This window comes from Lactuca virosa, chromosome 9 (genome assembly GCF_052849685.1).
Source record: "Lactuca virosa cultivar CGN04683 chromosome 9, Lactuca_virosa_CGN04683_v6, whole genome shotgun sequence".
Classification (NCBI taxonomy): Eukaryota; Viridiplantae; Streptophyta; class Magnoliopsida; order Asterales; family Asteraceae; genus Lactuca; species Lactuca virosa.
In genome coordinates, this window is record NC_136434.1 from 138,930,782 (window position 1) to 139,074,960 (window position 144,179).

A 144,179-nucleotide genomic window follows, 5' to 3' on the forward strand; every position below is an offset into this window, starting at 1 on the left:
TACAATCATCTTCCATGAGTATCTTGTGAGTGCATACATTAGGGCTTATCCCCTTAATGTCCGCTATTGTCCACCCCATGGCCTCTTTATGATCTTTCAAGACTTCAATCAATTGGTTTTCTTCAAAGTCTTTCAATTGAGAAGAGATGATCACCGGTAGAGTTTCATCTTGACCTAGATAAGCATATTTCAAATGGCTAGGTAAGACTTTCAATTCAAGTGTGGGTGGGTGGATTATGGAAGGTGGCATCTTGTTTGGAGAATGAGATAAGGCAACTTGAGAAACATCCTTTTTTGTTGAGTTGTTAACTTCTAAAGTCTTCACAATCTCTTCAACTTCGGAGTCCAATGTATACATATCCAATGTTTTCTTCAAACTTTCAACATCAAAACTCATGTTGAGTACCATCTTCAAAAGATCCCCATGTGATAACTCGAATAATTCTTGGGTGATTGGCTCAATCACATCAACCTGATATAATGGAGAAATGTTGCTAGGGTATCTCATGGCTTCAAAGATGTTGAAGTGAATGATCTCTCCATCAAATTCCATTGTGATCTTCCCATTATGGACATCAATAATTGTGTGAGCGGTATTCATGAAAGGTCTTCCAAGAAGGATCATAGATGACTTGGAAGGGGTCTTCTCTTCAAGGTCAATGACATAGAAGTCTGTGGGAAATACTAGTTGATTGACTTGAACTAGTACATCCTCCAACACACCTCTTGGAAATACACTTGACTTGTCCGCTAATTGAATGATGACTCCGGTTTCTTCCAAAGGTCCAACATTGAGAGATTGAAAAACCGAGTATGGCATTACATTGATTGAGGCTCCAAGATTTAACATGGCACTTTCAACATGCAAGTCACCAATGGTACAAGGAATAGCAAACATGCTCGGATCCTTGCATTTGGGTGGAAGCTTCTTTTGGATAACCGCGGACACATTTGCATTGACTTGAATCTTTTCATTCGCCTTAAACTTCCTCTTATTAGTGCACAAATCCTTAAGAAATTTGGCATAGCGCAGAATTTGCTTTATGGCATCCAATAGTGAAATGTTGATTTGAACTTTGCGGAAAGTCTCAAGAAATTCCTTCTCTTCCTCTTGTTTCTTTGAGGGAGCCAACCGGGATGGGAAAGGTGGTGGTATGACCAATGGCTTGATGTTCTTGTTGGAAGAGTCGGGTTGATCAATGTTGGGAACAACCGGTTCCTTTGAAGTAGCTTCAACCTTCGGAGGATCAACAACAATAACCTCATCTTCTTCTTCTCTTGAAACTCTTTTAGGGTTGCTTTCTCCAAGTGTTTTCCCACTTCTCAAGGTTATTGCACTCACATTGGGATTTTTCTCGGTTTGAGATGGAAGTTTACCCCTTTGTTCCATCTTGTTGAGAGCGGTGGCCAAGTCTCCAATTTGTGCTTGAATGTTGGAGAAAGTGCTCTTAGTCTCTTGTTGAAATTGGGTTTGGCTTTGAGCAAGAGAAGTGACAAGTTCTTGAAGGCTCATTTGGTGGGTACCACTTTATTGACCTTGTTGATGAGGTGGTTGGTAATTTGGAGGGAGGTGAGATGTTTGTGGATATGGAGGTTTTTGGGAAGGATATTGCGGATGTTGGGGTCTCATCAAAATGTTTGGTGGATTTTGCTTTGGTGGGTATGGATTGTTTGGGTTATTCCTCCAATTTGGATTGAAATTGTTTTGAAATCCCATGGGTCTTGGTTGACCTTGATATTCTCCCATTGAATTCGCATCTTCCGGTTCACTTCCAAGTGATGGATACTTATCCGTATAATGCCCCGTCATTGCACAAATACCACATACCATCAATTGTTGACCACTTCCCACCACCATTTAACTTAGCACATTGGTCAAATCTAAGAGCTTTGATTCCAAGTGTTAAGTGTTGCTAACTTCTCCAACCACTTGTGGAGAATTTCTCTTCATTTCATTTCGAGTCCCAAAGTTCCTTTGATTTTGAGAAATGGTTCCAAAAAGTAATCTTATCTCTTGAGGGGTTTTGTTGAAGATGTCACCACCACTTGAAGCATCAATCATCCTTCGATCTTTTTCATTCATACCCTCATAAAATTGTTGAAGAAGTAGTTGTTCGGGAATGTTGTGTTGAGGACAACTTGTACACAAGTTGTTGAATCGCTCCCAAAAATCATGAAAAGTCTCATTCACCCCTTGACGAATCCCAAAAATGTCACTTCTTTGGCTTGATATCCAGGAGGTGGGATAAAACTTGCTATTGGAGGCCTTGAGTAACTCTTCCCATGTGTGGATAGATCCCGGTGGTAAGTTGAATAACCACTCTCTAGCTTTATCTTCCAAGGTGAGCGGGAAGGCGGTTAGCTTGAAATCATCCAATGTCACGTTTTCGGGCAACATGCTAACACATATCATATGAAAGGACTTCAAATGCCTTTGAGGATCTTCTCTATCCAAACCATGGAACTTGGTGAGTTGATGTATGAAACTTGACTTCAATTCAATTCCTCGGCGGTTTGCGGGATAAACAATACCAAGAGGTGTGTGAGTAACATCCGTCTCCATCATTTGTCTAAGTGTCAACTCTTGAGGGGGATTGGGTGGATTGGGGTTATTGGGATATTGTTGCATGTAATTGGGTGGTTGTTGGTAAGGTGGGTATGGGTATTGGTTGTGATTGTACATTGGTGGTGGATAAGGTTGGTAGTTAGGATATTGGTTGTAGGGAGGTTGTTGTTGGGGGTACATTGGGTTTTGGTACATTGGAGGGTGTTGGTAATTGGGTTGATTTGGGTAATGTACTTGTTGTTAAACTTGAAAAGCATTGGTTTGAGGTTGGTTGTTGTGGTGGAATTGTTGGTTTTATGGTTGTGGTGGTTGATAATTGGGTTGGTTTTGTGGAGGGGCTTGATTCCAAGGTGGCATGTCTATAAGAGGTTCTTGTTGTTGTCTTGGTTGATGGGGTGGTGTATTGGCATCTTGATTGTTTGGGTTTGGGTTGGGATTGTGAGGTGGAGTGTGATTCATGGCTATGTAGTTTTCAAACGGAATGTCTTTAAAGGAATGACCAACAATCGGAGAACTCGGTTCGGTGTCGGTATCACTTGAAGTGTGAACTTGATCTTCTATGTTGATTAGTGGAGAATAGGAAGAAGCTTGAACTAGTTGTTGTTGCTTTGCTTGTTTGGCTAACTTTTTCAACCTTTTTGCTTCTTTTTCAATTTCCGGATTGTAGAGTAGTTCACCGGTTCTTGTAGACCTAGGCATAAACAATGAAATAAAAATAACCAATTTCCCCGGCAACGGCGCCAAAACTTGGTGGGATGTCAAGTCCACCAGGCAAATTACACCCTTTGTTTGCAAATAAAACGTAATATAATGGTAAAAAGGGATATCGATCCTCGGAAAAATGGTTGTATTCAATCACCAATGCAATCTAAAAGAACTATTGTAAATAAACTAACTAACTACAATTAAACTAAAAGGGGGGGGGGGGTGTTATGATTGCTTGAAAACTAAAAGACTTGAATAACTAAAAACTTGCAATTAAGCAAGATAGTGAGATGCTCAAATGTTGGGAACAATTGGTTAACCAAGGCAATTTAACACAATGAACATTTGTGTGCTTATCATTAGGATTCAACATGAACCTTATCTTTCATCCCAAATTGGTTATAGCAATCATGAAGCATGATATGCCAAGATTCCTCTTAGGTAGTATGGAGGTTGGGGAAGCCCACAACACACCTTCTTAATCAAGATCAAGGGTTTAATTGAAGCAATTGAATCCAAGAAGTTAATTAGCCTTAAGAAAGAAGGAATCCCCAATTCCTAGAGGATGTCAATGCTTACACATCCATAAAGGAGCTATGATTCATAAACTAGAGATGATTTTTACCATCATAAAGCCCTTGTTCTAAGTTAATTCAATGATTCAATGCAAAACCAAAGAAATAAACTAACAATAGATCATTCAAGTGCCAAGCTCATGATCAAAGCATTAAACAAGCATAAGAAATATGATCTAGAACCATAAACATAAGATAATTGATAATCTAGCATGAATCCTTCAAAAACCCACAAACATTCAAAGGTTTTAACCAAAGTTAACCAATATAAAGAGTTTAGCCACTCATGGCAATAGAACAACAATCACAAAAGTCTAATTGCATAAAGAAACTACCAAATAACTTGGAAAGATGAAGAGAAATGAGTCTTGAGCTTCAAAAATCGCCTCCTCCAGGTCTCCAATGATGTCAAATCGAAGTTATGGTTGTTAGATCTGATCCCCCAAGGTAATGGCAAGCCAAATGACCAAAATGCCCAAACTGGGCAGTTGTGCGGGTACCCGCGCGACGAAAATTCCACCTGCGCAAATGTTGTTGTAATGCTATTGGTCCTTCATTCCTCCACTCCACCATTCCACTACCAAAGATTCCTTTGGTCCCCTCCATATCCATGTGATTTAAACCAACCAATCATCATTTAGCTACAAAAGTGGATGCTCCAAGCCCAAAAATAGAAGTTTATGACCCATCTTCACAAGTCCAAAATATCAAAGTCTTCAATTCTTTAAGGCCCAAGTCTTCTTTTATAGATCCACCAAGCCCAATAGCGCCTCGAGAGCCCACAAGTCTGTCTTCGATCTAATCCATAATCGCGATAAGCTCTAAAACCCTGCAAAATACCTCATGTAACATAAAAAGCACCCGGTACGATCCATACTAAAAAAAATAAATAAAATACAATGCAATAATGATAAAAAGATCTAAAAATCTAAAATAAACTAATAAAAATAAGGAAATAAAATAAGCTATCAGTTCTTTACATCTATTGTGTATTAGAATGGACCAATAATAATTTAATACAAATTAAATTATTATTTAATCAAATAAATATAGATATTAAATAATTTCCATAATCATATGTATATTAAATGATATTCATAATTATAACTTTTTTTATTGAAACTAATTAAAATCGACATTAATGTCGGCAATAATGTTCTTTCAGAATAAATTCGCATCTAGGTCTTCCTATATGGGTTCGTGTTTTGTTTCAACCACTCACTTAAAATACAACAAAGTTGTATGGAACATGGAGAATGAGAGTGTATACTACTAGAATACACTTTTATTCTGCTAGAATACACTCTCATTCTGCTAGATTAAACTCTCATTCTGCTAGAATACATTTTCGTTCTCCATGTTCCAGACAATTTTGTTGTATTTTGAGTAAGTGGATCCTGAAACAAAGCACGAACACATACATGAAAACTTTGATGCGAATTCATTTTGAAAGAATATTATTGCTGACATTAATTAATAATTTAATTAGTTTCCATAAAAAATAATTTATGACTATGGATATCATTTAATATATATACAATTATGGATATCATATAATATTTATCTCTATTTGATTAAATAATAATTTATTTTTTATTAAATTTTTATTGGTGCATTGTAGCACACAATAAATGTAGGGAATACATGAACCTAATTATATTTATATATTTATATATATATATATATATATATATATATATATATATATATATATATATATATATATATATTAAAGAACATTGTTTACCCCTAAATATTTTATTATTATATTGGTTGAATTATTAATTTGATGACTAATACAATATAAAAATTTTATTTTTATTTTATTTCACAATAAAAACAAAAATTTAAAGTAAACATATAGTCTAAACTCTAAAGCAAACCTTTTTTTGTAAATCAAAGTTTGTATTCACTCGTATCAAATATTTAATATTGTTTGTGACTTTTTTAGCGTTATAATTTTATATTTCAGTTTCTTTTGTTATGTTAAGTAAAACAGGTTATAGAAAATATTAGAATTTAATATATATATATATATATATATATATATATATATATATATATATATATATATATATATATATATATATATATATATATATATATATATATACTTGCAGTTGTTTTTAAAAAAAAAAGATGGTAACGACTTTGATTTTGTTTGAATGCATTTAATTTGGATATGTTTAAAAAATGGGAAAATTATTTTGACTTTTTGAATAACGATAAATGATAGTGTTACGTCATTAAATATTATAACGAAACAAAACATGAAAAAAAACAACATTTATCCGAAGTAGTTTTTAAAGTGTAATCGTTTACGGACTCCGATATATATATATATATATATATATATATATATATATATATATATATATATATATATATATATATATATATATATATATATATATATATATATATATATATATATATATCGAAAGGAAAAAATTAGATAGTCTTCTTTGTAAAAGAGATGACCTATTTGCAAAAATATTTAAGAAAATATTTGAAACAAAAAAGAAAAAATCAGAAAAGTAGCTAATTTAATCGCATAAAAAAACGTCTAAATAAAAAATTAAATAAATTATTTAATAAGTTTATTTAAATAACTATATACTTGATTTAATAAGAAATAATAATTGTTATAAACTAAATTGCAACAAAAATATAGAAAATAAGATAAATAATAAAAAGGTAATTAGATAGAAATGACAAGGAAGTTTTTTTTTTTTTTTTTTTTTTTTTTTTTTTTTTTTTTGTAAAAGACGAATATTTTATTATTATTATTATTTTTTTAAGAAACCCCAATAATATAACTATTTGTCTTCAAAGAACCTATAATTTCAATATATAATTATACTAGGTGTGAAACCCGTGTATTACACGGGTTGATTTTAAAAAATTAAATATAAAAGTAAAAACATTAATCATTTTTTAAAGCAAAATTTTTAAATAAATACAAATGAATAACAATTAGTAAATTAATTCAATCTATATTAAAAAAATTATTGAAATATTTTAAATAATTATGTTCAATATTCAAACAGGAAAACAACAACCCTTCTTAATTTCAATATGTGTCAAAAAAGATTTTATATATTCCAACAAAAATTTCATATCTACATATTTTGGAACATTTTTCATATTTCAATATTCTTCAAGCGATTATCGTTGAAAGACTTTCAACTCACGATTCAAAACAAATTAAAAGCCAACAACCCATTTATATACGGAATCAATATTCCAAGTCATCAAAATCATTCAAAGCTCCCATGGATATAAATTTGTTGTTTATGTTTTGCAACTCAAATGCTCACATATACCCTTTCTTCATCTTCATTTCAAAACTCAAAATCTTGATCACCATCTCAGTTCCATTCCAAACATAGCCAACTATAAAAAGGTAAGGGTATTTTGTTATTTTTTTTAAGAAAAAAAGAGAATAAAAATGAATTCCTTCCATCCAACTTTATTAATGAAATCCATCAAACATACAACCTAAAGGATCCCGATGGAAATAAATTTTGTCCATTTGGATGCCATGGAAAAGAATCTCATACTCCAATTCCACTGGAATCCACAAAACAAACACCGCTTAAAAATGCATCATAGTACATATAATGAATGTTTTCGGGTTGTAAACTTTTCAGACATTCCAGATTATTTAGTTAACTTTAAAGAAAATAATAATACTTTTGGTGTGAGAAAAGCTTACTAAAGTGATCAATCAACAACATGTCTTAAATGATTCAAAATCAGGTTATAAACAATGTTTACAATATAATTACCAACGTCTTAACAGTTAGGTTGAAGTCTACCATTAAAGATTATATTGAGCACGCTAGAAGTAATATAAAAATCATAAACATGAACATAATATTGGGAAGATGAGTTATCTACCGTTAAAAATTCCTAACAAATGAGATCTTTTATAAATTCAGACCGACAGATTTGAAATCATACTCTCTTGAAAAAAGAACTCAAACAAAATAAAACTTTACTTCATTTAAGTGTAATAAACTTGTGTCAGTTCAATTCACATATATGAATACATGAATTCAATTGCCCAATACCGAAATTCTTACACCTTTTGGTGAAAAAGGTAAAAAATGTCATTTTGACTAAAAAAACTCAAAAAATTAAACTTTCTATGAAATGAGTGAGGTCAATACAAGAATTCTTATTGACATATTTGAAATCAAATTTTCTTGTAAAAATCTCAAAGAAATGAAACTTCCCTCCTTCAAGTGTAATAACCTCATGTGAGTTCATAGATATGAGTAAATGAATTTAGAATGGGCAAGACAGGTAATTTGTACAAAAAGGTCGAAAATGTAATTTTAACTAAAAAAACTCAAACTTTCTTGTAAATGAGACTCCTCAATACAAGAATTCAGATTGCCCCATTATTAAATACACATTGGCATTACATTGAACATTTAGTGGGCATAATGAAAAGCATCAAAATTGCACCGCATGTTCAAGTCAAAACTTAAAAAATGATGCTGTAAACATTAAAAAAAAAGTGGAATTACTAACCTTGTGTAGTTGTTGCTAGAGTTGATGATGTTTTTGTAGATGAAATTCTCTCAAACTCAACCAAAGTAATCGACCTACTGAGATGAAAGAATGAAATAAATAGGAATTCTTATATACACAATAAATTGAAATTAAAATTTGGAAAGGATTTACGATACATGACGATTTGGAAATTTGAAGCGTCTACTGTCAGAACCCTCGACCTCGAGAGGAAAATACGATCACAATTTTGACCCAGAAGTGAACGTGAATAGGGAATTTGAAAATTGAAGTAAGCCTTCATCATCTCCTTGATTCATGCAAACTGATTGGAAATAATTCAAAAATACGGATATTTTGAGGATATGGATTTCAAATTAGCTTCCATTTAAGTTTAAAATCTTTTTGCATGGATGATTTGTAAATTAATTTGAAAGTTTCGTTCCATATTATTTGCCTACAAATCATCATAGTTTGTAAAAATTTAATTTAAAATCATATGAAATTAACCCAATCATTCCTAAAAATCAATCCTCATAAATTATGAATCAATATTTTGACATGATTTCCTTAATATGATGTGTAATTTTTCTAGGCTGTGTGAAAAGAAAAGCTAAATTATAAGAACATGACATGTGACCAAATGCTTAAGAAGATGACATGTGGTAGTAAATGTTTTCATTTATTAGACTAGATTAAAAAAATGGCACTACGTGCAGAGGGTTTTCCAGGGATGTAGAACCCAGGGTGGAACCTAGACTAAAATGTTTATAGGCTTGACTGTTGAAAGAGAATAAATTATTAATATTTATACATGATTTAATCATGCGGATAATCACAAAAATACAGAAATGAAGTGGGTCATATGATGATTTGATATTTTTTTATTTGTTGATAATAAAATTTCGGATAATTAACAAAAATACAGAATTAGAGCGGTCATATGATGAGTTGTTAGTTTTTTTTATATGTTGATAAGAAAATGGTCTTTTACTTCATAAAAATGAACTTCACAATTTTAAAAGTTTTGTTAGATCACTTTCCCTTGACAAAATAAGGTTTTTACAAAACATAATTAACGTTTAGAAATTAATATTTGTAGAAAACAAAAAATCTTTGCTTTTAAGTTTAACAAATCATTTACAAAATGCTATTTGTTTTGTAAAAAATATACAGATTTTCGTTGAAGAAGTTGTCCGATTTTAAACACACAATTGGAGGGACTTTGAAGAATGCATGGTCACTATTGGTCATAGCTGTTGCATCGTAAAAGAAATTAGAGAAAATGACAATTGGATTAAAGAATTCGAAAAAGAAGTTAATACGAATGAAAATGGAAGAATGACATCAAACTAGACTTCTTCAAAAATTATGACATGTCGCATACGCAAAGATAATAAGCATAGATGGATTGATTAATGTAATTGAATTTTTTATGAATATCCGAAATTCAAAAAAATGGACATAGAGTTATTTTGTACAAAATGTCACAATCAAATCTCATGAAATATTATATGCAATATTTAACTAAATATTTATGATAAAAGAAAAACACAAGAAAACATTGTATATTTACCAACCAATAGATAATAGGTCAACTTTACTTACCTTTGACTTACCCTTTAAATACTAGGAGTAATGACATAAAAGGGTAATATATTTTTTGATTTAAATATATTTGATTACTGAGTTTTATCCGTCTATATTTAACCCTTTAACTTGTTAAACTGTACACATTCAGTCCTTATGATCAGTTACTCTAGGTTAGCGGGAAAAATGACTTAATATGGTAATATATTTCTTATTTTGTGCTCATTTAGTCCTTAATATTTTTTATTTCAAAATAAGTCTTTTTTGTTTTTGTACTCATTCGGTACTTATGAATGATTTCTTTAGGTTTTTCTCATGAAATCTTACATGCGACACTCATTAATGAGGTTTTTGAGGCTGTTGATGCTTATGTCCATCGCGATCTCAACTGTTTGGTTGCATAAGTCTTGTGGTTTGACTTAGGTCTTGTGTTCTGAACGTCGTAAATTCTTCATATGATATCAGATTTTAACGATCTTTATATCCATATGTTTGGTTTTTGAGTCTACTACAACTGTTGTTAAGAATACTCCTGTTAAAATGTAATATATTTTTACGTACGATTTTATAAAAAAACATCCATACATGCATTCATAAAAAAATGTGTGGATATAAAGATTGTAAATAAAAATATATTACTTTTTAACGGGAGTAAAAAGTTGTAGTAGACTAAAATACGAACGCATGAATATAAAGATCGTTAAAATACGAGATCGTATGAAGAAGTTATGACGTTCAAAACACATGACCTAAGCAACCAAGTAATCGAGATCGCGATGGACATAAGATGTCGTGAGAAAAACCTCAAACATCTCATTAATGATTGTCCAACATAGGATGTCGTGAGAAAAACGTAAAGAAATCATTCATAAATATTAAATGAGTACAAAAAACAAAAATAACTTATTTTGCAAAAAAAAAAAAAATATTAAGGACTAAATGTGTACAAAAATATTAAGGACTAAATGTGTACAAAGTGAGAAATATATTAGCCTATTAAGTCATTTTTACCGACTAACCTGGAGTAACCGGTCATAGGACTGAATGTGTACAGTTTAACAAATTGAAGGGGTAAATGTAGACGGAAAAAAAACATAGTGACCAAATGTGTACAATCGAAAAATATGTTACTTACCCTTGAGGTATTGCATATAATCCTTGTAATGATATTTTAACAAAATTGTAACACCCATAAAATTCAAGCTAATTTAAAACTTTTTAAAACATTCAAAAACCAATAATTATTACAAATTGTTTTCAAAATAGTTTCATGTCAGAGTATCCCATAAATCAAGTCATAAAAACATAAGGAGCTGCACGATCATGCCTTCGCCTTCCCGCGATCATCTGAAGTACCTACAACAACATCAACAACTGTAAGCCCGAAGCTTAGTGAGTTCCCTCAAAATACCAACGCCATACAAACCATAACAACATCATACAAACAGCATGCATAATAAGCCATCAGCTTGACTGGTCCGCCTCGCAAGGCCATCAGTCTATCTGGACCGCTCTCCGAGCCATCGACACATCTGGACCGCCTCGCAGGGCCTTCAGCCAATCCGGACCGCTCGTCGGGCCTTCGGCCTGACTAGTGCGCCCTTACCGGGCCAACAGTCTATCCGGGCCACCCTGGGTATGTTGGCATATTGCACAAAGCAGGAACACCTCAACCCAACCCCCAATCAAACAATCATGTGCACATAAATATCATACGCTAGCTAGCATGTACATATAATCATACAGATCTAACAGATCATTAATCATAGCATCATCCTATATACCAGGATACCAATCTAACAGATCACTAACATAACATCATCCTATAACCAAGATACAGATCTAACATATCACTAACATAGCATCATCCTAAAACCAAGATACAGATCCAACAAATCACTAACATAGCATAATCCTATAACCAGGATATAAACCATGAAGGGTCGGCCTTGGTGCCTTAGACCCTGTTGATATAATGAGAAGAACTCACTTTACAATGTCCATTGGAATTGAAGTATCAAACTCCCAAAATACAGCTCCAAACACCAACACCTACATCCACCAATGATCCACGTCCATAAATTCCCAAATTACTAAAATACCCCCAAAAATCAAAATGGTCAACCCTTGGTCAAAGTCAGTCAACGGTCAAGGTCAACAGTCCATGTTGACCCAACTCGTCGAGTGTAGCTTACTGACTCGTCGAGTTCCTTCAGAACTCAAGAAATCGTGAAAACCCAGTCGACTCGCCGAGTTTCCAGACAACTCGTCGAGTCTATGCAGTGTCCAAAATGTCGGGAAAACCCTAACCAACTCGTCGAGTTACCTTTCTAACTCGCCGATTTAATGAAGAATCCAGAAAACGGGAAACCATCATCCAACTCGTCGAGTTGACTATGCAACTCGACGAGTTCCTTCAGTCTATTTCTCATTCAGATGCTTTTAAGCGAAACCAAAACTCCAAACTGTAGATCTAGGCTCCTAGGGTGTAGTTATCACGTAAAGTTGCTAACTTTACGTGCATGCAAGGCTCCAGAAGCTAAAACACTCATAACTATCCTTAGGAAGAGGTTTAGGACATGGAAAAGGGCTAGGGTTAGATAAAGTCGAAAACTTTATGTTCATGAGGACTAGGGGAGTCCAGATCTGAAACCACGTTCTCATGACAAGCTCAAACCCGAGCATGACCCCCTTTTTACACAAAAAGCCCATATACTAACATACAAAGAGATCTAGGAAATGGAAAGCCAAGGTAAAGACTTTTTACCTTCTACTAGATGCCAACACGATATAGATACTGGATCTAAAAGCTTCTTCCCGTTCCAAGCCTCTAAATCTTCAAGCCTATTCAAGCAATGCACCAAAATAAACACTTAGTCTCTCACACCCTCAAAAATAAGGTTAGATCTATTAGGGTTTGCTTCTAGACGTCAAAAGTGGCAAGGGTGGCTGGGGGAAAGGACTTAAGGTCCATTAAATAGGGTGCAAACCCTAAAAATTAGGGTTTTCCATGCACAACCTCTACTCGTCGAGTTGAGGTCCTCCAACTCGTCGAGTAGATTCCATAAACCACGCGGGATGACCAGGTTCTACACGATGAGTTGGGGCCTCCAACTCGTCGATTTATACCTGGGAGTCGAGATGTTACAAAAATGGTTCCTATTTACAAGACCAAATGTAATTGAAAGTTGATGGGCATACGTAGACATATATGTCTGAAGGGTTAAGTACATCGTACATTGTTGGTTACTTAAAAAATGTAAGACAATATTATATTTTGAAGCAATCAGGATACCTACTCGTACAAAATCATCTAATATTTTGTTGGCGATGGAAAGCTATAGAAACATAATGATTCCTAAACTTCCTCCCATACCCTATGAAACACGATCACATAATCGTCGAAGTGTGAATCATACTCATTTGTTAACTCCTTTATGATGTAGAGCCAACCATCTTCATGTTAACCGAGACAAGAACCAATTGTTCGAAAATCACATTTTCCGTCACCTTTTACTTTTTGTATATATTCGACATATGAATAAAACTTAATTAGAATCTGTGACATGTATATAGGGGAATAATATTTGTGTTGCATGCAGATACTATGTTGGGCTTGGTCATGTTTGTGTGTAATTTTTGATGGAACAAATAGCGACACATTTGAAAAACTATTCTTGTAGGGATATTCACTTGGATGTTTGACATTATTTTTATTCAATATTTTTCCTTCAATGTATGACACCCATGTGTTGATTGATGAACATATGAATCATCAATCATATTTGTAGACGATAAGACTAGCTCTTTTAGTTTTCTTAGTAAACGTAGCTTTCTAGGTTTAGATTGTTTCTAAAACATTTTAGTAAACATAAGAACTTCTTCTATGTAGTTGATTTCGTTATCTTCAACATTCACCAATGATGACATATCAAGTTTCTTCCAAAAATCAATCATTGCCTCAGCTAGTATAGTCTTCTTTCATTTATATAATGTGATTATTCACATGCACATGGTAAACCATGAATTTTGCACGGTTACAACCACATTTACATGAAATGAATTCATGGTTTGGTACATCTCTCGAATTATGCTAATAACATATCAAGATTGTGTAAACAAACCTTTCAAACAATAGTTTGAATAATGGTATGTTTTATACATGATCTTTTTATGGGACACTTTGATCTCCTTTTATAATATATGTGTAATGTTGTTTGATTGTTGATAAGATCTCTTTTGGTTTGATATTTAAATGTGTCAATATGGCACCATATTTTTTTTACTTTTAGAAAGTCTCATTGCTTATGGCTGCCTTTACATATGTGTTACAACTTCATGGTTGTGCATTGGGTTAACCAAACTCAATTTCTAATGGTTATTTGACTTGTAAAATTTTGTCACCAATTCAAATAGACAGTTGTTTTTCTTGGTATCAGAGTGTGTATCGGAGATTTTATTGGTATTGTACATACCACCCCGCTTACATCTAAGTATAAGCTTAGACGTTTAATCATTTTTTGATTTGGATCTTTTAATAGAAATGAAAACCACATGAGAACGTGATGCACCCATTCCATCAAACTTCCCTAGAATCGAAGACCCGAAAACATTTTTGTTAACAATCATTTTTCAACTCGACATAATAAAAAAATAAAGCATAAAAGTTATCATTTCCCTTATCCACGAAAAATTCTGATGTGTGAATACACATCATATTTGAATGATCAATTATATTGAAAGCGAATGGAAATTTAGAATTTGTGAATGAGGGTTTATAAGAATTATTAAGATTGGATGTATTATTCTACAAATTATTAAGAGTTGATGTATTATTCTCTGATTTATTAAGAGTTGATGTATTATTCTCTGAATTAATAAGAGTTGTTGTATTATACAATGAATTATTAAGAGTTGATGTATTATGTTCTGAATTATTAAGAACTGATGTATTACTCTGTGTATAAAATATTATAAAAGTGTATAACTTTAAAAAAATCTATAAATTATATAATTTTTAGAATCATTGTAAACTTATAAAATTTTAAATTGTTATAAATTTATAAATTTATAAATTTTAAGTTGTTATAAATTGGAGAAATGGCAAAAATACCCTACAAAGTTTCTAGGGTTGGTCGATTCAGTCCCTAATGTTATTTTTTGGCTTTATGAGGGGGCATAAAGTAGGTTACGACCTGTTCTTTTTGTCCCTTTCAACCTCTAATAGTCGGTACACCATGTGACAGTGACCATTTAGACAAAAAAAACTTATAAAGCCAAAAAAATAAGTTCATGGATCATTCAAACCAAAACTCACAAAATCGACTTCAATTGACACTTCCATCCTCGATGGGAAAACCAGCTCATCAGTGACTATTTTAAGTTGTTATAAAATGGAGAAATGACAAAAAAATACCCTACAAAGTTTCTAGGATTGGTGTTCAGTCCCTAAAGTAATTTTCTGGCCTTATGGGGGTATAAAGTAGGTTACGAGGTGCTCTTTTAGTCCCTTTCACCCTCTAATAGTCGGTACACCATGTGATAGTAACCATTTAGACCAAAAAAACTCATATTATGCCTCTATAAAGCCAAAAAATAAGTTTGGGGATCATTCAAACCAAAACTCACAAAATCGACTTCAATTGACACTTCCGTCCTCAATGGTAAAACCAACTCATCAACTACTATTGCTTCCTCCCAGTTCCAATTTCTATGATGGGCACCCGGATTTTGCATCAGGACAAACAAAACCACCATATACAATTGTTGTAGAGCCTCCGTCACTGTTATACTCTTCCTCGGATCAAACACAAGCATCCGCCACAATAAGTCTAGAGCCAAAGGATTCGCCGTCGGGTATAAAGAAGAAAGACAAATCCCTCTTATGAAAAGCAAAGTTTGTATAAACCTTTGAGCTTTTAGATTATCGATGAATCCAACATATTCTTTGTTTTGACCCCCCAATGATTTTGATTATCATTTTCAGATGATTGAAGCACCCTGTCCCGAAAAAGCGGTTTCTGGCCGAGAATTTCGACAAAGATGCACCCGAATAATGACACATCAATGAAAGTCCTGTAGTTGTCGCAAAAAATTAGTAGCCCTGATGCTCTCTACCACCTTCTGACGACGTATTCCGTATTGAACTCTTCATTACCTTGCCTCGCTCTTACCAACCCAAAATTGCATATTTTATATTTGCAATTTGCCTTCACAAGGAGATTTTCGGCTTTTAGGTCATGATGGAGGAAATTATCATAGTAAAGATACTTTAGACCTCGAAGCAATTGAAAGAATTGATCAACTGATGAACAAGAAGACAATAATTTAATTATGGAAACGAGAATTTAATCATTTATACCTGAAACAAGAAGAATTTATAGTGGCCGTTTGATAGAGGTTGTGAAGATTTGATGACATATCAGGAGGAAGCAATACCTACTGGTGAGTTGGTTTTCCCATCGAGGACGGAAGTGTTGATTGAAGTCAATTTCGTGAGTTTTGGTTTGATCCCCAAACTTCTTTTTTTTTGCTGTATAGGGGTCTAATGTGAGGTTTTTTTTTGCCTAAATGGTTACTGTCTCATGGTGTACTGACTATTAGAGGTTGAAAGAGACTAAAAGAGCAGGCCGTAACCTACCTTATATCCTCATAAAGCCAGAAAATAACTTTAGGGACTGAATCGACTAACCCTAAAAACTTTGTAGCGCATTTGTGTCATTTCCCCTTATAAAAGTTATATAAAAATGGTTAAAATAAAAGTTAAGGGTTTAAAAAGAAAATAGGGTAAATGGAGTAGTTTTTTGGACACGCACAATCTTGTATAACGTAGGAGGGGTAAGTGAATTTTTTTGGGTGGGATAAATGAAGTAATTTTGTGGGGCCCACATAATCTTCAACAATGAGGGGGATAAGTGACATATTTTTACTTTAGGGGTACTATGGGTGGTAAGTAAAATACGTCCCAATGATAATATGTATTATATGTCTATAATATGACATAGTAGCCTCTTAGGGATCAACATGATATAATGTCAAGATCTTCTTATACTAAAAAGTTATAAAAATTACATGAAAAAGTTATACAATCTCCAATTAAATGACTTAGTTGTTGTAACGACCCAAAATCCTTATTGGTATAATGTAATGAAATAAACTTAAATTATATATGAAATTAGGTTGTTACTCTGAGAATGACAGTGTACTTTAAGTTAATTATGACATGTAAATAAGGAACGAGACACATATGGTTTAAGGGAGTGACATGTTTGGTGAAAGTCGAGAAGTCAACGAAGGTTAACCATAAAATGTGACACATATATTTGAAAGACACGACGTGTCGATGTGTCCCAATGTTGGACATGTGCATTAAGGGTGAAACACGTGGCAAGGGGAAAACATTATATGACATGAAGTGAGACGCATGGTAAGCTCTAGTATATGTGCAAGGGTGCGATGCGTCCTTGCTTATGAAGCGACACATTCTCATAAGGATAAACCATTATATAAACAATTGAAAGGCTCGTTTGGTGATTATTTTTGGTAAACGAGATCCAGAAGATATATAGACGATTTATAGCTATATAAGGTGAATCTTGACATAGTAAACGAGGGTGTGGATTACAAAACAGATTAAGATATCCTCTTATATACTATCTTACATAATTGACTTTACATAAAATAATCATGAAGGGCTGTTAGAACTCGAACTTGGTTGTAGAGTTCATAATATGCTTCTATTATGAACTTAAAAGTAAGTCAATTAGGTGAACTCCACGATGGAGTTCTTGGTTTGGTTAATTATGGTTACATATCCTAGTTTATGAGAATGTTGAAAATGTGAGATTGAGCTAACAACTTAATCAATTAATCCATTTACCATTCATATTATGGATCTCGATTAATTTTATGACAAATAGTTACCAAATTCAATAAGTGGTCAAGTGAATGATCACCATGGTTAGATATGATAATTATGCTCCTAGTAAACTGAGACAAGTTATATGTAACTTAGTATTTGATTAAATAGGCCTTGGACAAGGAATGAATAAAGTGCACTATACAGGAAGGATTGGAAGTCAATTGGGAGTAAGTAGCTACTAACTGAAAGGTGAGTCATATATGTTCTGTAGTTTGGAATACATGTCAAGTACTTAATGGAATGAGTACTTATTTACTATATTGATATCTTGTTCCATGGTTTTTAACATTACACAATGTTTATGTAGCTATATTGTTATTATGTGCTAGCATTGTGTGATAATGATAAAATGGAATTAATTGCCCGATACCTAGGGTCCGCATGGGGACCATTGAGAACCTGTTAGGATGGTACATATCGTAGCAAAGCAGGGTTCTCCAATCGTATTACATGTTAGGAAGGGTTTACTTCCTAGCAAGGATGACTTTTTAGGTGTGAGAACCTAGAAAATACGTCATCAATCGCTGTTAATGTTTAACGATAAAACACGAAAATGTAATAAGGACAATCTTGTAACCACCCAATATATTTCAATATGTTCAATTTTTGTGCTTAATTACAGCAACCTTTAGGCTCAAAAATAAGTGTACGAAAATTCGCATCACTTTGAGAGCAGGTTATCATTTTTAGATTATATAAGCTAATGTGATCCCAGAAATATAAATTTCGCAAAAATTTGACTCATTATGGGTAAGATATGACTTTTGTAGTAAATAAATATCTACCGTATGTAAGAAATTACAACGATGAAAACTATGAGGAGAATGGTTGACTTTTGGAAAAAGTACCCAAACATGACAATCGTAGTATTACTGAAAGTAGGATTTATAAGAAGATGGATTCCTAAAATGTCACAACCAGGAATTCTGATACCTTGTAAAACCCTTAACAAAGATAACATTGTAGTTAAATCTTGGAAAACATGTATGATGCTTGTTCAATGACCACAAAATTTCCATCAAATACTCTATACAAACATTCAAGTAGTCAACAAAGGTTGGAAACCTTAAAAATTCCGGTTCAAGTCCATTTTGGACTAGGATTTTCTTATTGGGCCTAATGGACCAATAAGCTTCCAATTTGACTATTTTGGGCTTAAAACTCTTATATGGGCTCTAATTGGACCCACTTTCTTTTATTTTAACATTTTGGGCCATAATGGGCCTAGAATGAAATAAAATACTCTTCTTGGGCCATAACAAATTTAATTAGCCCTAAAGGGCCATAAAACTCATACTTTGATTTATTTTGGGTCGTGAACCATCTCCAAAGACTAATTGGGCCGAAAATCATCAAAATGGGCCCATAATATGGACTTAAGCACAAAAGGCCCAAATTATCTTCTCTCTTCTCTCTTTCTCGGCCCAAGAGGAAAACATAAAAAAAATAGACTCTCATGAAATAAGGAGGGTTAGCCACCTCCTTATTACACCATGGACTTCCAAGCAAACCTCACATGTCTCCATGCACCATCTCTTCACCTCTCTCTCTTCTCCTTTCTTCTTCTTAATTCTCGGCCAAAATAAAGAGCCAAACCACACCCACACAACACCAAAACTCTTCTAAACTCTCTCTAAATTCTCCTCCTTCCCACTCCAAAAGTCTCGAAATTTTACTTGTGCAACAAGAGGATTTCAAGAGATTATCATCACTTCTTGGTAAGTTACACATATCCTATGATTTTATAACTCTTTCCTCATGATGAGATCCCTTCTCTTAAACAAATTATGGTAATCATACTCTTAGAAACACCTCAAGCTCGAGATCATCATCAAAGTGTTGCTAGGGCCGAAAAATCACCTCATTGTCTTCCATTTCTTCTTCAAATCGAAAACAACAAGCAAAGGTGAGTTCATACCCCTCTATTTTCGGTTTTCAAAAGTTTTATGGGGGAGAATACAAGTAAAATGTGTAGATCTATGTGTATGTGTATGCTATGTATGATTTCATGTTTGTATGTGTGATTTTATGTGTTTATGTGGTAAAAATGTAACAAAAAGGGAAGAAATCTCGAGATCTATGGCACAAAAGAGGAAACAAACATGATCTAATATACTTTTCATTGAACAAGTCAAGAAAAATTTCTAGCTTAAGTCATAATAAACAAAATGCAACATAAAACTCATTTTTGGGCTAAATTTGTCAAATAAATAAAAGTTGAGTTGAAAGTTGTCATTCACGGTTTTCTTAAGGACTAAAAGAGTCAAACCAGTAAAAATAAATGTTTTTATGAATATCATACTCTTTAAAGGGCTAGAAATGTAAATTGTAGCTTAATGGGCTAAATCTTGGGCTTTTCGGCCCATAAGCCCAAAAATTGCAAAAATACGATTTTTAAGGGGCTGAAATGGTACAATTCTCAAAACAGGGGGTAAAAGGGGTAAACAAAACTATTTCAAGGGTTAAAATGTTTTTCTTTTCCAAAAAGCATCAAAAATGTAAAGTTTTTGGAATTTGGGCCAAAATTGTAAAAGCTGCGAAAAAGTTGGACTTTAACCGAAAGACTCTTTGCTGTAAGGGCTGAAACTGTCAAAGAGTAAATTTCGAGCTAAAAACATTTATTTAAACAAGTCTATGGGCCAAAAATGTCAAGAAAATGAGTTAAGGGCCTAAAATGTCTTTTTCTTTATGTAAGGGACTAAAATTGTCATTTTTATCAAAAAAAAAGGGTTGAATGGGTCAAATCAATATTTGAGTCAATTATTTTGGTTTTAAGATATTTGGGTCAAAAGAATACCAAATTACAACTTATGAAAATAGAATGAAGAATATACATATATTTTCAAATATCGTTATAAACAACCGACAAGCTTCGTGCCGTTGAGAATTTAACAATTGTTCAATCAAACTTCCGACCATTATACTATACCTAAAACAAGTAAATATTCAAATAGTTGGGCTTGAAAGATCTTAATCATGCTTATTGGGCCTTCTTGACCCATTGACATGACGTTTGGGCCCAACAATAATAACACATGTCTATTGGGCCTCCTGTGACCCAATTACATGTTTAAGGGACCCTCAATGGCATATATGTGTTATTGGGACTTGGTGGCCCACTAGTATTGCTAGTAAGGTCCAAATTAAATCAAATATGAAATGGGCCAACGCGTCCTTCGTATAACCAACAGCCTAAAATAACTCACGTAATTAGCAAGACTTTGTATTCCTCTTCTCCTCGTTTGTTAGGCTTATTTGAAATCAAAGTAAACAAATTTAGGTCGTTAGTCAATAGTAATCAATGTTGTTTGGATTAAGTGAGTAATAACGGGCGACACCTCTAAGTGTCGTTCGTAGTCTGTAGTTATAATCAAAGTCTCCTGGAAGGAGAGCGAGAGTTTGTGTATAGATCTATACGGGGGTGACTCCCCCACACCTCAGCTGTTCGCTACAGTTAGACTCGGCCAGTCTAGGGTGACAAAATCTTAAGATCAATTCCGGCGTTTATTAGGATGCCAAGACAGACGAACTAGTCATTATTATGCATGGTTATAACGACTCACGTAATTAAATAAATCTAATACCATCTGAGTAATCAAGGAAGAGTAATCAAAATCACTCGTTGTGGCGATATAACAATTTGAAATAATGATATTATGTTATCGGAAAACATCGGGTTTTTGAGGAAATCAACACCACTCGCTTGTACTTTTCAATAACTATAATGCAAAACTTCCCATTTATACACGTTTTGAAATCATTCATGCACCAACTTATGGATCTTCACACTTTGGTATAAACAATTGTCTTTTCAGAAAATATCGGATTTTCTGGGTTTTATAAACTACACAAATCATTTTTATCACAACCCTGCTTATGAACTCACCAACATTTCAGAAAATAACTTGTATTCTCAGGTAACAGGTAAGCTGAAGGGTAATATCAAGTACGTTAGGATGTTATGTTTTGAAAACTCTCAAACAGTTGATGCTATGGATATGTAATATTTAAACAATGTACTGGAGGTGAACGATGTCAATCGTTATGTATTAATGCATGGTGAAGTTTATGTTGTGTTTCATGTATAATCATTGTGATGATATTCAATTTGAGTCACGCGAGCCCTCGGACGTTTCCGCCGTCTGGTTCGGGGGTGTGACATAAAACAGAACCGTATGAGAGTTATGATTTTTATAAGATCATAACCATAATAAAAACTAGTCGAAAAACAAAAGTTAAAATTAGCCAAAACGATCAAAAGGAAAGTTGTAGGGAACGTTGAGACCTACACGAATATATAAGAGTCGTTGAAAATGGAGTTCGTATACGAGAGTTACGGAATTTCAAAATTTGATTTTTACCATCGCGCGTGCCCGTGCACAGTCTGACACTCGATCCATTTGGATACGAGGTATGGGGTGACGTGGCACAAGGAGAGGACGACACGTGGCAGCCCATTGTGGCAAACGCGTATTTGCACGGCGTGCAGGCCAAAACTTTCTATAAATAGAAGGCTTCGCCAGTCTCATTTACACACCTCTCAAACCAGTCTCTCTCACTGTGTCGATCCACGTGCCGCTACCCTCGAGCGCCTCTTGAAGTTCAGACTTTCGGTTTTCCACCATACATCAATGGTTTTAACATTTGCAGGTGAGTTCACGACCCCATTTTCTAAACCTTTCCAGGGGGAATACATGGTAAAATATACATACTACATAGTTATTCCTAATTATATAAGATTAGTTAGATAATTATGCTCATAACATTATGATGATATTATGTCTGGTAGATACTCTACTCAAAGGTAATAATATGCCTAATTGTTATACTGATTCACACCGATAGAATATATCATATTTGGTTGTTACGATGACCAGTTGCCAGGAAACACCGATAATCTAGTCGTTATTATAGCCACCCTTTGGATAAGCTTAGTACCTAGTGGTTACTCTGCCCAAATACTTGGCTACGCAAAACACACTAACTTAATTATATATATATATATATATATATATATATATATATATATATATATATGTATATGTATAAGATGAATAATATATATAATAAGTATCTCGTATAAATACGATAAAGAATAACAAAACGACCGACCAGGGGAGGCCCCTAGAACAAGAGTTAGATGAGACACGATTCATCAACATGCTGAAAGACTTTCAGCTAGACCCTAGCCTATAATAGTTAATTCTTAGGTGAGCGGAAAAGGTATGTATAGATCTATACGGGATTGACACTCCCACCTGTTGTTGCTAGGTACAACCTAACGACAAGTTGAAGCAGACATAACTTTCTGAACACATGTCCGATAAAGCGTCGTGGTTTTCGGGGAACACTCAACAGTCATAGCTCGATTATAGGAACTCATCGTAACTTTGTTAAACTAAAACTAGATATCTTAGACTACTACTAGGAAACAACCTTCGAAAGTAGTGATAGTACATACAAACTCGAGGAAGTGAGTTTAAGATAAACATGATAACTAAAAACAAACACACAACGTTTTATAATAATAAAACCTATGGAGTCACCAATATTATGTTGAACCTTACAAAAACCACATGTATTCTCGGGTGAATGAACCTAGATGAAGAGGGAAGTAACCCTGATTATGCAACTTGGAGTCTATGTGCTTTACTATTGTACTTTGCTTTTGTGACCTATCAGTACCTCAAACAGCTTTGTAATATATTTTATTTAATTAATAAAGGTGACGTTATTTAATATATCAGTGTATTATTCAATGTATGTCTGTGTCCTGAAATCCAACATCCTAACGTCGCCCAACCCGACGTTTCTGCCGCCGGACGGGGGTGTGACATTAGGAGGGGTGTACATTATAATAAGGGATTGTTAAGGAGGGTTTACTTCTTGGAAATTGGTCTGACTTGTTAGGAAGGGCTTGCATGTGGAGTGTGCATTCCAAATTTTATAACAATTAAGAAAGAGTATCCAATGAAAGTTATGGAGCGTGCATTCCAATTTACTACTGAAGAGGCATGAGAGGCACACGATGTGGTGCCAGGTATTATACTCGTAAATTCTTTGACTGCGAGTGTGTTATTTTGTTCGGGCGCAAACTAATCGTTTGTGTCCCATTAATTTCGAAAGAAAATAGATACGCCATTAGTACCTTTAGATGAAGGTTTTTTTTTATAGAAGTAGCGACCGGGAACATGTTACGGTACGACATGTTTACCGAAATTGTCTCATACAAATAGACGGGGAAAAGTTTTATACCGAATTACTACATGTGAGATAAAAGGGTTTGATGTGGTACTAGGAAAGGATTGGCTTGGGAAATATTATGAAAATATATCATGCAAAAGAATGGTGGTGACGGTAAAGATGTCAAACGAAAGAAACATATTCATTTACGTAGAAAAGAGTCGAAGAATGCACATTTTAATTATTGTTGTTAAAGCTCGAAACAGTATGATGAAGGGTTTTGAATCATTAATAGCTTATGTTCTTAATACGAGAAAAGAAAAGAAGAAGTTGCATGATATAAAAGTCGTGCAAATTTTCCCTGATGTTTTTCCATATGAGTTGTCGGGCTTGTCGCCTAAAAGGCAAGTCGAGTCCGAATTGATTTGATATTGCGCACTACTCTGATAGCTCGATCTTCATATCATTTTGCTCCTACGGAGATGCGAGAGTTAATGTCCTATTTGCAAGAATTGCTCGACAAAGGCTTTATTCGACCTAACTCTTCACCGTCGGGTGCACTATATTATTTGTGAAAAGGAAAGACAGATTGATACGAATGCGTATTGACTACCGTGAACTAAATAAAGTAACCATAAATAATTGGTATCTTATAACAACGATTGGTTACTTGTTTGATCAACTTCAAAATCCTGATTATATTTTCGAAAATCGATCTCTGTTCCAGTTATAACCATGTTTGTGTTAAAGATAGTGACATTGAAAAGATGGCGTTCCAAACCCGTTATGGCCATTACGAATTTTCAATAACACCTTTTGGTATTACGAATGTGCCGACGTTGTTCATGGACCTAGTGAACCGAGTATTTAGATTGTTCCTTGACAGCTCGGTTATCATTTTCGTTGATGATATACTTATTTATTCCAAATAGAGGAAGAGCATGCGAAGCACTTAGGGGATGTACTAGAAGTGTTGATGAATGAAAGGTTATACGCTAAGTTTTCCAAATGTGAATTTTGGTTGCAGGAAGTTCAATTCCATGGACAAATTATATTTCGTGTTGTAATTTAGGTGGATCCTGCCAAGATTACAGAAAATGTGAAATAGGATCCTTTGAGAACGCTAACCGAAGTTTGAAACATTCTATGGTTATCAAGTTATTACCATTTTTTATACAATACTTTTCTATTATTGTGGTGCCGCTTACCACTTTAACAAGAAAAGAGATAAAGTTAGTTTAGAGAGAAAATCAAAATGAAGTGTTTTCGATCTTGAAGAATAAATTATGTGAAGCACCTGTTCTAGCATTACTTGAAGGCATGAAAGACTTTGTAGCTTATAGTGACACTTCCACGAAAGGTCTCAAATGTGTATTAATGCAATGTGGAAAGGTAATTGCTTATGCTTCAAGGAAACTGAAGTAACCCGAGATGAGCTATAAGACTCACGATTTAGAGTTGGTGGCTATTCTGCATGCATTAAAAATTTGGAGACACTATCTATATAACATACAATATAAGTTATACACTGGTCACAAAAGTCTCCAATACGTGTTTACCCAATGTTTTGAACATGCGGTAGAGACGGTGGATTGAACTGATCAATGATTATGATTGTGAAATAATCTATCATGCCATGAAAGCTAACGTGGTAGGCGGCACATTGAATTGGAAGGTACCAAAAAAATGAATCAAAGGAAGGTCTATGAGAATAGAGTAGGTGTCAACTCTATTTAACCAAATTAAGATGACGCAGATTGAAGCTGTAAAAGAAGAAAAATTATAAAAGAAAAGTTGAGAAAATGAGTTAATTTTGATGAGAATGATTTGGCATTAAAAATGTTGATAAGAAAATTTTGGGTTCCTAATTATGGGGGTCATCGGAAAATGGTGCTAGATGACGCTCATAAGTTCAGGAACTCGATTTATCCAGGGAACATGAAGACTTATCGAGATTTAAAGTGTATGTACTGGTGGCCCAACACGAATCCGTATATGGCTAAATATATTTCAGAGTGTTCAATTTGTGCTCAAGTCAAGTTTGAACACCAAGCACCATATAGGTAGTTAGAATCTTTTCACGTGCCAGTCGGGAAATTATATGAAATCACTATGGATTTCATCATGGGATTACCAATAACTAGGAATGTTCATGATGCCATCTAGGTTATTATGGAATGATTAAGCAAAAATGCATTGTTCTTGGCAATCTGAGAAACCGTGCCATTTGAAAATTTGGCTATGTTGTACATTGATGAAGTTGTGAGATTGCATGGGGTACCACTTACTATCGTATCCGATAGAGATGTAAGGTTTACGCCCAAGTTTTGGAAAGCACTGAAACATGATTTGGGAATGAAAATCCATTTAAGCACCATGTACCATCCTCGGATAGACAGTCAAAGGGAATGATCCTATCAAACCATTGAGGATATGTTAAGGGCATGTGTGATTGATTTTATAGAAAATGGGACGAGCGTTTACCACTTGTGGTATTCTCCTATAGTAACCGTTATCAATTCAACATTGGAATACCAACATATGAGGCTTTGTATGTCAGGAAATTTAGGACACTGTTGTGCTAGCTTTAGGTCGATGAAAAGAAGCTTACCAACCCATAAATAGTAAAGGTCACTAATGAAATGATTGAAATAATTCAAGCTTATATGAAAGCAGATCAATATCAAAAGTGGAGTTATGCTGACATAAAGAAAATACTTTTTTAGATGAACCCCGGTGACTTAGTGATGATAAAAATATCACCATGGGAACGGGTCATGTGATTCGATGAAAAAGGCAAGTTGAGCCCATGATAGATTGCGTTGTTCAATATATTGCAAAATATCATATCTCAAGACTTTATACCGGAGTTACCATAAGAACTTAGTGGAATATGCGATGTGTTCCACGTGTGTTATTTGAAAAGTTATTTTGAAAAGGATGATGAGATCATCGCATTGAGTGCTTTGAAAGTTGAGTCTCCTAATAAATTGATTTAAGAACAACAAGCCATTATTGAATCAAAGACAAATAAGCTCAGAATTAAGGAGATTGAGTTAGTGTTGGTCCAATAGAAGCATTCCTTGGGACCAAACTGTACTTGGGAGATGAAAGACGAAACAATGAAATGATACCCTCACTTATATTTTGAGATGAATCCGAGGGGAGAATCTTTTTCAGGGGGGGGGGAGGGGGAACCGTAACAGCCATAAATCCTTGATGGTATAATTTAATGAAATAAACTTAATGTAGATACGAAAGTAGTCTATTAGTATGAGAATGACAATGTACTTTAAGTTAAATGTGACGCATAAATAAGGAACATGATGCGTTTGGATTAAGGGCGCTACACGTTTGCTCAAAGTTGAGAAATCAATGAAGGTCGACCATAAAACATCACACATATATTTGAATGGCGTGACTCATCAAAGTGTCCTAATTTTGGATACATGCAGTAGGAGTGAGACACATGGTGAGGGGAAATAGATATGTATCATGAAGTGAGATGCATATCAATCTCTAGTGTACATGCAAGGATGCGAGGCGTCCTTGCTTATGACATGATACGTTCTCATGAAGACCAGCCACTATATAAAGAGTTCAAAGTCTCATTTGGTGATTTATTTCGGGAAACAAGAGCAACAACGTACAAATAATGTTTATAGCTGGACAAGGTAAATCTTGACTTAGGAAATAAGGTGCAGATTACCGAACAGATTAAGGTATCCTCTTATACCGTATCTCACGTGATTGTATTTACGTAAAATAACCATGAAGGGTTGTTAGGACCTGAACTAGTTACTGGAGTTCGTGATATGGTGTTTTTATTAACTTAGTATTAATTCTAATGGATGAATTCCATGATGGAGTTGTTGGTTTTGAAAATGATGGTTACAAACCCTAGTTTATGAAATTGCTGAAATCTGAGATTGAGCTAGCAACTTACCGAATTAAATCGTCTAGCAGTTGTATTGTGGAGCTTGATTAGTTTGGTGCAAAAAGTTACCAAGTTCAATAAGTGGTCAAGTGAATGATCACCGTGGTTAGATATGATAATTAAGGTCCTAGTGAACTGAGACAAGCTCTAAGGAACTTGGTATATGATTAAATAGGATTTGGTCAAGGAAGGGAGAAAGTGCACCACAAAGGAAGGATTGAAAGTGAATTGGGAGTTAGTAGCTACTAACTGAAATGTGAGTCATACATATTCGGTTATTAAGAATAAGTGACATGTACGTAATGGATTAAGTACTTAATTATTAGATTGCTACCTTGTTCCATTGTTGTTAAGTTACATAATGTTTATGATGCTATATTATTATTATGTGCTAGCATTGTGTTATATGAAACGTTGTGTGATAATGATAAAAGGGAATTGATTATCAGTTACCTAGAGGTCCGCATATGAACTAGTGAGAACCTGCTGGGATGGTACCTCCCTTCGTGAAGTAAGGGTCTCCAATCATATGACTTGTTAGGAAGGGGTTACTTCCTAGCAAGGATGACTTGTTAGGAAAGTTGTACTTTATAATAAGGGGTTGTCAATGAGGTTTACTTCTTGGCAACTGATACAACTTGTTATGAAGATCTTACTTACTAGCAAGGAGCCATGTTAGAAAGGGGTTACTTTGTGACAGGGCAAAATGGATTTCATTTTTCTTTAAACTACACACAAAATACACTAGAGCTCAAGAACATATGAAATTGAGGCTAGGGTTTTGAGTGGGACATTTATGGAGAATAGGGTTCTAAAATAAGGAAACCCTAGCGCCTAGGCTTTAGTGCCTGTAAATAGGTCCTAAGGCCCAGGAAATTAGGGTTTCTCTGCCAGCTAGGGCGCGTCGTGCCGTCACTTAGGCGTGTTGGGCCCGACACGTACCATGCCCTCTATGAGGTATGTCACATTTCAAAGCAAATACCACTCTTCAAAATTCAAAATCAAATACTAATCAATTAAAACTTATAATGGAAATCGGGTTTTACAAATCTCCCCTACTCGAATTAGATTTCGTCCTCGAAATCCGCTGCTGCAAATAACTTAAGGTAGTGCTCTTGCATCTCCTACTTGGGTTCTGAAGTCAACTCGGAACCCTTCCAGTGCTCCCACTGTACCTTTACCAACCCAATCATGTTGTTGCGCAAGGTCTTTATCTTCCTATCTAAAAATGAAAGTGCTCTCTCCATATAATTGAGGCGTTTACAGTGTTGTAAAACTCACCGATTTTTCCGATTACTCGGCCGAGTACTCCCTACTCAGCCCCTTACTGAGGCGAGTTCCAAAATTTGAGTACTCCTCGATTGCCCCATTACTGAAGCGTGCAGTGTTGTAAAGATCGGTCAACTCGATCATTACTATGTATCTATACTTAATGATTTGTTATTTAACACACATATGTGATTACTACATATATATCTTAAATTTTCAGTAATTATTCACGAAGTGAGACCATTGTGTGTTTTTTAGTTTTTGTGTATTCACATGTATCTAATTTTGTTATATATTTCAAACAACTTATGGTTTTAACTTATGATTTTTACACATATAATTTCCCTAAAAATATTTCTAAATAAATTACGGAATCCGAGTACTCGCTACTCGGTAGTCGGCCGAACACGTACCAAGTAGCGAGTTCTACAACCATGGACGCTTATCCACCTGAATATCATCAAAAGTTACAACTATGGATTCATCTGCTCTAGACTTCCTCAACTAAGAAACGTGGAAAGTTTTTGTGGATCTGGCAGAGCTCCTCGGGCAGATCTAAACAGTAGGCAACCTTGCTCATGTGCGATAACCCTAAATGGTCCAATATACATGGGGCCTAACTTTCCATGATTCCAGAATCGGATAGCACCCTTCAAAGGTGGCACCTTTAGAAGAAAAAAAATCCCCAACCTGAAACTCATGATTGGACCATCATTGATCTACATAACTCTTTTGTTGACTCTACATAGTCTACAGCATGCCACATACCTGCCAAATAAGCTCGATAGTCTTGTGTAACGCCCATAAATTTGGGCTAGACGTTTAAAATATAATAATAATATTTATAAATTTTATCAAACAAAAAAAATCCTTGAATAGATAATTATTCTTCGTACTCGTTATGAGCTATATAAATACTTATTTATTGTATACACGTCATGTGGACAAATATTATGATATATAATATTTGTAGAAAAATCTTATTATCGTTGAACGATAAAATAACACTTATAATTAAAAGATTATTTAGGATAAATAATCTATATGAGACTTGTAGTAATCATGATGACCGTTTCGTGAGTATAAATAACGCCGAACTCTAACTTTGTAGGAGGAAGTTATGATTTTTCGAAGTTTCGCGTTCAACCCGACACAACAATGTGTGTCATAAAAAGTGAAATAGAGATCAGTTACTTTTTAGCTAAAGTAATGAAAAGAAGAATCGAAGTACTCGTAAATATGGATCCATCGATTTAAAGAACATCGAGAACGGAGTTCGTATGAAGAATTTATGATTTATAAAAGAATACTTATGAGTAAAATAAAGTATAAATTATATATATGGACACACACACATACACATACACACACACACACACACACATATATATATATATATATATATATATATATATATATATATATATACACACACACACACATATATTGATAGTCATTCGAAAGGTATCGATGATGCGGTCAATATAAGACTAGTATTAGATATTTTTCGATATTAGTTTTGTACAAATATCATTAAATCTATTTAAAATCGTATTATTAAGGGTCGTTTAGTCGTTTAATTCATAATGATGGAGCTTTTTGAAAATTCGTTTATTATAAATAAGAGGCTCTAGACTCTCATATTTCTTGCATCAAGTCTCTTTCAAGAGCCTTTCTCTTCTTACCCTTGAGTATATCAGTCTCTCGCGTGTCGAGTTCTCTTTCTGTAGTTTTAGTAGTATCGTGAACGGAGCGCGAAAGCGATGGAAGAATCTTTCAAAAGGAAGATTCAATGACAGAGTTCTACTTGTAGAGTTTCTAACTTTTCGCTAAACGCTCTCGTAAGGTGAGTTACACTTACTATGCTTGTCAACTGTAATTTATATTTTTATCTTGCGTCGTTGTTATGAACCAATACATAAGATTTATCAGTAAATCCAGTTATAATACTGATTGATCTACATACGGGAGTGTTGTCCAGGCTAGATTTCTAAGGTGTTTTAAGTGGATTTTCCTAACATTATACTCTGTATACCAAATGGATCCTACCTCCGATATGATCTTACCTAGTCATTCCTTATCATCTATAGGTTGAAGTGTTCATTGGGATTAGTGAAGAATCCAGAAACGATTAAAATAACCTTATAAATACAAAAAAATACTAAGGCTTGGTAATATTTGTATTTAGGTCGCTTTAAAAGGAAAAGCTAAAGTGTTAGGCTAAGCACTGATTTACCCACAGGTCTTCCACCTTTAACAAGGTAAGTGCATAGTTACTTTCATGAACATGATTTTACTACAAATATTTATTGAAACTTTGAGATATCCGTTGAAAGCTTATATATTGATTAAAGGTTTATTATCTAGGATACATGTTAAATGTATATTTGGTAATATAACACACAATGTACGAACCAAATATGGTTATATATGTGTTGGAAGTATTTTTGGTAATACTTTGTGACAATCTTAATAAAAGTATTATTATTTAAGAAGATTTAATGTATACTGAATACTTATTATTTTGTGTTGAATGTATACTTGTATTATGATAGCATTTCATGAACGAAAATTTGCGTTGGAGGTTGATTATTTGTATTGTAGTCTGGTTAGTTATAAACTAATACTTGAAAGGAATGATTAGTTTAAATAAGCTGGATATTAGGTAGTTTTATAATGGGGTGTGTGTGAGATTAGAACTAAAAGTAGAGCTATGTTTTATGACTCTGTTGCATGTCGGTGTATGTGTTATGTACTAGAGTACTATACTACTATTCCTCCCCTTTTGAGACAACCAAAAATGGTGTGCCTGTATTTGAAAGCTAGAAATGGTGTGTCTGTATCAGGCTACCAGTGGCTAAGCCTGGTTATCTGCCAAAGTAGGATGACAACCACAAATAAATCCGTCTTGTGGAAATGCTAGCAGACTCATAGTCTATAAGTGTTAATGAATTATATTGATCTAGGGAAAAGGAATGAATGTTCAATTGTTGTATTCTATCCCACTATGGATTCCTTTATTGACTAACGTCTGCTGCCAAAGAATTCATGAAGCAATATAGTCAACTCGTTTCTTATAGTGATCAATCAGGATAGATCTCTTAAGATCATTGTTATAGGATCAGTATGTGAGAATCGACAGGATGGGGTAGATTGTCTTAGGGATATCTATGTTGTATGATATATTATTTGGGAATAGTTGGTTTTTTAGGATTATTAATTATAGGTAATTCTTATAATAGCATTGTGAAATTGAAAACTCTATGTGTCTCACCAAGTTTTCCCAAACTTGACCCACTCAAACTATATGTGTCACGGGTATCAGGGCTAAAGCTGTTGGAACTTTATTAGGATGACGAGTGATTAAGAGACAACCTGCAATAGTGTCCAGGACCATTAGGTCTTTACGCTGTAACATATGTTGTGTATTTATAATGACATCCTTAGGAATTTTTTATTTTGAAACAACATCTTTACATAAGATATTTTAATAAAACGAGATTGTTCTTGCAAAATATTTTATTGTACTAGGATTTCCGTAAACATATATAATATAATTTTGAAAGAGTAAAGTGTTTTTTTTGGTTCTAGAAAATAACGGATGTTACAGTTGGTATCAGAGCATTATTTTAAGTGAACTAGGATTAGTGATTATTTCTAGACTTAAACTTAGAGATTAAGTGATGAAGGTAAGAAATGTGTCTAGTATATTTTTGGTTGTATACCTAAATTAATATTATATAGACACAAGCACCAAAATACTTTAGAGTATATGCCTTAATTGATATTATGTGCAAATAGATATATTTTAGCATGTTTTAGGTTGTGTACCTTACATGCTATATGTGCACTAGCATACTTTAGGAGATATGCCTTATATGCTAATATGTGCTAACTAATATATATATTATAGCATGCCTTAGGTTGCCTACCTAGATTGCTTATAATTGAAAAGATTTAATGTCTATTGCCGACCTGGATTTAGAAGATGAGATTTTATGTGTACAAGATTCTGAACATTTAATTATTGTATTATAATTGGCATGTAACTTTTCCGAGTGATAAGAAGGCTTACGATGATAAGAAGGCTTACGATAGTTAACATCGGTAACTTCTTAAATAGTGTACTAGTACTTTCGAATTTGGATAGTACATTTGGGGTGAGATAATCGTACGTCCAAAGTGAGATAATACATTTAAAGTGATAATGTACGGTTGAGGTACATCTACTTTTGGAGAGATAATGGATCGATGGTGTGATCAGATATGACCCAGAACCAAGAGGAGCCCATCAGTTATAGATACGACTAGATTGAAGCAATAACGACTTACTAATTTGGAAGTACTAAAGATGGTGATAAATACTTAAACAATATTAAGATAAAATTATATAAGATGCTAAGCAGAATTCAGGGAATTTGAGGTAGAGGAAAGGAAAGGCTAATAGAGTTTCAGACTCGTTAGGCCGAGACTTTGTCTATCTTTATGATGTAGTATGCAATTCGAGTGGTACGTTAAGATCTGATCTATACCATGTACATGATGATCTGACTTAGTAATTAGAAGTACTAAATGATAACTCACAACTATCACATCCTTACGTGAATTCCTTAATATGTTAAGTTGACTTTAACATACATGACGAGGATAGTGAAAATAGTCATTGACTAGTAAAATGTTGAGTAACTTACTTGTTTAGTAAGGTAGAGTACTTATTTGGAGTAGCAATACATCTATAGTGTTTCATGAAGTAGGTTATTGGTATCAGGAATGACTAAGGACCAAGCTAAAGCTAGTGGAACGTGATGAGATGTAGCTGAAATGTAGACTTCCTAGGATTGACTCCTATGAGTCAGGTGTGAAAAGAGATGTGACTCAGAGATAGACTTTTGAGGAATAACTCCTATAAAGTAAATACGGATGAAGTGAAGAGAGAGGATGATATACATAATGACCTACAGATATCAAAAGGTGGTATAAATAGTAGGAGATTGCTTATGTACATACTGCTAGAGTAAATTCATATGTAGTGTGCCTTGCTAACTAGACACAACACTAGAAAGAAGAATTTGGAAGTGGAATTCCTAGTGACCTTGGAAAAATGTTAGAATATGCTAGATAGGGCATATATACGAGAAGAATCCTGGAAATGGAGTCTAGGAAAATTTGAAAGTGTTTGGTAAAGCACGTGGTTATTATAAGGGCGCCTGATAAAGACACGAAAATCCTAGTAGAGTGTAGGGAGATTTGTTGCATGTGCTCATTTGGACACATACATATTTATTAAATTGCTTTGTGGTTATCTTGTGTAGTGACTTGGGAACTACAAGAAAATTCTTGGGATGAGTATAAATAGGTGTGAAAGGTAATATAGGCCTCTACTACCGGAAGCACATGATTCGTACTTGGATCAGGAGGAGTCACAAGGTTACTAAGGCCACTGGTAGTTGAGTATATAGTGTGGATAACATTACAAATAGAAGGAGTACTGCAACCTTCGTTAAGGCTGAGCAGCCAGTAACTAGAGATACTACCTGCTGCAACGCTTCTGTAGGTCATCTTATCATGTTTAAAGGATGAAATATCAGAGAGATGGAAGGTATGATTGTCTTGTGGAGACAAGATTTTAGTTTTGTTATGTAACTACTGATTCGTGCAATAGAAGGTCATTAGAGTGTGACTATTAGGTATGTTGATGTAGCCGAAGCAAAGACCTTATCCTAGGTTGATTCTATAACCCATTTTATGAAATAGAAGGAGTCTCCGATGAATGTAAAATTTGTAACTCAATAGTTGGGATTGAAGATCCATAGGTGGAGGAAAGAAAAAGTGCAGGTTTAAGTACCACCATCAACAAACAGGTTCAAAACTATTGATTCTAGTGCAGGAGGATAGGTCTGCTGCAATCATTGAAGCTACTATATAAACATGCATGCAAGTGACTTTCATGCATTTGCATGTACATGCTTCAGATATGGTCGGAAGAATCATTATAAGTGGATCCATTGAAGCACGATAAAATCGATCGTCCCAGGGAAGAGTGAGGGATAGTATGGAGTTCAGAAACCATCATTGTTAGCAGTAATTTTTATTACAGTAGTAAAACCCTTTTATACCATTTTGTATGCATGTATGTTAGTAGACCACTTAGTGTTTTTCGTGATCTTGATCATACTGTGGTCGTGCTATGAGAGAATATCACTTGTTATGGGCACAAGCAGTGATACTAAGATGGGTATATGAAAACTAGGAGTTTATTCCAAAAAGAAAGAGAGTTACAAATCACATTGGTAGAGCCAGGTTGGGCTTTGATCGGTTGTTAGTAGCAATAGGTAAGGGATCAAACCCAAGTGGGAAAGAACCAACCATTAATGCAAAAGTGTGAAAGGAAACTCGACTTCAATATTGACATCAAGATCCAGGAGAGGTGAAACATAGGAAGCTAAGAGAGAGTTATTAGCTTCGATATTAGTTATATAGATAATAGAATAGGTGTTTTGGTTGGAAAGTGAGAAAACGAAACCAAATATCGCGAGGGAATTTGAAACCTTTACCTATACCTGTGAGTAAAATGGAAGATCTTATCTTAGATATTATCATAAAATGTCCCAGGATTGTGTAGAATCATGATGTTGCATGGATTATAGTTGACCAAGTGATGAATGAATACATATCTGAGTATCACCTATGTAGAGAATTGGTCTAGAGAGAGTGTTTTCATAGACTCATTATCATGAAAAAGTAAAGATTTTTTATTTAAGATCATTCTCTTATCTTCTTAAAAATACTTATGTTAGTGATAATGTGAGAACTATTGTAGTCCTACAAAGTCGAAACTTGAAAGGGGCACACAGGTACGTTGTGAACTTTCTCATCTTTTGAATAAAGAGAAATAGTTGTGTAGAGAATTTTACGAAAAAAGGTCTCTTAATTATAATGAAACCTTAAATCAATAGAGTGAATGTTATAAAAGTAGTTCTACAGGCTTATAAGCCGTCATAAAGAAACCTAAAACATTATTTCGTGTATAACACAATCGGGCTGACTGAGATAATATTGTTTAAAACACGTATTGAGGCAAATCCTTACTTATGAATCTCTTTACTGATGTATGATTCCGTGACATAATCATTCAAAGTGGGAAGTAAATGTAACACCCTCAAATTCGGGCTAGACGTTTAAAGTATAATAACAATAATTATACATTTTATCGAAGAAAATAAAATCCATATATAGGATAATTATTCTCTGTACTCGTTACGAGTTATATAAATACTTATTTATTGTATACATGTTATGTTGACAAATATTATGATATATGATATTTGTAGAAAAATATTATTATTGTTGAACGACAAAATAACACTTATAACTAAAAAATTATTTATGATAAATAATCTATATGAGAGTTGTAGTAATCATGATGACGGTCTCGTGAGTATAAAGAATGCTGAAATTTGACTACGTATTAAGAAGTTATGATTTTTTGAAGTTTTGCGTTCAACCCAACACATCAATGTGTGTCATAAAAAGTGAAATAGAGCGCGGTTACTTTTGACCCAAAGTAATGAAAAGAAGAATCGAAGTAATCATAAATACGAATCCATCGGTATAAAGAACGCTGAGAATGAAGTTCGTAAAAAGAAGTTATGATTTATAAAAGAATATTTACGAGTAAAATAAAGTATAAATTATATATATATATATATATATATATATATATATATATATATATATATGTATATATATATATATATATATATATATATATATATATATATATATACACACACACACACATACATTTATTGATAGTCATTAGAAAGGTATCGACCGTGGTGTCGATATAAGACTAATATTGAATATTTTCGATATTAGTTTAGTACAAATATCATTAAATTTATTTAAAATAGTATTATTAAGGGTCGTTTAAGTAATCATAAGGGAGTTTTTCAATAGCCTTTCTCTTCTTACTCTCGAGCATTTCGATCCCTCACTATTTGACTTGTCTTTAGTTTTAGTAGTATTCTCTATCTGTAGTTTTAGTAGTATCGTTAGCGGATTGTTGAAGCGTTGAAATAATCTTTCAGAAGAAAGATTCAGCGATGAAGTTCTGCCTGCGAAGTTTCGAAGTTTTCGCTAGACGATCTCGTAAGGTGAGTTACACTTACGATGCTTGTTAAGTGTAATTTATGTTTGTGTTCAACGTCGTTGGTATGAACCGATAAATAAGATTTATCAGTAATTCCTGTTATGATAGTAACTGATCTACTTACAAGACTGATGTCTAGGTTATATGTATTTGGTATTTAAAGTATATTTTCCAAACAATGTACTTTGTAAACCAAACGGGTCCCACCTCCGATATGATTTTACATGGTAATCGTGGGGATTATTGAAGAATTTGGAAATGATTAAAATAACTATATAAATACAAACGAATACTAACGCTTAGTAATATTTGTATTTATGTCATTTTAAAATGAAAAGCGAAAGTGTTAGGCTAAGCATTGACTTACCCACAAGTCTTCCCCCCTTTAACTAGATGAGTGCATAGTTACTTTCGTAAACATGATTTTAATACAAGTATTTATTAAAAATGTTAAATATTTGTTGAAAGGATATATATGGATCTAACGCTTATTATATGGGATACGTGTTAAATGTATATTTGGTAATATAACATACACTGTGCGAACCACATATGGTTATATATGCGCTGAAAGTATTTTTGGTAATACTATGTGACAATCTTAATAGATTTATTATTATTTAATAAGATTAAATGTATATAGAATACTTATTATTGTGCCTAACGTATACCTGTATTATGATAGTACTTCATGAACGAAAATTTGTGTTGGAGGTTGATTATGGGTATTGTAGTCTGGCCTATTTATAAACTAAGACTTGAAAGGAAGGCTTAGTTCAAATAAGCAAGATATTGGGAAGTTTCATATGTTTGAGGATGATATGTTGTGCTGAAGTGAGTGTGGGTGCTCAGATCGTCATGAAACCTCTTCCAAACCCTAGAATTAAACCTGGAATCCCTGTTTGAAAGCACCGAACTGGTACACCACGGTAGGAAACCACCTCCCTGACATAGAAATCTGCTAGCTTCTCAGATGAGGAGCTCTGCTAAATAGCAATAAGATGATCACTCTTGGTCAACCTATCGACAAAAACCCAAATCGCATCAAAATTCTTAGGGGTACTCGAAAACTTCATGATCAGATCCATAAAGATGTGCTCCCACTTCCACATCTAGATATCTAAAGGTTGCAGCTTTCCATGAAGCTTTTGATACTCATCCTTGACTTTTCGACAAGTTAAATACATTTATGCGTCCCATTCCACATCCCTCTTCATGCAGGGCCATCAATAATCCTTGTGAAGGGCTCTGTACATCTTGGTCGCATCTGGATGAATTGAAAACTTGGACTTGTGATCATCTTCCAACAAGTTATGTTGGGTCCCATACATATAATGCATCTATATCCGCCCAAATCGAGTCAACAACCATCAATTATCTTTAATTAATGAAGGGAGTTGTCCCATGACTCTCTCTTCTAATTATCAACCTTGACCACGTTGGTTTGCGCCTCTCTAATCATATCCAACAATAGAGTAACAACCGTAATCCTAAAACACAAATCACGAATGGGTGCATTGGTTGTCTTCCGACTCAAGGCATCGGTCACCATGTTGGCCTTGTCTGGATGATAGAGAATATCACAATCGTAGTCCTTCACTACGTTCAACCATCTATGATGCCTCATATTCAGATTCGGCTGATCCATTAAATAGCTCAAACTCTTGTGGTCAGTGTAGATGGTATATCGTACCCCATATAAATAATGTCTCCAAATCTTAAGAGCAAAGACAATGCTCCTAACTCTAAGTTGTGCGACGGATAATTAGCATCATGAGTCTTTAAATTCCTTAAGGCATAAGCGATCACTTGATATCACTACATAAGAACGACTCCAAAACCATGATAGACACGTCATATATAACTACCATATTCTCAACACCCTCATGAAGGGTCAACACTGGAGCCTCATATAACCTTTTCCTAACTGTATTGAATGTTGCATGTTTCTTAGTACCCCAATGAAAAGTAGCACTGTTCTTTGTCAATTGGGTCAAAGGTATTACAATCATGGTGAAATCCTTATTGAACCTCCAATAATAAAAACTATACCAAGAAAACTCTAAATCTTTGATGGAGCCTTCGGGACCTCCCAGTACATGACTACCTTAATCTTGGACGGATCAACCAAAATATCCTTATGGTTGACTAGGTGCCCCAAGAACTAGACCTATCGCAATCAAAAAACACACTTGGATAATTTGGCATAAAGTCTCTCCGTCATCAAAACCATAATTACCTTTCTCAAGTGCTCCTCGTGTTGCACCTTGGTCTTAGAGAATACCAAAATATCACTATAAACACGATTACATGATCGAGCATGGATCTACACACTTAGTTCAACAAATCCATGAACACGACATGTGCATTACTGAGCCCATATGGCATTACTATGAACTCATAATGGACATACCTCGTCCAAAAGCCAATCTTGTTCACATCCTTCTCTCTGGCCCTCATCTGATGACAACCCAAATGAAGATCAATCTTGGACAACCATGATGCTCCATTTAACTATTCGAAGAGGTTGTTAATCCTTGGCAACGAAAGATTGTTCCTTACAGTCAGATTAATAAGCTCTCTATAATCAATGCACATCCTGTGGGAACCCATCTTTCTTCTTGATGAAAGTTTTTTCGCTTACATGGTGAACTACTCGTTCGAATGAACTTCTTTTCCAACAAATCTTAAAGTTGTGTAGACAAATACTATATTTTTGATGGTTTAAGATGATATGGTGTCTTGGCTATCAGAGTCGCACTAGGATCAAATTAATTCCTGAACTCAACCTACCTCTCTATAGGAACACCTGACAAACCTATGGAAACACATTGGGGAACTCACGAACTACAATCACCTCGGCAATGGAATTCATCTTTTCCTCCAGAGTGTCAACTACATATGCTATGAATCCCCTGCAACCATGCTGCAAATATTTCCAAGCCCTCACGACGAAGAAGAAAGTCATAATACCTCTAGCACCATCACCATGGATAGTCAGCTCTCCCCCACTTGGAGTTTGAACTACCGCATGTTGTCTATCGCAATCAATGGTAATTTCTAACGTCCAAATTTTTAACCCCAGATTTTCATTTTTAAAACATATATAGATTAACTCCAAAATCTCTTTTTCATTAAAAGATCACAATCCTACATTCATTAAACAAAAAAAATAGTTTACCAGAAGTCTAAAACATAATTATTTCTTCGATGTGAGTATAGTCACGTTGGAGATTTCCTACGATCAGAGAAGAACTTCAAAAACATTTAATCCACAACTGTAAGCCAAGGCTTAGTGAGTTCCTAAAAATACCACATACCACAATATACATACAATGAACATAACAAATGGCCTTCAGCACAAACCTGGTCCGTCCTCTTGGCCTGCAACGTAAAGCTGGTCTGCCCCTTTGACTTTCATCATAAAGATGGTATGCCTGAGTATGTTGGCCTTCATCACAACGTTGGACCGCCATCAACTCACAACATGATATGTCGACAAATATAACCGAAAAACAAGCAAACAGTTCAACAAAACAGGCAACTGACTTAGCTAGTCCACTTCTTAACAACACTCTACAACATTAAAACATTGTAACGTACACATGATACACACTGCAATATATAATATAGTGAGAAAACTCACTTGATCACTCTCGAAACAGCTAAGTAGGTTGTTTGCAGACGACTCAACTGGCACATAACATCCTATAATATATTATTCTGGTTATTGACTATTTGAGCATAACAACTAAATATCTAGTTCCATCACTAATCCCAAAAAGTATACTTTCATGGATATCAAATAAGGATCAGCCAGTCAAGACAGTCGGGGGATAGCACCATTTTGACATATAGCTTTTCAGAATTCCAAAAACCAGGAGAACATATCTATCATAGACACCTCTCCTGTAAGCATACCAGTCAGTACCTTTAACCGGAATCTATGATGTATCTCGCACTATAGGTTCATATCAACGACTATGAATACTATAGATAAGAATAAGTGTAACTTACTTGATTTGTCGAAATATGAACAGTCGCGAGCAAAAACATTGACTCCTACTTCCTTTTATAAGGTGCAAAATCTGAGGTTGCGCTGCACTGATTAGAGGGTTGCGTCCCATATGTCTGTTAGATTTTCCTCTTTCGTGCATGCAAGTTTAAAAGTGTGGAGTCAGGTGCATTTAATGCACCATGTTGTGACACATAGGTGACCGCACCACGGTGATTTTTATAAATTCTTCAAAACATATAAAAACCATAACTACTTCATACCAACTCTGTTTTCAACGTTCTTTATATCCACACATTCGTATCGACGTCTACTATGACTTTTATGTTGAACACTTTGGATAAAGAGTAATATATTTCCACTTTCATTTTTATAAACAAACACTTATATTTATTAACTGTTATAAGTGAAAATGGAAGCTACAACTCTCCCCTACATATAAGAATTTCGTCTCCAAAATCTAACTAAATAACTCTAGGTAGTTGCTTCTCATTTCTTTTTCTTGTTCCCAGGTCCATTCTAATCCCTTCTGATGCTGCCACTGCACTTTTACCAACCTAACCACCTTGTTCCGTAAGGTCTTTGTCTCCTTATCTAAGATCACAACTGGTCTCTATACATAATTCATGTGCTCGTCCACCTAAATATCCTCCAAAGGTACAACCGCGGAGTCATCTGCTATGCACTTTCGTAACTGAGAAATGTGGAAAGTGTTATGCATCTGACTAAGCTCCTCTATCATATCCAAATGGTAGACATCCTTGCCTACCCAAGAAATAAACTGTAAAGGGTCCCATACATCTGGGGCCTAACTTTCCCTGTGTCCGGAACCGTATGACATTCTTCCAAAGTGAAACCTTTAGCGGTACAAAGTTTCCAACCGAAAACTGATGATCGGACCGATGTCGATCTGCAAAACTCTTCTTCTGACTCTGATCAGTCTACACTCTCCCATGTACCCGCTAAATAAGTTCAATAGTTTTGATCACAACATCATTGCTTCCCATAACAACCTCTACCCAACAAATTGGTGTCAAACATTTCCTCCCATAAAGCATCTCAAAAGGAGGCCTACCAATGCTGGCGTGAAAACTATTGTCATAGGAGAAGTATGACCATGGTAGATATAAATCATAGCTCCCATCCAAGTCAAGTACACATGCCCCACAACATATCCTTAAGATTTTGTATCATCCTTTCGTTATGTCCGGCGTCGGTCTGAGGATGATAAGCGGTGCTAAATTGCAATCGTGTGCCCAGTTCGTCATGGAACCTTTTCCAAAGCTTGGAAGTAAAAGGGACATTTATATTAGAAACTACTAAGACCAGTTCTCTATACCAAGAAACCACTTCTCTAATGTAAATATCTACGAGCTTCTTTACTGAGGTGTGTTGGGTTTTTATTCAAAGTTTGTTTCATAAACACAGACATAGCAACAGAAGGCTTTGATTTTGAAAAAAAAAACTAGTTTTATTCCCATTAAAAGATCATTTTGCAAGACTTGGAAAGAAAAAAACAACCATAGAAAGAAAAGTGTTACAACGTTTAAAGAATTTGATTCCCATGGGAGATTGGAAGTTGATGAAGTGTGGCATGAAACTTCAAGGTAGAAGTTCTTTAGAGATATCCCCTAATAATAAATCAACTTGATAAGATGCTAGTCTTCTTCTTGTAATAAAATAATCTGTTAAGCTCTTAAGAGAAAGAAAATAGATTGCCTTAAAAGAGAGTGTTTTATGTTCTTAACACTTTCAGACACAAAAACTAGAGAGAATATGGAGATGGAAATCCACAAATTTCGTGGTTTTGGCTTGTAAAAGAAGGGAGAAAACTAGTTCTTTTAAGCCCTTACTTTAAGCCTTTATTCCATGGGTCTTAGCACTTTAAAATCCATGCTTTATCAAATCTACTAGCCATGCTTTCTAAGAGCATGGTGTGTTGAATAAACTAATCAATGGCAAGTCTTATTTCTTCTTTATGGTATTCTTGAATATTTTATAAAAAGAAGAAACTAGTTTTTATATAAAAACTCTTCTAATTTTTATAACTTATAAAACATATAAATCCATATAAGAGAAAAAACCCTTTTGGTCCAAAAAGATGTACATGACATAATAAATCATACCTTATGATATATTATGGTATATTTTGATACTTCACATTGAAAATTAATATTTCCACGAAATAAGTAATTTACAATTAATTACAAGGTATATATTTATTTATCAATAATCAAATTCTTATAAATAATATATTTTCATCAAGTTGTTGTTAGTGTGACCCTTAGGATCTTATATTATCTAGAAATATCATTATATAATGACTCTTGGGCATACAAATCTTTCAATCTCACACTTGTGCAAGACTCATCATAGATTGATATAGACAGTGATGGATATCTAGCAACATTTCACTACCCCCAGTAATATATGACTTAGTGCCATTCTATCAACATCCAATTCCAAAAAGCTCAAAGCGTCAAGTGATGTATAAGGTAAGTTGACCAGTCATCCCTTTGTCATAGACATCCTGTTGAACATGAGACTTGGATCGCAATCGATCTCATTTGTAGTTCAACTTTGGGTAACCCGCGTTAGATGTCTAACTATTAACACGTGAACGGAACAAGTCCCATCTTGACTACATAAGCCTCTTTATAGTTCACACCGTATCTGAAAATGGCTTTTATAATTGCCCGGTTAAGGATCAACATTTGACCATATCAAAGCACAACACTCCCTACACTTAAGTCCCACTATGTATCGCAGGTGCAAAGGATACATGTAACATCCCAGAAATACAACCCAAAAATTTTCGTTTAAAAACTCTACTAAACCATAATATCAAATATTAAAAGATAAATCCATGGATCATGCGTCTCAAAATGTCATAATAAATTTATCAAATCAACTGATGTCAAAACATATCAAAATATTTGAATAAAACTCCTAGCATAAACTGAAGCTGTGGTGTGTGCCATGCCATCATCCCGAGCTCTTCCCCTTACTAGCGGAAGTACCTGAAACCAAAAACTGAAACTGTAAGCACAAAGCTTAGTGAGCTCCCCCAAACTACCACATACCATACAATAACATATAAAGCAACTACTGGGCCTTGCCCACTGCATCAGACCGAAGTCCGGAAACTGCATCGGACCGAAGTCCAGGACTAACCAGGGCCTTGCCCTCTATATCGGACCGAAGTCCGGAAACTGCATCGGACGGATCAACCAAAATAGCCTTATGGTTGACTAGGTGCCCCAAGAACTAGACCTATCGCAATCAAAAAACACACTTAGATAATTTGGCATAAAGTCTCTCCGTCCTCAAAACCATAATTACCTTTCTCAAGTGCTCCTCGTGTTGCACCTTGGTCTTAGAGAATACCAAAATATCACTATAAACACGATTACATGATCGAGCATGGGTCTACACACTTAGTTCATCAAATCCATGAACACGACATGTGCATTACTGAGCCCATATGGCATTACTATGAACTCATAATGGACATACCTCGTCCAAAAGGCAATCTTGTTCACATCCTTCTCTCTGGCCCTCATCTGATGACAACCCAAATGAAGATCAATCTTGGACAACCATGATGCTCCATGTAACTATTCGAAGAGGTTGTTAATCCTTGGCAACGAAAGATTGTTCCTTACAGTCAGATTAATAAGCTCTCTATAATCAATGCACATCCTGTGGGAACCCATCTTTCTTCTTGATGAAAGTTTTTTCACTTACATGGTGAACTACTCGTTCGAATGAACTTCTTTTCCAACAAATCTTAAAGTTGTGTAGACAAATACTATATTTTTGATGGTTTAAGATGATATGGTGTCTTGGCTATCAGAGTCGCACTAGGGATCAAATTAATCCTGAACTCAACCTACCTCTCTATAGGAACACCTGACAAACCTATGGAAATACATTGGGGAACTCACGAACTACAATCACCTCGGCAATGGAATTCATCTTTTCCTCCAGAGTGTCAACTACATATGCTATGAATCCCCTGCAACCATGCTGCAAATATTTCCAAGCCCTCACGACGAAGAAGAAAGTCATAATACCTCTAGCACCATCACCATGGATAGTCAGCTCTCCCCCACTTGGAGTTTGAACTACCGCATGTTGTCTATCGCAATCAATGGTAATTTCTAACGTCCAAATTTTTAACCCCAGATTTTCATTTTTAAAACATATATAGATTAACTCCAAAATCTCTTTTTCATTAAAAGATCACAATCCTACATTCATTAAACAAAAAAAATAGTTTACCAGAAGTCTAAAACATAATTATTTCTTCGATGTGAGTATAGTCACGTTGGAGATTTCCTACGATCAGAGAAGAACTTCAAAAACATTTAATCCACAACTGTAAGCCAAGGCTTAGTGAGTTCCTAAAAATACCACATACCACAATATACATACAATGAACATAACAAATGGCCTTCAGCACAAACCTGGTCCGTCCTCTTGGCCTGCAACGTAAAGCTGGTCTGCCCCTTTGACTTTCATCATAAAGATGGTATGCCTGAGTATGTTGGCCTTCATCACAACGTTGGACCGCCATCAATTCACAACATGATATGTCGACAAATATAACCGAAAAACAAGCAAACAGTTCAACAAAACAGGCAACTGACTTAGCTAGTCCACTTCTTAACAACACTCTACAACATTAAAACATTGTAACGTACACATGATACACACTGCAATATATAATATAGTGAGAAAACTCACTTGATCACTCTCGAAACAGCTAAGTAGGTTGTTTGCAGACGACTCAACTGGCACATAACATCCTATAATATATTATTCTGGTTATTGACTATTTGAGCATAACAACTAAATATCTAGTTCCATCACTAATCCCAAAAAGTATACTTTCATGGATATCAAATAAGGATCAGCCAGTCAAGACAGTCGGGGGATAGCACCATTTTGACATATAGCTTTTCAGAATTCCAAAAACCAGGAGAACATATCTATCATAGACACCTCTCCTGTAAGCATACCAATCAGTACCTTTAACCGGAATCTGTGATGTATCTCGCACTATAGGTTCATATCAACGACTATGAATACTATAGATAAGAATAAGTGTAACTTACTTGATTTGTCGAAATATGAACAGTCGCGAGCAAAAACATTGACTCCTACTTCCTTTTATAAGGTGCAAAATCTGAGGTTGCGCTGCACTGATTAGAGGGTTGCGTCCCATATGTCTGTTAGATTTTCCTCTTTCGTGCATGCAAGTTTAAAAGTGTGGAGTCAGGTGCATTTAATGCACCATGTTGTGACACATAGGTGACCGCACCACGGTGATTTTTATAAATTCTTCAAAACATATAAAAACCATAACTACTTCATACCAACTCTGTTTTCAACGTTCTTTATATCCACACATTCGTATCGACGTCTACTATGACTTTTATGTTGAACACTTTGGATAAAGAGTAATATATTTCCACTTTCATTTTTATAAACAAACACTTATATTTATTAACTGTTATAAGTGAAAATGGAAGCTACAACTCTCCCCTACATATAAGAATTTCGTCTCCAAAATCTAACTAAATAACTCTAGGTAGTTGCTTCTCATTTCTTTTTCTAGTTCCCAGGTCCATTCTAATCCCTTCTGATGCTGCCACTGCACTTTTACCAACCTAACCACCTTGTTCCGTAAGGTCTTTGTCTCCTTATCTAAGATCACAACTGGTCTCTATACATAATTCATGTGCTCGTCCACCTAAATATCCTCCAAAGGTACAACCGCGGAGTCATCTGCTATGCACTTTCGTAACTGAGAAATGTGGAAAGTGTTATGCATCTGACTAAGCTCCTCTATCATATCCAAATGGTAGACATCCTTGCCTACCCAAGAAATAAACTGTAAAGGGTCCCATACATCTGGGGCCTAACTTTCCCTGTGTCCGGAACCGTATGACATTCTTCCAAAGTGAAACCTTTAGCGGTACAAAGTTTCCAACCGAAAACTGATGATCGGACCGATGTCGATCTGCAAAACTCTTCTTCTGACTCTGATCAGTCTACACTCTCCCATGTACCCGCTAAATAAGTTCAATAGTTTTGATCACAACATCATTGCTTCCCATAACAACCTCTACCCAACAAATTGGTGTCAAACATTTCCTCCCATAAAGCATCTCAAAAGGAGGCCTACCAATGCTGGCGTGAAAACTATTGTCATAGGAGAAGTATGACCATGGTAGATATAAATCATAGCTCCCATCCAAGTCAAGTACACATGCCCCACAACATATCCTTAAGATTTTGTATCATCCTTTCGTTATGTCCGGCGTCGGTCTGAGGATGATAAGCGGTGCTAAATTGCAATCGTGTGCCCAGTTCGTCATGGAACCTTTTCCAAAGCTTGGAAGTAAAAGGGACATTTATATTAGAAACTACTAAGACCAGTTCTCTATACCAAGAAACCACTTCTCTAATGTAAATATCTACGAGCTTCTTTACTGAGGTGTGTTGGGTTTTTATTCAAAGTTTGTTTCATAAACACAGACATAGCAACAGAAGGCTTTGATTTTGAAAAAAAAAACTAGTTTTATTCCCATTAAAAGATCATTTTGCAAGACTTGGAAAGAAAAAAACAACCATAGAAAGAAAAGTGTTACAACGTTTAAAGAATTTGATTCCCATGGGAGATTGGAAGTTGATGAAGTGTGGCATGAAACTTCAAGGTAGAAGTTCTTTAGAGATATCCCCTAATAATAAATCAACTTGATAAGATGCTAGTCTTCTTCTTGTAATAAAATAATCTGTTAAGCTCTTAAGAGAAAGAAAATAGATTGCCTTAAAAGAGAGTGTTTTATGTTCTTAACACTTTCAGACACAAAAACTAGAGAGAATATGGAGATGGAAATCCACAAATTTCGTGGTTTTGGCTTGTAAAAGAAGGGAGAAAACTAGTTCTTTTAAGCCCTTACTTTAAGCCTTTATTCCATGGGTCTTAGCACTTTAAAATCCATGCTTTATCAAATCTACTAGCCATGCTTTCTAAGAGCATGGTGTGTTGAATAAACTAATCAATGGCAAGTCTTATTTCTTCTTTATGGTCTTCTTGAATATTTTATAAAAAGAAGAAACTAGTTTTTATATAAAAACTCTTCTAATTTTTATAACTTATAAAACATATAAATCCATATAAGAGAAAAAACCCTTTTGGTCCAAAAAGATGTACATGACATAATAAATCATACCTTATGATATATTATGGTATATTTTGATACTTCACATTGAAAATTAATATTTCCACGAAATAAGTAATTTACAATTAATTACAAGGTATATATTTATTTATCAATAATCAAATTCTTATAAATAATATATTTTCATCAAGTTGTTGTTAGTGTGACCCTTAGGATCTTATATTATCTAGAAATATCATTATATAATGACTCTTGGGCATACAAATCTTTCAATCTCACACTTGTGCAAGACTCATCATAGATTGATATAGACAGTGATGGATATCTAGCAACATTTCACTACCCCCAGTAATATATGACTTAGTGCCATTCTATCAACATCCAATTCCAAAAAGCTCAAAGCGTCAAGTGATGTATAAGGTAAGTTGACCAGTCATCCCTTTGTCATAGACATCCTGTTGAACATGAGACTTGGATCGCAATCGATCTCATTTGTAGTTCAACTTTGGGTAACCCGCGTTAGATGTCTAACTATTAACACGTGAACGGAACAAATCCCATCTTGACTACATAAGCCTCTTTATAGTTCACACCTTATCTGAAAATGGCTTTTATAATTGCCCGGTTAAGGATCAACATTTGACCATATCAAAGCACAACACTCCCTACACTTAAGTCCCACTATGTATCGCAGGTGCAAAGGATACATGTAACATCCCAGAAATACAACCCAAAAATTTTCGTTTAAAAACTCTACTAAACCATAATATCAAATATTAAAAGATAAATCCATGGATCATGCGTCTCAAAATGTCATAATAAATTTATCAAATCAACTGATGTCAAAACATATCAAAATATTCGAATAAAACTCCTAGGATAAACTGAAGCTGTGGTGTGTGCCATGCCATCATCCCGAGCTCTTCCCCTTACTAGCGGAAGTACCTGAAACCAAAAACTGAAACTGTAAGCACAAAGCTTAGTGAGCTCCCCCAAACTACCACATACCATACAATAACATATAAAGCAACTACTGGGCCTTGCCCATTGCATCAGACCGAAGTCCGGAAACTGCATCGGACTGAAGTCCGGAACTAACCAGGGCCTTGCCCTCTGCATCGGACCATAGTCTGGAAACTGCATCGGACCGTAGTCCGGAACTAACCAGGGCCTTGCCCTCTGCATCGGACCGAAGTCCGGAACTGACTGAACATAGCTTAGCATAATCATAACTACTACCATAAACACATATACTGCATACTGCATCAGACCGAAGTCTGGAACACATAACACGAAGACATGCTTGAATCACAAAGACATCAAGCACACTAAAATACTGCATCGGACCGAAGTCCGGAACTACTCCTAACTTAAACGGGCCGACATTGTGGCCGTAGACCCGTTCCTACTGGAAGGAAAACTCACCTCGTAACGTTGGCTGCTGAGATGCTAAATCTGAAACTGGCTGACTGCTGCTCCGGAACTCCCCGGCTACAATCCCATAAACGCTAAATCAGATATTGATAACTGTTTTCAGGTTAAAATGACTATTTTACCGATGGTCAAAGTCAACTTCCTGTTCAAAGTCAACTTCCTGGTTGACTCAACTCGCCGAGTTCCCGGACTCACACTTCTCTAACTCGCGACTTGACTCGCGAGTTGGGACATAGACTCGTCGAGTCCCTCTACTTCCAGATCCATGTTCTAACTCACTGAGTCCTTTTCCACTCGCTGATTCAGCTCACAACTCTAAAATTAGAGAAATCAGGGGTTTGCGCTCCGACTCGCCGAGTCCAAGAACAACTCGTCGAGTCCTATGCATGTCCTCACTAAACAGTTGATTCTAATCGATTCCAGTGCATCCAATTCATAGATCTGAGCTTCTAGGGCCGATATAACACGTAAAGTTTCCAAATTTACGTACATGCATAGAGGTATGAAGCTAAAACACCAAAATAAGCTAGAAATGAGAACCTAGGGTTTGGAACAAGGCCTTTCTTTGCATAAAGGTAGCTACTTTGAGCTCCTGGGGTCAATGATGTCCATATCAATAGCTCACTACCCTAAGGGAGCTCCAATCTCGAGTTTGGACCTTGAAATGTCCCAAAAGTGGCAAAACAAGCATATATGAAGATCTACTAGGAAAATGAACAAGGTAGAGGCTTTATTACCAGATGAAGTAGCAAATGGAAGTTGGCTTCTGGATCTCCTTCTTCTCCTTTGCACCTTCTCTCTTTCCTTCTCTTCTACACTTCCAAGAATACACCAAAACACTCAAAATCAAGAAGGAATCACTCAAGCTCACCAATGGAGGGCTAGGGTTTTGAGTTCTGGACTATAGGGGCCGTAAATGAACCCTAGGGAAGAGAATGAGATGCTTAAATAGGGTACCTCCCGAAATTAGGGTTTCCCGACCCAGGCTAGACTCGCCGAGTCCACTAGCCGACTCGTCGAGTCGGTCACTTAATCTTCCACATGGAGCCCGCTCCGACTCGTCGAGTTCTTCCTTGGGCTCGACGAGTTGACTCTTTCGACTTGGGGCTTTTTTTTCCTTTATTGGTCTTTCTGATTCTGGGTGTTACAACTCTCCCCCACTTAAACTAGACTTCGTCCTCGAAGTCCGCCACAACCAACCGTCCTCCAATCTGCTCACAACCTTACTGTACGATGAACACTTTACCTGCTCGGTCCAACCCTCGGGGAAGCGCCTTCAATGGTCTTCTGCCCGGTCATTCCGGCTAAAACTAGTTCTTGTAGCTTATCACCTTGAGTTCACTCTAATATCCAACAATCATGAGGACACATCTTACCCAACTGACCATCCATCTGGTACTTCCCGAGTACTTATGCTGAACATCCTAGGGGCTCACCCCCCCCCCCCTTTCCTTGCGCGTTTTCAGGCTTCCCCAAGGCAACTCCCCATAACTAACCACCTCCACTGCCACTGCGAAGGACATACCTTTCACGCTATCCATTACTCCATCCATTTAAATTAGATTTCATCCTCGAGTTCATTCCTTACCATTCCTTACATGCTAACTACTCCAGGTTCCCACTAGAGCAACAGAATTCACAGATCCACTTATCCCTGCGATTCACTTATACTTGACCATAACTCAGATAATCATGCTGTAAATGACTTAGCATAACCCAATCTATCTGTGACTCTAACCGCACATAAAATCCCAAAATACCATTACTGCTGGAGACCCAAAACTGTCTGAAACACTGAACTGCCTGAAACACTGAACTGCCTAAAACACCGAACTGCCTGAAACACCGAACTGCCTGAAACACCGAACTGCCTCAAAACACTGAACTGCCTGAAACACCGAACTGCCTGAAACACCGAACTGCCTCAAAACACCGAACTGCCTGAAACACAGAACTGCCCGAAACATTGAACTGCCCGAAACACTGAACTGCCTGAAACACTGAACTGCCTACATGGCTGCTTTCCAAAATCTATCGAGACCCTCCTGGTGTCAATTCATTCGTCATTCATCAGAAATACCGGGTTCCGGCCCGGCTGCAGAGTGAAAGGACTCCCACTTAGTCGCCTCACACGTCTTCTGAACGAATCCCTTCTCTAGAACTAGTGCCTACTAGTTACCATGCCCCTGAGGCTCTAATAACTTTCTGAACCAACTGATCGAGTCCATACGTTGATTCCTGACGTCACCAAACCCAAGGCTAAAAGTGATTGCTACATGGCCATTGGTAGCCTCCTGTCATGAATGACCTTAAGCAGACCCCTGCTTCCTTGCTCTCATAGCTGTAGTGGCGCTTCTATAGTCTTATCACTGGCTTAACCAGGTCTAATCCGTCTATGTAATTCCGAAATCCAATCCGTGGATTTCCATATCCTCACTGCTACACCCGAACTGGTGGGTACTACTGTTCCTTCCGTGTCTTAACAACGCACTCACGCTATCTGCCAACCTAGTGAATGCTACGGCTACACCCGCAGACTTACAGAACTCTAACACTATCTGGCTGCTAGTGAATGCTACGGCTACACCCGCAGACTTACAACACTCTAATACTGTCTGGCTGCTAGTGAATGCTACGGCTACACCCGCAATCTTACAACACTCTAATATTGTCTGGCTGCTAGTGAATGCTACAGCTACACCTGCAGACTTACAACACTCTAATACTGTCTGGCTGCTAGTGAATGCTACGGCTACACCCGCAGACTTACAACACTCTAGTACTGTCGACACGCGCTTGACCCGCACTCAACTGAACTCATGTCTTAACTGGAATCCCCAACTTTATTCCCTAAGGCTTGCTAGCAAACATTCCAAGAACTCGATCTCATCTTTGGCAAGTTTTTCCGAACTTCCATCTCCCATTCTCCTCGAACCATACAACCACATAGGCTGTCTTCCTTTCAGACAAGGATGCAAAACTTATCCTAGTCTCAAAACTGCTCCTACTTCTAAATCCTTGGATGATTTTCCCCCACTTTGATTTAACTAACGCCTTACGGCACACAATACTGGAAGGATTCTCGATCCTTCTTACCATTCTATGCCCAATCTGCTGAAGACCACGTTTACCATTGCTAGTGCTTCAATACTAGTCAGTCCAAAAGATCACACCACGTTCAAGAACCCAAATAAATCTCTGGTAATAACCCGCTAGACCCAGGAAACTCTGAATCTCAATTGGAGACCTCAGAATCTCCTACAGCATCACGGCCTCTATCTTGGCCGGAACGACTAGAATACCCTTCTGATTGACAAGGTGCCCAAGAAATTGCACCTCACGCAACGAGAACTCAAATTTGGAGTACCCTGCAAAAAGTCTCTCCTTCCTCAAAGTCTCTAGCACCTCCCTCAGGTGCTTCTCGTGCTGCTCCTCAGTCTTGGAATAAACCAAGATGACGTTGTACTCTCCCAATCCCACGATTTGGGATATGATCTTTTGCTATCCGCTAATAATTCTCGGTATGCAATTGGCATATAACTCCATCACAAGCAGGCCACAAAATTCCGAAATATCATTATCCTTACTGATGCAGAACCATAACAATAAAATCATAACATAAGCTGATAGAGAGAGGAAGATTCATACCTGCAACCTGCTCTACAGAACCCCCGAATCCTCTTTCCTTCCGAGGCCTGCGATGATACTGAGGCTACCCCATCCGCTGAGCGGGGCAATTTGCCCTAACATGACCAGGCTGATGGCAACGATGGCATAACTCTACTTCTATTGTGCATTCTTGGCGTCTATGACCCTTCCATCCGCATCTGCCGCACTTAGACTTGCTACGCACATCATCCCGTGCTCCCTCCTTCCTCGTGCGACTATCTCGACCCTGCGGGTCCCTGACACCAACTACGGCAGTGTCCACCTACCTATTTTTCCGAACTAGACCAGAAGACCGCTTCCTCTTCCTTAGCTGACTATCTGAACCAATCTCCTGTTCCCGGGTCACAGTGACCATTTCACCCATCGCCTGGATAGCTGAGGTCCGCCTTTCAATCCCGGCCACCACTCTATCAAGGACTCGCCCAATGGTGTCTGGTAACTCTTCACGGAGGGCCTGCGAAACCTCTGCAACAATCCAATCCTGTAATTGACTCCCCTGAAAACATGGTGCTCCATTCACTTTTGACCCCAAGCTACAAAAGCTAAGGGTAGGATCCTCGTTCCAGAAGGATCCCAAAGGTCCACAAGCTTCGGGCTCCAGATGAGTCCCCACCTGCTCTGCTACAATCTCGGCCCGAAAGGCCCCGAGGCGGCTATCCAAAAGCTCCACTACGGCCTCCTTGACCGAACCGAAGATCACAGGAGTCTGATCAATGATGTTGCGCATAATTTCTGCTGAAATAAACTCTCTCATCCGACCATAAAGCTGCCCGACTCCAGAGCCAGAGCCAGATCCCTCCCCGACACCTGAACTGCCAACTGTTATCTCACGCAACTTCACCATGCTGAAAACATATCAGAATAACAGTCAGAATACTCGTCGCTGCTGAGGGATCTCACACATACTCTACAATTTCCCTGGTTTCGTCTTGGCCCCTCTTGAATCGAGTAAGGATCCTCTGCTTTCAGTAGTACGGGCCCATACTACCTTCCACATCTATCCGTACTTTCCTCAAGAGTTACCTTAACTCAACCAAGTCCCTTCTACTGCTACTGATCTCTGCTACTCTCATCCTAGGCTTGCCCTAGGGAAATCTCTGACTCTACCCAAACCAGTCCTCAACTGCTGAAGGCCTCCTTGTAATGCCAATTAGTCATCACCTGAATACCATCACATGTGACGAGGCTCAGATAATCCTTCGAGTAAAAGACTCGTCCCTACAACGGTTAGACTCAAACGAGAGCTGCGCAATAGGGCCAAATCCAGCACTCTGAGATTATTCAATCCTGATCACATGTGGCGTGACGTATTCACCTAATGGCTAACTCCCATCACTCAGAGTCCCACAAAGCCCAAAGCAAGCAGCATTCAGACACAGGAAACTACTCAAGCAATTCTATCCTCATAACAAGAAATTGTACTAGCATACAATGTTAAGCTCATACTATCAAGCATAACCTAAACAGGCTATCCTACTACTGTCTACTCAATACTAGCATGCAATTCTAATAAAGCTGAAACACATGTAGCAGGCACATAAGGCATCTTCCTAGATCCTTAGTCCTATTCTAGCATGCTGTTCTATTGAAACTGAAACTGATAATCATAATATAAACTTGTATGGGTAATTTGGGAGTACTTACTTGAGCTCGGCTGATCGCATGCACCACACCCTTTTTCTCTTTTTCAAGAACTCTTTTCTTTTTAAGTTTTCTTTTTCAAAAATTCCTTTGAAAGCATTTTCTTTTGAAAATCTTTTTACCATTTCCTTAGTTTGAGTCCAGTCACACCCGAGAGTAAGCCTGAATCCCTCAAACCAAGGCTCTGATACCAACTTGTAACATCCCAAAAATACAGCCCAAAAATACAGCCCAAAAATTTTCGTTTAAAAACTCTACTAAACCATAATATTAAATATTAAAAGATAAATCCAAGAATCATGCGTCTCAAAATGTCATAATAAATTTATCAAATCAACTGATGTTAAAACATATCAAAACATCCGAATAAAACTCCCAGTATAAACTGAAGCTGTGGTGTGTGCCATGCCATCATCCAGAGCTCTTCCCCTTAATAGCGGAAGTACCTGAAACCATAAACTGAAACTGTAAGCACAAAGCTTAGTGAGCTCCCCCAAACTACCACATGTCATACAATAACATATAAAGCAACTATTGGGCCTTGCCCACTGTATCGGACCGAAGTCCGGAAACTGCGTCGGACCGAAGTCCGGGACTAACCAGGGCATTGCCCTCTACATCGGATCGAAGTCCGGAAACTACATCGGACCGAAGTCCGGAACTAACCAGGGCCTTGCCCTCTGCATCGGACCGTAGTCCGGAAACTGCATCGGACCGTAGTCCGGAACTAACCAGGGCCTTGCCCTCTGCATCGGCCCGAAGTCCGGAACTGACTGAACATAGCATAGCATAATCATAACTACTAGCATAAACACATATACTGCATACTGCATCAGACCGAAGTCCGGAACACACAACACGAAGACATGCTTGAATCACAAAGACATCAAGCACACTGAACTACTGCATCGGACCAAAGTCCGGAACTACTGCTAAATTAAACTGGTCGGCATTGTGGCCGTAGACCCGTTCCTACTGGAAGGAAAACTCACCTCGTAACGCTGGCTGCTGAGATGCTAAATCTGAAACTGGTTGACTGCTGCTCTGGAACTCCCCGGCTACAATCCCATAAACACTAAATCAGATACTGATAACTGTTTTCAGGGTAAAATGACTATTTTACCCCTGGTCAAAGTCAACTTCCTGGTTGACTCTACTCGTCGAGTCCTACTATGAACTCGCCGAGTTCCCGGACTCACACTTCTCTAACTCGCGACTCGACTCGCCGAGTCGGGACGTAGACTCGTCGAGTCCCTCTACTTCTAGATCCTTGTTCTAACTCACTGAGTCCTCTTCGACTCGCTGATTCAGCTCACAACTTTAAAATTGGAGAAAGCAGGGGTTTGCGCTCCGACTCACCGAGTCCAAGAACAACTCGTCGAGTCCTATGCATGTCATCACTAAACAGTTGATTCTAATCGATTCCAGTGCATCCAATTCATAGATATGAGCTTCTAGGGCCGATATAACACATAAAGTTGCCAACTTTACGTACATGCATAGAGGTATGAAGCTAAAACACCAAAATAAGCTACAATGGGAACCTAGGGTTTGGAACAAGGCCTTGCTTTTCATAAAGGTAGCTACTTTGAGCTCCTGGGGCTCAATGATGTCCAGATCTATAGCTCACTACCCTAAGGGAGCTCTAATCTTGAGTTTGTACCTTGAAATGTCCCAAAAGTGGCAAAACAAGCATATATGAAGATCTACTATGAAAATGAACAAGGTAGAGGCTTTATTACCAGATGAAGTAGCAAATGGAAGCTGGCTTCTGGATCTCCTTCTTCTCCTTTGCACCTTCTCTCTTTCCTTCTCTTCTACACTTCCAAGAATACACCAAAACACTCAAAATCAAGAAGGAATCACTCAAGCTCACCAATGGAGGGCTAGGGTTTTGAGTTCTGGACTATAGGGGCCGCAAATGAACCCTAGGGAAGAGAATGTGATGCTTAAATAGGGTACCAAGTCCCGGAATTAGGGTTTCCCGACCCAGACCAGAGTCGCCGAGTCCACTAGCCAACTCGTCGAGTCGGTCACTTAATCTTCCACACGGAGCCCGCTCCGACTCGTCGAGTTCTTCCTTGGGCTCGACGAGTTGACTCTTTCGACTTGGGGCTTTTCTTTCCTTTCTTGGTCTTTCTGATTTTGGGTGTTACAATACAAAGATAGTAACTTTAATCAAGTATCACCCATAACTGTGATATATGAGTTGATCTTGATGCAGGTCTCTTTAATACTAGTTCTCTGACAAGTACCTATGAAACTTGGTTACAACCGCTTGCCTAATTTTATCCATTGAGAGTCAGCTAATCCAATTCATATTAGTATTACTTCATAATTTCTCCCAAAATTATAACCAACTATAAACTTTTAGAATAATAAGATTATTCATGGATTAAACATGTTAATATAGAACACAACAAGTATTGATGTGATGTTCATATCCTAATATATCAAACCAATATATACTAGTTGTTTTCTTAATGTTTTAATATCCAAATACTAAATTCAAACAAAAATCCGATTTCTAGAATAATGAAATCCTATAGCTAAAGTGTGGTCACTCATACTTAGCTTAAAAAGAAAGACTTCATTAATAGGCCCGACTAAATTTAATTTGATTAAGTATACTCTTGAAGTCACAAGTATTTCTATGTGATCCTTGAATGGCAGAAATCAACATAGTTTTTCAATGAACTCATTCATCCAATCATATTTAATTTTAGCTTCTAAAGTAGTAGTGTATTCTTATTTAGTAGATTATGCTATTATGCTTTGCTTGGACCTCATTCCAATAAAACTTACTCTTCATTTCATAATGAAGTCATAATCCTATTATAATTCATAATAATACATATCCTTTTTGAAGTCAGCATTTATGTAGCTCTTTACATAAAGATCTTCTTCTAAAATGATTATTTCATGTACATTCTATTAGTTCTTCTTAAGTACTCTTAGAATGTTCTTATAGTCATCCAGTAACTTAACCATGTATTCAGTTAGTATCTTTTGATATTGTGACATCCCCATTTTCACGGCCAGAAAAGACCGATTTTGTTTATGCTTTGTTTAAAAATCAGAGTAACATTTTAAATAAAAGTGATGCGGAATTTGTTCCCAAAATAAAATATGATAAAGATTTATCAAAGCATTTCTTTAGAAATGTATTTCATTAAAAACCTCGGGATGTCATGTTTGATACATATCAAAAGCATAACCAGTACACTATAAGCCTTACTATATTTATTCATATCTACAGGCCTATATATCTGTAATCTCTCATCCCAAACATCATATCTATGCTCGTGCACCACTACCTGTAATACAAGAAACTGAGTGGGTCAGTCTTGGGAGCCTGGTGAACACATAGGGTTTTCAACCCACAATAAATAAGTTTATTAATTTCATCAACCAACAATACCCGTTTTCAACCCATAATAAATAAGTTTATTAATTTCATCAACCTATCATAAGGGACCTAGCCTAAGGATCATTGTAACGCCCGTTTTTCTAGGCTAGGCATTAATATTGATGTAATAGTCTAGGTTAACCTTTGCAACTCATTTTGAAGAAATGAAAAGGAATTATGTGAATATTATGTGAATTATGTGTTTTATGCTTAATTATTAGGATTTAATTAATTAAGAATAAAAATGAGCGTCGAAAATAAATATTAGATAAAGTCGATATCTATTAAGAAAGTTGTAGTGGTCGTGACAAGGATTCTGGATATATAAAGAATATCGAAATCCGAGTTATAACGAAGAAGTTATGACCTGTCGAAGTGTCGCGACAAAACCGGCACGACGTCGAATGACGTAAAAAGTGAGTATTTGATCAACTACTTTTTAGCCTTAGTGATCTAAATGAAAGTCGTAGTGTTCGTTAAACTGAGAGTATGCATAAAAAGAACGCCCAAATCTGACTTCGTATGAGGAAGTTATGATTTTTCTAAGTTTCTATTTAGCAGTAGACAGCTAAAAACTCGAATTTTAGATCGAGTGATTTTTAGCCGACACGACCTAAACGAGAATCGAAGGTCTCGTCAATAGTAGTACAACGGTAAAAAGACAGACGAAAACGGACGTCGGATGAAGAAGTTATGAATTTTTACCGGATTTCCTGTCCCGATCTGTTAAAAATAATAATATGAAAATTAAAGTCAAAATTAGCCGACGAAGTCTAAACAAAAGTTGTAGAGCGTAATTTTACCTACGTGTGCATATAAAGAACGTCAAAAACGGAGCCCGTATGCGAAAGTTATGGATTTTATAAGTTTTGGCACAAAAATCAAGAAAAAACACAAAATCCGAGAAATTTCGCATAGTCATGCTTCGGCCACGTCACCCTCGCTCGCAGCTTGCCGCGTGTCTGATCTGATGAGTCATCTGAGCAGCTGGTAGACACGTGTCCAAATCCGGAGAGCCGTCCGAAGCCGCCTCGCCTCCGTCCGACGCGTGCCCTCCTGACGTGTCCGAGCTTCGCAGGCGCGCCACCTCCCACCCCTCGGACCATAGACTTCGGTCCAATCAGAAGCCAACACCTGGAGCCTCGCACGTGCGTGCCACCTGCCCCTCTCATCTACTGACACCTGTTTGCTTCTCAGCCCTCGGATTAGAAGCCTCGCCCCTATAAATAGAAGGGTGCGAGACCTCCCGGCTATATTTTGGAAAAGTGTTATTTTTCACCCCTTAAACAATATTTCTTCCATTCCAACTTCCCCCAAAGCCCCGGTATTATACCAAACACCCAAAACACGCCCCGAAGTGCCCGAAGACCCGGAAAAGTTTATCATTTCGGTTTTGAAGCCCAACCCCCGTAGAGCCCGGTTTCTCAATAAAACTTCCGGTTTTATTAGAAACGACCGTTTTAGGAAACGAAGTGCTGCCTGATTATCATTAAATCATGTAAGTGTGTAGTCACTTTCATCTTACATCTAGATATGAAGTATTTTCTATAAAATACGTGCTATGTGTAATTATATTAATTGTTTAATTGAGGTGACTGTTGAATAGATGTTTTATACAGGTTTAAAACTGTATACGTATTTTATCTACAAATATGTTGGGTAAAACATGGATAGACGAAATAGTCGATGTGTGTTAAAATGGTGAGAGGCCTCGATGTTTTTGTTGTTGTTGTTGTTGTTGTTATAGTCGTCTAGCGGAGTATAGATGACGACCACAGACCTTTCTAGACAGTCCAGTGGAACGCTATCAGGTTCGCAACCTGTAGGTGTTGGTGAACTATATGTTCATTGGCGTACTCCATCCCCCTCATGGTTGCCTTTAGGACATGTATGGCTGAGGAGTCCCCTTAGCAGTAGTGTCCATCCCGATGATATTCCTTAGGCTAGGTCCCTTATGATAGGTGTTTAGGGACGTAAAGTGAGGATAACGGGAATGGGTAATCAGGGTTATTGTTGATTGGTGAATCTAATAGATTTATTATTATTGTGGGTTGAAAACCCTATATGCTCACCAGGCTCCCAAGCCTGACTCACTCAGCTTTTTATATTACAGGTAGTGGACCCCGAGCATAGTCGGATGATGATGAGAGATTTTTGGATTATAGGCCAGTGGTGGTAAATAACTGTTGTAAGGCTTATAATGTCTTGTTTATGCTTTTAATCTGTATCGGAACATGACATCCCGAGGTTTTGATATAATATGAAAATATTTATTTCTTAAAGAAAGGTTTTGATAAACCTTTATCATATTTTGTTTTGGGGACCAATTCCGCAACATCTTTTAAAAGGATTTTTCTGACTTTATTTTAAAAGCATAAATTAAATCGGTCTTTTCTGGCCGAGAAATTAGGGGATGTCACAATCATCATCGGGATGGACACTACTGCTAAGGGGGTTCCTCAGCAATAAATGTCCTAAAGGCAACCATGAGGGGGATGGAGTACACCGGTGAACACATCGTTCACACACACCTACAGGTTGCGAGCCTGCTAGCGTTCCACTGGACTGTCTAGAAGAGTCCGTGGTTGTCATCCATACTCCCCTAGATGACAGAATCAACAACAACAACATCGAGGCCTCTCATCATTTTATCACACATCGTCTATTACATCTACCCATGTTTTACCCCAACATTTTGTAGATATAGAATACATATACTGTTTAGATCATTTAAAACATGTATAAAAATCTTTCATCAGCATAGACAGCAAGTATTCAGACCATATGCACACATAGCATGCAATTTATATTAAATACTTCATATCTATGTGTAAGATGAAAGTGACTATGCACTCACCTGAAAAGATGGTGACTCTGCACTCGGACAACGCTTCGTTACTCTTAAAACAATTTTCCTCGGCAAAACAGCGGGTTTTTATTAAAAATCGGGCTTTGCTGGAGCAGCGTTTCTGAGCCGAAAGCTTTTCTTCTTGGAGCCGTCGGGCGCTCCGGGGCTTCCTTCTCGTGCTAGGGAGGTTCCCTAGACTTGGGAGGGGTTTAGGGAGGCTAGAGAGAAGTTTGAGAGAGAAAGAAAGGCTTATGGTGTGATGAAAATATGAAGAGTTCACCCTTTATTTATAGGGATTTTATAGTAAAGTAGCCCCTAAGTTTCGTCCGTATCTTCCGCGTACGAGCTCTGTGTTCTACGTTCTTTATATCCACGCGTTGGTATTTACGAGTACTACAACTTTCATTCAGACACCGTCGGCTAATTCTCCTTCTATCTCGGATTTACAAAAACTGTATCGTATTTATCGCGCACGAAGAGTAGCGACTAAGCTTCGTCCATATCTTTCGCATACGAGCTCCGTTTCCGACGTTATTTATATACACGCGTTGGTATTTACGAGTACTACAACTTTCATTTATATCCCGAAATCCTTGTTTCGACCACCACCACTTTATGTAAAGATATCGGGTTTATCTCACACTTTAATTATTTACGCTTATTTTTATTCTTTATTAATTATACATTTATAATTAAGTATGAAGCACATAAATTCACATAATCCACATAATACTCAAATAATTCATTTTTATTACTTCAAAAAAAGTTACAATAGTTGACCTAGACTATTACATCATCTATTAATGCTTAGCCCCGAAACCCGGGCATTACAATTCTCTCCCCCTTAGGATGATTCCGTCACGGAATCATGCATCAGCAAACAGATGTGGATAGCGACTCATCATGTCACTCTCTGTTTCCCAAGTGAGATTCGGTCCATTCGAATGTTTCCATCGGACTAGCACTAAGTCGACCATCTTGCGTCGTAACTTCTTAGTCTTACGGTCAACGATTGCATCGGGCTCTTCGACTAGCCTCTTATTTTCATCCATCCTTAACTCTGAGATTAGAATTATGTCGGGAACTTCTCCTGTGAACTTCCTCAAATAACACACATGAAAGGTGTTATGAATACCATCTAGTTCTTCGGGTAATTCGAGCTTGTAAGATTGGTTCCCAACCCTCTGAAGAACTTTGAACGGTCCAATAAACCTTGGACTCAGCTTCCCTAGTTTTCCGAATCTTATAAGTCCCTTCCACGGTGAGACATTAAGCAAAACGGAATCTCCAACTTCAAAAGACATCGATCATCTTTTCTTGTCAGCATAGCTCTTCTGACGATCCTGAGCTGCTAACATCCTTTCCGTGATCACCTTTAACTTTTCAGCAGTCTCATGAACTATCTCGGGGCCCATAAACTGCTTCTCTCCGGTATCAAGCCAACAAGACGGTGTACAACACTTATGTCCATACAAAGCTTGATAGGGTGCCATCTTGATGCTCGAGTGGAAACTGTTGTTGTAGGAAAACTCTACCAAAGGTAAGTGCTCATCCCAGTTACCTTGGAATTCTAGGGTACATGCTCTTAGCATATCCTCGAGTGTTTGTATCGTTCTTTCGCTCTGACCATCAGTCTGCGGATGGTAAGCTGTACTCAAACACAACTTCGTACCCAATTCCTCTTGTAGACTTCTCCAAAATCGTGACGTGAAACGACTATCAAGATCCGATACAATCGTTAGAGGAACACCGTGAAGTCTTACTATCTCCTTCACGTAAGCATTTGCGAGCTTATCCATAGACCACCTTTCGTTGGCTGCTATGAAGTGTGCAGTCTTAGTGAAACGATCCACGACCACCCAAATCATGTCGTGACCGTTCTTCGTCCTGGGTAGTTTAGTCACAAAATCCATGGTGATGTCTTCCCATTTACCCATGGGTACAGGTAAGGGTTCTAAACTCCCATACGGTTTCTGATGTTGTGCCTTAACTCTTGCACAAGTTACACACTCGGCCACATACTTTGCAACATCGAGCTTCATCGTCGGCCACCAGTAGTAGTGTTTTAGGTCCCTATACATTTTAGTGCTACCGGGATGAATCGAGTACATGGTCTTGTGAGCTTCTTCCATTAGAGGATCTCGTATCCCTCCCGTCTTAGGTACCCAAATTCTATCTTGGAATACCTTCAGTCCTTGACTGTTTGTACCGAACACCAACGTTTTACCCAAACGTTCTTCTTTTCGGTCATTCTTCTCTATAGCTTCTTCTTGAGCTTTCTTTATACTTTCCACAATGGTCGAGACAACTTCTATTCTCAACGCTTTTGGCCTTTTTCTCTCAAGGTTGACTTTTTGACTGAGAGCATCAGCGACAACATTTGCTTTACCGGGGTGGTAAAGTATCTCAAAGTCGTAGTCCTTGAGTAACTCTAGCCAGCGTCGTTGCCTCATGTTCAACTCCTTCTGATTAAAGAGATACTGGAGACTCTTATGATTAGTGAAAAGTTTGCACTTCGTTCCATAGAGGTAATGCCTCCATATCTTTAGAGCAAAAACTACCGCTGCCAACTCCAAATCGTGAGTGGGGTAGTTCTTTTCGTGCTCCTTCAATTGTCGAGATGCGTATGCTATCACCTTTTCTCTTTGGGTCAGAACACAACCCAACCCCACTCCAGATGTGTCACTATAGACCTCGAAGTCTTCAACTCCATCGGGTAGAGAAAGAATCGGTGCTTCACATAACTTCTTCTTTAGCTTCTCGAATGCTTCTTCGTGCTTCTCGCTCCATGTATAACTAGATCCTTTGTGGGTCAAAGCTGTCAATGGAGAAGCTATCGAAGAAAAGCCTTGGATAAACCTTCGGTAATATCCAGCTAATCCCAGAAAGCTTCGAATCTCCGTGGGACTTTTCGGTCGTTACCACTTCATCACAGCTTCGATCTTTGCTAGGTCAACCATTATTCCCTCCTGGTTAACCACAGGACCCAAGAATTGGACTTCTCGGATCCAAAAATCACATTTGGAGAACTTTGCATACAACTTCTCCTTCTTCAGTACTTCCAACACTTCTCGTAGAATCTTGTCATGCTCCTCCTGGCTTTTCGAGTAAATCAGAATGTCATCTATGAACACTATCACGGATTTATCGAGGAATGGATTACAAACCATGTTTATCAAATCCATGAACGCTGCTGGAGCGATGGTTAGTCCAAACGACATAACCAAAAACTCATAGTGTCCATATCTTGTTCTGAACGCAGTCTTCCCAATATCCTGCTCTCTCACCTTCAGCTGATGATATCCTGACCTAAGATCGATCATTGAGAAATAGCTCGAACCTTGCAGTTGATCTAATAGGTCATCAATCCTTGGCAATGGGTACTTGTTCTTTACCGTTGCCTTGTTCAGCTCTCTATAAGCTATGCACATCCTCATGCTTTCGTCTTTCTTCTTCACGAATAGCACCGGAGCTCCCCAGGGTGATGAACTAGGTCGAATGAAACTGCTGTCCAAAAACTCCTGAAGTTGCATCATGAGCTCCTTCATCTCCGTCGGTGCTAATCGGTATGGTGTTGTCGCTATTGGTGTTGTTCCTGGTAACAAGTCTATTCTGAACTCTACTTGTCTATCAGGCGGTAATCCAGGAAGATCTTCTGGAAAGACTTCCGGATAATCACACACAACCGATATATTCTGCACCTCCTTCTTTTCCTTCTTAGCATCGATCACAAATGCCAAATATGATGCGCATCCTTTGGACAAACATTTCCTGGCTTTCATCAGGGAGATGATTCCAGAATTTACTCTACGTTTGTCCCCGTACACCATAAATGACTCTTTTCCAGGTGGGTTCACCCTTACTATCTTCTTTCGGCATTGTATCGCAGCGTCGTTGGCGCTAAGCCAATCTATTCCCAAAACGATATCAAAACCGTTCAAATCTATGGGCAACAACTCTTCGTGGAATTCGTTTCCATTTAGGTCGATGACGATGTTCCTAATACGATCACTAACAGGTACGAATTTGCCACTGGCAACTTCTACAATCAGGGCATTATCAAGTTTTTCTACGGGCAATGCTAGTTTCCCACCAAACTTATATGACACAAAGGAGTAGTTTGCTCCGGAATCAAACAGTATATTGGCAGGAAAACCATTTACAAGGAAGGTACCTGAAGCGACATCTGCTGCCTCCTTTGCAGGTTCGAGCGTCATCTGGAAGGCTCTTGCCTTCGGCTTCGGTGGAATGTTGGGTCTTCCTGCCTCCTTCTTCTTCAGGCAGTCCCTCGAAATGTGCCCCTCCTCACCACACCCGTAGCAGACTTTCTTGGTGAGGGTGCATTCATTGGCATAGTGGCCGGGCTTTCCACACTTGAAACAGGTGACCTCCCCGTCACATTTCCCATGGCGCTTCTTCTTGCACTTGTCGCACCATTTTGCTTCGGCTCCTCCTCTTCTCGAACCAGACTTCGAGAATTTACTCTTCTTGCTGGACCTCGAGGATCCATCGAATTTCCTTTTCTCTCCAACCTCGGCCCTCTCCAGAGCCCTTTCCTTCTGGTGGGTCTTCACATTCTTAGCTGCTCGAACCGCTGATTTCAGAGTGGTTGCCATCTTGACCGTCGGGCTAAAGTCGGCTGGCAGTCCATTTGCGAACCTCTTAATTTTGGAGAGTTCGGTAGGCACCAAGTAGAAGTTCGAGAAGAGAATATCAAGATAGGGAAATCTTTATTTACGATAGACGTATAATTCCTCATTGTCACTCCGAAAAGTTACATGCTAGTTCTAATATCGTAATTTATACTTTTAGAAATCTGAACTCATAAAGTTTCCAGATCTGGCCGACAATAGACCATAGATCTGATCAATTAATAGCATATAAGGCATCAATCATTTAGCACATAAAGCATATTAGGCATACTTTCCTAAATAAGCTAGTGCTCACATCTCACAATCATCGCTTAGCATTCTTAGTTTAAGTCTAGAAATCCTACAAATTTCTAGTTCGTTTAAACTAATGCTCTGATACCAACTGTGACATCCCCATTTTCACGGCCAGAAAAGACCGATTTTGTTTATGCTTTGTTTAAAAATCAGAGTAACAATTTAAATAAAAGTGTTGCGGAATTTGTTCCCAAAATAAAATATGATAAAGATTTATCAAAGCATTTCCATAGAAATGTATTTCATTAAAAACCTCGGGATGTCATGTTCGATACATATCAAAAGCATAAACTGTACAATATAAGCCTTACTGCATTTATTCATATCTACAGGCCTATATCCGTAATCTCTCATCCCAAACATCATATCTATGCTCTTGCACCATTACCTGTAATACAAGAAACTGAGTGGGTCAGGCTTGGGAGCCTGGTGAACACATAGGGTTTTCAACACACAATAAATAAGTTTATTAATTTCATCAACCAACAATAACCCGATTACCCGTTCCCGTTATCCTCACTTTACGTCCCTAAACACCTATCATAAGGGACCTAGCCTAAGGATCATCATCGGGATGGACACTACTGCTAAGGGAGTTCCTCAGCAATAAATGTCCTAAAGGCAACCATGAGGGGGATGGAGTGCACAGGTGAACACATCGTTCACAAACACCTACAGGTTGCGAGCCTGCTAGCATTCCACTGGACTGTCTAGAAGAGTCCGTGGTTGTCATCCATACTCCCCTAGATGACAGAATCAACAACAACAACATCGAGGCCTCTCATCATTTTATCACACATCGTATATTACATCTACCCATGTTTTACCCCAACATTTTGTAGATATAGTATACATATACAGTTTAAATCATTTAAAACATGTATAAAAATCTTTCATCAGCATAGACAGCAAGTATTCAGACAATATGCACACATAGCACGTAATTTATATTAAATACTTCATATCTATGTGTAAGATGAAAGTGACTATGCACTCACCTGAAAAGATGGTGACTCCGCACTTGGATAGCGCTTCGTTACTCTTAAAACAATTTTCCTCGACAAAACAGCGGGTTTTTATTAAAAACCGGGCTTCGCTGGACTAGCGTTTCCGAGCCGAAAGCTTTTCTTCTCGGAGCCGTCGGGCGCACCGGGCTTCCTTCTCGTGCTAGGGAGGTTCCCTAGACTTGGGAGGGGTTTAGGGAGGCTAGAGAGAATTTAGAGAGAGAAAGAAAGGCTTATGGTGTGAAGAAAATATGAAGAGTTCACCCTTTATTTGTTGGGATTTTATAGTAAAGTAGCCCCTAAGTTTCGTCTGTATCTTCTGCGTACGAGCTCCGTCTTCTACGTTCTTTATATCCACGCATTGGTATTTACGAGTACTACAACTTTCATTTAGACCCCGTCGGCTAATTCTCCTTCTATCTCAGATTTACAAAAACTGTATCGTATTTATCGCGCACGAAGAGTAGCGACTAAGCTTCGTCCATATCTTTCGCATACGAGCTCCGTTTCCGACATTATTTATATCCACGCGTTGATATTTACGAGTACTACAACTTTCATTTAGACCCCGTAATCCTTGTTTTGACCACCACCACTTTATGTAAAGATATCGGGTTTATCTCACACTTTAATTTTGACGCTTATTTTTATTCTTTATTAATTATACCTTTATAATTAAGTATAAAGCACATAAATTCACATAATGGACATAATACTCAAATAATTCATTTTTATTACTTCAAAAATAGTTACAATAGTTGACCTAGACTATTACATCATCTATTAATGCTTAGCCCCGAAACCCGGGCGTTACAAATATGTTCATAGCACTTGTGCATACTATGACATAAGTGATGGATTCATTTTCCAAGAAAATAGAATATAAATCATTTCATCTAGCTCAAACCTATGTTCTAGGTCCTTTTGAGACAAACCCAAAGTGGTGTCATGTGACAATGCCAAAAATACTCCAAAGGAATCTTGTATCTTGACCTCTTTCAAAATATTATTAATTCATGAAAAAGAATTTAAAACTTTTAACATTCATCTCTATATACCTCTATAGATTTTACATTATAAGAATATATCTTGTCATTCCTAAGTCTTTCATTTTAGAAATACTTTCTGAGTCAAGGTGAAAACGACCTTGCATAGTCTAAATGTAATTTCTCATGATTAAGTATATCTCATTCATACAAGATTAGGAATATCACTATGCTCCCACTAGTTCATAGTAAACACAAACATCATCTTTATTTTGATGTTTGTGTTATACCCAGAAGTGGATCTTAAGCATTACATATTTTGGTAGGATAACATGGATTAAGAAAACCTCTAGGCTAAGATATATAGATGTCTTCTAGTAGATATCTATTAAAAATGGTCTTTCTTGAAATCTATTTGCTACATCTCATATTTAAGAATATGACGTTATAGCAAATAATATCCTTATTGATCTAATTGTAGCTACTTGTGAAAAGGTTTGATCATAGTCAATATCATGAGTATGGTCGGGACCATAGTCAATGACACGAGTATGATAAAATCCTTTTATAACAAGCCTTGCTAAATCTATATGATATCCATGTATATATTCTTTCTAAAATAATCTGTTACTCCTTCTAGCCTTGCTATAGAGAGGAAGATTAATCAAGCCCATACTTGATTATTATAAATGAATTACATCTCAATGTTCATGACTCTAATTCATTTATCAAATTCAAGATTTGATATAGCATCTTGGTAGTTGATGGATTTTCCAGAAACCATCAAGAAGAACTCATAAATGAGAGATTCCATATTTCTCAAGTCAATGATGAATTCTACCATTAATGCGAACAATTTGTTTTTGTGAATAGCTATTATTCAAGTTCAACAATTTCTTATTGAAGCTAGTGCCAACAATTGCTGCATCAGGCTATGGTTCTTGAGCTTATTAAAGTTCCATGTGCCTCCCACTTGCCTTGTCATTAGAAGCATGCTTTCTACTAAATCAACATTTAGAAAAATAGGATAACTTATTCTTGGTAGGTTTGTATAATATAAATACCTTTTTTGAATATTCTATAGATATGTAATTTATTGGAGTTTGTATTCAAGATACAACTAATATTAATTAAGGTATAATCCCAAGAGCAAAATGGAAGATAATTTCTACAGATTAGAAAGTAAAATTTATCCGATAAGGTCTAATTTATCCTTTATTATCACTTAAAGTTTTAGATGGTGTTACTGGATTGTATCTCAACTTTATATTTAAAAGCTTCAACGAAGATTTCACAATTATACTATACCATGTAAAATGTTATTATAACTACTATAGTTTTTAATGAAGTTGATTGGTATCTTGCATTAAATCTTAGACATTCATTAGAAAGGAAGTCATACATTACAGAGTCTAGCTCCTTGATAATTATTTTCTCTACAAAATAGTGAAAATATGATTAAGAATGCTTTATATATAAATAAGATTCACATATGTCAAATAAACAACATTATTTGCCTTCAAATATCCCTTTCTTGAAGTTGGAATATGTGCATTTCATTTATATAATAAAGATAACATGTCATAGATAAGTTTGATTTAAAACAAGTTTAAGTAAAAAATGCTTGCATATAGAACATAATTTTATTTATTTATTGATATTTACTTTATAAATTGTAACATCCCGACTCCCAGATATAATATTTAATTAATTTATATTCATGTTGTCAGAGAAACTCGACGAGTTGGAGGCCTCAACTCGCCGAGTGGAGAGTTTAAATCGCCGCGTGAGTTTTAGAGTGTACTCGACGAGTTGGAGGACCCCAACTCGACGAGTAGGTGCTGAGTGTGAAAACCCTAATTTTTAGGGTTTGTACCCTATTTAAAGGACCTTAAGCCTTCATTTCCGCCTCCCTTATCATTTTGACACACTGAGAGAACGCCTAATCAAGCTGTATTCATCTGTGAGAGAGAGAAAGGCTAAGATTGTATGTTCTAGTGCACTTTTGGAAGGAGATTGAAGAGCAAAAGGCTTAGAACGAGAAGAAGCCCTTGGATCTAGTGTTCTCTTAGTGCTAGCTGCTATTTGGAGGTAAAAAGCTATCACCTTGATCATTGTTTGGTTAGATCTCTTCTCTAGGGAGTTTATGGCCATTTCCATCCTTTCTTTGGGTCCTTAAGTCGTTTGATCTTGCCATGGAGTTGAGACTTCAGATCTGGACAATATGAGGTCCCTTGGGCCTAAAGATTCAAGCTTTATCAAGCTATTGGCCAGCTTCCATGCATTAAACCCTCAATAGAGCTTGTTTTAGCATTTTGAGCCCTAAATTCCATGCATGGACATAATGCTTGCAGCTTTACGTGATACTTCAGCCTTGGAAGGCTAGATCTAGAGTATGGGGCCTTAGTTCTGCTTAAAAATGTCTGAATGAGAAAATGGACTAAAGGGACTCGACGAGTGGATGAGCCCACTCGACGAGTCGGTTAGAGTTTTCCCTAATAGTCTAGACACGTGCAAACTCGATGAGTTGATGAGACAACTCGACGAGTTGAGTTCGAGTTTTCCCGATTTGCTGAGAACAGGAGGAACTCGACGAGTCGCATAGATGCACTCGACGAGTTGGGTCAACATGGACTGTTGACTTTCGTTAACTTTTAGGGTTTGGTCAAATTATGGATTATGGAGACCATGGAGGGGTAAAATGATCTTTCACCCTTTCCGAGAGTCAGAAAAGGGATCAGCTTAACGTCTTTAGTGTGGTTGTTAAAAGAGTTAATTAGAGATGATTATGATATGTAGGCGGAGTCTAGACCGATCATTGATTACGAGACCTACTTGCTTACTTACGAGGTGAGTCTTCTCACTATACTTACCTGAGTGGTGATATTGTGTAACCGGAGGGTCTTATATGCTTATATTGAGTTATTTGATATTCTACATTTGTCTTTGTGATATATGCTGTATATTATTGTTGTGCCTTGTTGAGTTAGGACCGGAGGGTCCAAATAGAGTTGTGAGACCGGAGGGTCTTCACTTGGACACATTGACCGGTGGGTCCTTATCGAGATATAGGCATGAGTGACTAATTATTTGCGTGGTATTTTGGGGAACTCATAAGCTTCGTGCTTACAGTGTTGTGTGATATGTGTTTAAGGTACCTCTTAGGATCGCGGGAAGGCGCTGGCTTGATTGTACACACCTGTTAGAGATTATGTTTTTGAGGATTTTGGGATATTATCAAACATTTTGTGGTCTTGTGTTTTGAATACCTGATACGTTTGGGTTTTTGAGAAATGTGATATTGGGTTTTATGTGGTTTTAAAAATGAAAAATTTGTTTGAAAATTTAGAGTGTTACATAAATCTATTAAGAGATCTAGTCTCATAAATAGAATTTAATCTTTTCAGAATCTGAGTATTATCGTTATGAAAAATGATTAAGTAAATAATCAAACATTTAAATAAAATAACCGAGACATACATATTTAGACATGATAAATTTAAAACATACATTGTTTTATATTACAATTGATTTATGTTCTAAGCATAAATAATAAATTAAACTCCAAGAGTGTAGTTCCAACTGGCTTGTGCTCAGCTGCTTACTCTTTTATAAATATGTGTAAACAAGTTACAAATATTAGATTAACATTTAACTACCAAGTACTTGAGTTTTAAATGAAAAGTATTAGTTCTATCTAGTAGATACCCGATGTACTAGTCTCTTCCAGACTTCCTTTTCAGATAAGAGGAGCAGTTCCTCTACCAGTGTCCAGTTTCTCCACAAAAGAAACAAGATCCATCTATGTGGGCCTTCTTGGATTTCTTAGTCTTAAAGGTGTTCCATCCATAAACCATGGACTTCTTAGATCACACAAAGTGACTCTTTTCAGCCTTAGATTATTACATTGTTTGAACAAGTTTAAAACAAATATCATTGTTTTTATTGGAATATTGCTTAACCTGTTAGATATATATATATATATATATATATATATATATATATATATATATATATATATATATAATTATCCCAAACTTCCTAGAAGTGAGGAATAACTATTCCTAGTGTGATGTTAGAAGCATCTTGATCATCATAGTGATGTCTTTACTAAGTATCATGTTCAGGTCTATTGCTCAAAGCAAGTTGTTTAGGACTAGGACCTTTAAGTGTATTCAATTTCACATCTCTCACGAGATTGTCTCTCAAGACATGAACTCATTCATTGAAGTTGTATCTATTGAATGTTATTGTTTCATTAAGTCATGAAATAAAATGACAATTCAAGGTAATGAGAGTGGATTATATATCTACAAAATTCATTTAGTATTTTACATATTTAATCTTTAATAATGAATACCCTTTTAGTTTCCATAAACATTAATTATCAAAGTCTAGGATCCAAGTTGCAAAACAAATAAATGGTTAGGTATTCTTCATCCCATTCATTTGAATCCAACTCGGTAGATATCGATTATAAATTATATTCTACTATATAATTCCTAGATTTATGAGATCACTAATAACAAATTTAATAAGACATGTTTGATCCCATTTATTCCACAAAACTTTCTTTCTTAGGTATCCTTTATTACAAAAGATTTACGATCAAATCGTCCAATTTTAAAAACTTGTTTAATCGGCCTATAAATTTGTTTTAGAAATCGCGAAAACACCTTGCCATCAAAAGATAACACTAAGTGGTTAGGTATCTTTTATCTCACTAGTTTATATAAGAGATATGCGAGTGTTCTATAAAATGGATTGCTTAGATTTGAGTTTTGTATGGGGTCTTTGATGTTTTTATAAATCTAGTTTAAAAAAACATATTATATCATGGTTATTGCTGCATCCAATAAGACATGGTATACTTTAAAAAATCTTATTTTATGTAAAATCACATTTTAACATTGTTATTTTTATAAAATCTGGTTTTATAAAAATTTACACGGTCAAATTTTAATAGCTAGTATTAAGTCCGACGTTTGAGCGCTTTAGAACATTTGTAAACCTTTTAATAAAACTTCCTTTTGGAAAATAAGGTTTAGATTTTGATAAGTTTATAAATCTCTATTTTAAACTTTTATAATTTTAATCCCAAAACTTTATCGGTTACTAGTTTTAACGATAAAACTTGTTTTATTTTTAAAACTATTTTACCATCTTATGTTAAAAACATATGTGTATGAACCAAGGCATAAACTAGTGATATTTTGTGAGGGACTTTGCTTCCACTTGCTTCAACACCTTTGCTTCCACTTGCTTCAACACCTTGTAGCAAATTTATAAAAATAATTTTATAAAGTTTGAGAAACTTTAATAAAATCAAGTTTATAAACTTTTCATCTTCAAAATGGCTACCATCTTCATACTTTTTACAATTTAATAAAAATAAACTATTTCTAAAACTATTCTATTACTTACAAAATAACAACAAATGAAAACTATCTATTTAATTATATGTCATATGAATAAATAAATAATTATAACCATTTTAAATAAATCAACACATGAAATAACACAAAGGTCCAAGGCTAGATTATGCACATCATACACATTTATATACTCAAAATTACATAAAACAACTCTTTGGTTTCTAAGACAACTTTTATGACTAATAAGATGCATGTAACTTTTACTCATAAAATAACAATTATAAACATTTTAAAGTTGTCATCAAAAATATGTATGAATTTTTCTTGCAAAGAGAAAACCATCCATGTTTTCCAAAAACAAAGATTTCATCAACTTAACAAATAATCTAATTGATCTTGCAAAAATGGATCTGATACAAATTGTTGGGTTTTTATTCAAAAATTGTTTCATAAACACAAACATTGCAACGGAAGACTTTGATTTGGAATAAAATAAAACTGGTTTTATTCCCAACAAAAGATCAATTTGCAAGACTTAGAAAGAAAAAAAACAACCATAGAAAGAAAATGTTACAACCTTTGAAGACTTTGATTCTCATGGGAGATTGGAAGTTGATGAAGTGTGGCATGAAACTTCAAGGTAGAAGTTCTCTAGAGATATCCACCAACAATAAATCAACTTGATAAGATGCTAGTCTTCTTCTTATAATAAAAGAATCTCTTAAGCTCCTACGAGAAAGAAAATAATTTTCCTTAAAAGAGAGTATTCAAGTATCATCTTCATCTTTATGTTCTTAACACCTTAAGAGACAAAAACTAGAGAGAATATAGAGATTGGAAGCCACAAATTTCTTGATTTTTGCTTGTAAAAGAAGGGAGAAAACTAGTTCTTTTAAGTCCTTACTTCAAGCCTTTATCCCATGGGTCTAAGCACTTTAAGACCCATGCTTTATCAAATCGACTAGTCATGCTTTCTAAGAGCATGTGTGTTGAATAAATTAATCAAAATCAAGTCTTCTTTCTTCTTTATGGTCTCATTGACTATTTTATAAAAAGAAGAAGCTAGTTTTTATATAAAAGCTCTTACAGTTTTTATAAATTATAAAACCTATAGATCCATATAAAACAAAAAACCATTTTGGTCCAAAAGATGTACATTATATAACAAATCATATCTGATGATATATTATGATATGTTTTGTTACTTAGCATTGAAAATTAATATTTCCATGAAATAAATAATTTACTATTAATTACAAGATATATAGATTTATTTATCAAGAATCAAATTCTTATAAATAATATATTTACATCAAGTTGTTGTTAGTGTGAACTTTTAGGATCATATATTATCTAACAATATCATTCTATGATGACTGGTGGGTATATAGATCTTTCAAGGTGCTCCCTTGAATAGACAAAAATTGGCACTCTTGGTTAGCCTGTCGACAATCATCCATATAGTATCTACACCATGAGGAGTCTTTGGCAGATGGGTGATGAAATCCATTGTAATCAGCTCCGACTTCCGCATCGGGATATCAAGAGGCTGTAATTTTCCTTGTATGAATTGAAAAGTTGGATTTGTACACCTCATACATCGGTATCTGTCGAGTCGTACCTGAATACGAAACCCAAAATCTGCCATGCAAGGTCAACAACCCATGACTGTTTATGTCAAAAGTTGAAATTTGCCCCACAATCCTCTCGCTCTTATGGTTCTCCTCCTTGACTACCTCAGTCTAGGCCTTATTGATCATCTCTAACATGGGAGTAATCACAGTCATCCCCAAACATAATTTTTTAATCAGCACATGAGTTGTCTTCTAACTTAATGCATCAACAACCGTGTTGTCCTTGCCTAGATGACAAAGGAATTTTCATTCGTAGTCTTTCACCACATCCAACCGTTTACGCTGCCTCATGTTCAAATTCGACTGATCCATCAAGTACCTCAAGCTTTTGCGATCAGTGTAAATTGTATATCAAACTCAATACAAGTAGTGTCTCCAAATCTTGAGAGCAAATATTACTGCTCACAACTCCAATTCATGTGTCAGATAGTTAGCCTTGTGAGGCTTCAACTGTCCTCGTTGCATAAGAACGACTCCAAGTCCCATGATTGACGTATCACTATAAATTACCATATCATTAACACCTTCGGGAAGACTCAATATAGGAGCCTCACATAACTTCCTCTTTAGAGTCTCGAATATTGTTTGCTGCTCAGGATCCCAACGAAAAAGAACACCCTTCTTTTTCAAACAGGTCAATGGTACCGCAATCATGGAGAAGTCATGAATAAATCTCCTATAATATCCTGCCATCCTAGAAAAGTTCAAATCTCAGAGGGAGTGTTCGGGACCTACCACTGCATCAATGACTTGATCTTGGCTGGGTGGACCAGTATACCATTCTGATTAACAAGGTGCCTTAGGTACTAGATCTCTCGTAACCAGAACTTTCACATAGAGAACTTCGCATAAAACTTCTCCCTCCTAAGGATCTCCAACACCTCTCTCGGATGCTCCTCATTTTGTTCCCTTGTCTTAGAAAAGGGAAAAAATATCATCTATAAACACGATCATTGAACGATAGAGAATCTGTCTGCACACACAGTTCATTAGATCCATTAACACAGTCGGTGCATTAGTGAGCCCAAAAGGCATCACTAAAAATTCATAGTGTCCGTATCGAGTTCTAAAGGACATATTTGGTATATATACTCCTCTCTTACTTGCATCAGATGGTACCCTAATCGGAGATCAATATTGGAAAGTCGTGATGCACTATGAAGTTGGTTAAACAAATCATCAATCGTTGGCAATGGATAACGATTCTTCACTTTGAGTTTGTTAAGTTCATTGTAGTCGATGCACATCCTGTGCCTACCATCCTTCTTATTGACATACAAGATTGGTGCTCGACAAGGTGAACTGTTTGGTCAAATGAACCCCTTGTCTATCAAATCCTGATGATGAATGGACAACTCCTGCATCTCTGGTGGTCCAAGACGATATGGTGCCTTGGCTATCGGTGTTGCACCAAGGATTAGGTCAATCCTAAACTCAACCTGTCTCTTAGAAAGCACATCCATCAATTCCTTGTTGAAAACATTAGGGAACTCACGAACTATTGGTACTTCCGTAATGGACTCCCTATTATTTGCTCAAGTGTTGACAACATATGCCAAAAATACCATGCAACCATGTTAAAAAGACTTCATGGCCTTCACGGCAGAACAAAAACTCGTACTACTTCTGGAACTGTCACTGCAGATGGTAAGCTCTCTCCCACTTGGGGTTTGAACTCGTACTAACATTATTTTACATTCAATTAGGTCCCCAAAATGGCTCAGCCAATCCATGCCCACCACTATGTTCATTTCACACATAGGAATAGGAATAAGATCTATCTACAACTTCGCGTTATAAATCTTTAGGGTACAACCACAGTAAACACTCGATGCTCTAACTTTCCGGTCATCATCTAGCTCGACCTCGAGAGGGTGGCCCAAATATCCTATGGAGACATTGAAATTCTTGCTAAACGCAAGTGACATGACGGAATGGGTAGCCCCCGTATCAAAAAACACTAAAACTTCTCCCTCCTAAGGACCTCCAGTACCTCCCTCAGACACTCCTCATATTGTTCCATTATCTTAGAAAAGATTTGTCCTAATGTTTCCAAGTCATTATACTCAACTGCTGTTTGGTGTCCTATCTCACACCTACGTGCTCAAGGAGCTCAACACTAAATTTCCTAGACTCTCCTTCTAGGATTCCCTCCATCCATGCTCTAGTACCACTATAAGTCTCTTCTAACATCGATAGTTCGCTTCTGTATGCAATTTGTACCCAATCCAGGATTGGATAGATGGTCAAATAAATGATTCTGACCTAATGCCACAACAAAACAATGAACGCGAAGTAAGTCTATAGAATCCTAGTAACGTACAACTCTAAAGCATATACTTAGCAACCATATAATATTAGCACATGTTTCAACTAGCACCTAAGAACCATTTCCTAAGGCTACAAGGCATCCTAGTTATCAGGCAATTCTAACATACACTTCCTGAAGGAATACTTAGCCTACATATTAGCATGCATTTCAAATAGTTCACATATCAACAGATACAACAAATATGGATATATTGGGAATCACTTTCCTTTCGAAGCTCCGACTAACTGTGTGTATTGCTTCCTTTCTCTTTGTAAAATTTCATTTTTCAAATTTGTTTGTAAAAATTCTCATATCCTTAGTTTGAGTTTGGAATCACACGAGTGTTCATCCAAATCCCTCAAACCAGGGCTCCGACACGAACTTGTAACATCCCTATTTTAACCAAAATTTTCACTTTTAAAACATATACAAATTAACACCAACATCTGTTTTTCATTAAAAGATCATAGTCCCACATTCATTAAACATAAAAGAGAGTTTAGCGGAAGTCTAAAACATAATTATTTCTTCGATGCAAGTACAACACGCTGGAGTCTTCCCACGATTAGAAGAACCACCTGAAAAACATTTAATACACAATTGTAAGCCAAAACTTAGTGAGTTCCCCAAAATACCACATACTACAATCTACATACAATGCAAACAATGGCCTTCAACACAAAGTTAGTCTGCCACCTTGGCCTTCAGCATAAAGCTGGTCCGCCCCTTTGGCCTTAAGCATAAAGTTGTTCCGTCCATTTGGCCTTCAACATAAAGTGGGTCTGCATGTTCATCTTGGCCTTCATCACAATGTTGGACTACCCTCAACTCACAACATGATATGTCAACAAATATAACCGACAAACAAACAAACTGTTCAACACAACATGTAAATGAATAAGCTAATGGAATTGCCTAACAACACTTTACAGCATAACAACATCCTAACATATAGAGGATGCATACTCCAATATCTAGTATAGTGAGGAAACTCACTTGATCACTCTCGAAGCAGCTTAATAGGTTGGTTTGTAGACGTCTCGACCAACATGTAACAACCTATAATATACTATTCTTCTTATTGAATATTTTAGCATAACAACTAAATATTTAGATCTTTCACTAATCCTAAAAGTATACTTTCATGGCTATCAATTAAGGATGAACCAGTCAAGACAGTCGGGAGGCAGGACCATTTCGGCCTATAACTTTTCTGAAATCCAACAACCATGCTAACGTGTCTATCCTTGGCAACTCTCCTGTAAGTAGACCAATCAGTACCTTTAACTAGAATCAATGTCACACCCCCGAACCAGAATGGCGGAAACGTCCAAGGGTTGGGTGACTTCATCTTGTAATATCATCACAGTGTATATAATTGAAACAAAACAACATCATCATCACACATACAATAATACAACCATCATTGTTAACATAAGTTTGTTGGATTATAATTTACATTCCAAAATAATATGTGTATGATGATAACAAAAATACAACGAAATCCATGTGTTCTTGGTGACCAACCCGCTTAACGATTCCCTGAGAATACAAGTTATTTTGAAAATGTCAACATATATAATGTTGGTGAGTTCATAAGCATGTTTGTATGAAAAGTTTTTTTATCACTTTGTAAACACCAGAAAATCCGATATTTTCTGTGAAAATGGTTTGAAAGTTTTGTATCAAATCTTGTATTAAAGCATGTGTGTTTTCGTTTTGAAAATGTATGAGTGTATTCCGTTAAATCCCATGTTTTCTGTTGTATGTAAACTGTAATGTTTAATGTATTTTCCCAGAAAATCCGATATTTTCTGCTTGTAAAAGTGTTGTAGTCTTAAAAGCCTAAGACCGAAAAATGGTGTTTGTATGATTTTGCAATAGTAGAAATGTATATGTATTCTGTAAATTTACAGTGGACGTAATCTCTATGTGAGTCGTTATAATCATGCTTGATATGATTGATCTGCCTGTCATGACGTTTTTCAGGCGTCGACTTGTTTAAGGTAAGACATTTGTCACCCTAGATTGGCCTGGTCTAGCTGTAGCGAACAGCTCAGGTGCGGGGCTGTCAACCCCGTATAGATCTATACACAAACTCTCGCTCTCCCTCCAGGAGACTCAGGTTATAACTACAGGACTTAAGGTTGTACACTAGGTAGGTACGAATGAAAGAACGTCTCACAAGAACCTTAACTAAATTTATGCGAACAGTGTAACACACTATTTAATTTTTTAAATGATGTTTCCATGTATGTATTTAGGTTACATGACCCAATATGTATGTATATGAATGAATGAGGCCCAATAAGCATGAATTGTGTATACAAGGTTCGTCGAGCATGTAAATGGGTCACTAAGCCCAATAAACATGTAAGGAGTATACAGGACTTATCAACCCTGTAAATGGGTCACTAAGCCCAATAAACATGTACTGTGTATACAAGGTCCGTCGAGCATGTAAACCAATAAACATGTAAAGAGTATACAGGACCTATCAAGCATGTAAATGGGTCACTAAGGCCCAATAAACATGTAATGAATGTATCAGGCCTAATAAACATGTAAATTGACCACGAATGCCCAATAACATGAAAATGGGTAAACAAGGCCCAATAAAAGTGTGAATGACATAATTAGCCCGTTTATTATTATATTGCTTGTTTTAGCTCAATTATTTACCAAAATGACATAAGAGGCCTACTTTTTGTAAAAATGACATTCTTGGCCCATTAAGCAGAAAATTTACAATTAAGGCTCATTTTTGGTAAAAATGACACTTTAGGCCCATTAAGACCAAAATATACTTTTAAGGGCTCATTTTTGTATAAAATGACATTTTCAGCCCACTTTTGATAAAAATAACATTTTTGGCCCAAATTTAATGGAAATGACATTTTCAGCCCATTTGACCGAAAATTTACATTTTTGGCCCATGTTTGTTTAAAATGACAATTTAATCCATAAAAAGTCAATAATTACCTTTTTAGGCCCATGAAACCGTGAGTTTCTAAATAAGACCCATTTTTATAAAAATTGACAAGTTTAGCCCATTAAACTCGTGAAGGCCCAAATAGAAGCCCATTTTGTAAAAATTTACATTTTTGGCCCCTTTAAAACCGTGGATAGCATAAAGATCCATTTTTATCTAAAAATAACTCTTTTGGTCCTCTCAAAACCGTGAGTTGTCAAAAAGGCTTTACTTTTTGTTTATTTGTCAAATATGGCCCCTTATACGGTTTTGTTTAGTTTTCTAGTGTTCCTTAACATGTTTAATCCTTTCAACTTCATAGTAAGTTGCTTATGATGATTTAGTTTACAAGCATCACCAAACTTTAGTAGATCTCGAGTTTTTATGAAGTTTTAACATGTTTTCATAGCATAATCACAACATATAACATGAAAACACACATATACATGCATAAATACATAGATCTAGCACAAAAGCAACTTGTATCCTCCCCCAAAATATAGTAAAAACCAAAAACAAGGGGATATGAACTCACCTTGGGGTTTGAACGATTTTGAAGAGGAAGAATGGTGGTTTTCGACCTTGAGTGCTCCTTTGGAAAGAGTTTCGAAACTTAGATGGTTTTAGGAGCATATACACAAAAATGAGGGGATTATGAGGGATAAATCTTAGTATAAGAAGAAAGTGAAACTTGGATGATGATATAAACTTACCAACTTAAGGAGTCTTGAAGACAAAGCCTTGAACACACAAACATCACATGATTTTAAAGAAAGAAGGAAGGGAGTTTCTTGGTGTTTTAGAGAGGGATGAGAGATGAAAATGAGATGAAGTGAAGGTGGTGGTGGTGTTCTCGGCCTTAAATAGAGAAGGAGAGGAGAGAGATTTAGCTGGTAATTACATGGTGGTTAATGTTAGTTGCATGGATACATGTTATATAATGCATGTTTGTATGTGAGGAAATAGTGAGGTGTCACCATTTAAATTACTACCACCTTTTTTTTTATTTCTTAATGGGCCGATCGGATTTAGGGTGTTGGGAAAAAGAAGTAGATGTTGGGCTCGTGTTTGATGTGCAATCGAGATTGTATAACCCAACAAGAAGTTTTTTGGCCCATTGGGCCCACACATGTGCCTACGGCCCAAAATGGTAAAAGAAATGGGTTTTTGGCCCAATGTGGTCTAATGAGTAAGTTTTCGGCCCAATAAGGCCCATGATGAGTCTTATGGCCCAAAAATATATTACATAGTGAATATGGGTCCAACTAGGGCCCAAATGAGGTTTCTTATCCCTAAAATGCTAGTTGTGACATTATCCCCCCGTTAGAGGGAATTTCGTCCCGAAATTCTTTTGAATGTTGATCTTAAGAGCTAGAGAAAAGGTGAGGGTACTTTTGCATCATTTGATCTTCGCGTTCCCATTTGACTTCCGGTCTGCGCTTAGCGTTCCATCGAACCTTCACAATCGGAATGCGGCTTTGTTTTGTATGCTTCACTTCCATGTCGATTATGTCCACCGGCTCTTCGGCGAATAGAAGATTCTCGTTTATCTCGATCTAATCCAGGGGAACGACGAGGGTTTCACTTGATAAGCACTTTTCCAGATTCGACACGTGGAACACATGGTGTATGTTGCTAAGCTCCGCAGGTAGCTGCAGCTTATAAGCCACCGGACCGATCCGGGCAAGAATCTCGAAGGGTCCGATGTATCATGGATTTAGTTTTCCCCGCTTCCCAAATCGGATCATCCCTTTCCAGGGTGATACCTTCAATAGCACTCGATCTCTGACTTGAAATTCTATAGGCTTTCGCCGTTTATCAGCATAACTCTTTTGTCGGTCTCGCGATGTTTGGAGTCGTGCCTTGATTTGAACTATTTTCTTCGTCGTTTCCTGAATGATCTCATGGCCTGTGAGAGTGTTGTTCGGTGTTTGCCCTCTGGCTAGTTGGGTGTTGGTCATCTTAGCCCAACACAGAGGTATTCTTCCTTCGCGTCCTATATGGTGAGGTGAATTGATGGTCACGGTTAATGAGGATTGTGTACTTGACGCCCCAAAATTAGTGCCTCTAAACACTAAGGTGCACACTATTATCGCTAGGGTTAAGGTCGCGTGATGTAGTTGGCCTCATACTTTTTAGATTTCCATGGGAGTTTCTTACTGCGGGATTCTGAACTAGTGGGATGTTGATCTTTGCTTGTTTCGGAGGGAAGGTCGAGTAAGTCTTCGATTCGGGATAGGGGATATCGATGCTTGAGGATGGGTTTGTTTGATTCTTAGTAGTCAGCGGTATTATTGAAACTTAGCCTTTCCTCTTTATGAGTTGGATAGGCGTTCTCTAAGGTTCAAGTCTTGGTTTGATAACTCTCATACTCACTGGGTCATTCCATTGACCGAATACCTTCAGTGTTTTTGCTAGCACTAAGTGTCCTTGGTGGTCTGGCCATGGAAATAGCTTCATGAGTTGAGTCAATTTCTGAACTCGACTTGCCACGTATAGGTAACATTTCCGAAAGGACTTCTGGAATCCACTTCGGAAAGATTATAAATCTCTAGGTTACCCTCGATGTCCTTTGCTTCTTGTTCCTTATCTCTATTGTGGGCTCGGAACGAGCGTGGTATTTCTTACATAGGTACTTAGGAGTCTAGATGCTAGGGATGATTTGGGGATCTGTCCTTATAAGTTGTGAGGATTTCGTTAGTCGATTGGTTAAGGCGTAGGGTCTCTACATGAAATTTGTATAGTGAGGATCAAGCCAGCCCCTGTCAAGTGAGGCTGTTGGGCTCCTTAGAGTTTGTTGTAATAGATGTTGGATTGATTTGGAAGGGATGGTTGTTCAGAATGAGAGTCGGTTCCATGTACACATTTGTAATGTTCCCGGTTTCGTCCTTGTTATCACTACTGCGAACGTTTTTGTACCATGTTTAGTGAGTACTAGTAGTATGAGTGTTCCGATTATTAGCGATGAAATTTGATACCATGGTCCTCACCAGGCCTCTCTATAATCGCTTGGCGGGTATGAATCATGTATAGTTAAGAATGGAAAACTGTCGACGGAGGGCCTCTATCCTAAATCCACAACCACACAAGGAGCAGAAAATAGAACTGAATCACGCACTCTAAACCTTTAGAACCTCAATTATATATGACCCTAATATATGCACTAAGCCATCGTGGCTCATCTACAAAGACCCTTGGTTTTTATACGAATGTTATGTCTCATTCGGACAATAGAGTAATCTATAATTGTTGACTAAAGACTTTGAATATCTTTATTGGGAAAACGTACCGCTGTTCATAGGTGATTCCGGGAGGGTCTCTCCTGTAGTCATTGTCAGCACTCTACCTTCCCTTCTAGAGTTTCTTGTTATTGGACAGTCCCTCCTGAAGTGTCCAGATTCATTACACTCGTAACAGGTCAGGCTCCTTCTGATATTGGGGGTCTGGGGGATTGGTCGTGCTGATGCCCTGCAGGAACGGGTAGGGTGCCCCTTCCTATTGCAATTCTTACAGTGTAACTTTCGGCAGGCTCCATAGTGATGAAAATTACACTTGTTACACTTTGGGAGGGTTCCTACGTATCGACGAACCGATGTCGGTGAGGCAGGTGTTATGGCAGCATGAACCGCAACAGTCTGTTGTCTCTTCGAGGGCTCTCGTGTTGTTTTATCCTTTCTCTCTTTTCGAGACTTTCTTTTCTTGCTCTTAGGTTTGTGGTCGGGGGTGTTCCTGTCGGCAACCCCTCGTTGGTTCCCTTGGTTATTACTACGCTTGGAGTTGTTGACACCTTTTTCTTTTTCATTTCCCTTAGTGTTGTTGAGTTGTGCCATGAAAGCTGTCACAGCAGCTGTCACTGCGGCTTGGAAGGTAACGAATTCTATTCGTAGGATCGTTGTTTCGCCGGTTGGCTGGTTGTTTCCATGGGAGGACATAATTCTGTTGCATGAGGAAAAATGAGCGTGTGAGTAACCAAGGTCAGTTCTAGTTGTATTCATCTATTTATATTCGCATATAAATTTCACGTGTGGTTGTATGATTCTAAATGCTTCGACCTACATCCTTATGATGTATTTGTGGTAAGAGTAGAAATGGGCATTGTATGAACGCTAAGTTTACCATAATAAAATATGGCTATCAATACAATTAGTGAATCTGGATTACATGGATTCTTGGAGGGCGCACCTCTCTTGATTTACAACTACTAGTTGTAACAAAGACATAATAAACCTAAGACGTAGTGCATGTAGTGTAGTGACTCTCATATGCCAAAGTGGCGCACCAGGCGCCCAACCCTTTTGCTCATTTCACGAGTGGCCTCTTCCGTTCTCTGTTCTACTAAAGCTGCCCTAGCCATAGCCTTAATGAGTTGTTGCCTTAGGGTGATCACTTCCTCCTCTAAGGAATGTAGACGTCGGGGGGGGGGGGGGGGGGTCCTCCTGCTCTGCGGGATGGATTAGTATTGCTCCCGATGGGTAAGTGTAACGACCATAAAACTCGAACCAATTTAAAACATTTTATTTCATTTCAAAACCATTAAGTTCATACATCTTGTTTTCAAAATAGTTTATACATCAGAGTATCCCCAGAACCACATCACATAAATCATAAAACATGAGGAGCGGTACGATCACGCCTTCGCCTTGCCACGATCTCCTGAAGTACCTGAAACAATAAACTGCAACTGTAAGCCCGAAAGCTTAGTGAGTTCCCCCAAAGTACCCATACACACATAAACATACATACAACAAAGAACAACATGCTATGGGTCCAATCAACCTTCTGGTTGGAATACCCCTGGCCCTCAACCTTCGGGTTGGAATGCCAACATACTACGAGCCCAATCATCCTACCAGGATGGAATACTCTCGGCCCACAACCATCAGGTTGGAATGCCCATACACCTATACATACAACTACAACTACTATGGGTCCAATCATCTCGCAAGATGGAATACCCCAGGCCCCTCAACCATCGGGTTGGAATGCCAATCTACTATGAGTCCAATCATCCTACCTAGATGGAATACTCCTGGCCCACAACCATCGGGTTGGAATGTCCCACCTCCTATCATACAATAACAACTACCATGGGTCCAATCGTCCCTCAGGATGGAATACCCCAGGCCCCTCAACCATCGGGTTGGAATGCCAACCTACTATGAGTCCAATCATCCTATCTGGGTGGAATACTCCTAGCCCACAACCATCGGGTTGGAATCCCCCTATACTAGCAACATGTATACATAACAGGCAACCACATAACATTCTACAGAATCAACATACTAGGGCCCTATCATCCTACCGGGATGGAATACCCTCTGCTACGACTCAACATGCATATCCCATGGGTAACCTCCTACCAGCGTACATAAGGCAAGACCAACTACAGGTCTATACTCATAACCACTACCCAACTACCAGGGTGCTGATCCAACAGAACTAGCCATCACTTAGCTATCCTATCCTCTAGGATACTAAGCTAACAAAGCATATCCTCATATCATTATCCTGTCTACCAGGATACTAGCAAGCATATCATCACAAAACATAACAAGCTCTAAACCACAATTCAAAGGGCCGTACTTGGTGCCTTAGACCCTTGAGTACAGTGAGGATAACTCACCTGAAACGAAAAACCGAACCACGAAGGTACACACCCGAAGCACTGCTCCAAACTCAAACACCTATTGCCATCAATGGACCATTGACATAAATAACCAATTTACCATAATACCCTCGGGGGTCAAAGTCAAAGTCCTGGCCAAAGTCATCCTTCCTGACTGAATCTACTCGCCGAGTCAACCCGTTGACTCGTCGAGTCCTTATACTCTGAAAACTCTTAGAACACGACTCAACTCGCCGAGTCACCCCAAGACTCGTCGAGTCCAACGATCTCCGAGTCCCATCCTACTCAACTCACAGAGTCACCTCCCGACTCACTGCTTCGAGGTTAACCAGAAGAGATTGGGGTTCTGCGACCAGACTCGCCGAGTCCAAGGCCATCTTCAACAGACTCGCTGCGTTGTTCTTCCAACTCGCCGAGTCCATGCTCATGTTCATACAACTCGCCGAGTACACCCATGTGACTCGCCGAGTCTCTCCAGTTCTCAATCCATACAGTGGCTTTTCGAGCCATGCAGGGGCTCCAATCCATAGATCCGCTCTTCTACAGTCTAACCCCCACGTAAAGTGGCAAACTTTACGTGAAACCAAGGAGCTATAGGCCCAAAACACTCTAGGGCTAGGGTTTATGACAAAGGGGCATCACCAACAACTCATTGACATATGCTTTATGACATTCTGGACCATTACAAGCCTAGATCTGAGGTAGCAACCTCAGATCTAAACTCCAACCTCGAAATAACTCTCAATCATACCAAAAATGCCCCAAATCTCACACATAGGATAGATCTAATTGCAATAGAGCCAAAACAGCAGCTTATTACCTCAAGGACGACCTCCCACTGAGGAATAATCCAAATCTTTGCAAATCCCCTTGATCCAAGCTTCTTGATCTTCAATATCTCTTCACCAAAACCACTTATATAGGCTCCAATTTGCTCGCCAAGGGCTCCCACTCACGATTTAGGGTTTCTGGATCTCAAAAGGGTAGTAAAGAGGCTGAGGGAGGGATATAATGTTCTTTATATAGGGCACAACCCCCGGGATTAGGGTTTTTCTCTCTTCAGCACCAACTCGTCGAGTCCCAGCCGCCGAATCGGTGAGTTGGCCACTTAAACCGTGACAGAATCCCGCTCCGACTCGGCGAGTAAGCGGGCCTACTCGTCGAGTCCCTTTCCTTAATTTACACTTTAAGCCCTTCAATAATACTTTTGGAATTTGGGATGTTACAACTCTCCCCCACTTAAATTAGGCTTCGTCCTCGAAGCCTACTGCAGCATACGCTTCCGAACAAACCCCTTGCACTACAGACTCCGATATCTCAAATAACTCAGGTTCTTGCAAACCCTACTACTACATCTCTCTTACAATGACTTCTTCTCACGTGGCATCCTTGCCACTACTCCAAGCCGACCATCGGCCTTTCAAATCAATAGCACCACATATCAACCACGTATCACCCGATGATACTATCCCTTCATATCAGGGACGCACTTCCGCGCCCTGCGAACGCTAGATACCACAATCTCCCACTGAGCTCTGCTGAGACACTAATCCATTTTCCTTCGCCCAAAATTGGCGATAAGCCAGATAACTTGCAACCTGGAACGAATCTTGTTCCCCCTATGAATCTATCCCTTACGCGCTGACAGGATACTGCATCCTTCAGGTCCCAAAATCAACTAACTATAACGCGCAACCACTCGTACCTGGCCCAATCAGCCTCGGGCTGGAATACCAGGCACGCCTATAATGGGTCCAGACATCCCTGGGATGGTATACCCTCACATCCTCATGTATGTTTCGCCCAATAAACCCTCGGGTTGGAATACCAAACACACCAGGTCCAATCAATCATAGGGTCCGGTCATCCTCATGATGGAATACCCTAGATTGGAATACCTCCACATACATAACTCAAACCTACAACCATACTCGGAACCAAGGACCTTGTCCTTGCGTCACCCTCGAACCCCTCGATTCGACACATCTGAGTGTAACCCACTCACATCTCCTTACCGCGATCTCTAGGTCCTCGACCTTCGACTGGAATATCCTCACACAATCCTCAGCACCGGTCCAGACTTCTCCCGATTCTGTTATCCTGCTATCTCACCTTTCTCTGACCAAATCTCCAATCTGGAACTACTATCCTCCTCCTCTTCCAAGGAGACTGAAAACATGCCTACGCATCATCCAACATTGCCACAAAGACAGAACCTCACTATACATCACCCCTTAGCGGCGCACACCGCTAACTCATAACATGCATACGTACTCAGAGACTGATCGCATAACCAGCAATCCAAACATAGCCTGCCGCATTCCCTCAACATTTCCACCATTCGGGGATAACCCCACTAGCCGCTATCACGTAGCAGCATCCTCACTACTTGATCAAAGATCCACGATACATGCAAAGTCGTTACTATAACTGAACCGCCTCGATGCACCACTCCAATAACCAACATTCAAACCGCGTCATGCAACCTTCTACAACCAGCGGCTCACCCGAGAATTTCCAATTCTCCCCCACTTAGAGCACTAGCTACTATTCACAGGCGGTGAAGCTGGCATGCTACTCAAACGAACCTAACTAATACACCAATCTTCAAGGAACCTGAGTTCCTGCTGAAAGTTTCAAATTTCCCGAATCATGACCTTCCTTTCTCACGAATTCATCATCAGATACTATCCCTCTAAAAACCCTCAATACCAACTCTTCACTAACATATACAACACTTAATATCTCATGCAAGAAACAACATCTCATAATCATAACATAAACAAGATAAGGCAGGAAAAACATACCGGCTGACACCTCTGGCGCTGACCTGATCTCCTCGGTCACAAGCTGATAAGCACGCCCTAGAGCCTTCAGAGGCTCTGCTCGACCCTGACTCCCGTCAGTAAGTCTCAAATTGGCTGGCGCTGGGGCCTGCACTGACCTGGCAGCCAGCAGAGGACACTGGGCCTTCATATGGCCCACCTGATCACAATGATAACAAAGTCGGACTCCTGTAGCTGGAGCCGACTGACTGCAATCCCTGGCTAAGTGGCCCTCCTTGCCACACTTGTGGCACCCCGAAGAAGAACGACAACTTCCCTCGTGCACCTTGCCGCACTTCCCGCAAGTGCGACTCCTCTGACCTCCCTGACGATAATCAGCGGCCCTCAACCGCTTCGGTGCAGGCTGCGACTGCATCGGGGCCTGCCTCTGCTCTCTCAACTGGAGCTCAATCTCTAACTCGTGCCCCCTAGCGGCCTCCTGCAACTCCAACAAGGTACTACACCTCTGCGTGGATACGAACTGCCTGATGTTCGTCTTGAGCATGCTCAGATATCGGGTCATCTGAGCCTGTTCGGATGCAAACTCAGGGCAAAACATCGCCCTCTCCGTAAACATCTTGGTGATCTCCGTCACTGACTCAGAGTCCTGCTTCAGCTCCAAAAGCTCCTGAGCCATTCTTACCCGCTCCACCCGCGGAACATAACGAGTACTGAACATGTCTCGGAACTGATCCCAAGTAACCGCGACCCTCTGCACATCAGAATATGATCCCGTGGTCAACCTTCACCAATCCTTCGCTCCGAGCCTTAACAGGTTCAGAGCACACCTCACCCTCTGATACCAACTTGTAACGACCATAAAAATCGAACCAATTTAAAACATTTTATTTCATTTCAAAACCATTAAGTTCATACATCTTGTTTTCAAAATAGTGTAAACATCAGAGTATCCCCAGAACCACATCGCATAAATCATAAAACATGAGGAGCGGTACGATCACGCCTTCGCCTTGCCACGATCTCCTGAAGTACCTGAAACAATAAACTGCAACTGTAAGCCCGAAAGCTTAGTGAGTTCCCCCAAAGTACCCATACATACATAAACATACATACAACAAAGAACAACATGCTATGGGTCCAATCAACCTTCTGGTTGGAATACCCCTGGCCCTCAACCTTCGGGTTGGAATGCCAACATACTACGAGCCCAATCATCCTACCGGGATGGAATACTCTCGGCCCACAACCATCAGGTTGGAATGCCCATACACCTATACATACAACTACAACTACTATGGGTCTAATCATCTCGCAAGATGGAATACCCCAGGCCCCTCAACCATCGGGTTGGAATGCCAATCTACTATGAGTCCAATCATCCTACCTGGATGGAATACTCCTGGCCCACAACCATCGGGTTGGAATGCCCCACCTCCTATCATAGAATAACAACTACCATGGGTCCAATCATCCCTCAGGATGGAATACCCCAGGCCCCTCAACCATCGAGTTGGAATGCCAACCTACTATGAGTCCAATCATCCTATCTGGATGGAATACTCCTGGCCCACAACCATCGGGTTGGAATGCCCCTATACTAGCAACATGTATACATAACAGGCAACCACATAACATTCTACTGAATCAACATACTAGGGCCCTATCATCCTACCGGGATGGAATACCCTCTGATACCACTCAACATGCATATCCCACGGGTAACCTCCTACCAACGTACATAAGGCAAGACCAACTACAGGTCTATACTCATAACCACTACCCAACTACCAAGGTGCTGATCCAACAGAACTAGCCATCACTTAGCTATCCTATCCTCTAGGATACTAAGCTAACAAAGCATATCCTCATATCATTATCCTGTCTACCAGGATACTAGCAAGCATATCATCACAAAACATAACAAGCTCTAAACCACAATTCAAAGGGCCGACCTTGGTGCCTTAGACCCTTGAGTACAGTGAGGATAACTCATCTGAAACGAAAAACCGAACCACGAAGGTACACACCCGAAGCACTGCTCCAAACTCCAACACCTATTGCCATCAATGGACCATTGACATAAATAACCAATTTACCATAATACCCTCGGGGGTCAAAGTCAAAGTCCTGGCCAAAGTCATCCTTCCTGACTGACTCTACTGGCCGAGTCAACCTGTTGACTCGTCGAGTCCTTATACTCTGAAAACTCTTAGAACACGACTCAACTCGCCGAGTCACCCCAAGACTCGTCGAGTCCAACGATATCTGAGTCCCATCCTACTCAACTCAAAGAGTCACCTCCCGACTCACTGCTTCGAGGTTAACCAGAAGAGATTGGGGTTCTGCGACCAGACTCGCCGAGTCCAAGAATAGACTCGCCGAGTCCAAGGCAATCTTCAACAGACTCGCCGAGTCCAAGGCAATCTTCAACAGACTCGCCGCGTTGTTCTTCCAACTCGCCGAGTCCATGCTCATGTTCATACAACTCGCCGAGTACACCCATGTGACTCGCCGAGTCTCTCCAGTTCTCAATCCATATAGTGGCTTTTCGAGCCATGCAGGGGCTCCAATCCATAGATTCACTCTTCTACAGTCTAACCCCCACGTAAAGTGGCAAACTTTATGTGAAACCAAGGAGCTATAGGTCCAAAACACTCTAGGGCTAGGGTTTATGACAAAGGGGCATCACCAACAACTCATTGACATAAGCTTTATGACATTCTGGACCATTACAAGCCTAGATCTGAGGTAGCAACCTCAGATCTAAACTCCAACCTCGAAATAACTCTCAATCATACCAAAAATGCCCCAAATCTCACACATAGGATAGATCTAATTGCAATAGAGCCAAAACAGCAGCTTATTACCTCAAGGACGACCTCCCACTGAGGAATAATCCAAATCTCTGCAAATCCCCTTGATCCAAGCTTCTTGATCTTCAAGATCTCTTCACCAAAACCACTTATCTAGGCTCCAATTTGCTTCCAAGGGCTCTCACTCACGATTTAGGGTTTCTGGATCTCAAAAGGGTAGTAAAGAGGTTGAGGGAGGGATATAATGTTCTTTATATAGGGCACAACCCCCGGGATTAGGGTTTTTCTCTCTTCAGCACCAACTCGTCGAGTCCCAGCCGCCGACTCGGCGAGTTGGCCACTTAAACCGCGACAGAATCCCGCTCCGACTCGGCGAGTAAGCGGGCCTACTCGTCGAGTCTCTTTCCTTAATTTACACTTTAAGCCCTTCAATAATACTTTTGGAATTTGGGATGTTATAGTAAGGTTCGCTAAGGATTCCTCTGGCGCCTTCATCCTCGTCTGACTCCTCATCGGAATCGTCTCCCTCATAGTCCATCTGCAGATACTCTTCAGGATCCACTTCTAGGTTTTATTCATGAACCTCTCCTGGTTCTTCCTCGATCCATTTGTTGGTTACTACGGCAAGTTAATAGGGGTCTTCATGGTGATATTCAGCCAGGTTCCCTTTGTGAACATGGAGGTGTTAGAAGCATGTAGAAAGTGTATGTGTGACGGTTATATGATATCCCAAAATGCTCCTACAGTATTTTAATTGCTTATGTTTGAGTTTCTTAAAACTTTTTGGATTTAGAGTTTGTAAGTTTTTAGATTCATTGCCCACCACGATCACTCCCAAGCACATCTTGGTCGTATTTTGAATAAATATAGTTGATCAGACTATATTTATTCCCAATACGACAGATAACTGTCCGGGTTTAACCACAATGTTCAATTCCTCCAAAAACTTTTATTGTTATTGTAATAATACACACATAGGTATGTATTTTATTTTCTTTCAGAGTATTTTAGTCCCAATGTATTTATAGTTGCATATCTTGTATGATTAGATATGTAAGTTCACTATAAACATTGCTCTGATACCAATCTGTCACACCCCCGAACCAGAATGGCGGAAACTTCCGGGGGTTGGGTGACTTCATCTTGTAATGTCATCACAGTGTATATAATTGAAACAAAACAACATCATCATCACACATACAATAATACAACCATCATTGTTTACATAAGTGTGTTGGATTATAAATTACATTCCAAAATAATAAGTGTATGATGATAACAAAAATACAACGAAATCCATGTGTTCTTGGTGACCAACCCGCTTAACGATTCCCTGAAAATACAAGTTATTTTGAAAACGTCAACATATATAATGTTGGTGAGTTCATAAGCATGTTTGTATGAAAATTTTTGTATCACTTTGTAAACACCAGAAAATCCGATATTTTCTATAAAAATGGTTTGAAATTTTTGTATCAAATATTGTATTAAAGCATGTGTGTTTTCGTTTTGAAAATGTATAAGGAGTGTATACCAGAAAATCCAATATTTTCTGTTATATGTAAATTGTAATGTATAATGTATTTTCCCAGAAAATCCGATATTTTCTGCTTGTAAAAGTGTTGTAGTCTTAAAACCCTAAGACCGAAAAATGGTATTTGTATGATTTTGCAATAGCAGAAATGTATATGTATTCCGTAAATTTACAGTGGAGTTAATCTCTATGTGAGTCGTTATAATCATGCTTGATATGACTGATCTGCCTGTCATGACGTTTTTCAGGCGTCGACTTGTTGAAGGTAAGACATTTGTCACCCTAGATTGGCCTGGTCTAGCTGTAGCGAACAGCTCAGGTGCGGGGCAGTCAACCCCGTATAGATCTATACACAAACTCTCGCTCTCCCTCCAGGAGACTCTGGTTATAACTACATGACTTAAGGTTGTACACTAGGTAGGTACGAATGAAAGAACGTCTCACAAGAACCTTTAACTAAATTTATGCGAACAGTGTAACACACTATTTAATGTTTTAAATAATGTTTCCATGTATGTATTTAGGTTACAAGGCTCAATGTGTATGTATATGAATGAATGAGACCTAATAAGCATGAATTGTGTATACAAGGTCCGTCGAGCATGTACATGGGTCACTAAGCCCACTAAACATGTAAAGAGTATACAGGACCTATCAAGCCTGTAAATGGGCCACTAAGCCCAATAAACATGTATTGTGTATACAAGGTCCGTCGAGCATGTAAATGGGTCACGAAGCCCAATAAACATGTAAAGAGTATACAGGACCTATCAAGCCTGTAAATTGGTCACTAAGGCCTAATAAACATGTAATGAATGTATCAGGCCCAATAAACATGTAAATGGACCACGAAGGCCCAATAACATGAAAATGGGTAAACAAGGCCCAATAAAAGTGAGAATGACGTAATTAGCCTGTTGGTTATTATATTGCTTGTTTTAGCTCAATTATTTATCAAAATGACATAAGAGGCCCACTTTTTGTAAAAATGACATTCTTGGCCCATTAAGCCGAAAATTTACAATTAAGGCACATTTTTGGTAAAAATGACACTTTAGTCCCATTAAGACCAAAAGTTTACTTTTAAGGGCTCATTTTTGTATAAAATGACATTTTCAGCCCACTTTTGATAGAAATAACATTTTCGGCCCAAATTTAATGGAAATGACATTTTGAGCCCATTTGACCGAAAATTTACATTTTTGGCCCATGTTTGTTTAAAATGACAATTTAATCCATAAAAAGTCAATAATTACCTTTTTAGGCCCATGAAACTGTGTGTTTCTAAATAAGACCAATTTTTGTGAAAATTGACAAGTTAAGCCCATTAAAACCGTGAAGGCCCAAATAGAAGCCTATTTTGTAAAAATTTACATTTTTGGCCCCTTTAAATAACTTTTTTGGTCCTCTCAAAACCGTGAGTTGTCAAAAAGGCTTTACTTTTTATTTATTTGTCAAATATGGCCCCTTATATGGTTTTGTTTAGTTTTCTAGTGTTCCTTGACATGTTTAATCCTTTCAACTTCATAGTAAGTTGCTTATGATGATTTAGTTTACAAACATCACCAAACTTTAGTAGATCTCGAGTTTTTATGAAGTTTTAACAAGTTTTCATAGCATAATCACAACATATAACATGAAAACACACATATACATGCATAAATACATAGATCTAACACAAAAGCAACTCGTATCCTCCCCCAAAATATAGTAAAAACTGAAAATAAGGGGATATGAACTCACCTTGGGGTTTGAACGATTTTGAAGAGGAAGAATGGAGGTTTTCGGCCTTGAGTGCTCCTTTGGAAAGAGTTTCGAAACTTAGATGGTTCTAGGAGCATATACACAAAAATGAGGTGATTATGAGGGATAAATCTTAGTATAAGAAGAAAGTGAAACTTGGATGATGATATAAACTTACCAACTTAATGACTCTTGAAGAAAAAGCCTTGAACACACACACATCACACGATTTTAGAGAAAGAAGGAAGGGAGTTTCTTGGTGTTTTAGAGAGGGATGAGAGTTGAAAATGAGATGAAGTGAAGGTGGTGTTAGTGTTCTCGGCCTTAAATAGAGAAGGAGGGGAGAAAGATTTAGCTGGTAATTACATGGTGGTTAATGTTAGTTGCATGGATACATGTTATATAATGAATGTTTGTATGTGAGGAAATAGTGAGGTGTCACCATTTAAATTACTACCACCCTTTTCTTTTTTTTTCTTTTTTTTATTGCTTAATAGGCCGATCGGATTTAGGGTGGGGGAAAAAGAAAGAGATGTTGGTCTCGTGTTTGATGTGCAATCGAGATTGTGTAGCCCAACAAGAAGTTTTTTTGGCCCATTGGGCCCACACACGAGCCTACGACCCAAAATGGTAAAAGAAATGGGTTTTTGGCCCAATGTGGTTTAATGAGTGAGTTTCGGCCCAATAAGGCCCATGATGAGTCTTATGGACCAAAAATCTATTACTTAGTGAATGTGGGTCCAACTAGGGCACAAATGAGGTTTCTTAGCCCTAAAATGCTAGTTGTGACAATCAGTGACTAATCTAGCACTATAGGTTCTTATCAACTTACACGATTTAATGAAATATGAACAATCACAAGCAAAACTTCGACTCTTACTTCCTTAAATATCCTTCTGAAACCTCCACAGCTTCGTTATCCAAATTACAGAATGAGAAGTTGAATCATGAGGGACTGAAATGCTCGAGGGGGGGGGAGAGAGAGAGAGAGAGAGAGAGAGAGAGAGGGACTCTTTGAATGTGAATGAGGCTAAAAAATGAGGATGGGCGACCCTCATTTTATAGTGTGCAAAATCCGAGGTCGCACCGTGCCCCACCTGTCCATCATATTTTCCTCTTTCGTGCACACAAGCATGAACTTGTGGAGTCAGGTAAATTTAATGCACCCTGCCGTGGTGATTTTTATAAATTCGCCAAAAATTATGAAAATCATAACTTCTTCATATGAACTCCGTTTTCGACATTCTTTATATCTACACATTCGTATCGACGTCTACTATAACTTTAATGTTGAACCTTTGGGTAAAAAGCAATATATTTCACTTACATTTTTATAAACAAAGACTTATATTTATTAACTGCTATAAGTGAAAGCGGGTGTTACATAATCACTACACTAATATTTTTCATAGGAATAGGAATGAGGTCTATTGGAAACCTCACCTTGATGATCTCTATTACACAATCACGGAAAACCCTCAAAGTTGAAACTGTATATTCATCGACTACCTCGAACACTATTAGGTGGTCCAATGCTCTGAGAGCAACATCAAAGCTTCTACTGAAGGCAAGTGAAATAAAGGAACGACTCGCCCCAGAGTCAAATTATACTAACAAGGACATAGAATTGATAAGGAACATACCTAATCACATACACAACAATAAGTACAAAAAGGAAAGAGATGCATAAATTATAATTGAATACATACCAATAACAATATTTGGCGTTGCTCTAGCCTCCTTTGTTGTGAGCTGGTAGTACCCATGGCCTTCGGGGACTTAGCTCTCCTCTAGCGACCGTCATTGATCCTCAAATTTGCAATCGCTGGAGTATGCATTGTGCCTGATGCGAGTAAAGGACAATCGACATTAAAGGGGTCACCTGATTGTAGTTGCAACACAACCACAAAACGTGCCTGCAATCGATACTATAGTGTCCCTCCTTGCCATGTTTGTGGAATCCAGTTCCCTAACACAGTCCATCATACATCTTCCCATACTTGCCATACATGAGTCCCTTCTGTCCCCCAATACATGAATCAACAGCCTTGAATTTCTTGGTTGGTATCGATGCGTCTGAACTTGAGTCTGCTTCCTCTTCTTCTGAGACTCCAACTCCAACTCCCGTTTCTGGTCTACCTCTACCATCTCGTCAAGTATCTGGCATCCGGGGACACCAACATACTCTCAAATATTGGTCATCAACATGTCAGAGTATTGCAACATCTTTAACTCCTTCATCGTTGCATATTGAGGGTAGGACAACGCATTTCTCTACATTTACTAGTGATCTCATCCACCAACTTTGTGGTTAGCTTGAGATCCAAATACTCTCGAGCCATCTGATGCACCTCAATCAAAGGCACATTCTCTATGAAAAAATTGGTTATGAAATCTTCTCATGACATAGTCTAAATAACAGTCAACCCAAGGGCCTGAACCATCTGACCCCATTAAGCTCTAGTTTCGTTCGACAATAGGTTCACTCGAACCTAAGCTTTTCCTCCTCTAGGAAAAAGCTAGTAAGGAAGGCTCTTTCTACATAAGTGATCCAATGAATGCTAAATATTGGCTCCTCCCTCCCAAAAACAAGGAGGCCAACAAGTAGAGAAGTCACGGTATCTTACATCTCGGGTCCTCGATCGACCGACTCCAGTAGCGGTATGAGCAGACACATATAACATATCAAACATGGTTGTCAACTCATCCTTGATCCTCCCAAACATATTGGGCAGATCCACCAGTATGACCCTATAAACCTCAGATGCGACGAAATCATGTAGGTCCATATCACCTAGACCTGGTCCTCCCTGTCTGTCAATGCCCATAATCGAAGCCGATCCACCAGCCCCCTGACGATTCATCACCATGCTGTTGGAAATAAATGGGAACATGTTATAATGAATTCATAGTTCTAACCCACACTATTACTCAACTATAAGATCCATAGAAGCCTTATGACCCCTCTTGATCCAAGTACATATCCTTTGCTTCCGAACGCGCGGGCCCGTACTACCTTCCACACCTATCCATACTCATACCAAGAATTGCCCAAAAGTTCCACGTCATCCCAAATGACCACCACTAGGTGTCCCAAAATACATGTATGTGCCTACACGAGCACATACTACTAACCTTTTTAGACATTCTCTAGGATTCCTCCCTCTATTTCTCTTGTGCCACTAGAAGTTCCTACTAATGTCGACAATCTACTCATAAATTCAAGTCGTGCCTAACCAAGGATTAGATAGATGGTCGAATAAGTGATTCTACCTTAAGCCCACAACCAAACAAGGAACAAGAAGTAAGGATAAATCAATAATTCAAAGTCTATTTAATATTAATCGTGTACAACTCTAAAGAATTCACTTAACAACTAGTTAACATTAGCATGAACTTCAAATAACACATAATAAGAAAATTCTAAAGCAGCAAGGAATCTTATAAATTAGGCAATTTTAACATGTAATTCTTAAAAGGATCGTTAGCCTACATATTAGCATTCATTTCTAATAGTTCACATATCAACAAATATAGCAAGTATTGATATACTGAGAATCACATTCGTTTCTGAGTTGTACCTAACTATATGCATCGTATCTTTACACCATTTTATTAAAAATCTTTTTCAAAAAGGTTTACAAAATCTTTCAGAGCATATTTTGAGTTTTGACTCACATGAATGTTCTTCCAAATCCCTCAAACCAAAGCTCTGATACCAACTTGTAACGTCTCAAAATTTAAAAGAAAAACATAGGGCTAAGCCACAACGGAACAAGTAAGGAGCTTTATAACTTACAGTGGTCCAGAATGTGATGAAGTAGCTGGATCTATCTTGGATCTAACTTTTTCTTGCACCAAGATGGACTTCCTTCTCCTTTAAGCTACAGAACAAAGACACTAGAGCTTAAGAACATATGAAATGGATGCTAGGGTTTCGAGTGGGACATTTGTGAAGAATAGGGGATGCCAAATGAGGCAACCCTAGGGTTTAGTACCTTTAAATAGGGACCAAGGCCCGAGAAATTAGGGTTTCTCTGACAACTAGGGAATGTCGCGCCATCAATTAGGCAACTCCACGACCGACATGCACCCATGCCCATTGTGCCCTCTATGAGGCGTGTCGTGTTTCAGCTAAACACCACCCTCCAAAATGCAAAATGAAATACTAAACAATTAAAATACATATCGGGAATCGGGTGTTATAAAAAGGATTACTTCTTGGCAAATACTTGTATGGATATTGACATTGTGATTTGAAATTGTTATATTACTTACCACACTAGATTGTCTAATATGTGTTTTATGGTTGCCATGTATTCCAGGATCTTGCACAAAGACATAGATGGAGAAATGCAAGCAATAAGAAGGACATGGATTGGACGTATCGTTTGACTTGACTTGTTCTTGTTACTTTTAGAATGGTTGTGATATGTTTGCTCACCCATTGTGTATGTTTTGGACACAAATTTTATGGTTTTTGATAACCAAGCTTTTGTAATATGATGTTATATTTTTGAAAGATTTCAATGACTTTAAAATGTATAAAAAAAATGGATGTTGTAGTTGCAACAGTTGATTGACTTTACTTTGGTGGAGACGATCACTTCACGGTCTCAGCATTGAGAACCATTATCGACGGTAATTCTCTTCGGGGTGGTACTATTGCAACCAGGTGGAATAAGTATCTCCCACAGAAGATGAATATATTTTATTGGCTTTGTGGTCTCTGTAGATTGCCTACTCGTCTAATGTAGATTGCCTACTCGTCTAAAGTTTGATACAAAAGGAATTAATGTTCCTTTGATGCTATGTGGTGTGTGTAATTCGGAAATGAAAGAACTCACACATCTTATTATTACGTGTGAATTCGCCAAAGACGATTGGGCATTTGTTACTAAATGGTGTGATATTCTTGTTCTTGTTTTCAACACGGTGGAAGAGGTGGTACAACATATCGCAGTTAATTTTTTAATGACCAAGTGGCTAGCTTTGGAATCGAGTACTATGACTAAATGGTAGATTATGTGGAATTTTAGAAATATCATCTTATTTAGTCGGAGTTATGTTATTCGTTTGAGTGATTATTTTTGTAATTGGTTTTTGTTTCGGAATATGAAAAATAGCATTAGTTGGAAAGCTTGATTATTAATACCTATTCTTTCGATTCCTTTATAGTGTTTTGCTAGCATTTTCCTAATATTATATTAATAAAAAAATCGGTCTTTTAAAAAAAAGGTTCTAATATATCTTGGAGAGTCGTTAGTTCTTTAAAATAAACATGACAAATAATGAGCTTGAAGGTCGAGATAAGTTACTCAATTTGTGGACCCCCAATAGTGCTTTGAATGGAACAGTCTAGGGAGATAAGCTTTAAAGTCAAGAAATCAATTTTCAACTTATCATAAAAACTCATACTCATCATGATTTTGTATACGATCAACATCTAGACTCCACACAAAATTAAGCATCCTCTATTTATTTGCATACCCCATTCTCACCAAAATCATTGTCAGAGCGCCAGAACCAACCTACATAGCAAGATTTTTCTTTTAATAATAATGATTATTTAAGACAATGAAAATAATTATATAAAAAACCTAAAACTTTTACCTCCAGCTTGTTGGTGATGTCATTTGCACCAACGATGATATCATTGACGCTGATGTTCTTCGATGTATGATGAAGTAGCTCATGTGCAAGATTCTTATAAAAAACATGATATGAAACATCCTCCACTTTCATCCCAATATTTTGTCAAATTACCTTTTAGAAAGGACAGGCAAGGTAAAAGTTTTGCATGTTGTCTGTCTGACACAGACATAAGTGATCGAGAATCTCTTCTTCAAAAATAACAAACAATATCTTAAAGTCCAACCAGGCCTTCTGGACACTATACCTTTAATAATAAGTATCTAGGAAAAATGACTTATATGGGTAACTATGTTTCAAAATCGTTCAAAAAATACCATTCAAGTTTGGTGTGTCCAAAAAACACCATCCAAATAAAGCATTTGTATAAAAAACACCAACGAAGTACATTCTTTGTTCAAATTTGACATTTGGTAACCGGCAATTACCGTAAAAAATAAGTAAAGGAAAAAAACAATAGGAAATGACTCAAAGAGGTAACTATGTTTCAAAATCGTTCAAAAAACATCATCCAAGTTTGGTATGTTCAAAAAACACCATCCAAGTAAACTTTTTGTACAAAAAACACCAACAAACTATATGTTTTGTTCAAATATTACCCACCGGTAATTGGTTCTTACAGGTTAAATGATAACTTGGCTTAACTATTATGACATGGCATAATAATGATTGACAAAACAATAAATGATATATTCCTCCTTTAAAAACCGATTTAGGGTTTCTTCATGAACGAATGACTTCTTTTTCTCCTATGATTGCTCTTCTTCTTCTAAAGTGATGATCTCGAACTCAAGTCCAAAACCCTAACTCTTAACTTAAGGCAAACAGGGCTCCTTTACCCCTGCCTCAATGGCCCTCCCTCCCCCTAAGGCCCAAATCCATAAAAAGCCCAAAAAGGCATTCAAGCCCAACTACAAGGCATCTAAGGCCTAATATGGCCCAAGAACCCCCAACATGGCCTTAAGCCCAAAAAATGACTTGCTACAATCAGGTGGGCCTGATGCCTAACTTAAACAAGTCCATTCATACGCCCAACATATGTTGAAGCCTCTGCGATCTGGATTTTATGCAAGTACGCCCGGCGTACTCCTACGTACGCCCATCGTACTCGGCTAGGCTCAAGAACCGTCAATCTTCCAAAGGCCATAGCCCTCGGTATGGTTGTCTGATGCCTAAATTAGCTCTCGTAGATATAAAGAATGACGAAATCACACTTAGAATGAAGAAGTTATGGCCTTCGGAAGATTGGCGGTTCTTGACCCTAGCCGAGTACATTGGGCGTACGCTAGGAGTACGCCGGGCGTACTGGCTCGACATCCGGATATGATGGGACTATGCACAGACTTGTTTAAGTTAGGCCTCGAGCTCACCTGATTGTAGCAGGTCATTTTTTGGACTTAAGGCCATTTTGGGGGTTCTTGGGCCATATTAGGCCTTAGATGCCTTGTAGTTAGGCTTGGATGCCTTTTTGGGCTTTTTATGGATTTGGGCCTTAGGGGGAGGGAGGTCCATTGAGGTAGGGGTAAAGGAGCCATTTTTTCCTTAAGTTAAGAATTAGGGTTTTGGACTTGAGTTCGAGATCATCACTTTAGAAGAAGACGAGCAATCATAGGAGAAGAATAAATCATTCGTTCATGAAGAAAACCTAAATCGGTTTTTAAAGGAGGAATATATCATTTATTGTTTTGTCAATCATTATTATGCCATGTCATAATAGTTAAGCCAAGTTATCATTTAACCTATAAGAACCAGTTACCGGTGGGTAATATTTGAACAAAACATATAGTTTGTTGGTGTTTTTTGGTACAAAAAGTTTACTTGGATGGTGTTTTTTGAACATACCAAACTTGGATGGTGTTTTTTGAACGATTTTGAAACATAGTTACCTCTTTGAGTCATTTTCCTATTGTTTTTTTTCCTTTACTTATTTTTTACCGGTAATTGCCGGTTACAAAAGGTCAAATTTGAACAAAGATGTAATTCGTTGGTGTTTTTTGTACAAATGCTTTACTTGGATGGTGTTTTTTGGACACACCAAACTTGAATGATATTTTTTGAACGATTTTGAAACAAAATTACCCATATAAGTCATTTTCCCTAAGTATCTATGAGCTCACACGAGGCATCAACTAGCAAAGCACACCAAAATTTAAATGGGTCAACAAAAAGTTGATGAGTACACAAAGATTTTTAAATGAAAAAACTAAAAAAGACTTTAAATATGAAAAATACATAAAATGTAAAGGATCCAATACATGATGATTAATCTTATAAGTTGCAAAGAAACGGTTACACGAATTTAATAACATATAAATAACTGAAAAAATCACTAGAATCGTTTTGGTAGTTTGTTACACTTTTGAAATCTCTTAACCTTTTAGCTTATAAGAAAAAACTCTTGAAATAAAACTTTGTTCAGCAATACCAATTTATATCTTTTAGCTAAAACAAAAAGTTTAAAATTCAAATCTACTTCAAATAACCTTTAACAAAAAGCGTTATTTTTTTATTTATTATTTTTTTTTATTTGTAAATTGACTTAGTTACCTTTTTAAAAATTAATGAGGTGTTTTATAGAAGTCATTTTATGTAATTTACATGTTTTAAAAGTTTTTAACTATTTTTGTCAAACACTTATATACAAATAAAAGTTTTAGCTTCTAGTTATCAACTATCAATTACTATCTACCGGCTACTAGCTTCCAGTTTTTAGTAACTCTGACGAACATGCATTTTATTAAACACTTCTAAATATCAAACACATCCAATATAAAATAATCAGTTAAATATGGCTACTAAAATAACAGTTAAAAATAAATAAATTGTAGAATTTCATATATACCATAAATAAAAAGCTACCATTATATATATATATATATATATATATATATATATATATATATATATACGGATAATGACTTAAAAGGGTAATATATTTTTCGATTTGTACACATTTGGTCACTGAGTTTTTTTTTCGTACACATTTACCCTTTCAACTTGTTAAACTGTACACATTCAGTCCTTATGACCGGCTACTCCAAGTTAGCCGATAAAAATGAATTAATAGGGTAATATATTTCTTATTTTGTACATATTTAGTCCTTCATATTTTTGTACACATTTAGTCATTAATATTTTTTTAGTGCAAAATAAATCATTTTTGTTTTTGTACTCATTCAGTATTTATCAATGATTTTTTTAGGTTTTTATTACAACTTCTTACGTGGGACAATCATTAATGAGATATTTTGGGGCTTTTGATGCTTATGTCCATCGCGATCTCGACTACTTGGTTGCTTAGGTCATATGTTCTGAACGTCATAACTTCTTCATACATCTCGAGTTTTAATGATATTTATATCCATACGTTCGTATTTTAGTCTACTACAACTTTCATTTAGATTACTCCGGTTAAAAAGTAATATATTTTTACTTACGATCTTTATATCCATACGTTTTTTGTGAATACATGTATGTATGTTTTTTTATAAAATCGTAAGTAAGAATATATTACATTTTAACGGAGTAATCTTAACAAAAGTTATAGTAGACTCAAAAAACGAACATGTGGATATAAAGATCGTTAAATATGATATCATATAAAGAAGTTACGACGTTCAGAACACAAGACCAAAGTCAAATCAGAAGACCTACGCAACCAAGCAGTCGATATCGCGATGGACATAAGCATCAACAACCCCAAACACTTTATTAATGATTGTCACACGTAAGATGTTATGAGAAAAACCTAAAGAAATCATTCATAAGTACTGAATGAGCACGAAAACAAAAATGACTTATTTTGAAACAAACAAAAAATATTAAGGACTAAATGTGTACAAAATGAAAAATATATTACCCTATTATGTTATTTTCCCGGCTAACCTAGAGTAACCGGTCATAACGACTGAATGTGTACAGTTGAACAAGTTGAAGGGGTAAATGTGGACAAAAAAAAACTCAGTGACCAAATGTGTACAAATCGAAAAATATATTACCCTTTTAAGTCTTTATATATATATATATATATATATATATATATATATATATATATATATAATAATAATGAAATTTTTGGTAGGAAGGTAAGAAATTTTGTATATATACATATTTTTTAGCAAACAAATAAAATGAATCATTAGACTATTCAAAAGTAAGATGATTCACAAGAAAAAAATCACATTCATTATTCATTTTTAAGTAAATCAAGAAAAAATTCACTTTTATGACAATTTTAGCGAATATCAACAAAATCATGATAAAAATGAATCATCGATATGTTTTTTTGGGATTTTTTTTTGTGAATTATGTTATTTTTGATTCATCTACTGATTCAGTTGTTTTGTTCTCCAACAAAACATGCCGAAAAAAAAACTTCTTACCTTCCTACCAAAAAATATTTCTTACAGAATCTATATATATATATATATATATATATATATATATATATATATATATATATATATATATATATATATATGAGAAAATGAATATACCTTATAGGAGTATATAAGCTTAGGTACACCAACCCTAGAATACTACATCATTTTGTATCATATATGCATTGTAATCGTCCAAAATTTTTAAACATCAACCCTTAACTTGATTTACTTCCAAAATTTTCAGATTTTCTCTTTTATCTTCCTCCTAGATCACATTATTATGTCGAACACCTATTGCGCTACATATACTATAGTTGCAAATAAAAGTGATGTAAGAGAAAGATAATGGTGAAATCCCTAAAAAGCTTGAAAGTAAATCAAGTTATGGACCAATTACAATGCATGTATAATACAAATGACGTAGTATGTTTTGGTTGGGGTATCTAAGCTTATATACTGTTGTAAGGTATATTCACTTTCCCATATATATATATATATATATATATATATATATATATATATATATATATATATATATATATATATATATATATATATATATATATATATATATATATATATATATATCAATGCCTTTCTGGTGTTTTTTGTGATAGAGGTTTCCACCAATATTTTATATGCTTGGTTGATCTAAATGCTTTTGCTTTTATCACTACTATTTGTAAAAAGTGTTTCTAGTAAAGAAGCAAAAGAAAGAATGGAAAACTATCTTATTAAATAAATCTGATTTATTTTCGTTTAATTACTTCAAAAAATTCACTGAGTTTTGAAACCTCAAAAGACCATGTGATTTTTTAATCACCTTCTTTGAATCGAGTTAATGTTTACATGCCAAGTAATTAAAACCGCAACCATAGTAAAATGTGGAGATCAATATCCCATTATCCAAAATTTTAACTCAAAATGGAAGAAGCTACATGTTAAGCAATAAGAGAATGATCAATACTTTCGTTGTGGGAACCACAAACGGGACATAATAATGAATCAACATATATCCCTTCTTCATATAAGTTAACTTAAGTACTTATAAAGGCTACAAAGAATATTGTTGAACTTGTATATTTCATATGTGCATATTTAATCATATATTTTGTATAGAATCTTAATACTTTTTGGCTATTTTATTGCGATTAATGAACAAAAGGTGCTTAATTATGTTTGAATTGTATTTTCAGCCTAAAAGACATGCTCGGAAGCAAAAGGAAGCAGGACTAGCTATTGGAAGCAATGGAATTGACGAAAAAAGAAAAAGTGTCAAAATCATTAAGAACTCGGCGAGTCAATTCCTGGCTCGACGAGTCATGAAGAACATTCGCGAACATAGAAGTCATTGCCGTACACGGATTTTTAATGAAGGACTCGGCGAGTCGGTCCCTGGACTCGACGAGTCAACCCAAATCTATAAATAGAGACTTTGAGATCGATACCCGTTTTTTCTCATGAAACTTTGGAGGCTAAGCTGCGATTGAAGGTGCTGGAAACCAGAGAATCAACCCTACATTCGTTTTTTAGGAGAATCAAGGCAATTTAGGTTTACTCTTTACTTAATCTTTTGTTTGAACTATGTATGAACCAATTGATTTCGTTTTTGAGTTAGTTTCTGCTGTAATCATGAGCTAAGACTCATATCTTCTGTTTAGGATAGATGATTTTGTGAATATGGTTTGATTTTTGTGGTTGGATTAATTTAATTTGGTGAATATTGTTTTGTTAAGCTTGTTAAAGAACCTTATGTGTTAACAACAACTATTTTCTGTTAATTAACCAGTAAATTAAGTTGCATGAACATCTCTTAATTGCTAATCTCTTATGATTTATGTGAAAACATTGTTATATACGTAGGAATAACGAACGTGAAACTAGGGTTAACTAGGGAATAAGTAAGTTAATGTGTGAGCTTGTGTGACGAACCATCAACAAGAGGTTAGTTGAACGACCAATTCAATTAGCTACTACAAGTCTTACTTAACCCGAATCAATAAACTAAGAAATTAGTTAATTTAACCAACTGGCCATTGATTGAATTGATGTGTTTTATAAGGATTAGTAATAGCGAACGTAAACCTAATCACCCTAATCGGTAGCCAATGCTAAGTAATCCATTGCACTTGCCATAAAAATCAACCATAGGAACAAATGATTCAAACGTGAACAGAAGTCTCCTTAATTATTGAATTTAGTTGAATTTTTGTTTGTTTAGCTGTTAATTGCTTAGTTTAAGTGTTAGTTAAGTTTCTAGTCTTGTAAAACTAGAGAAAACCCTTTCCTTTATTATTTGTTTTTTAGATAATTCTAGTAGTTAGTTTAATTGTCGTTCCCTGTGTTCGATACCCTGCTTGCTAGATCTATACCACCAATTGACAGGTACACTGCATTTTGTGTGTCTAATTTACATTAAAAAGTAGGAATACAACTAGTTCGTTTCACACACATCAAGTTTTTGGCGCCGTTGCCGGGGAACGGTTCTAAAAATTAATTTAATTGCTAGTGTTATCGATCATTTGTGTAAGATTTATCTTGCACAAAGTTACTGTTTTAATTAAGTTAGTTAATAGGTTTGAGTTTTAGTTTTCAGTTTTTAGGATTTTTAGTTCAAATTTTTTACTGTTTTAGGAGTGAACTCGCCGTGTCCCTACGAACCGACTCGATGAGTCCATCGCTGATTGCACATTTTCGTTTTTAGTTCATTTTTGTTCTTTTTACGCGTGTTTTCTGTTTTGATTGCAGTACGTTTATGACCCGAGGATCAGGCACACCCTTGTTCCCACCGCTCGAAAACCCGAAATCCACTCTTAGGAAGGACAAGAACAAACCCGTAGAATCATCTTCAACACCAAAGAAGTCACCTATTAAGATCCTCAAATCAGCTTTTAGCAAGAAAAAGGGTCAGAAAGTTGGAGAATCCAGCAACACGAAGAAAGATACCGAGTACGAAACCGAAGGAGAAGGAAACGAATCCGAATACGAAGAAGGAAGCGACATAGAAGGCGAACTAGCTAACACCATGGCTACATCGATGAAGTTCCCATGGGCGAATGGAAGAAAAGGATGCGTGATGAATTTCCCATGGGCGAATGGAAGAAAAGGGCCACATACTCGCCCAACTTAAGGAAATCCAATTCTACGGGAAAGATCAAGCGGACGCATACAAACATCTAGACGAGGTCAACGATATAGACGACTACTTCAATGTCCCTAATGTGGCTCGCGACACCGTTTTGCTTCGTATGCTACCAGTCACATTCAAGGGAGCTGCGAAAGATTGGTTGAAATCACTCCCTCCAGGATCCATCACTACTTGGGCTAAGATGCGTGAGGAATTTATTGATCAATTTTGCCCTCCATCAAAGATAGCAAAGTTGAAGAAATCCATAGCAAACTTTGAGCAACAAGCTGGCGAATCACTTTATGAGGCGTGGGAGAGATATAAGGGCTTATTAAGGAACTTCCCACATCATGATCTAAACAGCCAACAAGAAGTCTCCATTTTCTATGATGGAGTGAACGTGAAAACTAGGCAGCTCCTTGATTCGCAAGGACCAGTCACAAAGAAGCCACCCTCGGTGATAAAGCAACTAATTGAAGAATTCTCTAAGCACTCTAGATAATATCATAACCCAAGGAATGACTTAACTCGAGGGGCAGTGAATTCTATTACCGATGACATGGCAGCAATGATGGCAAAATTGGAAAGCATGGATCGAAGAATGACTAAGATGGACCAATCCATCCATGCCGTTAGAGTGGGATGTGAAAACTGTAGAGGGCCTCACCTTACTAAAGATTGTGACCTTGACGAGAACGGGAACCGGAAAGTACAAGTGTGCTATTCAAGTGGTGATAGGTATGATGATAACTGGCGAAAACCCAAGAAAGAATGGCTACCATATGATGAGTACAAGAAGGCAAAGGAGGAAAAGTATAAGCAAAAAGAAAGAGGTTTTTATCAAAGAGAGGAACCAGTGCAAGAAAAGAAATCAGACTTCGGAATCAGCAAAACATGTTGAGAGAACACCAAATTATGATGAAGGATCAACAAGCTCTGCTTAGGAATCAACAAGCATCCATTCTCAACATAGAAAAGCAGCTGGGTCAACTTGCACAACAAGTGAACGAGAGATGACCGGGTGGACTTCCTAGCAATACCGAAAGCAATCCGAAAGGCGCACATATTATCATAGTAACAACTAGGAGTGGGAAGATTATAACTCCTCTGGCCCCTATTCAGAAAGAAGATCCTAAGTTGGTGCAAGAGGAAGAAGCAGAAACTGAAGAATCACAAATTCCCGATCCGACTCGCCGAGTCCCAGATAGGAACTCGACGAGTCCCCCACCTGAACAGAAAATCAAACCTCCTGTTAAGCCATATCAGCCTCCACTGCCATTTCCAGCTCGAGCCATACAAGAAAAGCAAGATGTTGATTACCAAAAGTTCCTGGAACACATAAAGGCCCTTCAAATTAATATGCCATTCATTGAGGCGGTCGCACAAATGCCTAAATATGCCAAATTTCTAAAGTAACTTCTAACTAATAGAAAGAAGATGGAAGAGGTGAAGAAAGTGGTCTTAAATGAAAGTTGTTCAGCTGCCATGTTGAACAAATTACCTAAGAAGAAGGGTGATCCGGGAAGTTTGACATTGCCTTGTCAATTCGGAAATCTAGCAACTATTCATGCACTAGCTGATTCGGGGGCAAGTGTAAATCTCATGCCATATTCATTCTTCGAGAATTAGATCTTCCGGAGCCAAGGCCAATTCGAATGGCAATTCACTTAGCAAATAAAACGGTCACATTTCCAAGGGGAATATGCGAAGATCTATTGGTAAAAGTTGATAAGTTTGTGTTCCCCGCGGACTTCATAGTACTAGACATGGAAGCGGATCCTCAAGTCCCGATCATACTTGGAAGAGCTTTCCTCAATACCACGAGTGCTATAGTAGACATGTGAGATTCTAAACTTACCCTTCGGGTGGGAGACGAATCAGTTACATTTGGAGTTGATCAAGCCATGAAGCATGCAAGGTTTAGTGATGATACGACATTTTCGGTTGATATGTTGGAAGAATTAATGGAAAAATGGAAAGAAGACAAGCCAAACAATTTTACCACTGCCTTCGAAGATGATTTTTATGCTGAAAGATATATAAATGAGATAGAGAGACTGCTCGAAGAAGCTGAATACGATGAACTAATCAGAAGTGCAGAAGACTCGACTCGCCGAGTAGCATCCATCGACTCGACGAGTCTGTTCGAGAAATCACGATCAGACGGGGATTTTGACATGGACTCCACGAGTCACCTCTCTGGACTCGACGTGTTCAGTGTACAAAACACGAGATTAGAACTGAAAACTTTACTTGATCATTTGGAGTATGCATTTATTGAAGAAGGTGAACAAAAACCTGTTATTATAGCTTCTGACCTCACCAAATCTGAAAAAGAAGAGTTAGTCCATGTCTTAAAAAAGAGAAAGAGTGCCATTGCATGGAACATCACTGATATCAAGGGGATAATCCCTTCTTATTGCTTTCACAAGATCAACCTGGAAGAAGGAGCAAAGCCGGTAGTGCAACATCAAAGGCGGTTGAACCCAAACATGCAAGAAGTGGTCAAGAAGGAGGTGGTCAAGCTTTTTGATGCGGGGACCATATATTCTAGTTCCGATAGTCCATGGGTTAGTCCTGTTCAAGTGGTACCCAAGAAAGGAGGGATGACGGTAGTGACAAACGAGAAGAACGAGCTCATTCCAACTCGAACGGTAACCGATTGGCGAGTGTGCATCGATTATCGAAAGCTAAACGATGCCACTCGTAAAGACCATTTTACCCTTCCTTTTATTGACCAAATGCTTGAAAGATTATCTCGCCATAGTTATTACTGTTTCTTAGATGGATTTTCGGGTTACTTCCAAATACCCATAGACCCAACTGACCAAGAAAAGACTACTTTCACTTGCCCAAATGGGACTTTTGCCTATCGCCGCATGCCTTTTGGGTTATGCTATGTGCCCGCGACCTTTCAAAGGTGCATGACGGCGATATTCCATGACATGGTCGAAAAGTTTATGGATGATTTTTCCTGTTTTTGGATCTTCCTTTCATGATTGTCTTGCTAACATTGACTTGATGCTTGCTAGGTGTGAAAAGACTGATTTAGTTCTTAATTGGGAAAAATGTCACTTTATGGTTAAAGAGGGTATAGTCTTAGGTCACAAGGTATCCAAGGCGGGGATTGAGGTGGACCGGGAAAAAATTGATACAATTGCTAAATTACCCCCACCAACCAATGTGAAGGGCATTAGGAGTTTTTTAGGACACGCGGTTTTTTACCGCCGCTTTATAAAAGATTTTTCTAAAATAACTAGACCTCTAACTCAATTACTTTTAAAAGACGCACCTTTTAATTTTTCTAAAGAGTGTCTAGCTGCATTTGAAATTTTGAAGGAAAAATTAACTAATGCCCCTATCATTATTGCCCCGAATTGGAACTTGCCCTTTGAAATAATGTGTGACGCAAGCGAATTGGCATTAGGAGTTGTACTTGGCCAAAGGGTTGATAAGCACTTTCGACCCATCTATTATGCAAGCAAAACTTTAAATCCGGCCCAAGAAAACTACACCACAACCGAAAAAGAATTACTAGCCATGGTGTATGCCTTTGACAAATTCCGCCCTTATCTTATTTTATTTAAAACCACCATTTTTATTGACCACTCTGCTCTAAAGTACTTGTTTGCCAAACATGATGCAAAGCCAAGATTGATCCGGTGGCTGCTCTTATTACAAGAATTTGACATTGAGATCAACGATAAAAAGGGGATGGAGAATGTAGCTGCTGACCACCTATCTAGACTAGAAAATCCAGAAAGGGAAGAGATAGATAATATGGGTATTGAAGATAGATTTCTGGAAGAATACTTGATGGCGGTCGTGGATGAAGAACCATGGTATGCAGACATTGCAAATTACTTGGCTGGCAAGTACCTTCCAAAAGGCCTTACTCATCAACAAAAGAAGAAGCTCTTTTCAGAAATTAAATATTATTTCTGGGATTAGCCATGTCTTTTTAGGAGCTGTGCAGATGGAATCATAAGAAGATGTGTTTTTGGCAAGGAAATTCGGGACATATTAGAGCATTGCCACAATGGACCAGCAGGAGGACATCATGGGGTACAATACGCTGCTAAAAAAGTGTTTGATGCTGGTTTTTGTTGGCCTACTATCTTCAAAGATGCTGCTATTTACGTAAGGGAATGTGATGCTTGTCAAAGAACGGGTAATATATCGGCAAGGAATGAAATGCCCCAAATGAGTATTTAAGTTTGTGAGTATAGATTTCATGGGACCATTTCCTTCATCCAAAGGCAACAAATACATACTAGTGGTGGTGGATTATGTGTCAAAGTGGGCGGAAGCACAAGCCTTACCAACTAATGATGCAAGAGTTATGGTTAAATTCTTAAAGAAATTATTCTCAAGATTTGGAGTGCCTAAGGCGTTAATTAGTGATAGGGGAACCCACTTTGCTAATAATCAACTAGCAAAAGTATTGCAAAAATATGGGGTACGCCATAGATTTTCAACACCTTACCATCCACAATCAAATGGGCAAACCGAAATTACAAATTGGGCACTAAAAAGAATATTGGAGAAATCGGTGGGGCATAATAGAAAAGATTGGGCGAACAAATTAGATGATGCACTTTGGGAATTTAGGACCGCGTTCAAAACACCCATTGGAACCACACCTTATAGGCACTGTATGGTAAAAATTGTCATTTACCCGTGGAGCTTGAACACAAAGCCTATTGGGCTTTGAAAACATGCAATCTTGAGCCACATGAGTTACGTGCCAACCGACTTTTGCAAATGAATGCATTGGAAGAATTGAGGAATGAGTCTTATACTAAGTCATTAATTTATAAGGACAAGACCAAAAGATGGAATGATGCAAGGTTGAAGGGAAATAAAGAATTTGAGGAAGGGCAAAAAGTTATCTTATATAATTCAAGGCTTAAGCTCTTTCCGGGAAAATTACGCACTCGTTGGGCCGGACCTTTTATAGTAAAGCATGTTTATCCTTATGGAGTGGTTGAGTTATGGAGTAAAGATGGCTCAAGCTTTAAAGTTAATGGGCATCGGGTTAAGAGATACGAAGAAGGAATGCCACAAGTCGAAACACTTGAAGAAGGGTTGGACTTGGAAGAAACCGTTGAAACGTAGAGCGGGAAGGAGTCCAACTAAATACTCCTCAAAAAGAAGCGCTAGACGGGAGACAACCCTTCTCTAGAGTTTGCTTTATTTTTCCTTTCTTTTTCATTTTATTTTTTGTTTTTGTTTTGTGTGGTTTTCTTAGTTTTTTTTTCTATCCAAATTTTCCTATTTGTCTACAAATGATTGCTTGAGGACAAGCAAGGCCTGAGTGTGGGGTGTGGTGTTTTTATTTTAAAGAGAGTAAAATTTTTGAAATTTTTTTCAAACAAATTAAAAGACTCGACGAGTCGGTTTATGACTCGACGAGTCCATGCATAAATATTAAATAAACATTCACGACACGACTCGCCGGGTCGATATACTGACTCGACGTGTCGATTATTTTTACCCAAAAATATATATATTTACAATCTTTAAATTAGGGTTTTTAACCCTAAAAGTTAAACACAAACACATTTCACAGCTAACACGCCTCATTCGCCGTGCCATTCTCTCTCAAGCATTCATCTTCATCTCTTCAATTTCTTCCAAATTCTTCATACAAGGTAACATTTTTCTTCCCTATTTCTGTTAAAGGTCAAAACTTTAGAGGATTCATGACTTAATTTGTTGAAAAAACATGGTTTTGAAAAAGACATAATTTCTAGGGTTCCAATTTTTGGCCTAAATAGAGTGTTTTAGATTGAATATTTTATGATGTAATACTCGAAATATCTTCCTAGACAAACACCTGAAATTAATTATTAGTCTGGATGGATGATTTGGCACGGATTAGAAATGCGACACGAGCATATCGAATGACACGCCGAGTCAGTTCATGGAATCGACGTGTCAGTCCCTGATGCAGGCCATATTTTATTCTAACATTTCTGTGGTGTTTTGGTGTTGTTTTATCTTGTTTTATGATTACAGAAATTGTTTTCCAGAAGGGGCCGAAGTTCACAAGGGAACCAATGGGATCATCCTTGGTTAACTTTTCCACGAATTGAATCAAAGTCCACAATGACTAGATGGAGGAAGAAGTTGGAGGAAGTTAAAAAGAAGGAAATTTATGTGCCCAACGCAATTAACTGGGAGTGGCTAGGACAAGTCCGATATGAAGAAGAATTGGCTCCATTTGTGGTCAAGACATTTGTGCACAATGGGGTGTCATTCACTTGTGATGGGTGGAACCGGTTATTCCGTATTCACGAACCGGTGTTTCAGGAGTTGTGTTGGGAATTTTTCTCAACTATTACTTTCCGTGGTGGAAATGATTACCACAATTCGGGTGTCCTCACGTTTTGCCTTGGTGAGGAATACCGCCAATTCAGCATGGCTGAGCTTGCATGGAGATTAGGCATCTATGACCAACAGTTGGTCAATACTTAAGGTTTTGGTACTTTCTTGGAGCAATATCACAAAGAGTTTCCGGAGGGTGTTGCGGGTTCCACTTGGTGGAACACAATTGCAAATAAAGTCTATATCCCCAAATCGGCTCAGGAAGGGAGCATCCGTTCACAAATCCACCGTCTTATACACCGCTTTATTGCTTGCACAATCAACATGCGCAAGGACGATGACAAGGTTCCAAACCGTGATGTATTTTACTTGTGGAGCATCATTACACCAAACACCTTCTGCAACCTCCCATATTGTATGGCGGAATACTTAAGTGAGGGAGCGGTTAAGGATAGAAAAACCTCCAAGATTAATGGCGGGATGTTCGTGACCCACTTGGCGAGATCTTTTGGGTTGATGGAAAGCGGGGCTTGGAATTTGTTGACTTTGGTCCCGACCCCTCCTTTTAATGTTATTATTTTTAGGAGGGCAAGGATTATAGAAGATTTTGGTGGTGGGGTTTTTTCAATCCCACATGATGATGCGGTTATAGCACCCGAGGAGCCGGGTAGGAGGGTGAGGAGACGACAAGAAGAAGCCCATGATGACCCACCGGTGATTTCGGTCGATGATGAAGTACCAATGGATTGGTACAATGTGGAGATGAGACAATTTCAAAATGATTTGGCAAGGGGTGTGAATTTTGGCAACCAATCTTATATTTAAATGTTTAATCATTTCAACATTCAACATGTGGATGGGGGTAATTATCCGCATGTGCGCACATGGGAGGAAATGATCAATGCAAGAGGGAGTGGAGCAAGCGGAAGTGGAGCAAGAGGAAATGATGATGGAGATGATGATGAGGAAGATGAAGATTAGATTATCCTTTTATTTATTTGGTTGTGTTGAAACAATTTTTATTTTGTTTGGTTGTTTTTGGACAAATAATTTTTAGGATTGAGTTTTAGTTTGTTTTCCGTTTTATTACTTGTGTGTTGTTCTTTTCAGAATTTGAATGAGGGTTTGCATGCAAGGGTCTAGAGAGTGATAGAATAGTGGAAGAATCAAGTCTAGGCGAGAGAGAATGAAGTTTTGAGTCCGAATATCGAGTCCGGTTATGAAGAGGGTTAAAGAGTGACTAAACACTGAAGAAAAATAAGCATGAATCACATTTCGAAGTTACTTCAGCACACCAAAATCGGATTAAAAGCATAATTCAATTTTTTTTCCACACAGCGACGTACTCTCCGAGTGCATATTTCACCATTTCGAAGTTACTTTAGCACATTTTGAAGTTACTTCAGCAAACCAAACTCGACGAGTCACAGTGCAATTTCACGATTTCTGCCAGTTTCGCGCTACAACTCGGAGAGTCGCCTTACAGAATCGACGGGTTGATCTTTATTTCACCTCTCAAGCTTATGATTTGATGATATTTTACAAAGCAATTGGTTGAATTTTTGGAAGATCATTTTCTGATGATTTCCGAGAGTCATTCCTGCATTATTTAGAGCTGTCAACCACACGACATTTGACGCCCAAGGCATGGATGAGCTGTTCCCATGTCTAAAGTTAGCTGAAGATGGAGTTTTCAATGAAGAAGATCAAACTCGCCACTACTATCCCAGGGGAGTTTGTTCCAATCTGTCACACCCCCAAACCGGAACGGCGGAAACGTTCGGGGGTGGATGGCGTCATGTATAGTATCACAACAATTGGATCATAGTAATCAAAGTAAACACAACCATTACATTGAATATATATAAAGGTATTTACATCTGTTTGATTCATATTTATATACATCAAAAGTAACATAATAAAGACAAGACTCCATATGCTCCGTCTTCTCAAAAGTCTGCTGAGGTACCTGTCTACTGATTTCCTGAGAATACAAGCGGTTTTGAAAAGAGTATCAGCATTAAGCTGGTGAGTTCATAAGCATGTTTTTGTAATGAAAAACTGTCATTGAATCTGTAAAATGTTTGTATGCTTCCCAAGAATATACAATATTTTCTAACATATATCTTTGAATATTGTATTCCGTAGTAGTGTATAATGTATCAGTTTGTATGCATGGTTACCAGCAGCTGTATTGTATATCGTTGTTTTGAATGAAAAACCCTGGCTATCACCAGTAATGAATAGAATGTTCCGTTTGAAAACCCTGGTTACCACCAATATGCATAGTAGTTTCATTACTTAAAATAAAACTATGAGTTGAAATCCCTGGAATCCTCCAGTTGTATTATGAACTAGTTTTATTAATAAAAAATAAAACTAAAGAAGAATGAAATCCCGTAAACAATAAGGTTAGTTTATACTATTATGAGTCGTATAACCATGCTTGATATGACCTAGTGACCTTTACGACGTTCTTCAAGTGTCGGTTAAATGACATTTGTCACCCCAGGCATGCCTGCCTAACTGTAGCTAGCAGTTCAGGTGTGTGATTGTCAGTCCCGAATAGATCTATTCACAAATCTCACGCTCTCCCTCCAGGAGACTCTGGTTATACTATGATAGGATTTAACCTGTACCCCTAAAGGTACAATTGATGAGTTGTCTCACAATCCTATATTAACTAGTTTACGTGTAGTTCTGAATTGATCAACTGTATTTATACCCGCGTGTATAGTTTGTAGGGTAATAATTATACTTAAATAATTATTACATGTTGTACTCTAGAAGTCCAAATGTAGTAATGTATATCATCAACTAAATCTGTCATAGTTTATATGTTTTGTTATGTATGACTCTGGATTCATAAAACTGTGTATTGAAAACCCAAACTATACCCATTATAGTTTGCATGAATGTTGTGTACTTGGTTTACGTATTGTTATGAAAACTATGCAATTTTGACTGAGGATTTAAAAAGTCCCTTATGCTCAACATGTTACAAAATGGATAAAATATCTAAATATTTTATAAACCTGTGAAAACTGTAAGATTGTATTAATTGCATCAGTTTTAAATGTATTGAAATCCTTTTGTATAAATTCACAAAATCATTTGTGTTTGGCTTGTATTCCCCGCTGAAAACGTGAAAATAGTAAAAGCATAAGGGTATGAACTCACTGTTAGTTGCGTGAAAGTGTTCGACAACGAAACTAGGAATGAAGACCCTCAAGTTGATGTACGCGTTACTCAACGGGATCCTAATACAAGTAATACATATATGTATTTTATTAGCGAAACCATTTATTATAGTGTTGGAAAAACAATTGTTATTGGTTTAGGAATGTTACCGAGACTCGATCGAGGTGGAAAATTGGGTTTGCTGCCAAGGTTCACGGTGTGAAGGAGTTTGCAGACGTGAAGGGTTTCCGGCCGTGAACTGTTCTCAGCCGTGAACATCCCCTTGAAGGGTTTACGGCTATAAACGGTGTTCATGAAGAATTTATGAATCTTTGAAGGGTGTACGGCCGTAAACGGTTTGCGGCCTTTGAAGATTTGAAGATTTGAAGGGTGTACGACCGTAAAATCAAGAACAATGATGTTGGATTCGATGAAAAACGAGTTTTAGCTGCTCCAAAACAACCTCCAAAGGTGATTCTTGATGATTTTCGGAAGAAAAGAGGGTGTTTTGGTGTTTACGGTCGAGAGGTAGAGAGAGAATGAGAGAGCTTTCGGCTAGGAAAGTTCAAATGAAGGTGGGAGTCCCGTATATATAGGATCGGGGGTATGGTCGGTGGTGGGGGCCACCTGGCACTAGCCGTAAACGGGTTTAAGGCCGTAAATGGGTTTACGGTCGTGAACGCCTCTCAGGCCAAAAACTATTGATTCTTCAAAGGAAACTCGGGTTTTTCGCATTATTTTGGTTCCGACTCTTATATAAAATTCAATTATATAACTAAATGATTTTCCAAATCAAACGAATTTGACGGAACTCATTAAAAATTCAAATTTTATTAACGGAAATCAGCTAACTGTAACGGACAAAGGTTCGGGTTGTCACATCATCCCCCGGTTAGAGGGAATTTTGTCTCGAAATTCAAACATAGAATACAAATCATGGACTCGGAAAGAGATGAGGATACTTCTGTTGCATCTAATCTTCGCGCTCGCAAGTGAACTCAGGTCCCCGTTTGGCATTCCAGCGAACCTTCACTATCGGTATGCGACTTTGTTTCGTTCTTTTGACTTCCCGATCCATGATTTCGACTGGTTCTTCCTCGAATTTAAGGTTCTCATTGATCTCGATCTCATCAAGAGGGATTGCAAGGGTTTCGTCGGATATACACTTCTTAAGATTCGAGACATGGAAGACGGGGTGAATATTACCAAGCTCTTGGGGTAGACAAAGTTTGTATGCTACATGAGCGATCCTAGCGAGGATCTCGAATGGTCCAATGTATCTTGGATTCAGCTTTCCATGCTTTCCGAAGCGTATCATGCCTTTCCAGGGTGAGACCTTCAATAAAACACGGTCACCAACCTGGAATTCCAAGGGTTTTCGTCTTTTATCGTCGTAGCTCTTTTGTCTATCTCTTGAAGCTTTTAGTCGTTCCCGGATTTGTACGATCTTCTCCGTGGTTTCTCGGATGATTTATGGGCTTGTGAGAGTGCTATCGGGGACTTGACCTTTAGCTAGCTGCGTGTCACCACCTCAGCTCAGCACAGAGGGGATCTGCACTTACGGCCATATAAGGCTTCAAACGGCGCAGCCTTGATACTGGTATGATAACTGTTTTTGTAGGAGAACTCAACCAATGGCAAATGGGTGTCCCACGACTTACCAAAGTCTATGACACATGCCCTCAACATGTCTTCCAATGTTTGAATGGTCCTCTCACTTTTCCCATCGGTCTGTGGATGGTAAGCTGTGCTCATATCCAGCTTAGTTCCAAGAGCCTTCTACAGTGACTGCCAAAATCTCGAGGTGAATCTGCTATCCCGATTGGAGATAATTGACACATATACACCATGTAGACGAACTACCTCTTGGATGTAGATTCGTGTAAGTCTCTCCATCTTGAATGTTTCTTTGATTGGCAGGAAGTGGGCGGATTTGGTCAATCGGTCGACAATTACCCAGATGGTATTGTACCCACTCGGAGACATGGGCAACTTAGTGATGAAATCCATCATAATCCTTTCCCACTTCCACTCAGGAATTTTTGGCTGCTGAAGTAGACCTGAGGGCTTTTGATATTCTACCTGCACCTTGGCGCATGTCAGGTACTTGCCCACGAAGGTAGCGATCTCTGCTTTCATGTTCGGCCACCAATAGAGCTTTTTGAGATCCAGATACATCTTATCCGAACCTGGGTGAACGGAGTATCTAGTATTGTGAGCTTCGTTCATGACAACCTCCCTGTACCCGCCGAACTTTGGAGTCCAGATCCGGTTCATGAAATAGTAAAATCCGTCTCCCTTGATCTCTAGGTTCTTTTCCATTCCCCTTAATGCTTCATCCGACATGTTCTCTGGTTTTAAGGCTTCTAGCTGAGCCTCTCTGATTTGAGCGGATAAATGGGAATGGATGGTCATTGTCAGTGCCTTCACTTTACGACCTGAATACTCTTTCCGGCTGAGGGCATCCGCTGCCACATTGGCCTTGCCGGGATGGTAACGTATTTCGCACTAGTAATCACTAGGTAGCTCTACCCATCGCCGTGGCCTCATGTTCAACTCTTTCTGCTCGAAGATATGTTGTAGGCTCTTATGGTCGGTGAAGACAATACACTTGGTTCCGTATAGATAATGTCTCCAAATCTTTAACGCAAAGACCACTGCTCCCAATTCTAGATCGTGAGTTGTGTAATTGACTTCGTGTTATTTCAGTTGTCTTGAGGCATAGGCAATAATTTTTGCTCGTTGCATGAGCACACAGCCTAGGCCCTGATTGGATGCATCGCAGTAGACAACGAAGCCCTCCGTTCCTTCAGGCAGAGACAGGATAGGTGCGCTACATAGGGCCTGCTTCAATGTTTGAAACGCAATGTATTGCTTTTCTTCCCAACTAAAGGGTACACCTTTCTGCGATAGGGTGGTTAAGGGCTTGGCAATCTTGGAGAAATTCTGGATAAATCTGCGATAGTAGCCAGCGAGACCCAAGAATTGACGGATTTCTGTGGGTGTCTTCAGTGCTGACCAACTCTCAATTGCTTTGATTTTAGAAGGGTCCACGTGTATGCCTTCTTCGCTAGCCACGTGACCTAGGAACGTTACCTTCCTGATCCAAAATTTGCACTTAGAGAATTTTGCGTATAGCTTCTCCGCCCTTAATGTTTCCAGCACTAGCCTCAAGTGTTGTTTATGATCTTCCTCACTCCGAGAGTAGACAAGTATATCATCGATGAATACTATCACGAACTCGTCTAGGAAAGGGCGGCACAACCGATTCATCAGATCCATGAATACCGCAGGTGTGTTGGTTAGACCAAAGGGCATTACTACAAACTCGTAGTGACCGTAGAGAGTTCGGAATGCTATCTTGGGAACATCACTCTCATGAACTCGCAACTGATGGTACCCTGATCTCAAGTCTATTTTTGAGAAATAGCCGGCTCCTTGGAGTTGATCGAGGAGGACGTCGATTCTGGGTAAGGGATAACGGTTTTTGATGGTAAGCTTGTTTAACTCACGATAATCTATGCACATCAGAAAGGATCCATCTTTCTTCTTCACAAACAAGACCGGGGCTCCACAGGGTGAGGAACTTGGTCTGATGAATCCCTTGCTGAGTAGCTCATTGAGCTGGCTGAATAATTCTTGCATTTCTGCTGGCGCTAGACGGTATGGGGATTTAGCTACGGGAGTAGCTCCGGGAATTAAGTCGATACGGAACTCGACTTGGCGCTCGGGAGGGATTCCGGGAAGATCTTTGGGGAAGACATTAGGAAAGTTGCAGACTTCGGGGATGCTCTCGAGATCTTTAACTTCCTGCTTCTCATTAACGACATGGGCTAGGAATGCATGGCAATCCTTTCGCATATATTTATGGGCCTTGATGCATGAAATGATACGAAGGTTTGAGCTAAGTTTATCACTATATACAATAAGGGCTTCGCCAGATGGTAGATTGAGACGGATGGATTTTTCATAGCAAAGGATATCAACACGATTGGGGCTCAACCAATCCATGCCGACAATCACATCGAAGCTTTTAATGGAAACTGGCATGAGGTCAATTGGAAAGGAATGATCGTTTAGGGCAAGGGTACAGCCTATGAATACGTCGTTAGTGCTCTCTTTCTTTCCGTTAGCCATCTCGACGGTAAATGTTTCAGTTAAAGGTTGGGGTTTATGCTTTAGAAGATGCTTAAACGAATGACTAACAAAACTTCTCTCCGCACCAGAATCGAAAATAATGCATGCATAAAAGTTGTCGAGGAGGAACGTACCCGTGACAACGGTGGGATCAGCAACTGCTTGCTCCTGGCCAATTGCTAGCACTCTCCCCGTGTTGCCATCAGTTGTTGCCTTAGGGAAATTCCTCTTAAAGTGCCCGATCTCCCCACAGCCATAACAAGCTTGACCAACGCCTGCTCCAGGAGTCTATTTGGTTGGTTGGGCTGGTGTCTTGCAAAATCGAGTTGTGTGCCCCTTCTTGCCACAGCTGTTGCACAACATTTCACGGAACTGCCCATGATGATTAAAGTTGCACTTGTCGCACCTTGGAAGAGTACCAGCATATCTACTGGAAGGTGCTTATGCAGTTGGAACAGCAGCAGGAGTAGTAGCAGCATGAACTGCCACTACTTGCTGTTTCTTGGAGGGATCCTGCGAAGACTGGCCGTTTCGTTTGTTCCAAAACTTCTTCTTCCCACCACTCGCCTTTGGTGGTTTGGGAGCGGCTGCCACTTCATGAAGATCAACCCCGTGATCTATCAGGGTCTGTGCCAGGCACTTGGCGCTGTCAAAAGTGGAAGGCTTAGCAGCAAAGACATTCCTTGAGTTGGGGGCGTCAATCCCCAAATGTACCTCTCTATCTTCTTGCTTTCCGGGGTGACCATTCCCGGACACAGAAGAGCCAGATCGCAGAATCTAGCTGTGTAAGTGGCAATGTCGGAACCCTTCATCTTCAAGTTCCAAAGCTCGTGCTCTAATTTCTGCATCTCGCCTCTTGGGCAGTACTCAGCAAGCATGAGTTCCTTTAAACTCTCCCAACCCATGGCATTTGCTATCGGCAGAGTTAGGGATTTGACCCGGCTATTCCACCAAGTCAATGCTCTGTCGGGGAAGGTGCAGGCGGCAAAATTCACCTTGTTTGCCTCAGAACATGCACAAATCTCGAAAATGGATTCGATCTTCTCGAACCATCGGGTTAAGGCAATGACTCCTCCATTACCATCGAAAGACTTAGGCTTGGTATTCATGAAGTCTTTATAGGAACACTCCTTCGGGTATCCCTGACTGCCGTCAAGGTTCTGGGAATGGGTACCACTTCCTGATCCGCTGGCACCACCAGGGTTTATTTGTGTCATCGCGGCAGCCACATCGACTGTAACTGCTGCCTAGAACATGGCAGGATCGAACTGAGGAGGTGGTGGCGGAGGAGGGTCGTTGTTTTTCCTGTTGGGTCTCTTTCTGGGAGGCATCTTTTCTGTAAAAAGATACAAAGGGAAAATGACGATAAGCCTCCTATATGTGTTGGATAAGGTGTCTAAGTCCATAACTATTTCTGGTATGTACTTGACCCCACCCGGCATGGTCCATTAGGGTTGCATGGCATCGTGCATTTGGATAGACTAAATGAGAGAAATAACACTTGTGGTTTATTAATATATTATAAGTTCTAATATGTTAATAGTACTATTTAATTAGTATTGATCAAGAATTAATTTGGAATTAATTAAGTGATCAAAAGATGACTAATTAAATATATGGGTTGATTATGTAAATCATCCATAACTTGTATAGTAGGCTAAAAGGCTACATGGATTATCAAGTTGGGTTAAACCTATTGGATGCTCCATGGGAGTTACAAAACCATGGGTCTGGGAAATGAAGAGTCATGTCACATTAGGGTTTACATGGTGTAACCCTAGATGTAACACAGTATATAATGAACATGATACTCACCAAAATCGGTTACACAAAAGAACAAGAGAGGGGAAGCCGATTTTTACAAGTGTTATACATTCTCTAAAGTTATTCCAAAGCATTTGGTGTTGTGTGAAACATTTGAGGCATCACACTTGGGGTGCTAGGCTCTCAAGGTTTTCAAGGAATCATAAAAACTACAAGGTATGTAATTCTAGCAATCTTTTATGTTAAAAGTTCCCCATGTATGCTAGATAGGATTATGAACCTTGGAAATCATATTTTGCATGTATTTTAGACAAACACAGATCCAAGGTTTTCTAGGGTTGCATGTACACTTAGGAGTGTTAGAATGCTCAAAACCCAGCAGTGGTATCTAAGCCTAGGCTTGTTTGTTTGATACTTGATGCAAAATAGTGAAAAAAGTCGATTTTCTTGCTGTCTGCATGATGAAATCGCCGAGTCCATGGGGGGACTCGCCGAGTCCATGACTAAACTCATCCTACTCGTCGAGTAGGTCCGTGCACTCGACGAGTAGGAGCCTGAGAATGCAAATTTTCGACTTTTACTGTTGGAAATGGACTAGAAACATTACCCTAAACTGTTTTGGTGTTATTAAACTTGTTTTAGATGGTGTAATGATTGTTCTAATCCATTTACAATGGCTAATATCAAAATTCCATGATTATATGTGCTCATATGTTCTTGAAATTTTGATATGATTATTCATGTTCTTATGAGTTCTTGATAGATCATAGTAATTACTTGATTAAAGTTGAATTCATGATCTCTATGTGTTTTAATGGAGTCCATAACTTGTCCTCAAGTTATGGATAACCAAAAGCCTCTTTGTATTAAAGCCATTAAAAGAACACATAAGTTACAAAAATGAAGGGTCTTCATTTTAATAACTCATAAGTTATGAATTGAAAGGTTTTGTAAAGTTACAAAACTTGCCCTCAAGTTTTGGAACATGTAAAGCCATCTAATAAACTTTAGTTCCAACCCCTAGAATTTTAAAAGTTAAAATTCAACCCTTATACTTTATAATATTATAAGTTTAATTATATATATATATATATATATATATATATATATATATATATATATATATATATATAAGATCAAGTCGTTTTACCGTTAGTAGGCCTCATTCACGAAGTAGGTCTATAAGGGGGGTATAAGGTTGTTGCGTATAAAATGGCAGCTTAATGGGTGTCCACTCTCACCCACCGCTTCCTTGACTGGTAGAGGGTCGTTAGCCGAACGGGTAGGACAATGACTTAAGAATTCTCATTAAAAGTATAATGATTATTATAAAGTAACTAAATGTTTTATAAATTCCCAATCTTAGTTACTTTAGGAAAATGTGAATAAGGTGCAAACCCATGAAATTACACTTTGCACTTTGATTAAATCGTTAGTGGAGCGTGTGTGGTTAACCGTCACACTAACTTGGACTTAACAAGGTAGGAAAAGGGTGACTTAAGGTTTTTCATAGGTCGGTGGAGCGCGTGTGGTTAACCGGCACATCGATTAAGTGAAAAACATGAAGGGTACCAAGTAATTTGCATGGTTACTTCACACCTTGTTTTGTGATCCTCGGTATCCCAGTCACAAAACATGAAGCGCACACTCAAGATTGAAACATGCCATTGAAAAAGTTCAATGAATATCAAAAGAATGTAGGGGTTTGTAAAAACCAAATAAACCTAATAATTTATATTTCGTTTTCATGGTGGAAATTGGTGAATCGTCATTCACCTACCTTTCAAATATGTTTTAGCTTAGATTACGACATCCCTCTTCTAAGTTATAATATATTGTGATTGGATCCTAGCCTTAATATTACATTTGGGTGTTTTATTAAGGACTATCTTTATATCTAAACTAAACTTGTCTTTTCTTCTTTTCAGATGTCAACCAACAATGCTGCTCCTGGCTCAAACCCTACCGGCTCCTTCTCTCTCATGAACCTTTGTGGGAGAGTCATCTTTGACGGATCCAACTTTACTGATTGGATCAGAAACATCAGGATGGTCACTCGATACGAGAACAAATAATATGTTATCGACAAGGAGCTTAAGGTACCCGAGCCGACTGCTACTCTTGAGGAGTTTGCTGAATATGAGGCACATGAAAGAGATGCTACCAAAGTGGCATGCATCATGATGGCCATTATGACAGCCGAGCTCCAAAAGTCCTATGAGGACTACTATCCTTTTGAGATGCACCAGGATTTGATGGACCGCGACCATCAGAGTGCTCGTCAAGAGCGATATGAAATCATCTCCTCTATGATAACAATCCAAATGAAAGATGGTGAGCCCATCACGGGCCACATACATAAAATGCAGAGGTATGTGGACCGTTTGATGAAGCTGAATGTGAACTTCCCAGAGGAGTTAGCAATAGACATCATTTTGCACTCCTTACCATCGTGTTATGATCAATTCCGCATGACATACCACATGAACAAGGAAGAATTCACCCTCAGCAAACTTCAAGGACTCCTAAAGACCGCAGAATCAGGTCTTAAAGGTAAGTCGGTTGTTACCACTCCTACTCCTACTCCAAACTCCGCACCTGTCCTGGCAATCGGGAAAGGTAGAGGGAAGAAGAGGAAGAACCCTTCGAAGGGTACCAAGGGTAAGACCCTTGATGGCTCCTCTTCAAGCGAAACCAAGAAAGGTTTCGTCACTCCTTCCTCTGACCCAAAAGAGGCTGAATGCTTCTATTGCTATGAAAAGGCACACTGGAAGCGGAATTGCCCGAAGTACCAGCAAGATTTGAAGGATGGGAAAGGAAAACCCAACCATGCAGGTATTTACACTATATTATCTAATAACTCACCTTATTCTAACTCTTGGGTCCTTGATACCGGTTGTGGTATTCATATTTGTTCTGATTTGCAGGGACTAAGAAGAAGTGAGAATGTGGAGCATGGAAAGATAAACTTGATCATGGGGAATAGGAAAGTTTCACCTGTCACCAAGATTGGAGTTTATACTTTGTTGCTAAGTAGTGGGTTTACTTTAGATTTGAATAAATGTTGTTATTCGCTTGAAATGGGAAGAAATGTTATTTATTTCATGCTTTGTACAAACAAGGTTTTACCTTTTCTTTTGATAATGAAGTTGGTGGAATAAATGCTTTCTTTAATAATGTGTTTTATTTTAAAGCATTACCTTGTGATGGTGTGTATGAAGCTGTGTCTGTTGTAGATAATTTAGGAAATAATGTGTTGTGTATTGATTTTACTAATGATAATAACTTGGATAAAGCATCATTATGGCATTGTCGTCTTGGACATGTAAGCAAGAAACGCATAGGCCAACTCCAAAAGGATGGAGTCTTGGAGTCATTTGACCTAAAGTCAGATGATAGTTGTAAATCATGTTTAGTTGGAAAAATGACAAAGTCACCCTTCACAGGTTCGTGTGCTAGGGGTGAAAGTTTGTTGGATCTAGTGCACACGGATGTGTGTGGACCCTTCAAAACTGCCACAAGGGATGCTAATCGTTATTATGTGACTTTTACAGATGATTATAGTAGATATGGATATGTCTACTTAATCAAGCATAAGTCAGAGACTTTCGAAATATTGAAAGAGTTTAAACAGGAAGTCGAGAATCAATTGGGCAGGAACATTAAGATGCTTCGATCCGATCGCGGTGGTGAGTATCTTAGTACTGAGTTCCTCGACTATCTTAGGGAATGTGGGGTTGTCTCACAATTGACACCTTCCAGGACACCACAGTTGAATGGTGTAGCTTAGAGGCGTAATCGAACCTTGTTGGACATGGTTCGTTCCATGATGAGTCGAGCTACGCTACCAATCTCATTCTGGGGGTATGCCTTAGAGACTGCCGCCCATATCCTTAATATGGTCCCTACAAAGAAGGTTGCCAAAACACCTCACGAGATGTGGACTGGAAAAGTTCCTAGTCTAGCCCACATTAAGATTTGGGGTTGCGAAGCTTTCGTGAGACGCGAGACTCACGACAAGCTTGAACCTCGAAGTGAGAGGTGTATTTTCATCGGCTACCCACAAAAATCCTTTGGTTACCTCTTCTACAGACCTAGTGAGAATGTGGTATTTGTAGCAAGGAGGGGTGTCTTTCGAGAGAGAGAGAGAGTTCATAAGCCAAGGAAACAGTGGGAGGCAAATTGACCTTGAAGAAATTCAAGAGTCAAGTGGTGAAGGAACCTCAAACCCTAGCAGTCAACTTGAAGAGGAAACTCCTGTTGATCCAATTGACAAGTCTGTACCTCTGAGGCGTTCCACAAGGATTAGGAATGCACCTGAGCACTACTATGGTTTCCATATTACTGCGGAAGGTGAGACACTTATCAGTGATGAGACACTGGTAAGTCTGGATGAACCTAACAGCTATGCGGAAGCCAAGGCAGGCCCCGAGTCTGCCAAATGGAAAGAGGCAATGGACAGCGAGATACAGTCCATGTATGACAATCAAGTTTGGAACTTGGTTGACAATGGACCAGGTCGGAAGACAGTAGGGTGCAAATGGATCTTCAAGAAGAAGACTGACATGGATGGTAATATACACACTTATAAGGCGCGACTGGTTGCAAAGGTCTTTTCTCAAACTCCAGGAGTTGATTATGATGAGACCTTTTCACCAGTAGCCAAGATTAAGTCTATTAGGGTATTGTTAGCCATTACTGCATTTCATGACTATGAAATATGGCAAATGGATGTCAAAACCGCTTTCCTCAATGGAAAGTTGGCTGAGGATGTTTACATGAATCAACCAGAGGGTTTTGTCAGCACAGAGTACCCTAATAAACTGTAAGCTTGAGAAATCCATTTATGGATTAAAGCAAGCACCTCGGAGATGGAATCTTTGATTTGATGAGAAAGTCAAAGAGTTTGGCTTTTCAAGGAGTGAAGATGAATCTTGTGTATATGTCAAGGCTAGTGGGAGTATAGTTAGCTTTTTGGTATTGTATGTGGATGACATACTACTCATAGGAAATGACATCCCAACCTTGCAGGAAGTGAAGTCCTGGCTTGGGAAGTGTTTTGCTATGAAAGACCTAGGAGAAGTTGCCTATATTCTAGGGATAAGGATTCTGAGAGACCGGAGTAATAGACTAATTGGACTTAGTCAGAGTACATACTTGGATAAGGTGCTGAAGAGATTCAGCATGCAAGATTCCAAGAAAGGAGAGTTACCCATCCAGAGTAATGCTAGATTGAGTAAGACTCAGAGCCCGAGTACCGAGGTTGAGATAGCATAAATGAGTCGAGTAGCTTATGCTTCTGCAGTAGGCTCGATCATGTATGCTATGACTTGCACTCGTCCTGATGTAGCCTTTGCTTTGAGCATGGTTAGCAGGTATCAGGGTAACCCTGGTAAGGCTCACTGGACTGCGGTAAAGAACATTCTCAAGTACATGCGGAGGACTAAGGACTGGGTCCTTACCCTTGGTGGGAGTGATGACTTGAGAGTTGTAGGGTATAGTGATGCTAGTTTCCAGACTGATAGGGATAATTTCCGCTCTCAGTCGGGCTGGGTCTTTACCTTAAACAGAGGAGCAATTTCTTGGAAAAGTTCCAAACAGGAGACAGTGGATGATTCAACTTGCGAATCAGAGTATATAGCGGCAAGCGAGGCAGCAAAGGAGGCGATATGGCTAAAGAACTTCATTGGAGACCTTGGAGTTGTACCAGCTATAAAGGAGCCCATAGAAATTTTCTGTGATAGTGAAAGTGTTGCTGCCTTAGCAAAGGAACCAAGGGATCACGGGAGATCCAGACACATTGACAGAAAATATCATTTCATCAGACATCGAATAGAAGAAGGACTCCTCGTGGCAAAGAGGGTATCATCGGATGAGAACCCGGCAGATCCCCTCACGAAGGGACTGGGTAGGGTTAATCATCTCCAACATGCAAGGAGCATAGGGCTGAAGGATGATATTAGTTTTAGTAGTTAGATAGTTTTGAAATTTGTAAAGTGTAATTGAAATTTGATGATGAATAAATGTTGTGTTTATTTATGAGTAAAGTGTTGCTATCTTTTGTCAATCGTTTACTATTATTTCTTTTGCATGTTTTGACTTCCAGAATATTTATGTTGTGTTTTACATATTATTCAAATTATCCACAGTCGGTCATATGTTGGAAGTAGATATGAATTAAAACTGTCATGAGTTGGTTGTAGAGGTCTAAGATGTTGGACATGGCCTCAACACTCATGAGTGCTCATAAGTTCTGAGTATTGGATTCAACCCACGCTCGCTGGTATCACTTCATGGAATTTATCTCGAGTGATCACGAGACGGTAATATCATATAAGTCTTCAAACCTAGAGATATGTCTTGTTGTCTATGAGTTGGTTATACATTGATCGTGCGAAAACGCATTGGTAACTCGATGTTATAAAACGTGTGTTTGTGTATGATTTAACATGTAGTAGAACAAGCATATGAATCAAAGTTTATATGTTCCTTCTTGGATTAGAAGCGATATCTGGGCCCCTCGATGATTTTGTTTTGACCTATGTACCGGGCCCGGTCAGAACTGAGTTGATGTGTTCAATTAAGTTCTATGTCAAACAAATCGGAAATCGGGAAACAAACTGCTGGACAAAAGTAAGACATTGTTCCATGTATTTGTCCGGCTGATATCTAGAACAGAGGATTATATGATCACTTATCTTAAATGGCCTATCATCATCTTCTCAGTTCCGAGAAACCTTGAAAAGAGCTACGATTGCTGATCGGTTCCTGAAGTTATACTTGTAGTTATAGTTATTAGACTTATCCAAGTGGGAGACTGTTGGATAAGGTGTCTAAGTCCATAACTATTTCTGGTATGTACTTGACCCGACCCGGCATGGTCCATTTGGGTTGCATGGCATCGTGCATTTGGATAGACTAAATGAGAGAAATAACACTTGTGGTTTATTAATATATTATAAGTTCTAATATATTAATAGTATTATTTAATTAGTATTGATCAAGAATTAATTTGGAATTAATTAAGTGATCAAAAGATGACTAATCAAATATATGGGTTCATTATGTAAATCATCCATAACTTGTATAGTGGGCTAAAAGGCTCCATGGATTATCAAGTTGGGTTAAACCCATTGGATGCTCCATGGGAGTTACAAACCCATGGGTCATGGAAATGAAGAGTCATGTCACATTAGGGTTTACATGGTGTAACCCTAGATGTAACACAGTATATAAGGAACATGATACTCACCAAAATCGGTTACACAAAAGAACAAGAGAGGGCAAGCCGATTTTTACAAGTGTTATACATTCTCTAAAGTTATTCCAAAGCATTTGGTGTTGTGTGAAACATTTGAGGCATCACACTTGGGGTGCTAGGCTCTCAAGGTTTTCAAGGAATCATAAAAACTACAAGGTATGTAATTCTAGCCATCTTCTATGTTAAAAGTTCCCCATGTATGCTAGATAGGATTATGAACCTTGGAAATCATATTTTGCATGTATTTTAGACAAACATAGATCCAAGGTTTTTTAGGGTTGCATGTACACTTAGGAGTGTTTGAATGCTCAAAACCCATCAATATGATCATGAATCAAATACTTTCGAGCACGATATATCTTAATCCTACAACGATAATAAAGTCCTATAATGATAGCTACTAACAATAACAAGGAATTACAGGTCTTTCGAATATAAGGATTTGAACTAATAGTGATGATTCTGTGCAATCTGTCACACCCCAAAACCGGAACGGTGGAAACGTTCGGGGGTGGAGGACGTCATGTTCAGTATCACAACAATGCAAAGTAGTAAACAAGCAACAACATCATCCATTGCATTAATAATATAATTTCATACAAGTGTGTTCTGTCAAGTTATATAGACACCAAAAATATACATCAAAAATAAAAGATGAGTCTTGAACGAGCTCCATCTTCTCAGAACCTGGCACGGGTACCTGTCTACTGGTGACCTGAGAATACAAGTTATTTTGAAAGAGTTTATCAGCTTTAAAGCTGGTGAGATCAAAAGTATATTAGTGTCTGTAATTGTATGAAAGTGTTTGTAAGTCTGTAATGTATAAGTTTTGTAAAAGTTTGTAATTGTTTGAACTCTCTTAGAAAATCCTATGTTTCCTACTAAAAGTATCCTTCTACCAAGTCATCTAGTATATGTGTGTGTGTCTCTTGTAAGAGTGTGTATTTTCCCAAATCTGACTATTATTAACCAAAAATATAGTTCTTACATTATTGTTTATTGTGTCAATATCACAAAGTAAATGTAAAGGGAAAATGAAATAGTACTGTAGTGTTGTATTAAGTAACTACTGATGTACCATTTACTTTAAACTATTTGTTATTTAAAGTACCATGTGATCGGCCTGTATCCTGCTACCGACTCTATAGTAAAACGACGATGTAAGACATCGTAAGAAATGACGTTTGGCACCCGTAGACTTGCAAGTCCCACTGTAGCGAGCAACAAGGTGTAGGATAGTCAATCCAGTATAGATCTATACAGAAACTCATACGCTCCCCAATTAAGGAGATTCTGGATACAAAACGGGTCATGACAGGTAGTGCCATGTCCCCCGTTAAGTGGCTCACATAACTGTATGTAATGTATATGTATATGTATATGTATGTGCTAGCTGTATTGTGTGTTCTTTCTCTGTCTAGCTTGTATGTTTTGTTTCTCATCACTGTGTATTATGTTTGTTTCTCATCACTATGTATTATGTTTGTTTCTCATCACTATGTATTATGTTTGTTTCTCATCACTATGTATTATGTTTGTTTCTCATCACTATGTATTACTCATGAATGAACTGACTCATTGTATGTTTCATTGTTCTAGTAATAGTATCTTCCTAAACTATACCTATTATAGTTTACTAGTAATGTTGTTTGTGTATATGAACATGTTTGTATACCTTTGCTACCCAAAGGCATTGAACTGAATGAAAGAAGTAACCTTTTATATCTACACACATATACATGATATATAACTAGGATTCAAACGACCTTCGGACAAATATTCTGAATGCCCTAAGTCCACAACCAAACAAGGAACAGGAAGTAAGGTGAGCTATCAGTCCTAAGTCCTTTCAATCCTACTTATATAACTATATCTATATAGATACACAGAATATAAGTTAAAAGAATTTAAGTAAAAGTATTTAACATGTAAAAGAGTTTGATAAAAGCATTTGGTATGTAAAACAGTTTGGTAACACAGTTTGAAAAGTAAGAAATCCACTTGTTTGGTAGTTATTAATCACATGTGATTGATATAATAACTATAATTGTTCAACTTGTATTCCCCCCCATAAAAGCATTTAAAAACATTTAAAAGGTTAATTAAGGGGTATGAACTCACCTGTAGTGAGTGGTTTGGATGAACGGAATGTAGAGGATGCTAGGTGTCAAGTGATGACTTGTACACACACGATGATCCTAGTTAACATATAATATCACATATATGTATCCAATTAGTCTTTAAACAGCTAATTAACAAAGTTATGACATCCTAGGACATGTAAAACACCTTATATAAGTGCTATAAGTCTTAAGGATTGCATCTAAGTGTTGTAGGACATTGCTATTGAGTTTAGGGTTCAAGGGAACACTTTATTTGAGTTTACGGTGTTGTGACCATAACTCATTGAGTTTACGGTCGTAAACCCATGAGTTTACGGCCGTAAACTCACGTTTCTTGACCATTTTGCGTTTTGAAGCCTTAAAGATCACAAGAAGCATTCCTACTTCATGGTTAAGCCTCAAGAAGAGATTAGGGCACCATTTCACTCCTTTTTAGGAGTTTACGGTCCTTGGACCATTTCCCTTTGGGTTTACGACCGTAAACCCAAATGATTTGTGGTCTTTTGATGTTTTCAAGTCCTAAACACATTAAGGAAGGGATCTAGGCTAGTTTCCAAGGCTTAGAAGGGACTAGGGCACACTTTGGCACCCTTTTTAGGGTTTACGGTCCAAGGTGTTCTTGGACCGTAAACACCTTTGATCCTTGGTTTCCTTGGTGTTTTCTTGATGTATTGAAGTGTAACAAGCCTTATTATACTCTAGGATAGAAGTACTTACAAGATAGAGGCTTGAAAAGGTGCTAAAAGTCCAAGAACACTAGTGTGTGTTCTTGGTGTTCTTCGTGAAACTTGAAGATCTAACCTTTTGGAATGATTTCACGGATGGAAGTGTGTTAAATCACTAGATTAAGTAATATATCAACTTATTAGGGCTAGAAACACTTACAAGTTGAAGATCTTGAAGAATTGTTGGATGATACTTGAGAGAGAATTGAGTTTGGATCTTGAATTTGTGAAAAATGGTAAATAATGACTAAGTGTCATATATATACCCCCAATTTAGGGTTTACGACCGTAAAAACCTTTGTTTAGGCCGTAAACTCCAAACTCTTGGAGCTTTGGGACTTTATTGTTGCATAATAAACCCTAGAGCATCCTCTCTCCTGGTATCTCCTGAAGTACTAATCTTAAAATACTCAAACTTATTCCCAAAAAGCTTGAAAATTAGTAGAAACAGTTTTGACTCCTATTGAAGTGAATGGTTGTACATAATATAAATTTCGGGTTGTCACATCACCCCCCGTTAGAAGGAATTTCGTCCCGAAATTAGAGTTTAAGCAAATAAGTAGTTACAAATAACTAAGTAAAAAGAAGAGGATATTTCAGTTTCATCTGATCCTCTCGCTCCCAAGTGAATTCAGGTCCTCGCTTGGCGTTCCAGTGAACCTTCACTATCGGGATACGACTTTGTTTCGTTTGCTTGACCTCCCGGTCCATGATCTCTACTGGTTCTTCCACGAAGTTGAGGCTCTCGTTGATCTCGATCTCGTCGAGTGGGATTACAAGAGTCCCGTCGGACAGACACTTTTTCAAGTTTGATACGTGGAAAGTAGAATGTACATTACTGAGTTTGCGTGGTAAGTTAAGTTTGTAAGCTACAGGGCCGATTCTTGCGAGAATCTCGAAAGGCCCTATGTACCTTGGATTTAGCTTTCCACGCTTTCCGAAGCGTATCAAGCCCTTCCAGGGTGAGACCTTCAATAGAACACGGTCGCCCACCTGGAATTCTAACGGTTTCCTTCGTTTATCAGCGTAGCTTTTCTGTCGGTCTCTAGAGGCTTTCAATCGTTCACGAATCTGAACGATCTTCTCTGTCGTTTCCCAAATGATCTCCGGACCTGTGAGAGTGCTTTCAGGAATTCGTCCTTTAGCTAACTGGGTATCACCCACCTCAGCCCAACACAGAGGGGATCTGCACTTCTGGCCATAAAGTGCCTCAAATGGAGCAGCCTTTATGCTCGTGTGGTAACTGTTGTTGTAGGAAAATTCGACAAGGGGTAAATGAGTATCCCATGCTTTCCCAAAGTCGATCACACAGGCTCGCAGCATATCTTCCAAGGTTTGGATAATCCTCTCACTTTGCCCGTCTGTCTGTGGATGGTAGGCTGTACTCATGTCCAGCCTAGTTCCTAGGGAACTTTGTAACGACTGCCAGAACCTCGAAGTGAATCTACTATCTCTGTCTGAGATAATGGATATGGGAACACCGTGCAGTCGTACAATCTCCCTAATGTAAGTTCTTGTAAGTTTCTCCATCTTGTCTGTTTCCTTGATAGGCAGGAAGTGTGCGGACTTGGTCAATCTGTCGACGATGACCCATATGGTATCAAGTCCACCCGTTGTCTTGGGCAACTTGGTTATGAAATCCATAGTGATCCGCTCCCACTTCCATTCCGGTATCTCTGGCTGTTGTAGTAGACCGGAGGGTTTCTGGTATTCGACCTTGACCTTTGCGCAAGTAAGGCATTTACTTACGAAGGTAGCAATCTCTGCTTTCATGTTAGGCCACCAGTATAGCTTTTTAAGATCCAGATACATCTTATCTGAACCTGGGTGGACGGAATAACGAGTGTTGTGCACCTCGTTCATGACCAAGTCTCTGAAACCACCAAGTTTCGGGGTCCAGACCCGATCCATGAGAAAATAAGCTCCGCCACCCTTAACCTCCAAGTTCTTATCCATCCCTCTCAGGGATTCACCCGCCACATTTTCAGGTTTCAAAGCGTCGAGCTGAGCCTACTTAATTTGCATGGACAAGTGTGAATGGATAGTCATAGTCAATGATTTGACTCTACGACCAGAATATTCTTTCCGACTTAGGGTGTTAGCTACTACGTTGGCTTTACCCGGATGATAACGAATTTTACATTCGTAATCACTGAGTAGCTTGACCCACCGTCGTTGTCTCATGTTGAGCTCTTTCTGGTCGAATATATGTTGTAGGCTTTTGTGATCTGTAAATATTATGCTTTTTGTACCGTACAGTTAGTGTCTCCAGATCTTCAGAGCAAACACAATTGCTCCTAGTTCAAGATCATGGGTAGTGTAGTTGACCTCATGTGTCTTTAGCTGTCTGGAGGCATAGGCGATGACCTTACCTCGCTGCATCAGAACACATCCGAGTCCTTGATTTGACGCATCGCAATAGACAACGAAGTCTTCTATCTCTTCGGCGAGGGATAGTATTGGTGCGGTGCACAAGGATCTTTTGAGCGTTTGGAACGCTCTCTCCTGCTTTTCTTCCCGGTCAAAGGCCACGCCCTTCTGGGTCAGTGTCGTAAGAGGTTTAGCAATGCGGGATAAGTTCTAAATGAACCTGTGATAGTAGCCAGCGAGACCTAGAAATTGACGAATTTCTGTAGGCGTCTTCGGTGCTGACCTGTTCTCAATGGCTTTAATTTTGGAAGGGTCCACGTGTATTCCCTCTTCGCTAACCACGTGCCCTAAGAATTGGACTCGTCGGATCCAATATTCGCATTTCGAGAACTTCGCATAGAGCTTCTCCGAACGAAGGATTTCTAAGACTAGTCGCAGATGTTGACTATGCTCCTCCTTACTACGAGAGTAGATAAGTATGTCATCGATGAAGACGATGACGAACTGATCCAAGTAAGGACGACACACCCTATTCATTAAGTCCATGAATACAACAGGTGCATTTGTTAATCCGAACGACATCACTACGAATTCGTAGTGCCCATACGGAAGGCTATCTTCGGAACATCCTCCCCTAGCACTCGTAGTTGGTGATATCTGGACCTTAACTCGATTTTTGAAAAGAAGTTCGCCCCTTGAAGTTGGTCAAATAAATCGTCAATACGAGGCAAAGGATAACGATTCTTGACGGTCAGTTTGTTGAGCTCCCTGTAGTCGATGCACATACGAGACGATCCGTCTTTCTTCTTGACGAACAAGACTGGGCTCCCCAGGGTGAGAAGCTTGGTCTTATAAAGCCCTTGCTGAGCAGTTCATTAAGTTGATAGGACAGTTCTTGCATCTCTGCAGGTGCTAGACGATAGGGCGATTTGGCTATGGGGGTAGCCCCTGGAACTAAGTCGATTTGAAACTCGACTTGACGTTGCGGAGGTAATCCTGGGAGTTCTTCCGGAAAGATGTCGGGAAAGTCGCGTACTACTGGAATGTTCTGAATGTCTTTCGCTTCTTGGCTCACATCGACCACATGAGCAAGGAATGCGCGACATTCCTTTCGCAAGAATTTCTGAGCTTGAATGCTCGAGATGATACGAAGGTTCGTGCCGGGTTTGTCGCCATATACTACTAGAGTTTCGCCAGACGATAGATTAAGGCGTACAACCTTTTCGTAACACATTATGTCGGCACGATGAAGACTCAACCAATCCATGCCGAAAATGACGTCGAAACTTTTAATAGAAACCGACATGAGGTCGATCGAAAATGAATGACTAGCAAGTGTTAGGGTACACCCTATGAATATACTGCTAGTGCTCTCTGTCTTTCCATTAGCCATTTCTACAGTGAACGGTTCTTTAAGTGCTCGTGATTTTTGCTTAAGTAAATGAGCAAATTTTTGATTCACGAAGCTCCTCTCCGCTCCACTATCAAACAGTATGCATACATAAGAGTTATCGAGGAGAAACATACCAGTGACCACTGTGGGGTCGGCAACCGCTTCCTCGTGGCCTATGGCCAGAACTCTTGCCACTCCACCGACATTCCCTGCCTTCGGGCAGTTCCTTTTGTAGTGGCCCACCTCGCCACAACCGTAGCAAGTTTGGCTCACACCAGCGCCAGGGACTTGGGTGATTGGCCTCGCCGGAGCTTTGCAGAAACGGGCAGTGTGCCCCTTCCTGTTGCAGTTCACACACTGCATTTCCCGGCAGGCTCCTACGTGGTGGAAGTTGCACTTGTTGCACTTGGGCAAACTTCCAGCGTACTGCTTTACCGGAGCAGCAGCGGCAGGTGCTATCGCGGCATGAACTGCTACGACCTGCTGCTTTTTGGCAGCCTTTGTCTTTCTCTTGTCATCCCAAAACTTCCGCTTGGAATCAGCGGTTCTGACGGCTTCTGAGATGGCCAGGGTTGTTGTTGCGGCCGGGGTACGAACCCCATGGTCTATAAGCCACTGTGCCAATCGCTTGGCACTATCGAATGTAGTGGGGTTTGAAGCCAAAACATTTCCCTGGAATGGAGGCACAAGCCCCCATATGTATCTTTCAATCTTCTTCCCCTTTGTATGAACCATGTTGGGACAGAGGGCCACCAGTTCACAGAACCTGGCGGTGTAGGAGACTATGTTGGAGCTCTTCATGGTTAGGCTCCACAGTTCTTCCTCTAGCTTTTGGATTTTGCCCCTCGGGCAGTACTCCTCAACCATTAGCTCTCTCAGAGCTTCCCACCCCATAGCATTTGCCACTATAAGAGATAGTGACTTGACATGGCTATTCCACCATGTCAGGGCTTTTGACTCAAAGGTGCAAGCAGCAAACTTGACCTTGCTCCCTTCTGGACAGGAGCAAATCTCGAAAACCGATTCGGACTTCTCGAACCATTGTGAGAGGGCAATGACTCCGCCAGTCCCTTTGAAGGACAACGGTTTGCAGTTTGTGAAGTCCTTGTAGGAGCACTCTCTGGAGCGCACAGGGATTTCACCATGAGTAGATAGGACAGGGGTTCCTCCTCCAGTGGAACCAGAAGAATGATATTGTGCCATGGCCGTAGCCACAGCCGCAGCTACAGTAGCATTCAGGGCTGCCGTGTCGAATTGAGGAGCAGGTGGTGTTGGTGCGGGAGGATCGCGTCTTGTTGATTTACGTGGAGGCATTTTCCAACTATAAGTTTAGAAAAATGAAGATATTTATAAGAATTTGATAGGAAAATTGATGAGAATGACTCATGGACTACTCTCCATAGCCAAACAACACAATTGAATAACACGATTGATTGTAAACGAAAGCATTGGATATAATTTCCATGAGATTAGATATCTGTCAATAATACTGGAATTACAGATGTAATGAGTTCGGGAAAAATGACCTAGCAGTAGGTCTTACATCAACCAAGATGGAAAATTTTGACAGACTTCAACCTAATCAAGACCTAACGGGTCTAAGATTTACAAAGATAGGAAATTAGACTAGAGTTTTTACACAAACTAGGTTATATCCAAAAGAGAAGTCGATAAGACTCTATCGGCGACGAGAACTACTAGTGTGAGTTCTTGAATCCGACAGAAGGCGTTCTATGTCTCTCACGTGCCTATCAGATCTTGCTTGGTAAGCTCGAAGTTCCCTGACTTTAGCTTGGGTTTCAGCAAGTTCCCTCTATAGAACTGCATTGTGGACCTGAGTCCTTTCATGAGCAGACTCTATTTGGCGAATGCGGACAGTGTTAATGCCAGAGTTGGTGTCAATCTCCACTACTCGGTCGATAGCTGCTCGACCTTGCTCGGTGTTCCGAGTAATCCTACGGACCATTATGGGTAGGACCCTGTCAGCTGAACCTCCCTCAGTGAGGTTGTAGAAGCTTCTGTCTCCATTGTAGGGTATGGGTTGACCCTGTTCCTGACTCCATCTGTTCAAGTTTGTGGCCCACAGAGGAGTGGGTCCTTGAAATGCTGGACGAGGGTTCAGGTTTGGGTCTTGAGCAGCTGGGGGTAAGTTGTTGACTTCAGGCTCTGAGTCAGAACCATCAGAAAAGCCTTCAGCTTCGTGATCATCCAAAGGGATTGGGTGATCATCTTCTGGCTCTTCTCCCAGCCATCCTGCATTGTCGTTGTTGGAATAGTACGGGTCTCCGGGAAAATGGAATCCAGCCATTATATCTACGTGAGAAAAGGGATAAGGAAATAATCAATAGACGATCTAACTAGATAATTATAAGATGATCTTTATTAGTTACTCCAACATTTGTGTAGTGCATACCAGTCATAGGTAACCTAGACAGGATAGACCTTTGAATAAGTGACCCTAACTCTAAGCCCACAACCAAACAAGGAACAGGAAGTAGAGCAAATATCACAGATTCTAAGTCTATGCCATCCTAGTTACCTATAACCTTAATGTATCCACCCCGCAACTATTGACATACCAATAAAGACCTTTTTAGTTCTCAGATAAGTAATTAATAGCCACACAAAATACTCCTATAGTATTTTAAGTTTATGTTCTGTTCTACTGTTCTCGTTGTAGTAGTGTTGGTAAGTTTTTTGACATGTTGCAACCTCACAACCATACTTAGGCACATGCTAATCACTCCTCGGATAATGTAGTTGATCAGGCTACATCTTCCCAGGGTTGACCATATGTCTCTAAGTCTACTTGTGTTGTCCAACAATCGTAATACTTTTGTTCTGTCCTAGTGACACTGATTTTAGTAGGAATGCAGGTATGTATACTTCGTTAAATATTTTATTATTTAAAAGTATAAACTCTTTATCAGAGTATTTTAATCCCGCTGTGTTTATAGTTCGTATATCTTTTATGGGTTGATACACTCGATTCACTATAAACAATGCTCTGATACCAATCTGTCACACCCCAAAACCGGAACGGCGGAAACGTTCGGGGGTGGAGGACGTCATGTTCAGTATCACAACAATGCAAAGTAGTAAACAAGCAACAACATCATCCATTACATTAATAATATAATGTCATACAAGTGTGTTCTGTCAAGTTATATAGACACCAAAAATATACATCAAAAATAAAAGATGGTGAGATCATAAGTATATTAGTGTCTGTAATTGTATGAAAGTGTTTGTAAGTCTGTAATGTATAAGTTTTTTAAAAGTTTGTAATTGTTTGAACTCTCCTAGAAAACCCTATGTTTCCTACTAAAAGGAGCCTTCTACCAAGGCATCTAGTATCTGTGTGTGTCTCTTGTAAGAGTGTGTATTTTCCAAAATCTGACTATTATTAACCAAAAATATAGTTCTTACATTATTGTTTATTGTGTGAATATCACAAAGTAAATGTAAAGGGAAAATGAAATAGTACTATAGTGTTGTATTAAGTAACTACTACTGTACTAATTACTTTAAACTATTTGTTATTTAAAGTACCATGTGATCAGCCTGTATCCTGCTACCGACTCTATAGTAAAACGACGATGTAAGACGTCATAAGAAATGACGTTTGGCACCCGTAGACTTGCAAGTCCCATTGTAGCGAGCAGCAAGGTGTAGGATAGTCAATCCAGTATAGATCTATACACAAACTCATACGCTCCCCAATTAAGGAGATTCTGGATACAAAACGGGTCATGACAGGTAGTGCCATGTCCCCCGTTAAGTGGCTCACATAACTGTATGTAATGTATATGTATATATATGTATGTGCTAGCTGTATTGTGTGTTCTTTCTCTGTCTAGCTTGTATGTTTTGTTTCTCATCACTGTGTATTATGTTTGTTTCTTATCACTATGTATTATGTTTGTTTCTCATCACTATGTATTATGTTTGTTTCTCATCACTATGTATTACTCATGAATGAACTGACTCACTATATGTTTCATTGTTCTAGTAATAGTATCTTCCTAAACTATACCTATTATAGTTTACTAGTAATGTTGTTTGTGTATATGAACATATTTGTATACCTTTGCTACCCAAAGGCATTGTACTGAATGAAAGAAGTAACCTTTTATATCTACACACATATACATGATATATAACTAGGATTCAAACGACCTTCGGACAAATAACCTGAATGCCCTAAGTCCACAACCAAACAAGGAACAGGAAGTAAGGTGAGCTATCAGTCCTAGGTCTTTTCAACCCTACTTATATAACTATATCTATATAGATACACAGAATATAAGTTAAAAGAATTTAAGTAAAAGTATTTAACATGTGAAAGAGTTTGATAAAAGCATTTGGTATGTAAAACAGTTTGGTAACACAGTTTGAAAAGTAAGAAATCCGCTTGTTTGGTAGTTATTAATCACATGTGATTGATATAATAACTATAATTGTTCAACTTGTATTCCCCCCCCCCATAAAAGCATTTAAAAACATTTAAAAGGTTAATTAAGGGGTATGAACTCACCTGTAGTGAGTGGTTTGGATGAACAGAATGTACAGGATGCTAGGTGTCATGTGAAGACTTGTACACACACGATGATCCTAGTATAAGATTTGGTGAGTTTTAGACTAGTGGCGACACCACAGTCACTCCCAAACACATGTTGGTCATATCTCGGACAAATATAGTTGATCAGGTTATATTGGCCCCACATATGACTATATAACTATCCAGGTTTAACTGCAGTGTCCAACTCGCCTTAAATACTTTTATGTAGTTCTTACTATGTTAGCTTCTTGCACGTATGTATACTTGTATACTTGCTGTAAAAATACTTGTATTTTTAAAGTATACTTTTAGTTTCAGAGCGCTTCGGCCCTTTAGTGTTTATAGTTGTATACCATGTAAGGATCGGTATACTTTGTTCACTATAAACAATAGCTCTGATACCAATTTGTCACACCCCCAAACCGGAACGACGGAAACGTTCGGGGGTGGATAACGTCATGTATAGTATCACAACAATTGCATCATAGTAATCAAAGTAAACACAACCATTACATTGAATATATATATATATATATATATATATATATATATATATATATATATATATATATATATATATATATATAAAGGTATTTACATCTGTTTGATTCATATTTATATACATCAAAAGTAACATAATAAAGACGAGACTCCATATGCTCCGTCTTCTCAAAAGTCTGCTGAGGTACCTGTCTACTGATTTCCTGAAAATACAAGCGGTTTTGAAAAGAGTATCACCATTAAGCTGGTGAGTTCATAAGCATGTTTTTGTAATGAAAACCTGTCATTGAATCTGTAAAATGTTTGTATGCTTCCCAAGAAAATCCAATATTTTCTAACATATATGTTTGAATACTGTATTCCGTAGTAGTGTAAAATGTATCAGTTTGTATGCCTAGTTACCACCAGCTGTATTGTATATCGTTGTTTTGAATGAAAAACCCTTTGTATGAAAACCCTGACTATCACCAGTAATGAATAGAATGTTCCGTTTGAAAACCCTGGTTACCACCAGTATGTATAGTAGTTTCATTACTTAAAATAAAACTATGAGTTGAAATCCCTAGAATCCTCCAGTTGTATTGTGAACTAGTTTTATTAATAAAAATAAAACAAAAGAAGAATGAAATCCTGTAAACAATAAGGTTAGTTTATACTATTGTGAGTCGTATAACCATGCTTGATATGACCTAGTGACCTTTACGACGTTCTTCAAGTGTCGGTTAAATGACATTTGTCACCCCAGCTATGCCTGCCTAACTGTAGCTAGCAGTTCAGGTGTGGGATTGTCAGTCCCGAATAGATCTATTCACAAATCTCACGCTCTCCCTCGAGGAGACTCTGGTTATACTATTATAGGATTTAACCTCTACCCCTAAAGGTATAATTGAAGAGTTGTCTCACAATCCTATATTAACTAGTTTACATGTAGTTCTGTATTGATCAACTGTATTTATACCCGTGTGTATACTTTGTAGGGTAATAATTATACTTAAATAATTATTACATGTTGTACTCTTGATGTCCAAATGTAGTAATGTATATCATAAACTAAATCTCTCATAGTTTATATGTTTGCTATGTATAAGTCTGGATTCATAAAAATGTGTATTGAAAACCCAAACTATACCCATTATAGTTTGAATGAATGTTGTGTACTTGGTTTACATATTGTTCTGAAAACTATGCAATTTTGACTGAGGATTTAAAAAGTACCTTATGCTCAGCATGTTACAAAAGAGATAAAATATCTAAATATTTTATAAACCTGTGAAAACTGTAAGATTGTATTAATTGCATCGGTTTTAAATGTATTG

The 144,179-nt window shown here is 37.9% G+C and overlaps 1 non-coding gene and 1 pseudogene across 1 annotated transcript; both read right to left on the reverse strand.

Annotated features, from left to right (window-relative positions):
* Positions 1 to 15,537: 15,537 nt before the first annotated feature.
* Positions 15,538 to 84,787, reverse strand: LOC145139849 (mitogen-activated protein kinase 7 pseudogene; annotated as a pseudogene).
* Positions 84,788 to 108,768: 23,981 nt separating this feature from the next.
* LOC145141772 (small nucleolar RNA R71) lies at positions 108,769 to 108,875 on the reverse strand. The gene has a single exon (XR_013722966.1). It is a non-coding gene; the product is annotated as a small nucleolar RNA R71 (small nucleolar RNA).
* Between the last annotated feature and the right edge of the window lie 35,304 nt (positions 108,876 to 144,179).